This window comes from Bombina bombina, chromosome 5 (assembly GCF_027579735.1).
Source record: "Bombina bombina isolate aBomBom1 chromosome 5, aBomBom1.pri, whole genome shotgun sequence".
Classification (NCBI taxonomy): domain Eukaryota; kingdom Metazoa; phylum Chordata; class Amphibia; order Anura; family Bombinatoridae; genus Bombina; species Bombina bombina.
In genome coordinates this window covers 61,281,410-61,425,588 of record NC_069503.1, presented here as the reverse complement: position 1 = coordinate 61,425,588, position 144,179 = coordinate 61,281,410, and the positions used below count along the sequence as shown (strand labels likewise).

The 144,179-nt window shown below is 39.8% G+C and overlaps 1 pseudogene; it reads right to left on the bottom strand.

Annotated features, from left to right (window-relative positions):
- Positions 1-57,631: 57,631 nt before the first annotated feature.
- On the bottom strand, positions 57,632-143,919 carry LOC128659854 (oocyte zinc finger protein XlCOF6-like; annotated as a pseudogene).
- Positions 143,920-144,179: the final 260 nt, after the last annotated feature.

Here is a 144,179-nt window from a genome sequence, read left to right as displayed (position 1 = left end):
AATCCGCATGTCTTGTTGTTATATTTTGTCAGGGTAATCGGGCAGGCCATATAGAGCTCCCCCGATAGGGGGAGTAACACGTATTAAAGTGCTAAGAATAGTACTACTTAACATAATCTAGTTACCATGGGTCCCAGACAGCATGTCTTGTTGTTATATTTTGTCAGGGTAATCATGCAGGCCATATAGACCTCACCCGATAGGGGGAGTAAAAGGGATTAAAGTGCTACAAATAGTACTACTTAACACAACCTAAATACCATGGGTCCCAGACCCCATGTCTTATTGTTATATTTTGTCAGGGTAATCAGGCAGGCCATATAGATCTCCCCCGATAGGGGGAGTAAAATGGATTAAACTGCTAAGAATAGTACTACATAACACAACCTTACCATGGCTCCCATGCCGCATGTCTTATTGTTATATTTTGTCAGGGTAATCAGGCAGGCCGTATAGACCTCCCCGATAGGGGGAGTTACAGGGATTAAAGTGCTAAGAATAGTACTACTTAACACAACCTAGTTACCATGGCTCCCAGACCACATGTCTTATTGTTATATTTTGTCAGGGTAATCAGGCAGGCCATATAGACCTCCCCCGATAGGGGGAGTAAAAGGGAATAAAAAGCTACGAATAGTACTACTTAACAGTACACAACCTAGTTACCATGGGTCCCAGACCGCATGTCTTATTGTTATATTTTGTCAGGGTATTCAGGCAGGCCATATAGACCTCCCCCGATAGGGGGAGTAAAATGGATTTAACTGCTAAGAATAGTACTACTTAACACAACCTTACCATGGGTCTCAGACCGCATGTCTTATTGTTATATTTTGTCAGGGTAATCAGGCAGGCCATATAGACCTCCCCCGATAGGGGGAGTAAAATGGATTAAACTGCTAAGAATAGTACTAATTAACACAACCTTACAATGGCTCCCAGACCGCATGTCTTATTGTTATATTTTGTCAGGGTAATCAGGCAGGCCATATAGACCTCACCCGATAGGGGGAGTAAAAGGGATTAAAGTGCTAAGAATAGAACCACTTAACACAACCTAGTTACCATGGGTCCCAGACCGCATGTCTTATTGTTATATTTTGTCAGGGTAATCAGGCAGGCCATATAGACCTCCCCCGATAGGGGGAATAAATTGGATTAAACTGCTAAGAATAGTACTACTTAACACAACCTTACCATGGCTCCCAGGCGGCATGTCTTATTGTTATATTTTGTCAGGGTAATCAGGCAGGCCATATAGAGCTCCCCCGATAGGGGGAGTTACAGGGATTAAAGTGCTAAGAATAGTACTACTTAACACAACCTAGTTACCATGGCTCCCAGACCGCATGTCTTATTGTTATATTTTGTCAGGGTAATCAGGCAGGCCATATAGACCTCCCCCGATAGGGGGAGTAAAAGGGATTAAAGTGCTAAGAATAGTACTACTTAACACAACCTTACCATGGGTCCCAGACCGCATGTCTTATTGTTATATTTTGTCAGGGTAATCAGGCAGGCCATATAGACCTCCCCCGATAGGGGGAGTAAAAGGGATTAAACTGCTAAGAATAGTACTACTTAACACAACCTTACCATGGCTCCCAGGCGGCATGTCTTATTGTTATATTTTGTCAGGGTAATCAGGCAGGCCATATAGACCTCCCCCGATAGGGGGAGTTACAGGGATTAAAGTGCTAAGAATAGTACTACTTAACACAACCTAGTTACCATGGCTCCCAGACCGCATGTCTTATTGTTATATTTTGTCAGGGTAATCAGGCAGGCCATATAGACCTCCCCCGATAGGGGGAGTAAAAGGGATTAAAGTGCTAAGAATAGTACTACTTAACACAACCTTACCATGGGTCCCAGACCGCATGTCTTATTGTTATATTTTGTCAGGGTAATCAGGCAGGCCATATAGACCTCCCCCGATAGGGGGAGTAAAAGGGATTAAAGTGCTAAGAATAGTACTACTTAACACAACCTAGTTACCATGGGTCCCAGACCGTATGTCTTGTTGTTATATTTTGTCAGGGTAATCGGGCAGGCCATATAGACCTCTCCCGATAGGGGGAGTAAAAGGGATTAAAGTGCTAAGAATAGTACTACTTAACACAACCTAGTTACCATGGGTACCAGACCGCATGTCTTGTTGTTATATTTTGGCAGGGTAATCATGCAGGCCATATAGACCTCGATATGGGGAGTAACAGGGATTAAAGTGCTAAGAATAGTACTACTTAACACAACCTAGTTACCATGGGTCCCAGACCACATGTCTTGTTGTTATACTTTGTCAGGGTAATAATGCAGGCCATATAGACCTCCCCCGATATGGGGAGTAACAGGTATTAAACTGCTAAGAACAGTACTACTTAACACAACCTAGTTACCATGGGTCCCAGACCGCATGTCTTGTTGTTATACTTTGTCAGGGTAATCATGCAGGCCATATAGACTTCCCCCAATAGGGGGAGTTAAAGGGATTAAAGTGCTAAGAACAGTACTACTTAACACAACCTAGTTACCATGGGTCCCAGACCGCATGTTTTTTTGTTATACTTTGTCAGGGTAATCATGCAGGCCATATAGACCTCTCCCGATAGGGGGAGTAACAGGTATTAAAGTGCTAAGAATAGTACTACTTAACACAACCTAGTTACCATGGGTCCCAGACCACATGTTTTGTTGTTATACTTTGTCAGGGTAATCATGCAGGCCATATAGACCTCCCCCGATAGGGGTAGTAAAAGGGATTAAAGTGCTAAGAATAGTACTACTAAACACAACCTAATTACCATGGGTCCCAGACCGCATGTCTTGTTGCTATACTTTGTCAGGGTAATCATGCAGGCCATTTAGACCTCCCCCGATATGTGGAGTAACAGGTATTAAACTGCTAAGAACAGTACTACTTAACATAACCTAGTTACCATGGGTCCCAGATCACATGTTTTGTTGTTATACTTTGTCAGGGTAATCATGCAGGCCATATAGACCTCCCCGATAGGGGGAGTTACAGGGATTAAAGTGCTAAGAATAGTACTACTTAACACAACCTAGTTACCATGGGTCCCAGACCGCATGTTTTGTTGTTATACTTTGTCAGGGTAATCATGCAGGCCATATAGACCTCCCCCGATAGGTGGAGTAACAGGGATTAAAGTGCTAAGAATAGTACTACTTAACACAACCTAGTTACCATGGGTCCCAGATCGCATGTCTTGTTGTTATACTTTGTCAGGGTAATCATGCAGGCCATATAGACCTCCCCGATAGGGGGAGTTACAGTTATTAAAGTGCTAAGAACAGTACTACTTAACACAACCTAGTTACCATGGGTCCCAGACCGCATGTTTTGTTGTTATACTTTGTCAGGGTAATCATGCAGGCCATATAGACCTCCCCCGATAGGGGGAATTACAGGGATTAAAGTGCTAAGAATAGTATTACTTAACACAACCTAGTAACTATGGGTCCCAGACCGCATGTTTTATTATTATACTTTGTCAGGGTAATTATATATCTATCAAATCAATCTATTTATCTTCTATTGATTCTATCTAACTATCAATCTATATATATCTATTTATCAAATCTATCTATCTCGTGGCCGGACTGATTTGAGACAGCCACTTGTGTTTAGGCCAAATTTGAAGTAGGAGGACAGACCAATCATCTTCTTCCATCTCCCTGTTCCAAAAATGCAGGTAGTAAACTGCTAAGAATAGTACTACTTAACACACCACGGGTCCCAGACCACATGTCTTATTGTTATACTCTGTCAGGGAAATGATATATCTATCAAATCTATCTATTTATCTATCGAATCTAACTATCAATCGTATCTATCAAATATAAATTGCATCTATTGATCTATGTAATTCGTATCTATCAAATGTATATTGCATCTTTTGATCTATGCAATTCGTATCTATCAAATGTATATTGCATCGATTGATCTATGTAATTCGTATCTATCAAATGTATATTGCATCTATTGATCTATGTAATTTGGATCTATCATATGTATATTACATAGATTACATAGATCAATAGATGCATCTATCTATCAAATCTATCTCGTGGTTGTGCAAATGGACTGTTTACAGTTGTTTGCGGTGCATTACACGGGGAGTTTGGTCTGTCACTGTGAAGCGGGCGTAACCCTTACACTACCTGATCGATACAACATCATACCTGATGTTTTAAAGCACGTTATTCAAAAAAAAATTAGGAATGTTAGGTGATTAAGGCCCTTTATGGGTTAAAAACCAGACTCTGCATCAACTATGTAATTTTCCGTGGGAGTTTTGCCATGGATCCCCCTCCGGCATGCCACAGTCCAGGTGTTAGTCCCCTTGAAACAACTTTTCCATCACTATTGTGGCCAGAAAGAGTCCTTGTGGGTTTTAAAGTTCGCCTGCCTATTGAAGTCAATGGCGGTTCGGCGGTTCGCGAACAGTAGCGGAAGTTCGAGTCCGCCGTTCGCGAACCGAAATTTTAAGGTTCGCGACATCACTAATTACAGTATGTGATTATTTCTGTGCATATTACATTATACAATCATGTTTGTGACTATTACACTATGCGACTGGGTATACACATATTACAGTATGAGATTATTTTTGTGCATATTACATTATACAATCATGTGACTATTACACTATGTGATTGGGTATGTGCATATTACAGTATGTGATTATTTCTCCAACATTGGTGTGTCCGGTCCACGGCGTCATCCTTACTTGTGAGAATATCTCTTCCCCAACAGGAAATGGCAAAGAGTCCCAGCAAAAGCTGCCCATATAGTCCCTCCTAGGCTCCGCCCACCCCAGTCATTCTCTTTGCCGTTGTACAGGCAACATCTCCACGGAGATGGTTAAGAGTATGTGGTGTTTAGTTACAACTTTTTTACTTTTTTATTCTACTATCAAGAGTTTGTTATTTTAAAATAGTGCTGGTATGTACTATTTACTCTGAAACAGAAAAAGATGAAGAGTTCTGTTTGTGAGAGGAAGATGATTTTAGCAGCAGTAACTAAAATCGTTTGCTGTTTCCACATAGGACTGTTGAGATGAAGTAACTTCAGTTGGGGGAAACAGTTAGCAGACTTTTCTGCTTAAGGTATGACTAGCCATATTTCTAACAAGACTGTGTAATGCTGGAAGGCTGTCATTTCCCCTCATGGGGACCGGTAAGCCATTTTCTTAGTCTCAAACAGAATAAAGGGCTTAATATGGGCTATAAAACTGGTAGACACTTTTATGGGCAAAATCGATTGCTTTATTTGAGCATTTTATACATGTTTATGTTTGAAACTCACACTTATAAGCTTGGGGAACGTTTTTTAACGTCAGGCACTGAGTTAGACGCCTTTTCAGTCAGGAAGGGCCTTCCCAGTTGTAGGCTGAGCCTCATTTTCGCGCCATTACTGCGCAGTTACTTTTGAGAGCAAGACATGCAGATGCATGTGTGTGGATCTGAAAGTAGTTGGAAAGGTTCCTAGAAGGCTTCATTTGGTATCGTATTCCCCCCTGGGTTTGGTAAAGTCGCAGCAAAGGCTGTAGCTGGGACTGTAGAGGGGTTAAAACTGTAACCGGCTCCGGTTTCCTCATTTTAAGGGTTAAAGCTCTGAAAATTGGTGTGCAATACTTTTAATGCTTTAAGACACTGTGGTGAAAATTTGGTAAATTTTGAACAATTTCTTCATACTTTTTCACATATTCAGTAATAAAGTGTGCGCTGTTTAAAATTTAAAGAGACAGTAACGGTTTTGTTTAAAACGGTTTTTGTGCTTTATTGACAAGTTTAAGCCTGTTTAACATGTCTGTACCTTCAGATAAGCTATGTTCTATATGTATGAAAGTCAATGTGTCTCCCCCTTCAAAATTGTGTGATAATTGTGCCATAGCGTCCAAACAAAGTAAGGACAGTACTGCCACAGATAGTAAAATTGCCCAAAATGTTTCATCAGATGAAGGGAGTAGACATAGTTCTACATCATCTCCTTCTGTGTCTATGCCAGTTTTGCCCACGCAGGAGGCCCCTAGTACTTCTAGCGCGCCAATGCTTATTACTATGCAACAATTGACGGCAGTAATGGATAACTCCATAGCAAATATTTTATCCAAAATGCCTGCATATCAGAGAAAGCGCGATTGCTTTGTTTTAAACACTGAAGAGCAGGAGGGTGCTGATGATAATTGCTCTGTCATACCCTCACACCAATCTGAAGGGGCCATGAGGGAGGTTTTGTCAGATGGGGAAATTTCAGATTCAGGAAAAATTTCTCAACAGGCTGAACCTGATGTTGTGACATTTAAATTTAAATTAGAGCATCTCCGCGCATTACTTAAGGAGGTGCTATCTACTCTGGATGATTGTGACAACCTGGTCATTCCAGAAAAATTATGCAAGATGGACAAGTTCCTAGAGGTTCCGGTGCACCCCGACGCTTTTCCTATACCCAAGCGGGTGGCGGACATAGTGAATAAGGAGTGGGAGAAGCCCGGCATACCTTTTGTTCCCCCTCCTATATTTAAGAAATTATTTCCTATGGTCGACCCCAGAAAGGACTTATGGCAGACAGTCCCTAAGGTCGAGGGGGCAGTTTCTACTTTAAACAAGCGCACTACTATTCCTATCGAGGATAATTGTGCTTTCAAAGATCCTATGGATAAAAAATTGGAGGGTTTGCTTAAAAAGATTTTTGTACAGCAAGGTTACCTCCTGCAACCCATTTCGTGCATTGTTCCTGTCACTACAGCAGCGTGGTTCTGGTTCGAGGAACTAGAAAAGTCGCTCAGTAGAGAGACTCCGTATGAGGAGGTTATGGACAGAGTTCACGCACTCAAGTTGGCTAATTCTTTTATTTTAGATGCCGCTTTGCAATTAGCTAGATTAGCGGCGAAAAATTCAGGGTTTGCAATTGTGGTGCGCAGAACGCTTTGGCTAAAGTCTTGGTCAGCGGATGTATCTTCCAAGACAAAATTGCTTAATATCCCCTTCAAGGGTAAAACTCTCTTTCGGCCAGAATTGAAAGAGATTATCTCAGACATCACTGGGGGAAAGGGCCACGCCCTCCCACAAGATAGGCCTTTCAAAGCCAAGAATAAGTCTAATTTTTGTTCCTTTCGCAATTTCAGGAATGGACCGGCCTCTAATTCCGCATCCTCTAAACAAGAGGGTAATGCTTCACAAACCAAACCAGCCTGGAAACCGATGCAAGGCTGGAACAAGGGTAAGCAGGCCAAGAAGGAATAGCCCCCGATCCAGGACCGGATCTAGTAGGGGGCAGACTCTCTCTCTTTGCTCAGGCTTGGGCAAGAGATGTTCAGGATCCCTGGGCACTAGAAATAGTCTCTCAGGGTTATCTTCTGGAATTCAAGGAACTACCCCCAAGGGGAAGGTTCCACATGTCTCACTTATCCTCAAACCAAATAAAGAGACAGGCATTCTTACATTGTGTAGAAGACCTGTTAAAAATGGGAGTGATACACCCAGTTCCAACGGCGGAACAAGGAATGGGATTTTACTCAAATCTGTTTGTAGTTCCCAAAAAAGAGGGAACTTTCAGACCAATTCTGGATTTAAAGATCCTAAACAAATTTCTCAGGGTTCCATCGTTCAAAATGGAGACCATTCGAACGATTCTACCTACAATCCAGGAAGGTCAATTTATGACTACCGTGGACCTAAAGGATGCGTATCTACATATTCCTATCCACAAGGATCATCATCAGTTCCTAAGGTTCGCCTTTCTGGACAAACATTACCAGTTTGTGGCCCTTCCATTCGGGTTAGCCACTGCTCCAAGGATTTTCACAAAGGTACTCGGGTCCCTTCTAGCGGTTCTAAGGCCAAGGGGCATTGCAGTATTACCTTACTTGGACGACATTCTGATACAAGCGTCGTCTCTCTCAAAAGCAAAGGCTCACACAGACATCGTTCTGGCCTTTCTCAGATCTCACGGATGGAAGGTGAACATAGAAAAAAGTTCCCTGTCTCCGTCGACAAGAGTTCCTTTCTTGGGAACAATAATAGATTCTTTAGAAATGAGGATTTTCCTGACAGAAGTCGGAAAGTCAAAACTTCTAAACGCTTGTCAAGTTCTTCATTCTATTCCACGTCCTTCCGTAGCTCAGTGCATGGAAGTAGTAGGGTTGATGGTTACAGCAATGGACATAGTTCCTTTTGCGCGAATTCATCTAAGACCATTACAACTGTGCATGCTGAAACAGTGGAATAGGGACTATACAGACTTGTCTCCAGTGATTCAAGTAGATCAGAAGACCAGAGACTCACTCCGTTGGTGGCTAACCCTGGACCACCTGTCCCAGGGAATGAGCTTCCGCAGACCGGAGTGGGTCATCGTCACGACCGACGCCAGTCTAGCAGGCTGGGGCGCGGTCTGGGAATCCCTGAAAGCTCAGGGACTATGGTCTCGGGAAGAGTCTCTTCTCCCGATAAACATTCTGGAACTGAGAGCGATATTCAATGCTCTCAGGGCTTGGCCTCAACTAGCAAAGGCCAGATTTATAAGATTCCAATCAGACAACATGACGACTGTTGCTTATATCAATCATCAGGGGGGAACAAGGGGTTCCCTGGCGATGAGAGAAGTGACCAAAATAATAGAATGGGCGGAGGATCACTCCTGCCACCTATCTGCGATCCACATCCCAGGAGTGGAAAACTGGGAGGCGGATTATCTGAGTCTTCAGACATTCCATCCGGGGGAGTGAGAACTTCACCCGGAGATCTTTGCCCAATTAACTCAATTATGGGGCATTCCAGACATGGATCTGATGGCGTCTCGTCAGAACTTCAAGGTTCCTTGCTACGGGTCCAGATCCAGGGATCCCAAGGCAACTCTAGTGGATGCACTAGTAGCGCCTTGGACCTTCAACCTAGCTTATGTGTTTCCACCGTTTCCTCTCATTCCCAGGCTGGTAGCCAGGATCAAGCAGGAGAGGGCCTCGGTGATCTTGATAGCTCCTGCGTGGCCACGCAGGACTTGGTATGCAGACCTGGTGAATATGTCCTCGGTTCCACCATGGAAGCTACCTTTGAGACAGGACCTTCTTGTACAGGGTCCATTCGAACATCCAAATCTGGTCTCCCTCCAGCTGACGGCTTGGAAATTGAACGCTTGATTCTATCAAAGTGTGGGTTTTCAGATTCTGTGATAGATACTCTGGTTCAAGCCAGAAAACCGGTGACTAGAAAAATTTACCATAAAATATGGAAAAGATATATCTGCTGGTGTGAATCCAAGGGATTCCCATGGAATAAGATCAAAATTCTTAAGATCCTTTCCTTTCTACAAGAAGGTTTGGATAAAGGATTATCAGCGAGTTCTCTAAAGGGACAGATTTCTGCGTTATCTGTCTTATTACACAAACGACTGGCAGCTGTGCCAGATGTTCAAACATTTGTTCAGGCTCTGGTTAGGATCAAGCCTGTTTACAGACCTTTGACTCCTCCCTGGAGTTTAAATCTAGTTCTTTCAGTTCTACAAGGGGTTTCGTTTGAACCTTTACATTCCATAGATATTAAGTTGTTATCTTGGAAAGTTTTGTTTTTGGTTGCTATTTCTTCTGCTAGAAGAGTTTCTGAGTTATCTGCTTTGCAGTGTTCTCCGCCCTATCTGGTGTTCCATTCAGATAAAGTTGTTTTGCGTACTAAACCTGGTTTTCTTCCAAAGGTTGTTTCCAACAAAAATATTAACCAGGAGATAGTTGTACCTTCTTTGTGTCCGAATCCAGTTTCAAAGAAGGAACGTTTGTTACACAATTTAGACGTAGTCTGGGCTCTAAAATTCTATTTAGAGGCTACAAAAGAGTTCAGACAAACATATTCTCTGTTTGTCGTCTATTCTGGTAAACGGAGAGGTCAAAAAGCGACTTCTACCTCTCTTTCCTTTTGGCTTAAAAGCATCATCCGATTGGCTTACGAGACTGCCGGACGGCAGCCTCCTGAAAGAATCACAGCTCACTCTACTAGGGCTGTAGCTTCCACATGGGCCTTCAAGAACGAGGCTTCTGTTGATCAGATATGTAAGGCAGCGACTTGGTCTTCACTGCACACTTTTGCCAAATTTTACAAATTTGATACTTTTGCTTCTTCAGAGGCTATTTTTGGGAGAAAGGTTTTGCCGTGGTGCCTTCTGTTTAGGTAACCTGATTTGCTCCCTCCCTTCATCCGTGTCCTAAAGCTTTGGTATTGGTTCCCACAAGTAAGGATGACGCCATGGACCGGACACACCAATGTTGGAGAAAACAGAATTTATGCTTACCTGATAAATTACTTTCTCCAACGGTGTGTCCGGTCCACGGCCCGCCCTGGTTTTTTAATCAGGTTTGATGAATTATTTTCTCTAACTACAGTCACCACGGCACCCTATGGTTTCTCCAGTTCTTTTCCTCCTGTCCGTCGGTCGAATGACTGGGGTGGGCGGAGCCTAGGAGGGACTATATGGGCAGCTTTTGCTGGGACTCTTTGCCATTTCCTGTTGGGGAAGAGATATTCCCACAAGTAAGGATGACGCCGTGGACCGGACACACCGTTGGAGAAAGTAATTTATCAGGTAAGCATAAATTCTGTTTTCTGTGCATATTACATTATACAATCATGTTTGTGACTATTACACTATGTGACTGGGTATGCGCATATTACAGTAATGATTATTTCTGTGCATATTACATTATGCAATCATGTTTGTGACTATTACACTATGTGATTGGGTATGCGCATATTACAGTATGTGATTATTTATGTGCATATTACATTATACAATCATATTTGTGACTATTACACTATGTGACTGGGTATGTGCATATTACAGTAATGATTATTTCTCTGCATATTACATTATGCAATCATGTTTGTGACTATTACACTATGTGATTGGGTATGCGCATATTACAGTATGTGATTATTTATGTGCATATTACATTATACAATCATGTTTGTGACTATTACACTATGTGATTGGGTATGCGCATATTACAGTATGTGATTATTTATGTGCATATTACATTATGCAATCATGTTTGTGACTGTTATACTATGCAATTGGGTATGCACATATTACAGTATGTGATTATTTATGTGCATATTACATTATACAATCATGTTTGTGACTATTACACTATGTGACTGGGTATGCGCATATTACAGTATGTGATTATTTCTGTACATATTACATTATACAATCATGTTTGTGACTATTACACTATGTGATTGGGTATGCGCAAATTACAGTATGTGATTATTTTTGTGCATATTACATTATGCAATCATGTTTGTGACTATTATACTATGCTATTGGGTATGTGCATTTTACAGTATGTGATTATTTCTGTACATATTACATTATGCAATCATGTTTGTGACTATTACACTATGTGACTGGGTATGCGCATATTACAGTATGTGATTATTTCTGTGCATATTACATTATACAATCATGTTTGTGACTATTAAACTATGTGATTGGGTATGCGCATATTACAGTATGTGATAATTTCTGTGCATATTACATTATACAATCATGTTTGTGACTATTACACTGTGTGATTGGGTATGTGCATATTACAGTATGTGATTATTTCTGTGCATATTACATTATACAATCATGTTTGTGACTATTACACTATGTGATTGGGTATGTGCATATTACAATATGTGATTATTTATGTGCATATTACATTATACAATCATGTGTGTGACTATTACACTATGTGATTGGGTATGCGCATATTACAGTATGTGATTATTTCTGTGCATATTACATTATACAATCATGTTTGTGAATATTACACTATGCGATTGGGTATGTGCATATTACAGTATGTGATTATTTCTGTGCATATTACATTATACAATCATGTTTTGTGACTATTACACTATGCGATTGGGTATGTGCATATTACAGTATGTGATTATTTCTGTGCATATTACATTGTACAATCATGTTTGTGACTATTACACTATGCGATTGGGTATGCGCATATTACAGTATGTGATTATTTCTGTGCATATTACATTATACAATCATGTTTGTGACTATTACACTATGTGATTGGGTATGTGCATATTACAGTATGTGATTATTTCTGTGCAAATTACATTATACAATCATGTTTGTGACTATTACACTATGTGACTGGGTATGCGCATATCACAGTATGTGATTATTTCTGTGCATATTACATTATGCAATCATGTTTGTGACTGTTACACTATGTGATTGGGTATGCACATATTACAGTATGTGATTATTTCTGTGCATATTACATTATACAAGCATGTTTGTGACTATTACACTATAAGATTGGGTATGTGCATATTAGAGTATGTGATTATTTCTGTGCATATTACATTATACAATCATGTTTGTGACTATTACACTATGTGACTGGGTATGTGCATATTACAGTATGTGATTATTTCTGTGCATATTACATTATACAATCATGTTTGTGAATATTACACTATGTGAATGAGTATGTGCATATTACAGTATGTGATTATTTCTGTGCATATTACATTATACAATCATGTTTGTGAATATTACACTATGTGAATGGGTATGCACATATTACAGTATGTGATTATTTCTGTGCATATTACATTATACAATCATGTTTGTGAATATTACACTATGCGATTGGGTATGTGCATTTTACAGTATGTGATTATTTCTGTACATATTACATTATACAATCATGTTTGTGACTATTACACTATGCGATTGGGTATGCGCATATTACAGTATGTGATTATTTCTGTGCATATTACATTATACAATCATGTTTGTGAATATTACACTATGCGATTGGGTATGTGCATTTTACAGTATGTGATTATTTCTGTACATATTACATTATACAATCATGTTTGTGACTATTACACTATGCGATTGGGTATGTGCATATTATAGTATGTGATTATTTCTGTACATATTACATTATGCAATCATGTTTGTGACTATTACACTATGTGATTGGGTATGTGCATATTACAGTATGTGATTATTTCTGTGCATATTACATTATACAATCATGTTTGTGACTATTACACTATGTGACTGGGTATGCGCATATTACAGTATGTGATTATTTCTGTGCATATTACATTATACAATCATGTTTGTGACTATTACACTATGTGACTGGGTATGCGCATATTACAGTATGTGATTATTTCTGTGCATATTACATTATACAATCATGTTTGTGACTATTACACTATGTGACTGGGAATGCGCATATCACAGTATGTGATTATTTCTGTGCATATTACATAATGCAATCATGTTTGTGACTATTACACTATGTGATTGGGTATGCGCATATTACAGTACGTGATTATTTCTGTGCATATTACATTATGCAATCATGTTTGTGACTATTACACTATGTGATTGGGTATGCGCATTTTACAGTATGTGATTATTTCTGTACATATTACATTATACAATCATGTTTGTGACTATTACACTATGCGATTGGGTATGTGCATATTATAGTATGTGATTATTTCTGTACATATTACATTATGCAATCATGTTTGTGACTATTACACTATGTGATTGGGTATGTGCATATTACAGTATGTGATTATTTCTGTGCATATTACATTATACAATCATGTTTGTGACTATTACACTATGTGACTGGGTATGCGCATATTACAGTATGTGATTATTTCTGTGCATATTACATTATACAATCATGTTTGTGACTATTACACTATGTGACTGGGTATGCGCATATTACAGTATGTGATTATTTCTGTGCATATTACATTATACAATCATGTTTGTGACTATTACACTATGTGACTGGGAATGCGCATATCACAGTATGTGATTATTTATGTGCATATTACATTATGCAATCATGTTTGTGACTATTACACTATGTGATTGGGTATGCGCATATTACAGTATGTGATTATTTCTGTGCATATTACATTATGCAATCATGTTTGTGACTATTACACTATGTGATTGGGTATGCGCATTTTACAGTATGTGATTATTTCTGTACATATTACATTATACAATCATGTTTGTGACTATTACACTATAAGATTGGGTATGTGCATATTACAGTATGTGATTATTTCTGTGCATATTACATTATACAATCATGTTTGTGACTATTACACTATGTGACTGGGTATGTGCATATTACAGTATGTGATTATTTCTGTGCATATTACATTATACAATCATGTTTGTGAATATTACACTATGTGAATGGGTATGCGCATATTACAGTATGTGATTATTTCTGTGCATATTACATTATACAATCATGTTTGTGAATATTACATTATGTGAATGGGTATGCGCATATTACAGTATGTGATTATTTCTGTGCATATTACATTATACAATCATGTTTGTGAATATTACACTATGCGATTGGGTATGTGCATTTTACAGTATGTGATTATTTCTGTACATATTACATTATACAATCATGTTTGTGACTATTACACTATGCGATTGGGTATGCGCATATTACAGTATGTGATTATTTCTGTGCATATTACATTATACAATCATGTTTGTGAATATTACACTATGCGATTGGGTATGCGCATATTACAGTAAGCGATTATTTCTGTGCATATTACATTATACAATCATGTTTGTGACTATTACACTATGTGATTGGGTATGTGCATATTACAGTATGTGATTATTTCTGTACATATTACATTATACAATCATGTTTGTGACTATTACACTATGCGATTGGGTATGCGCATATTACAGTATGTGATTATTTCTGTACATATTACATTATACAATCATGTTTGTGACTATTACACTATGCGATTGGGTATGTGCATATTATAGTATGTGATTATTTCTGTACATATTACATTATACAATCATGTTTGTGACTATTACACTATGCGATTGGGTATGCGCATATTACAGTATGTGATTATTTCTGTGCATATTACATTATACAATCATGTTTGTGAATATTACACAATGCGATTGGGTATGTGTATTTTACAGTATGTGATTATTTCTGTACATATTACATTATACAATCATGTTTGTGACTATTACACTATGCGATTGGGTATGTGCATATTATAGTATGTGATTATTTCTGTACATATTACATTATGCAATCATGTTTTTTTTTTTTTGGTTCAATAATTTTTTTATTGGGTTTACATATATTCATACAATGACAGCAAAAAATAGGAGCACATGATGGACATTAACAAGAGTCAACATGCATAAAATTGCTACCACATGGGTGATAACAGTTTACCCCAAAGTTTAAACATTTTGAAAGTAATATCAGTTATGGAAATAAAAATGCTTCGTACGTTTTACAGCGATAGAAGAAAGAGAGGGTAAAGAAGAGAAGAGAGAAAAAAAAAAAAAAAAAAAAAGGGGAAAAAGGGGGGGGAGAGGGGAGGAAGAGAGGTAAGGGGGGTAGGTTCGAGAGTGTGAGTTCCCATGAATTTCTTAGCATTGTGTGACAGCTCATGCCCGGTAAACAAATATAATTCAAATAGTTGAGATCTTTGCTACTTTTAGGAGAAGGAGGTTTAGCAATGGAGCTAGTAAAGTGTGTCATGTGCAATTATATTACAGAGAGGACAGGGATATTTGTAGCAAGTGCGGAGATACCCTGTTCCCAAATAAAGAACATATCTGTGAAAAAGTCTTGTTTACCTAAATAGCAATAGTATTGTTTTTCCAAAGCTAGAACATGTTTGACCTCCATTAGCCAAGCAGAGTGTGTAGGAATTGTTTGAGATTTCCACAATCTAGGTATTAGTCTTTTAGCACTAGCTAACATTATCTGGAGTAATTTTGTGCGGTAGATACAGTGGAGTGGTGGGAGGAGATTAAGGAGGATGAGTTTAGGGCAAAAGGATATGCTCGAACCTAGTATCTTATTGATACTATTTTCTATGCCCCTCCAAAAATCGGACATAAGTGGGCATTCCCACCATATATGTATCATGTTGCCCGTTCCCCCACAGCGTCTCCAGCAAGCAGAAGAGGCTGTTGGGAAAATATATCGGAGTCTCTGTGGTGTCAGGTACCAGCGGGATATTATTTTGTAACTCGATTCTGCTATAAGTAATGAGGTGGATGCCGAATGAGTGGCCCTAAAGCAGGACCTCCACTCCTCGTCCACAATATCTCCTGGTATTTCTGTGTTCCATTTCTTGAGATAGGAAGGCCTTTGTATGGGAAAGGATCCTCTGAGCAGCTTGTAAATTATTGAGAGGAATGCTTTCTGGATGTCAGGATTTGTACATAATTTCTCAAATATTGTTAGTGGTCTAAGGATACTTAATTTATGTGTGCTATTATAAAGTGCGTGTCGAATCTGGAAATATGAGTACCAGTTATGGAAAGGTGGTCCTATCTCAGCAATTAGTTCTGCTCTGTCCTTGAGTGCTCCTGATTCTAATAGGGTGTAGATGGGTAGGTTCTGCAAATGTGTAGTAGTATTCGGCTGAGCAAAGGTCAGTGGCGGAAAAAATATTTGAGTACCTAATAATGGTGTAAGAGGAGAAATTGGAGTAGAGATCTCTTTATTGTATTTGAGTAATTGATCCCAGACATCTAGGGTGGTCTTAACGTAATAGTTCTTGAGTGCCTGTGGTGGTCTATGGGGCCTAGGGAGCCATGCAATATCTCTCATGGTGTTAATCTGCAATAGGGCGCACTCAGTCCGGACCCATAAAGACTGAGGATCAGAGCGAGTCCAGGAAAGCACTCTAGATAAATGGGCAGCTTTGTAGTAATTCAGGAGGTGTGGGGCATTAAGCCCGCCATCTTCTTTACTTAGATGTAACGTGTTCTGGGGAACCCTGGGTTTTTTATATGACCAAATGAAAGAGTTAAGCATTTTCTGCTGAGTTTTGAAATATGAGGTGGAAAGTGTCATTGGCAAAGTCTGGAAAAGGTAGAGGTACTTAGGGACGATCATCATCTTGATAGCATTAACCCTCCCCATCCAGGACAGATGGCCTTGTTTATGCCAGCTCTCGAGAAGAGCTTGTACTGATCGTTGAAGGCTGATGTAATTATATTGCAAAAGATCTTGGTGAGTACTAGGGAGCAAGAGGCCTAAGTATTTAAGCTTGTCAGACAGTCGAAATTTTGTGTGGGTTTTTATAAAGTCTATGTCCTGAACGGGTGTATTCAATGTCATGATTCCCGACTTCCCCATGTTGATGGAGAAGTCAGATACTCGACCATAAGTATCTAGAGTACGGATCAAGGCAGGAAGAGTCGTAGATGGGGATTGAAGCGTGAAAATCACGTCGTCTGCGAACAGCAGGCATTTTTGGTTAATATCTCTATATTGTATTCCAATTATCTCAGGGTTTTCCCTTATCTTTATAGCCAGAATCTCAATTGTAATAGCGAACAACAATGGAGACAGCGGACAACCCTGTCGGGTTCCGTTCGTTATGGAGAAGGATTGTGAGGCTGTGCCGTTGATCCGAACCCTTGCTTGAGGTTTCGAGTATAAGGCCTGAATCCGGGATGTAAAAGTCGGGGAGAAACCAAACTTCGACAGGGTTCGCCACATAAAGTGCCAATTGACCCTGTCGAAGGCCTTCTCAGCATCCGTTGATAAAAGGGTAAGGGGGGTCTTATCTTCATATGAGGATTGTAGTGCATGTAGTACTCTGATCGTATTATCTTTGGCTTCCCTCCCCCTGACAAATCCTACCTGGTCCGGATGAATTAATTTTGGTAGGATGGCATTCATGCGATTAGCTAGTATTTTTGCGTAAATCTTTATATCAGTATTTAAAAGAGAGATGGGACGATAATTACTTGCTTGATCGGGTGGTTTGTCAGCTTTCGGTATAACCGTTATAAGGGCCTCTAGTAGGGATTGAGAGAAGGTTTCTCCTTTATCTATTGAGGTAAACAATGTATGTAATGGTGGGCCTAGTTGGGTTTGAAGTAGCTGAAAGAATTTGGTTGTTAGACCGTCCGGACCAGGGGATCTGCCACTAGGGAGGGCCTTGATGGTGAGTGCAATTTCCTGGTGTGTGATGGGTGAATCAAGTAATTGTTTATCTTCTTCTGTAAGCTGTGGGGTTTTCAGTGTGTCTAGATAGTTGTCTATGTCAGCAAGTTTTTCTTGGGATATGTGGGGATCGAGATTGTAAAGTCTAGAGTAGTAAGAAACAAAAGTGTTGGCTATGTCTTCGTTTTTGCTCACTAAGTTCCCTGAGGGGTGTGTGATGGATCTTATAAAGGAGTTGAATCTTTGCTTTTTGAGCGATCTAGCTAGAAGTCGCCCTGCTTTGTTACTTTCCGAGAAAAATTTGGCTTTAGAAGTGAGCGCCCTCAAATGTGCATTTAAAGTCAGATATTTGTTGAGGTTATCTCTCGCTAGGGAAAGATCTAGGAGTTTTTGAGCAGAGGACGGGTCAGCTTTGTGGGCAGCATCAGTTTGGTATAGGGTACTTGTCAGGAGGGAAAATTGAGCAGAATTTAGTTTTCGTATTTTGGCAGCATGTTTGATTAAATACCCCCTAATGTAACATTTGTATGCCTCCCAATTATTCACAGTGGACGTGTCGTCTGGTTTATTTATTGAGAAATATTCGTCGGTCGCCTTAGTCAGGTCTTCTAGTGTTTCTGGGTACGTTAAAATAGCGTCGTTGAGTCTCCAACTAAAAGACTTCCTAGGCCTAGCAGACCAGTGGAAAGCGGACAGGACCATGCTATGATCCGACCAAGGTGTGTGCAGAATGTTAGATTGGGTCAGGTCAGTGAGAAGCGACTGGTCACACATTAGGTAATCTAAGCGTGAGTATGTATGTTTAGGGTGTGAGAAAAAAGTGAAGTCCTTCTGCGTAGGGTGAGCTATCCTCCAAGTGTCGAATAAGGAGATTGAGTGCAGTGTGGCGCAATTAGTTTTCCGCATCTTATTGCTAAGATATGATGTGCCCTGTGAGTTATCAAGAACAGGGGTCATCGTAAAGTTAAAGTCACCACCCAACACAATAGGGCCTTTGGCGATGTCGAGTATTCTATTAGTCACAGATTTAAAGAAGGAAGGTGTAGGTCTATTTGGTGCGTATATGTTAGCCACAGTGATCGGGCGACCATAACATAACCCAATCAGGATCAGAATCCTACCCTCTAAATCAGAGTATTTCTGCAAAAGTTCAAAAGGAACATTTCTCCTGATGGAGATGCAGACACCGTTTTTCCTGTCGGGACCAGAGCTAAAAAAGTGTTTGTCATAGTATCGTGTAGCTAATTTCGGTTCATTACGTTTTTTAAAATGGGTCTCTTGAATCATAATAAAATCTATGTTCCTTTTATGGAAGTCATGAAATGCTATGGAACGCTTTTCTGCAGAAAGGAACCCCTTCACATTTTGGGTAGCTATTGTTAACGCGCTCATCACTAAGTGTAGGGAGTTCAGAAAAAGTAAACGGCAAGGTATTGTTCTCTATGTAAGAGATGTGTGGGCAGGGATATTCAGTTCAGGTCCCAGAGGGGGACCAATTGATACTGGTGGAGGGAAAGGCTAGGGAGGGGTAGGGCAGAGGAAGAGGAAAAGAAAAAGAAAAGGTAGAAATGCACAGAGAATATATGTCAGTTCCTAATGAACTGTGACCGAAAAATATTAAGAGGGAAGTAGTATTAGGTTGAGAAAACGTACGAGAGAAAAAGGAATTCAACAAAAGATAACAACAAGTATAAGAGCAGTTGGGGCAAATTAACAAGCCGGGTGTTCACACAAGTTCAAGTTTTGTTATACAACCTTAAATTTTAGGAACTATGTAATAAGCATTGCAAGGGTCTCCAGATGATCTTCATTATAGTTTGCTGAAAACTTTCGGACATTCAACATATCAGAGGTAGTGACAAACAATACGTGGGGTTTAACAGACAATAGAGGCAAAGAAAAATAATAATAAATAAATACATTCTTAGGTTGATTCCTATGAGTCCGGTCCGCTCCGTCCAGAGCCCGGAGAAAAAGGACAGGGCCGATGTTAAAGAGAAAAAATCTCAAAACATCTTGATTGGACGGCTCGGATCAGAGATCCACTACTCTGCACCCAAGACATGTCTAAACAGTTTCAGAGTTCTACACATAGCGGGCTAGACTAATTATATAGAAAGAACAAGCAGTAGAGGTTAGTCCCATAATGGGAGCTATGGGTGCTGCGGTACATCTATATTATATCAAACTAGTTACAGCTATAGGTTATGTATGTGAACATATTACCTCAATATTTTGTGTTTGGTACAAACAAAGAAAACACAGTGACATCAACTTGATAACAAGAATATTCTCAATAAACAATAGTTATGAACACTGGACTGCAATCGTTTAGTAAGTGCTATAGGGAAACTAGCATCGCATTCTGGTAGTTAAACTGATCTCAACCTAAACTTGTATCAGGGAACGAGTCATCTCAAAGTCATTGGCTAACATAATTAGCGAGTATGTTCATAACATTTCTACAACAGTAACTATTATACTTGCCGCGTTCCTTTGCATCTTCGTAAGAACTTTGTAGTTCGGCAGAGAGTACACAGAGTGAGGCAAGTCAATGTATTCAGAATAAATTCGACAAACAATTGTCGCAGGTAAAGAGAGGGCTAAAAATAAAAGGGGAAAATTCACCAAATTCACCCAGGTTGTTGTAGATCTCCATCCGCTGAAGTTAGCTGTCTCCGCTTGGATTGGCTGGCTAAGTTGTCTGGCAGGGGTCTTCTCTGTGGTTTCGGGGATAGCTGGTCCGGGGGAGATTTGCGTGGTTGCTGTCTGGTTTCTATGGTAGGAGCTGGGATGCCTAAAGCTAAGCAGAACCCTTCTATGTCAGACAGTGATCTGCAATCAAATCGGCTTCCATTTTTAGTGGCGATGACTGAGGTGGGGAATCCCCATCTATATGGGATTTTCAGTTGTCTCAGGTGCAAGGTCAAGGACGAGAAATCTCTTCTTTTTTGCAAAGTCCTTGCAGACAAATCCTGAAATATCTGTATATGAACATTTTGAAAGACCACAGCCTGCTGGTTGCGAGCTAAGTTGTAGATCTCCTCACGTTGTTGATAGTTTTGGAAGCGGGCAATAATATCTCTTGGTGGTGCGTCAGTGGCTGGTTTTGGGCGAAGTGCCCTATGTGCCCTGTCTAAAATGATATTTGATTGATCACCATCAGCAGATCCAGTCATCTCAGCGAAAAGGCCCCGTAAGAAGTCTTGAATATCATTGCTTTGTATAGACTCTGGGATTCCCCTAAACCGTAAGTTGTTACGTCTGGTGCGGTTTTCCAGGTCATCTAACTTGTCTTCCAAGTCTATGGAATGCTGTTGTTGTTGTTTCACTTTAGATGACAGGTCCGCCAATTTTTGAGAAAGGACATACTCATGTTCTTCCAGGGAGTCCACTCTTCGGCCCAGATCACCAATCTCTTTTTTGAGATCTGCACATTCGGTTTTTATACACGATTTGACTTGGTCGATCAGATTCTCCATAGCTTTAAAGGTGATAGGAGGTTCATCTCTAACAGCAGGAATATTAGGAGATGGGCTTCTTGAGGCATCAGAATCACCCTCCGTTTCATCTGTGTTGTTGGGTGGTGTAAGGGAGGGCCCCAATTTTTGTTTAGTTTTGTCCGCTTGTCTGAAAAAGGCGCTCATCCCTTCTTGGGATTTCTGAGATGTCTTGTGTTGCTTGTCAGTCTTTGCTCCCTTCCTTTGTGACATTTTAGCAGGGCAACGGTAGGTTAAGCAGGGTGATGGGAATCAGTATCCTTAGGAGTTGTATATATATTATGGATGGGTTATGATGAGTTTTTGCCCCACTCTCCAGGGAAAGTACCCTCACAGGGCGATGCCGGAAAAGGGGAAGAGGATATGACCCGCTGTTACGTCAGACAGCGGGAAATGGGAGGAAGAGTGGGGTATTATGGATATGTCCCAGGGGCTAGTGAATGGTTCTCAGAGTCACCGAATAAAAACAGTAGGTGTTTTGCTACTCTATAAGGTGCTTCAAAAACGCTGTCCAGAGAGGGGTAGCAACATATAATGCTAGGCAGAGGGAGGAGAAAGTGCAAAAGAAAATCACCCCCAGAATGAGATCACTTAAGGCAGTGAGGAAACGTTACAGTACAGTGTCCCCAGTTACTGGTATAGAGTCTCTAGATCAATAGAGTGGGATGGTTGCCAATGCTGCAAATGTTAAATTTTAGTTTAGTAGTGGTCCGTACACCTATTCCAGATCTTGTGGCTGCAGGTAAAATCAATCAATACCCACTGGTTTTGTAGTTGCTAAGGTGCATAGTCACTTCACCTATCTGTTTACTAAAAGCTGTAAATAGTAATGGGCTTCATGCACAGATGACTCCAGGCAGCGTGGGTATTAATTTGTGAGCACCGGAGCGGAGCCCCGACCCTCCGGTGCTTGTGTTAACTGTCAGTTTGGTTTTAGCAGCTGTTTGTGCCTTAGAGAGGTGCTTGTCAGGAGCGCTTATGTGAGGTGTTATACACACCGGAGCGGGTCCCCGGCCCTCCGGTGTATGATAATGAAAGGGATCGGTTGCAGCAGAGTGGTAGTGTGTTATTTGCTTACCCGCTGTGGGAGTAAGTTGTTTATAGAGGCAGTCTTTTCCGATGTGAACAGGCTTTAGTTGATGGCACTGCAGGAGCCGTTCGGTTTGATGCTGCGTCACACCTCACAGTGCTCCAACCTCACACTGTTTACTACCTCGTCTCCCAGCTGGGCGAGTAACTGTCAGACTGGAGAAAGGGAGTTTTGTGTTCCTCATACATTTAAGTACATGGCTGTGTAGTCGACAGTAGTAGAAGGGTTGTATAGTGAGAGAAATTTGTTCTTAACACCCAGCTTGTGTCAAGAGCCTTAGTGGAATGCGGCCATCTTAGTCGGCCGTTCGCTCCGCCCCATATGAAATCATGTTTGTGACTATTACACTATGTGACTGGGTATGTGCATATTACAGTATGTGATTATTTCTGTGCATATTACATTATACAATCATGTTTGTGACTATTACACTATGTGACTGGGTATGTGCATATTATAGTATGTGATTATTTCTGTGCATATTACATTATACAATCATGTTTGTGACTATTACACTATGTGACTGGGTATGCGCATATTACAGTATGTGATTATTTCTGTGCATATTACATTATACAATCATGTTTGTGACTATTACACTATGTGATTGGGTATGCGCATATTACACTATGTGATTGGGTATGCGCATATTACAGTATGTGATTATTTCTGTGCATATTACATTATACAATCATGTTTGTGACTATTACACTATGTGATTGGGTATGCGCATATTACACTATGTGATTGGGTATGCGCATATTACAGTATGTGATTATTTCTGTGCATATTACATTATACAATCATGTTTGTGACTATTACACTATGTGATTGGGTATGCGCATATTACACTATGTGATTGGGTATGCGCATATTACAGTATGTGATTATTTCTGTGCATATTACATTATACAATCATGTTTGTGACTATTACACTATGTGATTGGGTATGCGCATATTACACTATGTGATTGGGTATGTGCATATTACATTATACAATCATGTTTGTGAATATTACACTATGCGATTGGGTATGTGCATATTACAAATTATGTTAAAGAACATTGGATTATGAAATATTCATATTTTCATGTTGGGTTTGCACTAATGAGAATATGTCATGGTGATTTCGCGACAGAGTGGGTGTTAGTTTTTTTCTCCATTGATTTCTATGGGGGAATACATGAACGTGCACCTGAAAACTTAAAGTTAGGTTTTCAACGCTATTCAGGTTACCGCTAGCGCAGAATACGTTAGTCATGTACCTGACTAGGAGCCTATTGCAGGCTTCAAACGTTGTCCTTGTGTCTTTTGGACTCAACCCATGAAAATAAAGGTCTTTTAACCCTTTGAGTGCTAAGCACTTTCCCACCCGGGTGCTAAGCTGAATTTATTTTTATTTTTCCTTTTTTATTTTTTTTTAGATCCCCAAGACTGGGCAGCCAATTCAAAGTGGCCAGAGACAATATTCATCTTAAAATAACTGTTTTACTGTTCCTGCTGCATGATATAGAAAATGTGCATGTTACATTATACAATCATGTTTGTGAATATTACACTATGTGACTGGGTATGCGCATATTACAGTATGTGATTATTTCTGTGCATATTACATTATACAATAATGTTTGTGACTATTACACTATGTGATTGGGTATGCACATATTACAGTATGTGATTATTTCTGTGCACATTACATTATACAATCATGTTTGTGACTATTACACTATGTGATTGGGTATGTGCATATTACAGTATGTGATTATTTCTGTGCATATTACATTATACAATCATGTTTGTGACTATTACACTTTGTGACTGGGTATGTGCATATTACAGTATGTGATTATTTCTGTGCAAATTACATTATACAATCATGTTTGTGACTATTACACTTTGTGACTGGGTATGCGCATATCACAGTATGTGATTATTTCTGTGCATATTACATTATGCAATCATGTTTGTGAATATTACACTATGTGAATGGGTATGTGCATATTACAGTATGTGATTATTTCTGTGCATATTACATTATGCAATCATGTTTGTGACTATTACACTATGTGATTGGGTATGTGCATATTACAGTATGTGATTATTTCTGTGCATATTACATTATGCAATCATGTTTGTGACTATTACACTATGTGATTGGGTATGCGCATTTTACAGTATGTGATTATTTCTGTACATATTACATTATACAATCATGTTTGTGACTATTACACTATAAGATTGGGTATGTGCATATTACAGTATGTGATTATTTCTGTGCATATTACATTATACAATCATGTTTGTGACTATTACACTATGTGACTGGGTATGTGCATATTACAGTATGTGATTATTTCTGTGCATATTACATTATACAATCATGTTTGTGAATATTACACTATGTGAATGGGTATGCGCATATTACAGTATGTGATTATTTCTGTGCATATTACATTATACAATCATGTTTGTGAATATTACATTATGTGAATGGGTATGCGCATATTACAGTATGTGATTATTTCTGTGCATATTACATTATACAATCATGTTTGTGAATATTACACTATGCGATTGGGTATGTGCATTTTACAGTATGTGATTATTTCTGTACATATTACATTATACAATCATCTTTGTGACTATTACACTATGCGATTGGGTATGTGCATATTACAGTATGTGATTATTTCTGTGCATATTACATTATACAATCATGTTTGTGACTATTACACTATGTGACTGGGTATGCGCATATTACAGTATGTGATTATTTCTGTGCATATTACATTATACAATCATGTTTGTGAATATTACACTATGTGACTGGGTATGTGCATATTACAGTATGTGATTATTTCTGTGCATATTACATTATACAATCATGTTTGTGAATATTACACTATGTGACTGGGTATGTGCATATTACAGTATGTGATTATTTCTGTGCATATTACATTATACAATCATGTTTGTGAATATTACACTATGTGACTGGGTATGCGCATATTACAGTATGTGATTATTTCTGTGCATATTACATTATACAATCATGTTTGTGAATATTACACTATGTGACTGTGTATGCGCATATTACAATATGTGATTATTTCTGTGCATATTACATTATACAATCATGTTTGTGACTATTACACTATGTGACTGTGTATGCACATATTACAGTATGTGATTATTTCTGTGCATATTACATTATGCAATCATGTTTGTGACTATTGCACTATGTGATTGGGTATGCGCATATTACATTATACAATCATGTTTGTGACTATTACACTATGTGACTGGGTATGCGCATATTACAGTATGTGATTATTTCTGTGCATATTACATTATACAATCATGTTTGTGAATATTACACTATGTGATTGGGTATGTGCATATTACAGTATGTGATTATTTCTGTGCATATTACATTATGCAATCATGTTTATGACTATTACACTATGTGACTGGGTATGTGCATATTACAGTATGTGATTATTTCTGTGCATATTACATTATACAATCATGTTTGTGAATATTACACTATGTGACTGTGTATGCGCATATTACAGTATGTGATTATGTCTGTGCATATTACATTATACAATCATGTTTGTGACTATTACACTATGCGATTGGGTATGCGCATATTACAGTATGTGATTATTTCTGTGCATATTACATTATACAATCATGTTTGTGAATATTACACTATGTGACTGGGTATGTGCATATTACAGTATGTGATTATTTCTGTGCATATTACATTATACAATCATGTTTGTGACTATTACACTATGTGACTGTGTATGCGCATATTACAGTATGTGATTATTTCTGTGCATATTACATTATACAATCATGTTTGTGACTATTACACTATGCGATTGGGTATGCGCATATTACAGTATGTGATTATTTCTGTGCATATTACATTATACAATCATGTTTGTGACTATTACACTATGTGACTGGGTATGCACATATTACAGTATGTGATTATGTCTGTGCATATTACATTATACAATCATGTTTGTGACTATTACACTATGTGATTGGGTATGCGCATTTTACAGTAATGATTATTTCTGTGCATATTACATTATACAATCATGTTTGTGACTATTACACTGTGTGATTGGGTATGTGCATATTACAGTATGTGATTGTTTCTGTGCATATTACATTATACAATCATGTTTGTGACTATTACACTGTGTGATTGGGTATGCACATATTACAGTATGTGATTATTTCTGTACATATTACATTATACAATCATGTTTGTGACTATTACACTATAAGATAGGGTATGTGCATATTACAGTATGTGATTATTTCTGTGCATATTACATTATACAATCATGTTTGTGACTATTACACTATGTGACTGGGTATGTGCATATTACAGTATGTGATTATTTCTGTGCATATTACATTATACAATCATGTTTGTGAATATTACACTATGTGAATGGGTATGCGCATATTACAGTATGTGATTATTTCTGTGCATATTACATTATACAATCATGTTTGTAAATATTACACTATGCGATTGGGTATGTGCATTTTACAGTATGTGATTATTTCTGTACATATTACATTATACAATCTTGTTTGTGACTATTACACTATGCGATTGGGTATGCGCATATTACAGTATGTGATTATTTCTGTGCATATTACATTATACAATCATGTTTGTGACTATTACACTATGTGATTGGGTATGCGCATATTACAGTATGTGATTATTTCTGTGCATATTACATTATGCAATCATGTTTGTGACTATTATACTATGTGACTGTGTATGCGCATATTACAGTATGTGATTATTTCTGTGCATATTACATTATACAATCATGTTTGTGAATATTACACTATGCGATTGGGTATGCGCATATTACAGTATGCGATTATTTCTGTGCATATTACATTATACAATCATGTTTGTGACTATTACACTATGTGATTGGGTATGTGCATTTTACAGTATGTGATTATTTCTGTACATATTACATTATACAATCATGTTTGTGACTATTACACTATGTGATTGGGTATGTGCATATTATAGTATGTGATTATTTCTGTACATATTACATTATGCAATCATGTTTGTGACTATTACACTATGTGACTGGGTATGCGCATATTACAGTATGTGATTATTTCTGTGCATATTACATTATACAATCATGTTTGTGACTATTACACTATGTGACTGGGTATGCGCATATTACAGTATGTGATTATTTCTGTGCATATTACATTATACAATCATGTTTGTGACTATTACACTTTGTGATTGGGTATGCGCATATTACAGTATGTGATTATTTCTGTGCATATTACATTATACAATCATGTTTGTGACTATTACACTATGTGACTGTGTATGCGCATATTACAGTACGTGATTATTTCTGTGCATATTACATTATACAATCATGTTTGTGAATATTACACTATGCGATTGGGTATGTGCATATTACATTATACAATCATGTTTGTGACTATTACACTATGTGACTGGGTATGCGCATATTACAGTATGTGATTATTTCTGTGCATATTACATTATACAATCATGTTTGTGACTATTACACTATGTGACTGGGTATGCGCATATTACAGTATGTGATTATTTCTGTGCATATTACATTATACAATCATGTTTGTGACTATTACACTATGTGATTGGGTATGCGCATATTACACTATGTGATTGGGTATGTGCATATTACATTATACAATCATGTTTGTGAATATTACACTATGCGATTGGGTATGCGCATATTACAGTATGTGATTATTTCTGTGCATATTACATTATACAATCATGTTTGTGAATATTACACTATGCGATTGGGTATGCGCATATTACAGTATGTGATTATTTCTGTGCATATTACATTATACAATCATGTTTGTGAATATTACACTATGTGACTGGGTATGTGCATATTACAGTATGTGATTATTTCTGTGCAAATTACATTATACAATCATGTTTGTGACTATTACACTATGTGACTGGGTATGCGCATATTACAGTATGTGATTATTTCTGTGCATATTACATTATACAATCATGTTTGTGACTTTTACACTATGTGACTGGGTATGCGCATATTACAGTATGTGATTATTTCTGTGCATATTACATTATACAATTATGTTTGTGACTATTACACTATGTGATTGGGTATGCGCATATTACACTATGTGATTGGGTATGTGCATATTACATTATAGAATCATGTTTGTGACTATTACACTATGTGATTGGGTATGCGCATATTACACTATGTGATTGGGTATGTGCATATTACATTATACAATTATGTTTGTGACTATTACACTATGTGATTGGGTATGCGCATATTACACTATGTGATTGGGTATGTGCATATTACATTATACAATCATGTTTGTGACTATTACACTATGTGATTGGGTATGCGCATATTACACTATGTGATTGGGTATGTGCATATTACATTATACAATCATGTTTGTGAATATTACACTATGCGATTGGGTATGTGCATATTACAAATTATGTTAAAGAACATTGGATTATGAAATATTCATATTTTCATGTTGGGTTTGCACTAATGAGAATATGTCATGGTGATTGCACAACAGAGTGGGTGTTAGTTTTTTTCTCCATTGATTTCTATGGGGGAATACATGAACGTGCTCCTGAAAACTTAAAGTTAGGTTTTCAACGCTATTCAGGTTACCGCTAGCGCAGAATACGTTAGTCATGTACCTGACTAGGAGCCTATTGCAGGCTTCAAACGTTGTCCTTGTGTCTTTTGGACTCAACCCATGAAAATAAAGGTCTTTTAACCCTTTGAGTGCTAAGCACTTTCCCACCCGGGTGCTAAGCTAAATTTATTTTTATTTTTCCTTTTTTATTTTTTTTTAGATCCCCAAGACTGGGCAGCCAATTCAAAGTGGCCAGAGACAATATTCATCTTAAAATAACTGTTTTACTGTTCCTGCTGCATGATATAGAAAATGTGCAGGGGGCTATTTGCAGTTTAATCTAAGGTAAGACTTTAAGATGACCAAGGTGTAGACTGTCCCTTTAACTCCTGCAAAATCAGCTATAGAGCAGCAATGTAATACTGGGAGCTAGCTGAGCATATCTGGTGAGCCAATGACAAGAGACACGTGTGTAGCCACCAGTCAGCTCTCAGTAGTATATCAGTTTGATAACAGAAGTGAAATTAAGTGTCATAAAATGACACATTCTATCTGAATCATGAAAGTGTAATTTCCTATACCTTTAAGTATGATTTAAGCTAAAGAGAATGTCTGTGTATAAAGTCTTGCTGGTGATTAATAATCTGGGTTGGTGTAGGTTGGGGTTCATTTGATATTGTTTTATGTACTCTTAAAGGGACAGTAAAGTCAAAATTAAACAAATGGATTGAATAGAACATGATGTTTCAAACAACTTTCCAATTTACGTATATTATAATTTGTGCTTAGTTCTCTTAGTATCCTTTGTTAAAGAGTAATCCTAGGTGAACTCAGACAGCAGAGTTTGCAAGAACATTTATAGCATTGTTTTACATAGTTACAAACACTGCTGCACAGAGTGCTAAATACGCGTGCACGCCCCTAAGCTCATATAATATCAGCCTCCTAGGTTTACTCTTTAACAAAGGATACCAAAAGAACAAAGCAAATCAGATAATAGAAGGGAATTAGAAAGTTATGTAAAATTGCTGCTCTATCTGAATTATCAGCGTTTAACTTTCACTGTCAGATTTGGCTTCTGTCTTTGATGTTGTTTTCCTAATTATTCTGTGATATTGGGTTTTTAATTATACAAAAAACACAAAATACTGGTCTGGATTACAATCACTTTTTATTTGCATGAAAAAACATTGTATATCATTATATAGTAAACAGCAGCATTACATGATATATGCACACAATGGTATAAATATACCTAACACTTGTACTCTTGATACAAAGGGATTTATCAGACATATAATGTCCCCTTTATATATACAGTATGTGCTATTATTAGTTCTTGTGGCTTCTAACATGAAAACATCTAACAGACATAATATCAAGTTACAGAACATGACACACATATTACATACCCAGTATACATGTAGGTTATAGTAGCCATTTAAATTAAACTGATTATGATCACATGACACACATATTACATACCCAGTATACATGTAGGTTATAGCAGCCATTTAAATTAAACTGATTATGATCACATGACACACATATTACATACCCAGTATACATGTAGGTTATAGTAACCATTTAAATTAAACTGATTATGATCACATGACACACATATTACATACCCAGTATACATGTAGGTTATAGTAGCCATTTAAATTAAACTGATTATGATCACATGACACACATATTACATACCCAGTATACATGTAGGTTATAGCAGCCATTTAAATTAAACTGATTATGATCACATGACACACATATTACATACCCAGTATACATGTAGGTTATAGTAGCCTTTTAAATTAAACTGATTATGATCACATGACACACATATTACATACCCAGTATACATGTAGGTTATAGCAGCCATTTAAATTAAACTGATTATGATCACATGACACACATATTACATACCCAGTATACATGTAGGTTATAGTAGCCATTTAAATTAAACTGATTATGATCATATGACACACATATTACATACCCAGTATACATGTAGGTTATATTAGCCATTTAAATTAAACTGATTATGATCACATGACACACATATTACATACCCAGTATACATGTAGGTTATAGTAGCCATTTAAATTAAACTGATTATGATCACGATGTACTGGTTACTGATATTGTGTCTCATGTAATAAAATCAGTTTCCCCTCAGTAATTCCTCTGGTATATAACATGTACAATGCTAAGCATCTATTGCTATAAGAAAAGGTTTATCCACATGATGTGCACAATAAATATATCTCCCAGATGTCAATCATATGAGACTGATGTTCTTGTTTAAATAATTCTCTAACACTCTTCATATAAAGACACCTTTATTCTGTAAATATAATTATTTCCTCCCCTATGTAAAACAAACGTACAACTCCTAACACTGGCATATTAATAAACAACACTGGGGGTGCTTTGGTGGTGAATGGTTGTGTAAACTGGTCAGTATGAGGACAGATCTGTATATTCCTGTGTGGTGTTTGTATTCTATCAGATTGATATGAGAGAAACTGAGGTGCACATATATAGAGGTACAAAGGACAGCAGGAGAGCACTTCCAATCTGGGGCTTTTATAACTGGGATTAGAAAGTGCTATTTACAATAGGATCCTTTATGATGCTTCTATTTAGAGAGTTTGTCCTATTTAAGATAATTGTAAAAAGGTTTGCACACTGTGTATATAAAGTTTATTTGTGTGTAAATATTTGGTGTTTTTTTGATACCTGATTTAAATAAAAACATAAATGATGCTTACCTGATAATTTTATTTCCATTGAGGGGAGGAGAGTCCACGGCTTCATTCATTACTAGTGGGAATTAAGAACCTGGCCACCAGGAGGAGGCAAAGACACCCCAGCCAAAGGTTTAAATACCTCCCCCACCCCCCTCATCCCCCAGTCATTCTGCCAAGGGAACAAGGGACAGTAGGAGAAGCATCAGGGTATAAATGGTGCCAGAAGAAGAAGATAAATGTAGGTCCGCCCATCAGAGATACGGACGGGAGCTGTGGAGTCTCCTCCCCTCAATGGCTAAAACTATCAGGTAAGCATAATTTATGTTATCCATTTAAAGGGGAGGAGAGTCCACAGCTTCATTCATTACTAGTGGGAACATATACCCAAGCTATAGAGGTCACTGAATGAAACCGGGAGGGTAAAAGGCGGACCCTTAGTCTGAGAGCACCACAGCCTATAGAACCATTCTCCCAAAAACAGCTTCCGCAGAAGCAAAAACTTCAAATTTGTAAAACTTTGTGAAAGTATGCAAAGAGGACCAGGTAGCCGCCTTGCAAATCTGCTCCATAGAAGCCTCATTTTTGAAAGCCCAAGATGAAGCTACCGCTCTAGTGGAATGAGCCATAATCCTCTGAGGCGGCTTATGTCCCGTTGTCTCATAGGCCAAGCCAGAGGCATAACTAGAAACCTCAGGGCCCCGGTGCAAGAATCCATGAAGGGCCCCCCCATATATTATGTATATGCACGAGCAGCAGTTCAATATTTTAGTTAAACATATTTTTGTATGGAAAATGTCTTAAGGGCCATCATAAGTGATAAAATTACATGCTCCAATTCCTTAAAAACATTTTATTTTATCACTAGTGACAATGTAAACCTATGTGTTTAACCCTGCAACGGTTGCTCTGCAGGTCCCAAATGGTACTTTAACTATGTGTTTAACCCCTTTGCGGAGGTTAAGCACATAGCTTTGCAGATTCCGTGGTGATAAAATAACAAATTAGAGCATGCAGTGGCGTCACTAGGGGGGGGCGGGCCGCACCCGGGTGACACCCTCCAGGGGGTGACACCAAAAAAAAAAAAAAAAAAAATTTTTTTTTTTTTTTTTTTTTACATTTTATTGAAATTCAAAAAAATACAATGTTGAGATGCATAGATTATTTTATTAGAGGCTGGCATTTGTGAACATTAGTGGGACTGGGGAAGTTGTAGACACACATTTTTTTTGCCCCTTGAGCCAGTGCTGCAATTTCAACAAATAGTTTTCCCGGCTGCTTTTGCTTGTTAGTACTTTGCTCCTCCCCTGCCCAATTTCACTATGAATGTTGTGGGTGTGCCGTGGGGCTTGCAAAGTTGCCCTGCTAGCCTAAACCTGCCTGCCTATCTGTGCTCACTGCTCAGTGACATGCGGCCCAGGGCTGTGCACTGACAGACTTGGAACAGAGTCAGAGAGCAGAATTTTCATAGTTTGCGTGCCTAAACCTTTTCTTCAGTGATTTATTTTAGAGTGCTCTGTTTATCTTTCATTTGATGTTCTGCTGAGCCAGGGAGCAGCTCTAGGCATGAGCTTCCTAATTAATGCAGTGCAGTTTACATATTTTGTATGTGTGTGTCTGAGTTTTTGTGTGTCTCAGTGTTTTTGTGTGTGTGTTTTTGTGTGTGTGTCTGAGTGTGTTTCCGAGTGTTTGTGTGTGCATCTGAGTATGTTTTTAAGTGTGTCTGAGTGTTTGTATGTGTGTTTGCCTGTGTTTTTGTGTGTGTCTGCTTTCTGGGGGGGGGGGTGACACCATGACTTACCGCACCGGGTGACACCAACCCTAGTGACGCCACTGAGAGCATGTCATTTTAGCACTATAAAAGCCCTTTAAATGGAAAGTCTACTTGATTTTTTAATTTTTTTTAAAGATAGAGAATCCCTTTATTACCCATTCCCCAGTTTTGCATAACCAAAACGGTTATATTAAAATACTTTTTACCTCTGTGATTTCATTGTATCTAAGCCTCTACAGACTGCCCCTTTATTTCAGCTATTTTGACAGGCTTGCATTTTAGCCAATTAGTGCTGACTAGTGATGTTGCGAATAGTTCGCCGGCGAATAGTTCCCGGCGAACATAGCATGTTCGCGTTCGCCGTGGACGGCGAACATATGCGATGTTTGGTCCGCTCCCTATTCCTCATCATTGAGTAAACTTTGACCCTGTACCTCACAGTCAGAAGACACATTACAGCCAATCAGTAGCAGACCCTCCCACCTCCTGGACAGTATCCATTTTAGATTCATTCGGAAGCTGCATTCTTAGTGAGAGGAGGGACAGTGTAGCTGCTGCTGATTTAATAGGGAAATCGATAGCTAGGCTAGTGTATTCAGTGTCCACTATAGTCCTGAAGGACTCATCTGATCTCTGCTGTAAGGACAGCACCCCAAAAAGCCCTTTTCAGGGCTAGAACATCAGTCTGCTTTTTTTTTTACTGTGTAATCTAATTGCAGTTGCCTGCCTGCCAGCGTGTGTGTCAGGCTCACAGCATATACTGTGCCCACTTGCCCAGTGCCACCACTCATATCTGGTGTAACAGTAGTGTACATTTAAAAAAAAACAACACTTTTTTGACTGTGAAATAATAGCAGACAGCTGCCAGTACCCAAGATGGCCACCAATAAGGCAGATGGGGAGGGTTAGAGAGCTGTTTTGGGGGGGATCAGGGAGGTTGGGGGCTAAGGGGGGATGCTACACCACAGCATATGTAAATATGCTAAAAAAATTAAAAACCTTTTATTTTAGTACTGGCAGACTTTCTGCCAGTACTTAAGATGGCGGGGACAATTGTGGGGTGGGGGAGGGAAGGGAGCTGTTTGGGAGGGATCAGGGGGTCTGATGTGTCAGGTGGGAGGCTGATCTCTACACTAAAGCTAAAATTAACCCTGCAAGCTCCCTACAAACTACCTAATTAACCCCTTCACTGCTAGCCATAATACACGTGTGATGCGCAGCAGCATTTAGTGGCCTTCTAATTACCAGAAAGCAACGCCAAAGTCATATATGTCTGCTATTTCTGAACAAAGGGGATCCCAGAGAACCATTTACAACCATTTGTGCCATAATTGCACAAGCTGTTTGTAAATAATTTCAGTGAGAAACCTAAAATTGCGAAAAAAAATTAAGTTTTTTTAAAATTTGATCGCATTTGGCGATGAAATGGTGGCATTAAATATACCAAAATGGGCCTAGATCAATACTTTGGGTTGTCTACTACACTACACTTAAGCTAAAATTAACTCTACAAACTGCCTACATGCTCCCTAATTAACCCCTTCACTGCTGGGCATAAAACACGTGTGGTGCGCAGTGGCATTTAGCAGCCTTCTAATTACCAAAAAGCAACGCCAAAGCCATATAAGTCTGCTATTTCTGAAGAAATGGGATCCCAGAGAAGCATTTACAACCATTTATGCCATAATTGCACAAGCTGTTTGTAAATAATTTCTGTGAGAAACCTAAAGTTTGTGAAAAAGTGAACATTTTTTTTTTATTTGATCGCATTTGGCGGTGAAATGGTGGCATGAAATATACCAAAATGGGCCTAGATCAATACTTTGGGTTGTCTACTACACTACACTTAAGCTAAAATTAACTCTACAAGCTGCCTACATGCTCCCTAATTAACCCCTTCACTGCTGGGCATAAAACACGTGTGGTGCGCAGTGGCATTTAGCAGCCTTCTAATTACTAAAAAGCAACGCCAAAGCCATATAACTCTGCTATTTCTTAACAAAGGGGATCCCAGAGAAGCATTTACAACCATTTATGCCATAATTGCATAATTTGTTTGTAAATAATTTCTGTGGGAAACCTAAAGTTTGCGAAAAAGTGAACAATTTTTTTTTCTTTGATCGCATTTGCCGGTGAAATGGTGGCATGAAATATACCAAAATGGGCCTAGATCAAAACTTTGGGTTGTCTACTACACTACACTTAAGCTAAAATTAACTCTACAAGCTGCCTACATTCTCCCTAATTAACCCCTTCACTGCTGGGCATAATACACGTGTTGTGCGCAGTGGCATTTAGCAGCCTTCTAATTACAAAAAAGCAACGCCAAAGCCAAATGTCTGCTATAATGGCATGTCTGGCACACAGTGTTGGGGCAAGGGTCCATCTGACCACTGATACCTGGTCTGCAAAGCATGGTCAGGGCAGGTATATCACCTACACTGCGCACTGTGAAGCGGGCGTAACCCTTACACCACCTGATCGATACAACATCATACCTGATGTTTTAAAGCACGTTATTCCAAACAATTTAGGAATGTTAGGTGATTTATGCCCTTTATGGATTAAAACCAGACTCTACATCAACTATGTAATTTTCCATGGAAGTTTTGCCATGGATCCCCCTCCGGCATGCCACAGTCCAGGTGTTAGTCCCCTTGAAACAACTTTTCCATCACTATTGTGGCCAGAAAGAGTCCCTGTGGGTTTTAAAATTCGCCTGCCTATTGAAGTCTATGGTGGTTCGCCTGTTCGCGAACTTTTGCGGAAGTTTGCGTTCGCCAACCCACATTTTTAGGTTTTCAACATCACTAGTGCTGACTTATAAATAACTCCACTGGAGTGAGCACAATGCTATGTATATGGCACACATGAACCAACGCGCTCTAGCTGTAAATACTTTCAAATACTTTAAGATAAGAGGTGGCCTTCAAGGGCTTAGACATTAGCATATGAGCCTATCTAGGTTTAGCTTTCAACAAAGAATATCAAAGGAAAAAAGTCACATTTGATTATGTCACACCAATGCTGGCCTTTATAGAACAGAATCAAAATCATTTAATAGAAGTAATTCAAGATAATAACATTCAAACTTTCTTCAATGAAAGTGATTCTCATTAAACCCTTTTCCAGTTAGAGACACAAACATGCCCTTCTTAAAGTCATTTCATGCAAAAATGGAATTGTGTACATCCCTATTGAGATATAAATCATAAGAGTATTCTCCAGCAGGCTCCTGCTTCTATAAACATGTGATAACAAGGCTAAGCTCAAAGGTTGTCTGCAGCAGAATAGCTTCTTTATACAACTCCTCTGATATCCTATCCACTGTAATATTACATTCAATAAACACAACATAATGTATTGCCACACACACATCAATGTATCTGGTGTCAACATGCATAGTCTAAATGTTAGGGAACTTATGGTTTAAGAGTTACAGCAATCACAAACACACAGATTTTATATGATATATAATATAACATCTTAAGTCTTAACTGCACTGTCAGTTAATAGTCAGCAGATCAGCACTTTTGTAATAAACAATAATGTTCTCAACCTACACCCAGGAGATGTGTGTGCTAGCTTGGTAGTATTAAGATGCAGGAAGCAGGGTTCTAAGGCCACATGACATGATGAGTCTCATGTATCTTAATACTACGATGAGTGTATTTAATATACCCCCCCGGTTTGCCAATGGCCCCTGAAGCTGTGCTGTGTGCCAGTGCCTGCCCTAATGAGGCAACTCTACTTCTTGAGTGATGATGAAACGAAACTAAAACTAACCGTACCTAACTGCTATAAAAATAAATATATTATCATTTATGATATCAATTGAATCAATCATATGCAGCCCCAGCCAACTTGCAGCAGCAGAACTAATGATTTAAAAACGATGCATGTGGTCAGAAAACATTGTGCTGCTCTCCTCTGAACAGCACAATGTTTTCTGATCACATTGTTTATTAAAACATTTGTGAGTGTGAAGTGATACTGATTTAAATAATCATTCATAATAACCCTTACCCTTTGTTTGCCCCACAATTTGCCCCTGAACTAAGCTGTGCTGTTTGCCAGACAGTGCCCCCTCACAAATTAGTGCCAATCCCTCACAGTCTCACTTACTAGTCTGAGTTGTCTAGCCTGACTCTTGTCGATCACCAACACCAGCCACTGCAGTCTGCAGCCAGGCCCTGGTCCAAGTCGAAGTCTGGACTCACTCACTCCTCTCCTCCTCAGGTTCCAACAGTCTGAGAGACAACACCGGCCGGACCACGAGCCAAGCGACCTCTGATTAACTCATGATGAGTCACGTGTCAGCAGCGCAATGCTACCGCGCTGACTCTGTTATGGACAAGTGACAGTCCTTCCTTCCCCTTCCCCCTCTGATGCTGTCGGCCTCCCCTGCCAGACCCCGCCTTCTTACCACTTCTCTCACTGTCTCAGACTGACTGACTGACAGCAGCAGCAGCTGAGTGACAACTTCTTGAGGAAATCAGGCAACAAGAAGGTCTACTCTTGCCAGGGCCCGGGGGTCGTGGGGGCGTGACAGGCCAGCATCACTCACTCACTTGCTTGAGTTGCTTGCTGCTTTGTTTTAATCTTCACTAACAGTTAGCAACTTAGCTGGCTCTCAACTATAAGATGATGAGACTCTCTCACAGTCATCATCACGTTCACGCGGCACCACTCACCACTGCGCCCTGGCCCGGCAATGCCGGCATAAAAAAAAATTCTCTCACACTGCGCAAATAAAATGACACTGTCACAAGCACCGGGAATGGGCCCCCACACAATGACTGGGCCCAGGGCAGCTGCCCCTTTTGCCCCGGGTTAGAGACGGCCCTGCGTGCAGCTAGAGGTGGCAGGAGGAGCAATACTCGCATTGTCGCACGGACAGCATCTTTGCTGTTAGAAGACATTTAGAAAGCACGTCCGACCCGCCCTGCAGGGCAACATACCCATATGATGCATATCAGCTGCACTGTATTGCGGGGATTAGCTTGGCCTCGGTTATTTAGGTGATTAGCTTTGTTTGCTATGGGTGGGCAGAGCAGAGTTATGGGGTCCCAATGATAGCTAAGCTAAGAGTAGGTAGGTTCAGCAATGCACTTATTACCTCCAATTCACAGTCTCACTAAGTTTTTAACTTCTGACTGCTGCGTTACTGGTTGCATTGATTCATGCAGACAGCTCCTGCCTCCTTCTTTCCCGCTCTGCACTAGCAAATGTTTCAGAGCGTTGCCGCGGGTTACCATGGCAACGCTCTGAAACATTTGCTAGTACTGATTTAAAACTGCTAGAGTGCTGAAAATTATGGAAAATACAAAGTTTGCTCAAAAAAAAAAAAGTGTTGAAAAAAAATGTTTGTGGAAAATAAAAAAGTTTGTTTTGCTGAAGCTGCCTGGGGCCCCCTTGAGGGTTGGACCTGCCGGGCCCGGTCGCATGTGCGCCTTCTGCACCACCGGTAGTTCCGCCCCTGGGCCAAGCTAATCAAGCTCCTCAGCCAAAAAGACAAAGAAGTAGCAGAAGCCCTCTGACCCCTGCGCTTCCCTGAATACACAACAAAAAGAGATTTAGTTTGTCTGAAATCCTTTGTAGTCTGAAGATAGAATTCCAGGGCCCGAACAACATCCAGATTATGAAGCAACCTCTCCTTAGGAGAAGAGGGGTTAGGACACAACAAAGGAACAACTATTTGCTGATTGATGTTACGGTTAGACACCACCTTGGGGAGAAACCCTAAGCCTGTACGAAGAACAGCCTTTTCCGAATGAAACACCAGATAAGGAGGCTCATGCTGCAAGGCCGCCAGCTCAGATACTCTGCGTGCCGATGCAATAGCCAACAGGAAAAGAACCTTCCAAGACAGAATCTTTATGTCAAGAGAATGCGTAGGCTCAAACGGAACCTTCTGCAGAACCTTAAGTACCAAGTTTAAGCTCCAAGGGGAAGCAGATTGCTTAAAGACAGGCCTGATTCGAGAAAGAGCCTGAACAAAAGATTGAATGTCAGGGAGCTCAGCGAGTCTCCTATGCAACAGAACTGATAAAACCAAAATCTGTCCCTTTAGGGAACTAGCGGCCAGACCTTTATCCAACCCATCTTAGAGGAAGGACAAAATCCTGGAAAACTTCACCTTGTGCCAAGGGTATCCATGTCTCTCACTCCAGGATAAGTAAGTCCTCCACTCCTTATGGTAGATGCGTCGAGTGACTGGCTTCCTTGCCTGAACTAAAGTGTCAATCACACTCTAAGAAAAACCTCATTTGGCCAAGACTAAGCATTCAATCTCCACGCAGTCAGCCTCAGAGAATCGAGATTTTGATGTTGAAAAGGACCCTGTTCCAGCAGATCCCTGCGACAGGATAACCTTCACGGCAGAGAAGATGACATCCCCACCAGATTCGCAAACCACGTCCTCCTCGGCCACTAAGGAGCAATCAGAATGGATGACGCTCTCTCCTGCTTTATACGAGCCACTACACAAGGAAGAAGCGGTAATAGAGGGATATGTACACTAGACCGAACCCCCAGTGCACCGCTAATGTGTTTATTAGCTCCGTCTGGGGGTCCCTCAAACTCAATCCGTATCGGGGAAGCTTGCCTTGACACCATGAGATCGATCTCCGGCGTCCCCCATCTGAGACAGATCTCTGCAAACACTTTGGGGTGAAGAGACCATTCCCCCAGATTAAAGGTTTGCCTGCTGAGAAAATCCGCTTCCCAACTGTCCACACCCGGGATGTGGATTGCTGAGAGCGAACAGCTGTGGGACTCCGCCCACTCCAGTATCCAAAACACCTCCCTCATTGCCAGGGAGCTCCTCGTACCCCCCTAGTGGTTGATGTAAGCCACCAAGGTAATGTTGTCCATCTGGAACCTGATGAAGTTGAAATCTCCCAGATGGGGCCATGCCTTTAGAGCATTGTTGATCACTCAAAGCACCAAGATATTTATTGGAAGAAGAGACTCCAGCTGAGACCACTTCCCCTGTGCCATCCTGACACCACAAACAGCTCCCCATCCCACCAGACTCACGTCCGTGGTCAGAAACTCACAGGACGGTCTCAGGATGGATGTCCCCATGGACAGGTGATCCGGGCAGATCCACCAAGAGAGGGAAATCTGAGTCCGCCGCCATTCCACTGCCTCAACATGCACAATTGAAGAGGTCTGGGATGAAACCTGGCGAACATAATGATGTCCATGTTGGAAACCATGAGCCCAATCACTTCCATGCACTGAGTAACAGATGGTCTCACTGTAGACTGTGAAGGGCAGGACAGGTAGATGCCATCTTTGTGTGTTGCTTGTCCGTGAGAAAGATCTTCATGGACACAGAATCTATGATCGTACCCAAAAACTCAACCCTGGTACTGGGAACCAGGGAACTCTTCTCAACATTGATCTTACAACTGTGAGATTGAAGTAACTGCAGCAGGATCCTGGTATGAATCTCTGTCAGATGGGATGACAGCGCTTGGACCAGGATATCATCCAGGTAGGGTGTCACCGTGATTCCCCCGAGATCTGGCAACAGCTAGGAGGGCCCCCAAGTCCTTTGTGAAAACTCTCCGGGCAGTCGCCAGACTGAAGGGAAGAGCCACAAACTGGAAATGCTGATCCAGAAAGGCAAATCTGAGAAACCTGAAATGGTCCCTGTGAATCGGAACATGAAGAGTAGGCATCCTTCAAGTTTATAGTGGTCATTAGCTGCCTCTCTTGAACTAGGGGCAGAATGGATCTGATTGTTTCCATTTTGAATGATGGAATGGACAGGAACTTGTTTAAACATTTGAGGTCCAGAATCGGGTAGAACGTGCCCTCCTTTGGAACCACAAACAAATTTAAGTAGTACCCGAGACCCCTTTCTGCATGGGGTACTGTTACGATAACACCTAGAGTGGAGAGATCCTGCACACAATCCAGAAAGGCCTCTCTTTTCTCCGGCCTTGAGGATAGATTTGACAGAAGGAATCTGCCCCTGGGTGGAGAGGACTTGAACCCTATCCTGTAACCCTGGGTGACTACCTCCAGAACCCAGGGGTCCTGAACATCCTGCAACCAGGCGTCTAAGAATAGAGACAATCTGCCCCCCACTCTGTCCGTAGAGCGGTTGGGGCCGCCCCTTAATGCGGACTTAGTCTCGGCAGGCTTCTTGTTCTGCTTAGACTTGCTCCAAGCTTGAGCAGGCTTCCAGGCGCCCTAGGGTGGGCTGGTCCGCTTTTGGGGCTGGTTGTTGGTGCTGCTCCTTATCCCCACGAAAGGGACGAAAAGTAGAACCCTTAGGTTTGGCTTTCTTATCCTGAGGAAGGAAGGCACCCTTGCCTCCTGTAAACGTGGATATTATTGAGTCCAGACCTGGACCTAACAGAATCTTGCCCTTAAAAGGTTAATACAGGAGCCTCGTTTTAGAGGTCATGTCCGCTGACTAGGATTTTAGCTACAGAGCCCTGCGTACTAGAACTGAGAAACCAGATACTTTAGCATTCAGGCGGATAATCTGCATATTAGCATCACAAATTGTCATATTCTGTCAGTAGCATGTCCCTTTAATTCAGAAACTCCACCCTGTTAGCTCTCTATAAAGGAACTCCCTTTCACAAGCTTCAGTGCTTGATTATTTCAGAAGTGTTAGGGAATCCCTTGATCGTTTGTTCCTAAAACTTTATATTAAGCCTTTGTAGAAATTCTAAAGCTCAAAACCTATGAAATGTCTCTGATTACAAAAGTCATAGCATCAAACCTTTGATATTTTGTCGCAAACCTAACAGCACTTTACTTTGAGAAAATCTAAGTCTGGATTGCCTGTTTGATTCTCAGAGCCACAACACTGCAAGTAAAGCTGCTGGGTGTAGTCATTTCACGCTGACAGGCTCTGCAGATTCAGTCCGTCTAAGAGCTGCAGCTGTAACAAACTCTGACTGAGGAACTAATCATACTAAAGACAATTGCAAGTATTTCTATAACAGTATTTGACCGCATCAATTGTATCTACAGCTAAAGATGAACTTTATTGATGTATCTAACACTGCTAACTTTCCGGTCTGTTTCTAAGCTGTGTATTCAGTTAAGTTAATGCTCAATTTAACTACTCGTTAATATTGTGCAGATATCTGGTTAAAGCACCTAACACCTTGCTAGCAACAGAGGTACCTATCATTTATTCATATTTGTTAGGTAATGTTGCCACGCATACAAATCCATTCTATATAAGGGGACTTTCCTTAAACATAAGGATTGGTGTGTTAGTACACTTATCACAGAATAATCAAGCCTGTAAAATAACACCTCTGGTATAATGGACCCACTGGAAATGTCCAATCAAATAACATCTTTAAATCAGAAGGTGGAGATTCTTGCACAAGGATTAAGAGATCTCACTAATGAGAATAATACATTAAAAAAACTGCTTAATGATTTTGTTGCACAAAAGACAAGTGAGTTCCCAGAACCACAATCCAAGCTGATATACTAAGAGCTCAACAGTCAGACACTGAAATTCCTTCAGTCTGTTATCATGATTCAGTTACTGGATTATATCATTATAAAAACCTCATATATATACCTCAGTCACTCAGAGACACCATCCTACAACAAAACCATGACTTACCTCTAGCAGGACATTTCGGAATACAAAAGACAAATGAACTTATCAGTAGGAATTACTGGTGGCCAAATATGACTAAAACCATACAAGAATACATTAACAAATGTCATATTTGTGTCACAAAGAAAAAGGGACATAATAAACCATTCGGACTATTACAACCTCTACCCATTCCAGAGAGACCCTGGGATATGTTATCAATGGATTTTATCGTTGACCTACCCATCTCTAACAATTATACTACAATCTTGGTAGTTGTTGACCACCTCTCTAAATTGGCTCATTTTATCCCATTACGACGGATACCCACTGCTTCCACCACAGCTAAGGTTTTTTTGACACATATTGTCAAGTTACACGGATTGCCTCTATCTATAGTTACGGATCGTGGATCCCAATTCACGTCAAAATTCTGGAGATATTTATGCAATAAATTGAACATTTCTCTCAGATTCTCAACAGCCTTTCATCCACAATCTAATGGGTTAACAGAAAGACTCAATCAGACCTTGGAACAGTATCTCCGCTGTTATATTTCAACTTTGCAGGAGGATTGGAGCGAATGGTTACCTTTGGCGGAATTTTCATACAACAATTCCATCAGTTCTTCCACGGAAGTGTCACCATTCTATGCCACATACGGTTACCATCCAAGATCATTTCCAAACACAACTTCCTCATCAAATTCCCCCGCTGTCTCGGATTATTTCACTCAAATCAAGGAAACCTCGGAAACCCTACAAACTCATCTCAAAAATGCTAAAGCAACCCAAAAGTTGTATTTTGATAGAAAACGTTCACCTCCTCCGAATTATAAAGTCAAGGACTTGGTCTGGTTGTCTACCAAGAATATCAACCTCAAAGTACCCTGTAAAAAGCTAGCTGACCAGTATATCGGTCCGTACCCAATACTAAAGATTATCAATGAAAACGCAGTGAAGTTGCAATTGCCCAGTAATTTTCACGTTCATCCGACCTTCCATGTCTCTCTATTAAAGCCGTACTTGGGTCATCATGAGCACACCGATACTCGTTCTCATCATTCCACAGTTCCTTTTGATGACAAAATGGATTATGAGGTGGAACGCATTTTGGATTCCAGAAAGCGCCGGAATACTATTGAGTATTTGGTACATTGGAGGGGGTACTCTCCTGAGGAGGATTCTTGGGTACCTATTCGGGACTTGAACGCCCCTCTATTGTTGCAGTCTTTTCATTCCGCTTTCCCCTCGAAGCCGGGACCTTTGCTTTCGGGGAGACGCTCCTGAAGGGGGGATCTGTCATATTCTGTCAGTAGCATGTCCCTTTAATTCAGAAACTCCACCCTGTTAGCTCTCTATAAAGGAACCCCCTTTCACAAGCTTCAGTGCTTGATTATTTCAGAAGTGTTAGGGAATCCCTTGATCGTTTGTTCCTAAAACTTTATATTAAGCCTTTGTAGAAATTCTAAAGCTCAAAACCTATGAAATGTCTCTGATTACAAAAGTCATAGCATCAAACCTTTGATATTTTGCTGCAAACCTAACAGCACTTTACTTTGAGAAAATCTAAGTCTGGATTGCCTGTTTGATTCTCAGAGCCACAACACTGCAAGTAAAGCTGCTGGGTGTAGTCATTTCACACTGACAGGCTCTGCAGATTCAGTCCGTCTAAGAGCTGCAGCTGTAACAAACTCTGACTGAGGAACTAATCATACTAAAGACAATCGCAAGTATTTCTATAACAGTATTTGACCGCATCAATTGTATCTACAGCTAAAGATGAACTTTATTGATGTATCTAACACTGCTAACTTTCCGGTCTGTTTCTAAGCTGTGTATTCAGTTAAGTTAATGCTCAATTTAACTACTCGTTAATATTGTGCAGATATCTGGTTAAAGCACCTAACACCTTGCTAGCAACAGAGGTACCTATCATTTATTCATATTTGTTAGGTAATGTTGCCACGCATACAAATCCATTCTATATAAGGGGACTTTCCTTAAACATAAGGATTGGTGTGTTAGTACACTTATCACACAAATGAAAGAACTGGCCACCTTCAGGGCCTTAATCTTTTCCTGCACTTCCACGAAAGAGGGTTTACCCTCAATCATATCAAATAAGGCATCGCACCAATATGACGCAGCTCCAGCGCCTGCTGCTGCCAGTTGAAAAACAAACCCCGTGTGTTGAAACATCTTTTGTAACGTACTACTACAAAAAAAACAGTTGATAATTGGAAAGTGTGTAACTGAAAAACACTCAACATTAATGGGTAATCTAAACCAAATAAATTATCTTATCCTTGCTTCCAGAAAAGGAGTAATAACTAGACGGAATTAAAACTTAACTTTTATTGGTGCCAAAAGTAAAATAAAAGATCGAATAATAAAAACACAGTATCGTGTCACTCTTGGTATCTGGAATATATGCTAAAAAAAAGGTGTGTCAATATTGGCTGTAGTCTGCATAGTGTGTGCTGTATCACTGGGATTATATAGATCATACACTAGGTAGGACCCTACCTCACTAGGTTTCACCTGGTAAATGGTACAAATGTACACTAGTAATCTAGAGGGGTTAGAGGGATAGGCAAATGTGGAAAGCAAGTTCAGTGGCCCCTAATAATCAGCCAGGACACTGCTATATTTGATAAGGTACGTGTGTAAATTTATCATTAATTAACAGATATCAGAATTCGGACACTGCAAGTTAAAAATTAAACTAATGGGAGAGAGACGGTTAAGTCTCAACTTACCCCTAACATGTTTTGCAAAAAACTGCTTTTTCAAAGGTGGAGCGCGCCCGCCTTGTTTCTGAGATTATATAGGCTAAGCTGAACCAATGTGTCACAGGAAAGGACAAGTAGGTCTTAGGTGGATGATAGAGTGGCGCACAAGGCTAAGTTCATAAAACAAGTATATAAAAGAGATAAATACCAATACCCTTATCAAAAAGTAAAAATATATATATAAAAGCTGTTAATTAAGCACTAGATGGACGTTAGATAAGTAAGATTATTTAATAATCAATTCACAAACTCACTGTCACAGGAAAGGAGCTCCTCCATTGGTTGAGGAGGGTCCTGATAGTTAATAGGCTGGCCGAGGGGTGTTACACTCGGAGGGTAATGTATACAATGGGAATAGCAACAGTTGCTAAGTTACAAACAAAATATCAGTTTGTTGTGCACACAAGATACTCCCCCCAACCATGCAATATCTGCACTATACCAGTTACTTATCACACCTATAAAAATCACCCAAACCTCAACGGTGGCATCCTGGCATAGGGAACTCCCATACACCCTTACGGAACAAGAATGATATACTATTTTTCAAAATATCTCCAGCTCTGCACACTCAGCAACGGTCTTGGAGACTAACTACAAATTTCTTCTCAGATGGTACCTTACCCCTCAAAGATTAAAATATATCTTCCCTGAGGCATCTGATAGATGCTGGAGGAAATGCTTAGGGGAAGGCACACCATTTCATATATGGTGGACATGCCCTCGAATAGGTCAATTTTGGCGGGATATTAATGAAACTATGTGCAATCTCTTAAATAGTGAAATCCCCTTAGACCCTATCATTTATTTATTCCATGTCACTCCCAAGCTTCCTTTCAAACACTATACTGCAATCCTCCGTCTAGCCATCAGCAGTGCGAAACAGATAATACCCAGGTTGTGGAAAACTGATAAAACCCCCACTTTACAACTGTGGATAGAACAAATGAACCGTAACCAAGCTTTGGAGAGATACTTTTACTATGTTAACGGGAGGTTAGATTTTTATGCTGAACTGCTATTTCTATGGGAGTCACATTTTTTAGTAGGACAGAACTGAAGGTGTATGTATCGACATACTATATCATATATTTCCTCCCTTGCACAGAACTTGACATCTACTCTCCTTGTAAACACTCTGGAACACCCCGCAGTAATAGTAGCTAAGATCTTATGTTAATGCGGGAAACAGATATTAAAGGTCAATTATAGAAACCCTATTTGTTATGAGAATATAAACCCTGTCTTGTTATGTATCTTGTAAATGTTATAAAATGTTGGATAACATGTTGTATTAATTTTGAAATACCACAAATAAAAGATTGAACAAAAAAAAAAAAATATCAGTTTGTTTATATGCGTGTTCCCGGATAGTGATACATAAAGTAATTCCCAGACTGGGATCATAATGTCAAATGCTAGGCAGGTATTGATGACTAAGTGTCCAATTTGGCAAGGTTGACTGGAAGACCATATGGGTGACTGTGTATATTTCGGTACCAACAATCTAATTTATGGTACTCTATTGATACACTGGCCGTATAGAAACATATTAGAGTTATCTGAACCATATAATAAAAATACATGATAGAGCTGCATTCTAAGGGCTGCTAGACATGCTCTTTAATTAGGAAGATACTACCAATCACTGTCATAACGTATAACAAAGTGTAAGGTGGTTAAAAATAGTGTTATCACAAATTAACATGATTGTGCCAAACTAGTGATCCTGCATTATACGTGATCGTGTGGGTAATGTGAAGAGAAAATCTGTGATGGCAGTATGACAGGAAACACAGAGAGTGACAGATTGACATACAATAATAGGATGAATACCTAAATATAGCTCTGTATGATGGAAATGGTGATTAAAGAGAGACACTGATATCTATAGTGAAATGTGCATCTGTGTGCAAGCGGTATAAATTGGCCGGCTGGGTAAATACATGAAAATACGGGGGACTAAGTGATCGTCAATAGGGGCAAAAATTAATAAATAGCCTTGTCTCAAAAAAAGGGGAGAGAGAGGCTACTGGGGAAAGGAACACATAAGGGTAAGGGAAGTGAAAAGAGTGGGAGACTTGAGATAGTGGCATCTCCAAAGGAAATATTAATAACCTGGGTTCAGACTGTTCTAATTATTCCAAGGTGAGTCCAGCCCAAGGGACTCAATGAGCAGAATAATTTCTACTCCTTTTTATAACCTTGGTTCCCATCAAGCGCTTAGGCCAACTTACAGATCTCAATAATTAGAACAGTCTGAACCCAGGTTATTAATATTTCCTTTGGAGATGCCACTATCTCCTTCACGTATTTACCCAGCCGGCCAATTTATACCGCTTGCACACAGATGCACATTTCACTGTAGATATCAGTGTCTCTCTTTAATCACCATTTCCATCATACAGAGCTATATTTAGGTATTCATCCTATTATTGTATATCAACCTGTCACTCTCTGTTTCCTGGCATACTGCCATCACAGATTTTTTCTATTCACATTACCCACACGATCACGTATAATGCAGGATCACTAGTTTGGCACAATCATGTTAATTTGTGATAACACTATTTTTAACCACCTTACACTTTGTTATACGTTATGACAGTGATTGGTAGAATCTTCCTAATTAAAGAGCGTATCTAGCAGCCCTTAGAATGCAGCTTGTTAGGTGTTTCCCCAGGGGGGTAAGTGTCAAGTCAGGCCGAAGCCACGGGCCCAGTCTACCACATGAGGCAGATGTAGATTATCTGATAAGGATCCCTTAGAATGACTCAGACCACGCAGCAATATGATCTAAAGCCAATCATGTTTATTGAACAGTGTAAGCATTTTTTATAGTGTACAGTAACAGCATATAGGGTTAAGGGGATGACACGTTAGGACCGCGTCATCTTACACAGTTTTACACAGTAGAGCACAGTGTGATTCTGGGAATTCACCAGCTCATAACAATAATCTCATAGTCATAATAAGCTAACATCTGCGGAGACAACAAGGTTTCTGAACCATTTTATTGACATTAGATTCTTCTGGGCGTATAGCCAAAGAACATCGACAAGGCCGAACAGCTAAGGAAACTATCATAACAAGCACATAGTTCGCCCTACATAATAACCCAGTATAATAAAGTGTAATCATTACAAAATGGATGCTAATCATCACAAGATGGCTGCGAGGAACAAGATGGCTGCAGTCAGGTTCATATTACCCCTAACATACCATCCTTTTATTCTAACAGAATAACATAAAAAATAGACAGGCATAGAAAATTAGTAAAGCCTTATGTTATGGTAACAGAACTCTATGTGAGAATACTAAAGAGAAAAATATTCCTATGTCGTGATATACTTTTATAGGCTAATTGTCACTGCATATAGGTACAGCCCCTCCAATACCTTCATCTATCTTCCAGCCCTCCCAAAACTACCGGTCTACCGGCACAGAGACCCAAAAAGCCCCCCATCTACCCCCAAACAATGCTGCATCGTTTATTTCTCCACCTGCATTGCTAGCACCCCCCAATATGTCCAACAGTTCCTTCTCCACAGTAAAGCATGACATAGCAACAGCACAACTGTCTCTAGGTGGCCTCTGATCACCAAACAGTCTTTGTCCATTGAGAGCGCTTCACCTTGGCACTTTGCTATAATACAGTTCTCCAACAGTTAATTTGCAGTAGGGGTGCTTATCCAATGTTCTTCCGCAGGGAGATGCTGGAAATCTGATGGTTTGTTCATGGGGTAGACAAGGCAACCAGTGGATACCCATGGCAAGCAAACACTCGAGTCACAGGGAGTCTAGGAAGCAAACAGAAACAGTACAGGATGAGAACACACTGCAATACAATCACAATTATGTCCAAATAAAACGTCACTTTCATCCTATGTCATTTAAAATCAAACAAAACATTGTTGATATATAATACAAACTAAATACATTGATATTTCTCAGAGAATAATTTACAACTTCTCTATATACTTTTAAATGATACTTAATGAATACTAAGCAAGTGAAAACCTGCCAAACTTCATCAAGGGCCTGAATGGTTATGCTAAAATTTATTATAAGGCCTGCCTTGTAGCAAAAATGGAAAAAAAGAAAACAGTCAATAAAAATAAATGAATTTCTTTACACTGTCACTTTGAACTTCTAAAAAAAAATAAAAGAACCTCGTGTTGCTTTATTCTGCATGGCTGCTATCTATAATGTTTATAATTCTCCAACCATGATCCTAATATTCAACAATCTCATCTGATATAAACACTACTAGTTTACTAATTATTTTATGCAACCTAAATTCTCTCACACTCCTGTATGAGGAAAGCATATAAACAGAACATCCTTTAAAACTACAAACTCTTTTAAAGGTAAACACATCTTTATGGTAAGAATTACTCTCTTTGACAAACATCAGGAATGACCAAATTCACTTTGCAGATACCATACCAATTAATAAAAGGGAAAAATACATTTGCTTTCATAAACTATAATTATGCTATTCCCCAAACAAACATTTCTCTGTATATTTAATATAAACTTCTAGCTGAGACGTGTCCTCCTTATGTTCTAGAGGGTGAAGGGTCTAAAATATTATGATATATTGCAGCATTTTCCTTAAACATATTTTTATACTCAGTGGGTCATTCAATAGGGTACAATACTGCGAAGTTCACAGTTACCTTTATCTAAAGGGTTGCTATGTTAAGCACATAAACTACAATGTGCACAAATACCAGTAAAGCATATGATGTCTTATACCAAGTATGATCAATAAAAATAATACAAATACAAGAGAATACAAAACAAGCAATATAAGGAATCGAGTTAAAACAATACTCCCCTAATTTAAATGGTTGACCCTGTAACAGCATAACAGGTCCTCCATATCGAGCGGCAAGGCACAGTTCAGAGAAGGATAGTCTTTATGTCCTGAAGACACACATCAGAGGAAACAGTCATGGATTACCCAGAGTCCAGTTCTGGGGCTGGTACCAGCATGCAAAGCAAAGAATGGATCCAAAGATAGTTCAGCAACTTTTACTGCAGTATGGTGGTTAAAACAAGCTTGACAAAAGGTCTTTCAAATTCCTCTTTTCTTTCTTTAAAGGTTTACTTGCTTTCAATCTTTAATCTTTTGAAGAGTGCACTTATGGAATTTTGCCTGTACAGATTTTACCTAAATATGGAAACTCAAAAATAATTCAGTTAGTGTCTTTTAATCTCTGAATACAGCTGCATACTCTCATCCTGCAAATACAAATATAGTGTTAAGAACCAAATAGAAAAATAAAACATTTTAGGCATCTGAAATATGAGAGCAAAATACAACACAGAGAGACAATGAAGAGATCTACTCCACCAGGGAGGGAAAAAAAGGAGTGGGGTTTGGGTATACAGGCTATGACCGGGGTGGCCATCAAGGTAGATGATGTCCGTGGCCAGATTCCCAATGAAGGAAAGTTCTAGACAATCCTAGTGACGTAGTGTATCCTGCATAAGGATAAGACAAGGAAATTTAGGGCACAGCTGGTGGTTAGGCAATAACATTGTAAGAGGAGATTCAAAACGTTTTAGGTTCACCTCCTAAAAACAATCACCCCCATTACATAAAGATATTCATCAATACTCATCAATACTTCCTCCTTGTTTGCGTGAAACATCTCAGGTGACACGCAAACACAAGATAACAAGAAACTAAACGACAAATCATGCACTCCACTCATGCAGAGACAATTCTCAATAGCAAGCAAAATCAAATACACTTCACTATTCAATATGCTGTCCATACAGCACGCTTCCACACGTAGTCACAAAAGAGAAAAACATAACAAACATTGAAAACCAATTGTTCTTGTCTTTCACAAAACAAAACATTAGCTGCCGACACAAATTTCAAACAACCACAATTAACCTAAAATTCAACACATATTCTGACATTCACTGAAGTGCAACACTCGCAAAACGCTACAAACAATTAAAAACATCCACTATGTACAAAACTTTCACACAAAGAAAGCAATCACAGCAGATGCCCAAGAAACCTCAGTTGCAGATTGTACAAATAAAATTGCGCTTATTTGGGAATGATCAGATAACCATGGTACAGCCACAGTTCTCCTGCTGCATGCACCATGCAAATCCACTGTTAAAGGGACATACTAGTAGAAATGAAAATTTCATTATGCAGATAGGACTTTTAATTTTAACCAACTTTCCAATGTACTTTGATCATCAAAATCACTTTTTCCTCCTGGTATTTTTAGTGTAAAGTGTAAAATAAACATAGATAGGCTCATATACTAATTTTTAAGTCTTTGAGGGCTGCCTCTTATCACAGGCTGTTTAAATCTCTTTGCAACACCAAGAGACAAAATAGCCATATAAATAAAACTAAAACTATAATCAGATAAAGTTATGTAAATGCATTAGAATCAGATAAATTGTGCATCATTTGTTTGCCGTCCCCTATCGCCTTAAGATAGGGGTGTTTATAGTAGACACATTATAGACCACGGCTTAGCTGATAAGCAGCAATCAAACTCATGGCAATTATAGTTGTAGACTGGGTCATAACCATATAGCTACATATTTGTAAAAGTGTCACTTAAATCACTTCATTAAATAATATGTCATTTATTTATTGAACGCAGTGGGGGTTATTTTAATAACAAAGAGTTTTGTAATATCTGTGAGATACAGTTTGTGACAGCAGACGGCCACAGAAACATCAGAGTTAAGCTAGATTCTGTGACAGAATATAATATAAATACTGGTTTCTTTGTAGTGAGCAATTTATATTTATCATTTTTTTTATAACAAAGAACACCAGTACTGCCGCTTTAAATGTAAAGTACAAATCTTTCTCTCTGCGACAAAGCAAAACACAAGAGAGAACTTTTTTTTTTTTTTTAAAGAAAAGCAAAACATGCACAGTGTTATCATTCTTCTCAAGGATAGTAAGGCAAGCTCAAAGTTTCATTTTTACTTAAAGGAGAAACACTGTTTACTGCTTAAAAATATAAAATTCACACTAAAACTTGATAAATGCTAATTAGTTTAACAACGACAAAATTATTGGATTTAACGTTGTGTATAATTTGATATTCACCATTCTGCAGCTCTCTAGCCAAACATAATCAATTGTATATAACACAAAAAGAAGCTTGCTACAAAAGAATAATAATACAATTTCCCCTTTAAATTATTCCCAATGATCCTTATAATAAAAAATGTATACTGACGTTCATTAAATAGCCTAAGCAAGCATAAGCAGCATAAGAACGCACTCACAGCGGGATGCAGGCTATTTAAAGGGACATTTTACCCAAACTAAAAAAATAATCTTTAATTGAAACTGCTAACACAGTGAAATATACTAGTGTTAGGCTTACAGTAAACCTCATTGTCTTTTCTGTAAATATTCCCCCTAAATTTTCAGATGTTATATCAGTTTGCCTGTATCCCTTTAAATATTTTCACTCCTCTGCTTTTCTCATTTTTTTTTCGCTAGTCTCACAGATCGCTACACTAAAATTGTAGACAACTTATCACTTCAGTTTGCATTACAGAGAGAATTAAGTTATACTGCAAAAAGAAATATCTGCTATCTAAACAGCAGATTTAAAATAAATATATACAAAGAAAGGTCTCTTAAAATATATTCTGCAAACTACTAATACAGTGTAACTGATGCTTTAAATAATAAAATGACAATTTTCTATTGCTCCGTCTATGCACTGAGCTCTGATTTTACAGACAAATATAAGATAAGGATTATCCAAAATTCAACCCATTACAATTTACATCAGCTATACACAAACTTACAAATGCAACTTCTACTACATTTTATACTATGCAGCTTGTATAACAAGTCATTGAAAATACACAAATATAAAAACAATTGTACAGTGGACTGTCCCTTTAAGGACTAACCATTCATCACGTAAATCTCATATATATATATCCCAACCATAATTTAGGCTGCTTGTATGATTTACCACACAAATTTCACCTCTGTACTGTAGCATGACCTGCAGATTAATTTACTTGCAACAAAAACAGACGCACTTTTAGATAAACTTTCAATTACAGCTTATAACAATATCTCATTGTGTGCACCACCACAAATACAACATACATTAACCCATTAATCATACCAGAAACAGTTTCGTATTTACCAGAGCGTGACAAAAAAATCACACACACCATTGCACTTTCAAAGCCACTTTCAAAGCCGTTACTTCACTTGCAAAAACAATATCATATATTTACATGCCGAAAAACAATTATCACTTAAAACTAAAACTGCTTATTAATACCACATAATTAAAACATGCTGGTGACTTTAAAATACAGGTTTATAAAAATAACACTACAAGATATCTTCTTACAACGTCTGATTTCCCAGCAGAGAAACAGAAAGAAACATTTTTACAGCGATACAGACACACAAGCTCATTCCATCTCGCATACCAGAGATTCACTCCCTTTTTTCCTTTCTCAGAAAAACATCTATTTCATAGCGTACCACATAAATATAAAAGAACCACAAGATTAACTTGTCACCAAGTTCAAAATGTATTTTATTCCGATTCCACGCAAAATGGCCATTTTTTGCCTGGATTGGGACAATCATTTTCAAATAATACATTCTGTTTTTGGTTTAAAGTAAATCTGTTACACGCATACCACAGTGAGAACCTACAGACCATCACACATTATGCATCTCAATATACAAAATTTCCTTTTCATTACTGCAAGCAAACAAAAAGTCTTACAAACGGAGCTGCTGTAACAGGTTTCTTTCGTTTTTTTTTTTTTCTCTTCTGAACTATGTGCGCGCTCAGTGGTGGCCCCCCTTCTTTGCCTGCTACATTTTTTAACATAGAGATTTCTCTATTTACCACACAGCAGTACTCACTGACAGTGTTTTAAAAATATTTCTGTCTTTTGCAGAAACTATTAACTCTTTTTTTTTTTTCCGACCTTATACATGTAATTTTCTCTGTGCATTCTTATCTATAAGCAGATCCCATTTCTCAACACAATAATAACATGCATAGCCACTTAATATTTTCTATGCACAGCATCATTTTATATAGCAGCAAAACACAAATAACCAAAGCAAAGCAAGCATCAGATATCAACTTGAGCTTCAGGTGGGTAACAAAACTCTAATATGGGAATGAATATGGGAAACTTTAACACACGTGAGACTCACTCACTGCCAACTTACCCAGGGGAGCTTAGCTTAAAAGCCACCGTCAAATGGCATTCATTTATTTCTTGCACGCTTATCACAGACAGGACTCACAATACCTGTTGTATCCCAGCACAGGACTCTACACCTGTCTGGAGGGGTATCACAACTGCCGGCAGGACTATAACCTCCTCAAACCTGTGCTTCAACCACAGGAACCCCTTTAACCCTTTATCATATATTATCAACACCTATTACCAGACTAAATTTAGGTTCAGATTCATAGAAGGAAAGCATGGTAAAAGCACTCATACTCACCCACAGCGAATCCCACATAACAGACACCAAAATTGTTAGGTGTTTCCCCAGGGGGGTAAGGGTCAAGTCAGGCCGAAGCCACGGGCCCAGTTTACCACATGAGGCAGATGTAGATTATCTGATAAGGATCCCTTAGAATGACTCAGACCACGCAGCAATATGATCTAAAGCCAATCATGTTTATTGAACAGTGTAAGCATTTTTTATAGTGTACAGTAACAGCATATAGGGTTAAGGGGATGACACGTTAGGACCGCATCATCTTACACAGTTTTACACAGTAGAGCACAGTGTGATTCTGGGAATTCACCAGCTCATAACAATAATCTCATAGTCATAATAAGCTAACATCTGCGGAGACAACAAGGTTTCTGAACCATTTTATTGACATTAGATTCTTCTGGGCGTATAGCCAAAGAACATCGACAAGGCCGAACAGCTAAGGAAACTATCATAACAAGCACATAGTTCGCCCTACATAATAACCCAGTATAATAAAGTGTAATCATTACAAAATGGATGCTAATCATCACAAGATGGCTGCGAGGAACAAGATGGCTGCAGTCAGGTTCATATTACCCCTAACATACCATCCTTTTATTCTAACAGAATAACATAAAAAATAGACAGGCATATGGGTGACTGTGTATATTTCGGTACCAACAATCTAATTTATGGTACTCTATTGATACACTGGCCGTATAGAAACATATTAGAGTTATCTGAACCATATAATAAAAATACATGATAGAGCTGCATTCTAAGGGCTGCTAGATACGCTCTTTAATTAGGAAGATGCTACCAATCACTGTCATAACGTATAACAAAGTGTAAGGTGGTTAAAAATAGTGTTATCACAAATTAACATGATTGTGCCAAACTAGTGATCCTGCATTATACGTGATCGTGTGGGTAATGTGAAGAGAAAATCTGTGATGGCAGTATGACAGGAAACACAGAGAGTGACAGATTGACATACAATAATAGGATGAATACCTAAATAAAGCTCTGTATGATGGAAATGGTGATTAAAGAGAGACACTGATATCTATAGTGAAATGTGCATCTGTGTGCAAGCGGTATAAATTGGCCGGCTGGGTAAATACATGAAAATACGGGGGACTAAGTGATCGTCAATAGGGGCAAAAATTAATAAATAGCCTTGTCTCAAAAAAAGGGGAGAGAGAGGCTACTGGGGAAAGGAACACATAAGGGTAAGGGAAGTGAAAAGAGTGGGAGACAGGAGATAGTGGCATCTCCAAAGGAAATATTAATAACCTGGGTTCAGACTGTTCTAATTATTACAAGGTGAGTCCAGCCCAAGGGACTCAATGAGCAGAATAATTTCTACTGCTTTTTATAACCTTGGTTCCCATCAAGCGCTTAGGCCAACTTACAGATCTCAATAATTAGAACAGTCTGAACCCAGGTTATTAATATTTCCTTTGGAGATGCCACTATCTCCTTCACGTATTTACCCAGCCGGCCAATTTATACCGCTTGCACGCAGATGCACATTTCATTGTAGATATCAGTGTCTCTCTTTAATCACCATTTCCATCATACAAAGCTATATTTAGGTATTCATCCTATTATTGTATATCAACCAGTCACTCTCTGTTTCCTGGCATACTGCCATCACAGATTTTTTCTATTCACATTACCCACACGATCACGTATAATGCAGGATCACTAGTTTGGCACAATCATGTTAATTTGTGATAACACTATTTTTAACCACCTTACACTTTGTTATACGTTATGACAGTGATTGGTAGAATCTTCCTAATTAAAGAGCGTATCTAGCAGCCCTTAGAATGCAGCTTGTTAGGTGTTTCCCAGGGGGGTAAGTGTCAAGTCAGGCCGAAGCCACGGGCCCAGTCTATCACATGAGGCAGATGTAGATTATCTGATAAGGATCCCTTAGAATGACTCAGACCACGCAGCAATATGATCTAAAGCCAATCATGTTTATTGAACAGTGTAAGCATTTTTTATAGTGTACAGTAACAGCATATAGGGTTAAGGGGATGACACGTTAGGACCGCGTCATCTTACACAGTTTTACACAGTACCATAAATTAGATTGTTGGTACCGAAATATACACAGTCACCCATATGGTCTTCCAGTCAACCTTGCCAAATTGGACACTTAGTCATCAATACCTGCCTAGCATTTGACATTATGATCCCAGTCTGGGAATTACTTTATGTATCACTATCCAGGAACACGCATATAAACAAACTGATATTTTGTTTGTAACTTAGCAACTGTTGCTATTCCCGTTGTATACATTACCCTCCGAGTGTAACACACCCCTCGGCCAGCCTATTAACTATCAGGACCCTCCTCAACCAATGGAGGAGCTCCTTTCCTGTGACACATTGGTTCAGCTTAGCCTATATAATCTCAGAAACAAGGCTGGCGCCCCACTTTTGAAAAAGCAGTTTTTTGCGAAACATGTTAGGTGGGGAGTTGAGACTTAACGGTCTCTCTCCCATTAGTTTAATTTTTAACTTGCAGTGTCCGAATTATGATATCTGTTAATTAATGATAATTTTACGCTCATACCTTATCAAATATAAAGGCTGATTATTAGTGGCAATGTAGCGCTCAATCCTGAGACAGAGGCACTGTGCATACAGTTTACCAAAATTCAGTACTAGCGAAACTCACTCCTAAATAATGTATGTAGTGCCGTGTACTATGATACCAGGCATTTAGCAATTAATTAAAGGGACAGTCAAGTCCAAAAAAAACCTCATGTTTTAAATAGGGCATGCCATTTTAAACAACTTCCCAATTTACTTTTATCACCAATTTTGCTTTGTTCTCTTGGTATTCTTAGTTGAAAGCTAAAACTAGGAGGTTCATATGCTAATTTCTTAGACCTTGAAGACTGCTTCTAATCTGAATACATTTTGACCACTAGAGGGCATTAGTTCACATGTTTCATATAGATAACATTGAGCTCATGTACGTAAAGTGACCTAGGACTGAGCACTAATTGGCTAAACTGCATGTCTGTCAAAAGAACTGAAATAAGGGGGCAGTCAGCAGAAGCTTAGATACAAGATAATCACAGAGGTAAAACGTGTATTATTATAACTGTGTTGGTTATGCAAAACTGGGGAATGGGTAATAAAGGGATTATCTTTCTTTTTAAACAACAAAAATTCTGGTGTTGACTGTCCCTTTAATGCCTATACCATATGCAATATAATGTTGATAAGGCTAATTATTAGTGGCAATGTAGCGCTTTATTTTTAGACAATGGCATTGTTTATAGTGTTTGTTAAAAGTCATTATTAATTAGACGGATTCTCACACAGCAGACGTAGTGCCTCACATTCCAATACCAGCTAGCGCATTACAATTTAATGCTCCTACCTTATGCAATAAAGTATTAATATGCCTGACTACTAGCGACAATACAGCACGTAGTCTATAGATAGTGGCATTGGTCACAGTGGTTGGTAAAATTAATTAATAATGGCACATAATTCCCACTAGTAATGAATAAAGCCATGGACTTGCCTCCCCTTTAAATTGTAAACCTTTTTTCCACTTTATAAACATGTGAAAAGTTTCTTCCCTTGTGAATCATTTCATGAGTTTTCAGACTATACATTTGTGTAAAACTGTTTCCACACACTGTACATGTGAAAGGCTTTTCTCCTGTGTGAATCCTTTCATGAGTTTTCAGTTCATTTATTTGTGTGAAACTTTTTCCACACACTGTACATGTGGAAGGCTTTTCTCCTGTGTGACTCCTTTCATGAGTTTTCAGATTAGCCTTTTCTATAAAACATTTTCCACACTCTGTACATGTGAAAGGCTTTTCTCCTGTGTGAATCCTTTCATGAGTTTTCAGATTAGAATTTCTGTAAAACATTTTCCACACTCTGTACATGTGAAAGGCTTTTCTCCTGTGTGAATCCTTTCATGAGTTTTCAGATTGCTTTTTTTGTGTAAAACTTTTTCCACACTCTGTACATGTGAAAGGCTTTTCTCCTGTGTGAATCCTTTCATGAATTTTCAGATAACCCTTTTCTGTAAAACATTTTCCACACTCTGTACATGTGAAAGGCTTTTCTCCTGTGTGAATCTTTTTATGAGTTTTCAGACCATTTATATGTGTAAAACTTTTTCCACACTCTATACATGTGAAAGGCTTTTCTCCTGTGTGAATCCTTTCATGAGTTTTCAGATTTCTCTTTTCTGTAAAACTTTTTCCACACTCTGTACATGTGAAAGGCTTTTCTCCTGTGTGAATCCTTTCATGAGTTTTCAGATCACTCTTTTGTGTAAAACTTTTTCCACACTCTATACATGTGAAAGGCTTTTCTCCTGTGTGAATCCTTTCATGAGTTTTCAGATTTCTCTTTTCTGTAAAACTTTTTCCACACTCTGTACATGTAAAAGGCTTTTCTCCTGTGTGAATCCATTCATGAGTTTTCAGTTCATTTATTTGTGTGAAACTTTTTCCACACACTGTACATGTGAAAGGCTTTTCTCCTGTGTGAATCCTTTCATGAGTTTTCAGATTAGCCTTTTCTGTAAAACATTTTCCACACTCTGTACATGTGAAAGGCTTTTCTCCTGTGTGAATCCTTTCATGAGTTTTCAGATTAGCCTTTTCTATAAAACATTTTCCACACTCTATACATGTGAAAGGCTTTTCTCCTGTGTGAATCCTTTCATGAATTTTCAGATAACCCTTTTCTGTAAAACATTTTCCACACTCTGTACATGTGAAAGGCTTTTCTCCTGTGTGAATCCTTTCATGAGTTTTCAGATTAGCCTTTTCTGTAAAACATTTTCCACACTCTGTACATGTGAAAGGCTTTTCTCCTGTGTGAATCTTTTTATGAGTTTTCAGACCATTTATATGTGTAAAACTTTTTCCACACTCTGTACATGTGAAAGGCTTTTCTCCTGTGTGAATCTTTTTATGAGTTTTCAGACCATTTATATGTGTAAAACTTTTTCCACACTCTGTACATGTGAAAGGCTTTTCTCCTGTGTGAATCCTTTCATGAGTTTTCAGATTAGCCTTTTCTGTAAAACATTTTCCACACTCTGTACATGTGAAAGGCTTTTCTCCTGTGTGAATCCTTTCATGAATTTTCAGATAACCCTTTTCTGTAAAACATTTTCCACACTCTGTACATGTGAAAGGCTTTTCTCTTGTGTGAATCTTTTTATGAGTTTTCAGACGACTTATATGTGTAAAACATTTTCCACACTCTGTACATGTGAAAGGCTTTTTCCCTGTGTGAATCTTTTTATGAGTTTTCAGATGATCCATTTGTGTAAAACATTTGTCGGACTCAGTACATGTGTGTGGTTTCTCACCTGTGTGAATTTTGTAGTGTTCTAGTAGAGGAGACTTTGTAGATTTGAAAGGTTTCTCCTTTGTAGGAATCATTTGGCTAGACTGTAGACTTTTCCCTTCTTTAATATGTTTTGAAAACTCAGTAAATGTGTGTGGTTTAGTCTCGGGGATATTAATTTCACTAGATAACTCATAAATGTTGTCCTCTTGTTTGATGACTAAATTACTCTCTGTACATAATGATTGCTTCACAGTTCCTGCCAATTCGCCATCTTCTTTAAATATCTGCTGTGATATCCCCAATGTTTGTGAATAGTCAGTGTCTAAGACTTTTGGAGTTTGCGGTATCATTCTGATGCTTCCTATAGTGAAGGATGGATATGAACTATTCATGTGTTTGTCTACATAAAAAGAAATGGAATTAAGAAAAATAAGAATGTTTATTCTTTATAATATAATTCATCTCAATTAAAAAACATTTTTTTTATACTCAAAAAATGTCTTCCGTATTGTATTTTTAAATTTATTTACCTGTAAATCCCAAATTAAAAAAGGATGACTAGAATGTAAACATTACTACATCATAGTAAATTAAATGACTGATTTAAAGAAGTTATAGGGCCGCATTAAACAAGGTGCGTGTGGATAATGTTCTCAGCCAGGGAAAAAGTAGATCTGTATTCTGGGCAAGAGAGATGGCATCCACCATCCTCATTTAACATTGCACAAGCAACTGCAAATACAATACTGCCCATGTCTTAATCATCACAGACTAATCATCAGCGTGAGATGTTTTGAGAGGGTAAGAAGCAGTGACCTTATGATAATCTTTAGCTTTCGGCTGTGGTTCTATTTATATAAACAGCCAAAAACTTTATTAGTTTAATAATACTCAAAGTTAAGCACACAAATCAGTGGTGGTTCTGGGATGGGGAACAGTGGGGGAGTTGTGGGTGTTCCACAAATGAGAAAAAGGTAGGCATAAGTGTAGTTATGGGTGTTCCATGAGCGAGGTCAGGGCAGGGGAAGAAGGAGTTGCCTGTGTTCTAAGTAATGAACCAGGTCAGGGGGTGAGGATAGGCAGTTGTTGGACATGATCTGTCTAAAAGGACAGAGGGGGGAATAGTATTTTTTAGCCTCCTCCTCAGCCCAATGGAGTTTGCTCCTTCTTTATAACGTCACTGACACAAATGTTCTTAAAGATGCAGATATAAATATAATAGTTTATATTTGTTTAATGAGTGATCTATTCTATTTTCCCAGTAATTAAAGTCAGCATAATATCTATTTTACTCTCCTAACACATATGAGTTCATGCTGATAACAGGCTCCAATGTCTGTGCTCAGTAAGAAGGTTCCCTTATTCACTCCAGTTACATCAAAACCTGATATCTCTCAGTGCTCTGGCTGTGCCTATAAAAAGTATATTAAATGGTTTAGACAGATAATAATAACTAATGGTTCTGATTAACTGTACGTATGGTATAATTAAAGGCACACACAACAATTCATGTAATACAGATTAGCTGTTTAGGTTATTACATTTGTGCTATTGATTGAGAACAAGCATTTAGTACAGTTAGCTCTGTGAGTGTTATAATTGCCCCTTAAATATGAATCTTCCCAGATCTATACAACAAGTGGGGCCATATCACAACTTTACAAATATATTATAATAATATTTGTTTTTATAATTTATATGAAACAATATTTTCTCCTGAAAGAAATGTTAAATATAATTTGTTTAAATATAAGTTAAATTGGATACTGCAGTATTGGTATTGTACTTCCTACTAATTCTCACTGTCAGACATTTTGTCATGTGCTCCACCCAGTCCTTTAACTTCTCTTGGTTAATACTGAGTTGTTTTAAATCAAACTGCAAAGAGGTGTGGGAGAGATAGGCACGAAAATGTTCATTTCAATTGTTATCTTGGATAGAGTTAAGAAAATAAAGATTTTTTTTGTTTACATAGAGTGATAGTATAATGAGATGTTCTTTTGGCAAATTCAGTCCATTTAAAAGGACCATAAAATATAGAATTACAAAACCACAGATGCATAATAAAAATACAATGCAATAAACCTTACTATGAAATATAAAAGAGCAATAGGTTGTTTTCTGATAAATGTAGTTCTGCACCTGTACCATGTGACAGCTATCAGCCAATAACAGACTCCTGTACCATGTGACAGCTATCAGCCAATAACAGACTCATATGTTTATATAATGTGATCTCCTGCATATGCTAAGTAGGAGCCGGTGCCTCAGGTCATTTAAAAGGCTGTGTACAATTTAATAATGAAAATAAATTACAAACAGCAAACAGTTATTTTACATAAAAATAAAGCTAAAGGAGAAATTTCCCATACACTTTATACTATTTTATACACCGGTAAAACAAGTCATTAGAAACACATTAAAGGGACAGCGAAGTCACAATTACACTTTTATTATTCAAATTTAAACAACTTTCCAATTTCCTTCTATTATCAAATCTGCTTTATTCCCTTGGGGACCTTTATGACAAAGATTATAATGCACTATGGTGCGCTAGCTGCTGATTAGTGGAACATACAAGCCTCTTGTCATTGGCTCACCTTATGTGCTCAGCTAGCTCCCAGTAGTGCATTGCTGCTGCTTCCATAAAGGATATCTAGAGAATGAAGAAAATATAATAATAGAAGTCAGTTGGAAAGTTGTTGAAAATTATATGTTCTATTTAAATAATGAGAAACAACAGAATTTATGCTTACCTGATAAATTACTTTCTCTTACGGTGTATCCAGTCCACGGATTCATCCTTACTTGTGGGATATTCTCAATCCCTACAGGAAGTGGCAAAGAGAGCACACAGCAGAGCTGTCCATATAGCTCCCCTCAGACGCGGCCCCCCCAGTCATTCGACCGACGGTTAGGAGAAAAAGGAGAAACTATAGGGTGCAGTGGTGACTGTAGTTTTACAAAAATAAATTTGAACCTGACTTAATTGCCAGGGCGGGCCGTAAGAGAATGTAATTTATCAGGTAAGCATAAATTCTGTTTTCTCTTACATGGTGTATCCAGTCCACGGATTCATCCTTACTTGTGGGATACCAATACCAAAGCTTTAGGACACGGATGAAGGGAGGGAACAAGTCAGGTAACCTAAATGGAAGGCACCACTGCTTGCAAAACCTTTCTCCCAAAAATAGCCTCCGAAGAAGCAAAAGTATCGAATTTGTAAAATTTGGCAAATGTATGCAGTGAAGACCAAGTCGCTGCCTTACAAATCTGTTCAACAGAAGCCTCATTCTTGAAAGCCCATGTGGAAGCCACAGCTCTAGTGGAATGAGCTGTAATTAGTTCAGGAGGCTGCTGTCCAGCAGTCTCATAAGCCAACCGGATGATGCTTTTCAGCCAGAAGGAAAGAGAGGTAGCAGTCGCTTTCTGACCTCTCCTCTTACCAGAATAGACAACAAACAAGGACGATGTTTGTCTGAAATCTTTAGTTGCTTTTAAATAGAATTTTAAAGCACGAACCACATCAAGATTGTGTAACAGACGTTCCTTCTTAGAAACTGGATTAGGGCACAGAGAAGGAACAACTATTTCCTGGTTAATATTCTTATTAGAAACCACTTTTGGAAGGAAACCAGGTTTGGTACGCAAAACAACCTTATCTGTATGGAACACCAGATAGGGTGAATTACACTGCAAAGTAGACAATTCAGAAACTCTTCGAGCAGAAGAAATAGCTACCAAAAACAAAACTTTCCAAGATAATAACTTAATATCTATGGAATGCAAAGGTTCAAACGGAACCCCTTGAAGAACTGAAAGAACTAAATTTAGACTCCATGGAGGAGCGACAGGTCTGTAGACAGGCTTGATTCTAACTAGGGCCTGTACAAACGCCTGAACGTCTGGCACAGCTGCCAGACGCTTGTGTAACATGATAGACAGAGCAGATATCTGTCCCTTTAAGGAACTAGCTGACAAACCTTTCTCCAATCCTTCTTGGAGAAAAGACAATATCCTTGGAATCTTAACCTTACTCCACGAGTAACCTTTGGATTCGCACCAACAAAGATATTTCCGCCATATCTTATGGTAAATTTTCCTGGTGACAGGCTTTCTGGCCTGGATCAGAGTATTTATAACTGATTCAGAGAACCCACGCTTAGCTATTTTGAATTAAGTGTTCAATCTCCAAGCAGTCAGTTGCAGAGAAACTAGATTTGGATGCTTGAATGGACCTTGAATTAGAAGATCCTGCCTCGAAGGCAGTTTCCATGGTGGAGCCGATGACATGTCCACTAGGTCTGCATACCAAGTCCTGCGTGGCCACGCAGGTGCTATCAGAATTACCGAAGCCTTCTCCTGTTTGATTCTGGCTACTAGCCGAGGGAGAAGAGGAAACAGTGGAAAGACACAAGCTAGATTGAATGACCAAGGCGCTACTAAGGCATCTATCAATGTCGCCTTGGGATCCCTGGACCTGGATCCATAAAGGGGAAGTTTGGAGTTCTGACGGGACGCCATCAGATCCAATTCTGGAATGCCCCATAGCTGGGTTAGCTGAGCAAAGACCTCTGGGTGGAGTTCCCACTTCCCCGGATGGAAAGTCTGACGACTCAGATAATCCGCCTCCCAGTTGTCTACTCCTGGGATGTGAATTGCAGATAGATGGCAGGAGTGATCCTCCGCCCATTTGATGATCTTGGTTACTTCCTTCATCGCCAGGGAACTCTTTGTTCCTCCCTGATGATTGATGTACGCTACAGTCGTGATGTTGTCCGACTGAAATCTGATGAATTTGGCCTCCGCTAGTTGAGGCCAGGCCTGGAGCGTATTGAATATCGCTCTCAATTCCAAAATGTTTATCGGGAGAAGAGATTCTTCCCGAGACCATAGACCCTGAGCTTTCAGGGAGTCCCAGACCGCACCCCAGCCTAACAGACTGGCATCGGTCGTGACAATGATCCACTCCGGTCTGCAGAAACTCATTCCCTGAGACAGGTGATCCTGAGACAACCACCAGGGAAGAGAGTCTCTGGTTTTCTGGTCCATTTGTATTTGAGGAGACAAATCTGCATAATCCCCATTCCACTGTTTGAGCATGCACAGTTGCAGTGGTCTTAGATGAATCCGGGCAAAAGGGACTACGTCCATTGCCGCAACCATTAGACCGATTACCTCCATGCACTGAGCCACAGAAGGCCAAGGAATGGAATGAAGAACTCGGCAAGTATTCAAAAGTTTTGACTTCCTGACCTCTGTCAGAAAGATTTTAATTTCTACCGAGTCTATTAGTGTTCCCAGGAAGGGAACCCTTGTGAGCGGGGACAGAGAACTTTTTTCTACGTTCACCTTCCAACCATGAGACCTTAGAAAGGCCAGAACAATGTCCATATGAGCCTTTGCTCTGTGAAAGGACGACGCCTGTATTAAGATGTCGTCCAGGTAAGGTGCTACTGCAATGCCCCGCGGTCTTAGTACCACTAGAAGGGACCCTAGCACCTTTGTGAAAATTCTTGGAGCAGTGGCCAACCCGAAAGGAAGAGCCATGAACTGGTAATGCTTGTCCAGAAAGGCGAACCTTAGGAACTGATGGTGATCTTTGTGGATAGGAATATGAAGGTACGCATCCTTTAAATCCACGGTAGTCATATATTGACCTTCCTGGATCATCGGTAAGATTGTCCGAATGGTTTCCATCTTGAATGATGGAACTCTGAGGAATTTGTTTAGGATTTTTAAATCCAGGATTGGCCTGAAAGTTCCTTCCTTTTTGGGAACTACAAACAGGTTTGAGTAAAAACCCAGTCCTTGATCTGCAATTAGAACTGGGTGTATCACTCCTATCTTCAGAAGATCTTCTACACAGCGTAAGAACGCCTGTTTCTTTGTCTGGTCTGAAGACAAGCGAGAAATGTGGAACCTTCCCCTTAGAGGAGAGTCCTTGAATTCTAGAAGATACCCCTGAGCAACGATTTCTAATGCCCAGGGATCTGGAACATCTCTTGCCCAAGCCTGAGCAAAGAGAGAAAGTCTGCCCCCTACTAGATCCGGTCCCGGATCGGGGGCTACCCTTTCATGCTGTCTTGGTAGCAGCAGTAGGTTTCTTGGCCTGTTTACCCTTGTTCCAGCCCTGCAAAGGCTTCCATGTTGCTTTGGGCTGGGAAGCGTTACCCTCTTGCTTTGTGGCTGCAGAGGTTGAAACAGGTCCGCTCCTGAAGTTGCGAAAGGAGCGAAAATTAGCCTTGTTTTTAAGCCTTAAAAGGTCTATCTTGTGGGAGGGCATGGCCCTTTCCCCCAGTGATATCTGAAATAATTTCTTTCAACTCTGGCCCGAATAGGGTCTTACCCTTGAAAGGAATATTAAGTAATTTTGTTTTGGATGACACGTCAGCCGACCATGATTTTAGCAAAAACGCTCTTCGCACCACAATGGCAAAACCAGAATTTTTCGCCGCTAATTTAGCTAATTGTAAAGCGGCATCTGTGATGAAAGAATTAACCAGCTTTAGAGCATGAATTCTATCCATGACTTCGTCATATGAAGTCTCCTTCTGGAGCGAGTTTTCCAGTGCCTCAAACCAAAAAGCCGCTGCAGTAGTTACAGGAATAATGCAGGCAATTGGTTGAAGAAGGAAACCTTGTTGAACAAATATTTTCTTTAGTAAACCTTCTAATTTTTTATCCATAGGATCTTTGAAAGCACAACTGTCTTCTATTGGTATAGTCGTGCGCTTAGCTAGTGTTGAAACTGCCCCTTCTACCTTAGGGACCGACTGCCACGCGTCCCGCCTAGGGTCGTTTATGGGGAACGTTTTCTTAAAGATAGAAGGGGGAACAAAGGGTACACCTGGTCTCTCCCACTCCCTAGTCTCTGGACTCTACACGTGAAGCTGCATGAAGCTGCCTTGTAAAAACAACTGCGCAACTGAGGCGTGAAAATGAGGCCCCTCCCTCTTCATTCCGGAGTTATGGGGCTTTCTGAGACAGATTAGGTGTCTTACAATATGCCAGGCGTATTAAAAACCCCAGAAAGTGGGGACTTCCGGTGGGCGGGCTTGGAGATAGCAGCTCTAGTACAGAGCTCCGTGCAACCTTGCTATTAAGGGTGGATTTTTTGCCCCAATTTCACTGCCCGAGCCTATTTGCCCTTGACAGGGACCGTGTCTGGGCTACAGAGAGGCTGGCTGTAACAACTGCCCCCACCGAAGTGCAACATTTAACTATCTAAGGGACCCGGTGGTTGAAAGGTCCGTGCACGCGGCGGCCATATTGGCGCGCTACAAAGAAGGAGACGGTGTGAAGAGACCCTGCTTGGTGAGGTGCATCCCTGAACTGACCCGCCAAACTACAGTGAAGCTGACAGCTAGTCGCTACGAGTGATCGAATTATCAGACCCCCGCCAAGCCACCCTGAGACCAGTGGGATCTTACCGGGCGACCACGTGGCCCGAAAACTGTGCAACTGTCCAGGGCCCGCAAACACGAACTGGCTGACCGGGTGAGTGAAGACACAGCAGATTAGGCTGCCAGATATTTTATTGCACCGGAGCAGGATACAGAGTAGAAGCCCACCTACCGACTTGTACAGCCGCTATCTTTCCAAGGCTGTGCTGGGAAAGCAAAAACATTCAGGGCCTGATTGCAACTGAGAGCTGAGGAACACTGACCGGAGACAGATGTCGGTAAGCCGGTGAGTTAATGCTCTCCCTGGGTAGCGTCAACCTTAACTTTTAACTTTTACCCTTGCTTGAGGCCAATCTGGGAGGAAGTAGGTGGCAGAAAAAAAGAAAAAAAAGAGAACACTCAGTGTTAACGGAGGCTGAATAGTGACTTTGGGAACTCGTTGGGGGAATACACAAGATCCTATAACGACCCCCTGTAAAAGAACTGATAGGTCCATTATCCAGGGGTGACTGAGCATATGATTCCTGATATATTTGAGGATCTCCATCTTGCATAACAGGGGCAGACTACCTGGCTCTATTTGGGACAGTTCCATGCAGTAGGCCTGTTTGAACAGGGGCTCCTGTTATATATTTGACTCTCATGTGCATGCAAAGGGAAGATACCCTCTGATCTTTTGGAAAAGAACTGTGCTAACATTACAGGGGTCTTCTCACAACGCAGCACAACCTGAAAGGCGACCATTACATATAGAAGGGACTTTTCATTATAGACTCTCTAATTTCTTCCACATGGTGCAATGAGTTGGAGTATTAGAGGGGAAAGGCTCTCTAACTAATCTTCTCTTTTCTCCTCCTGCAGGCTCAGAAATAGTAATTTGCAAACAACTGATAGATGTATAGATTTCAATTGTACTATAAATGTGCCATGGTTTATTGTCCTATTAACTGATAACTTTATATATCAATGCTGAGATTCGCCAGAATTGTTATAGAACTGTGTGTTATAAGTCAGAGCACTGGTTGGGAAGTGCTCACTAATTAACCTATTCTTACATTGCAGGTTCACTACTAGACACTTGTAAGCAACTGACAGATGTATATGTCTCATTTGAGCCGCAATTGTGCTTTGTGATATTACCATGCTAACTGATAACTTTCTATATATATGCTGAATTCTGTCTGACTTGCCATAGAGAGAGAGAGCAATATCTTTGTTTTGTTTTTTTTTGTTTTTTGTTTTTTTTTGTGTCAACTTTTCAGCACTGAGAAATAATAGTGACAGGTTGCAAACTATTGTCGCACATAGATGAGATTTGTTGAGTCACTGACTGGGAAATAGGTGGCTAGAAATTGTATGGAGAAATTCCTAATACCAAATAGCATGGCGCATAGGAATAAGAATACAGATCGCAGAAATAAAGTGGGATCTGATATGGGTACCCAGCCCTCAACCAGTGATGTTTTTCAGGAAAATTATACCCTTGACCCCCACCCAATAGTCAAGCAAATATCTACCCTATTTTTACCAAAAATAGAGAACCTCCAGAAGGGGGTTGATACTCTTGCAGAAGAGGTTAAACAATTCTCGACTAGGGTATCAGAGGTTGAGAATAGGGTCTCTGATGTGGAAGACACACAGAATGTCCACTCCAGTAAAATAGTGGCGTTAGAGAAACATACCACAGTCCTTCAACAAAGGATAGATGATCTAGAAAACAGATCTCGGCGGAATAATGTTCGCCTGATAGGGTTGCCTGAATGTGTAAAAGCGAATGACATTTTGAAATTTGTTGAAACTACCCTCCCCCCCCTGTTAGGGATTCCCGCAACTGCTTTAGTGCATAGCGTAGAGAGAGCGCACAGAGTGGGCCCTGAGAGACCGGCCATGGATCGTAATGCGCAGGCGAGGCCTGTAATGATAAAATTTTTACACTTTCAAACTAAAATGGCTGTTCTCAGGGCGTATAGGAAAATGGATGAAGTGCTGTATGAAAATTCTAGGATCCTGTTGTTTCAGGATTATTCGGCAGATCTGGTAAAGAAGCGCAGAGAGTTCTCAGCATTATGCTCTAGATTACACAGAGAGGGTAGGCAGGCATTCTTGCTCTTCCCCGCCAAACTAAAGATAGTAACCCACAGAGGGCCTAAATTTTTTGAATCACCACAAGCTGCACAAGAGTACTTGGATGCTGAAGATGGCTCTAGGAGCCATGTCCCTGCTAGGGGGGGGGGGGAGGGTTAAAGGAATGATCTGTGAGGGGAACATATCTCTTAAGGTTTAGAAATGTTAATGGAGTGTGCTAATAGGCAAAAAAGCTTACTCCAGTTGGGGAGTACAGATAGCAGCGCCTCTATTTACGACATGGATCTTATAGGGTTGCTTTGGTTAGTAGTTATGGTTCAGATAGGACGAGTTATGTTCAAAAGTTGTGTCCTGTTCAAATGCATTACTCACCTGCTAACCTATATTACAGACGGGGTGAAACAACAGAGGGGAAAAGTTACATACAATATGATGACAGGAAAATGTATTAACAGCTTCTTTGCATTCTCCCCCCTCCTGGTGTTAATGTTTATTATCTGTAACGTATGGAAAGGTGATGTTCATAAAGGAGGAAACGTACTCCTTAAATATAAGGGTTTTATATATAGCAAAATTTGGTTTATAATATGTTATTTTTTGATACTGCTCGTTGCAGGTTGCGCCTCGGCAGTAAGGATACATGTGTTCCTTGGACATGATGGGCCGGTGCGGAGGCTGGTAGGAAATAATTTTTTTTTTTTTTTCTCCTTCCCCCTTTTTTTCCCCCTCCCTCTCTTCCTTTATCTGTCATACCCCTGAGCACACAGAGGTTCCTGAAAACCATTGACATTTAGTATTTACTCTTGGAATGTGGGGGGTATACACTCCCCGATAAAAAGAAAAACTATATTAACTCAACTTAGGAAGAAGGGGGCAGATATTGCGTTTCTGCAGGAGACGCACCTTACTGACTCAGAACACTTGAAATTAAAAACGGATTGGGTTGGGAGGGTCGAATTTGCTTCCTATAAATCTTCAAGTAGAGGGGTGGCTATTTTATTCGGGAAGAAACTAGAGGTTGGGGACGTGACAGTACTGACAGACACTGAAGGGCGATATGTTATAGCCCGGGTTACCATTGCCGGTAAAAAGTACACATTGTGTAATATATATGCTCCCAATACTAAGGACAAGACATTCTGGAACAATTTGATTGACTTACTAACCCCCTTTTTAGACACCCCTCTTATAATAGGAGGAGACTTCAACCTGGCCCCTAATCCCCATTGTGACAGGCTTAGGGATCCCACAAGACACTTGGTCGGGGCACAACCTAGGATCAACACCAAATTTGAACTAAAAACATTCCAAACATTGATGTCCTCGCTGGATATTGTTGATATCTGGCGAAAGCTGAATCCAGATGGTAGAGATTTCACGTGTCTCTCCCGGGCCTCTCCTACCATGTCTCGCATAGATCTATTCCTGATTTCGAACTCCCTAATCCCCCAAACAGTAGATGTTAAAATCGGAGAAATTGTGGTCTCTGACCATGCCCCTGTAGGTCTTTTCTTGGACACCTTGCCTAGATCCAGCAATCGCAGGGCTCTCAGGTTTCCCCAGTACTTGCTGACCTCTCAAGAGTTCCAACAATACATGGAAAGTGCTTGGGATGACTACCAAGCCAACAACGCACAGCATGCGTCGACCCCGGAGCTCTTTTGGCAAACAGCAAAGGTAGTTCTTACGGGAGATATTTTGGCCTTCTTATCTCGCAGGAAGAAACTGCAAACAGAGAGGCTGGAGAAATTGAGAGAGAAGTTGACAACCCACTATGGCCTGTATAGATCTGACATGACACTGATACACCACAGACAATACTTAGCCACTAAAAAAGAGTATGATGCGATGCTGGCATATCAGGCCTCACAAACTCTCCTGCGAACTAGGGGCAAATATTACCGATACGGAGATAAATCGGGCAGGCTTTTAGCCTCCCTGGTTAATCTAAAATCCTCCACCTGTTTTATTGCAGCCATTAAACATAAGGGCACTGTAGTGAAAGATCCTGAAAGGATTGTGGAAGCCTTCGCTGCCTATTACTCTGAGCTCTACACTAGCAAACAGTGTGATTCAGAAGAAAAGAGGCGGGCATTTTGGAGCTCTATTGAACTCCCACAGATAACGGAGGCGCAATTGACTCAGTTAAATGCACCAATTACGAGGGAAGAAGTGGACAGGACGATTATGACCTTAAATTTGGGTAAAGCGGCAGGCCCGGATGGGTTGCCCATTGAGTTCTATAGGATACTGAAAACAAGAGTAACACCAGTGCTCACTGACCTGTTTACCAATTATTTCACAGAGGAAAGCAGGCCGGCTGCGACTTTCACGGCCGCCCATATTACTCTTATCCCCAAAGCGGGCAAGGATGCCCTGCTTACTGAATCTTATAGACCAATCTCACTACTGAACTCCGACTATAAGATCTTAACAAAACTACTAGCGGAGCGTCTTAAATTTGTGTTACCAGACTTGATTCATGAAGACCAGACTGGTTTCATGATGGCAAGATCATCGGTAGTGAATGTACGCAGAATCCTGCAAGTTTTACATCATTTCTGGAATAGGAAACATTCTAGAGAGGGGGATCAAATCCCAGAGGCCTTCCTGCTGTCATTAGACGCAGAGAAGGCCTTTGACAGGGTAGAATGGGGCCATTTATTCCACACATTGGCTAGATTTAACTTTTCTGGGCCCTTTACGGCATTTGTAAAAAATCTGTATTCCTCCCCCATAGCCAATATATGTTCTAATCATCTTTACTCATCAGATATTGCTTTGCACAGGGGCACGAGACAGGGATGCCCCCTGTCTCCCTTGCTGTTCAACCTGGCACTGGAGCCGTTGGCAGTTAAACTGCGTCAAATATTCCCGGGGATTGACATAGCTGGGCACCCTCAACATCTCGCATTGTATGCGGATGATATGCTGCTATTTGTTCAAGAACCAAAAACCCATATACCATCAATTGTGCAAACATTGTCAGACTTTGGGGCGTTTGCGGGATACAAAGCCAACATGCAAAAGTCAGAAATTCTCTGGTTGCATAAGGGGGAGAACCAAGGCCATGACTACCCATTTGCGGTAGCAAACCAAATGATCACTTATTTAGGAATACAGATCCATGTGAACCCCAATAAACTGTATGCAATTAATTTGACTCCTTTATGTGCAAAACTGTGTGGGCAGATGAGAAGTTGGAAATCCCTTCCGATATCTTTGATGGGAAGGATTAGCCTTTTGAAAATGGTTATTCTCCCACGGCTTTTATACCCTATGCTCATGCTACCGTTACTACTCTCTAAGGCGAATGTGAAAGAGTTGAACTCTGCAATGCGTTTCTTCTTGTGGCGGGGTGGTAGACCGCGTATTGCAGCAGATAAATTAACTCTGAACTACCTACATGGGGGTCTGTCGCTGCCAGATTTCAAACTCTACAATTGGGCGGCCCTGATCCGCTTAGTTGTAGACTGGCAGGTGAGCTCGGCTCACTTTTATAGAGATAACCTGGAACGGGCGGCTTTGGGAGGTATAGCCTTGGCATACTTGCCACACATGCCAAAACCAAATATGGTTGGGACATTGGAGGGGAATTTTATATATCAGGACCCGCTAAGGGCCTGGCACCTAGCTCACAAATTCCTAGGCAAAATGAGTCTAGGCTCTGCCTTTTTACCACTAAGTGGTAACCCAGATTTTCCTGCAGGTATGGATACGAAACCGTTTCGCGCTTGGGAGGCGCTTGGGCTGAAAAATGTGGGATCACTGGTGGACCCACTACTGAAAACCATAAAATCCTTCGCGACACTATAGAGAGAATACAATTTGCCAAACACCCACTTTTATGCATACCTGCAGGCACGTCATTATGTGGACACTCTAACCAGAGATAGACCGGATTTCTGAGAAGGCTCACCATTCCGAGTATCACAAACTTTATTTAAGATGGGATGCTTCTCTTTATCAGGGATCTATCAAACTTTGATACAAAAAAGACTACAACTGCTGCAACCAGAACTTTTAAAGGGCTGGCAGAGGGAGGGATTTCAAGAGATCACGTGGGAAGAGGCCCGGAGAGGACTGGAGAAAACTAGAAAAGCCACTCTATCGGCAAACCTACGGGAGACACAAATTAGATTTCTGCATAGGGCATATATGACCCCTAAGTGTCTTGCCAAGTGGATACCTGATTGGCCGAACAGATGTACCAAGTGTTCAATGGAGTCGCCAGACCTATTGCACTGCATCTGGGGTTGCCCCAAGATTAGACAGTTTTGGGAAAAACTACAATATTGGGTTAGGAAAAAGCTGGGCATAAATATTGACTTTACACCTCAGATGATATTGTTTTTGGACTGGGAGCAACACCATAGGCAACTTGATTCTGAATTGACGCTACTGATATTACTAGCTAGAAAATGCATACTCAAACATTGGACAGTTGCCCAGACCCCCTCAATAGCTTACTTTCGAAATATGCTGAGAACCCAACTATTTACCGAACAAGTAGATGTTAGAATAGACGTGGGAAGTAGGCTAAATCCATTTCTTCGAAAATGGCGTAGATTGATATTAACGTTCGAATTAGAAGTACAAAGACAAGTTCTAATCCCTTTCCGTAATACTGTAACATTTCTGGAAGACTCTCTGAGAGGGGAATGGAATCACTTAGATGCCTAAAGCTTAGACATTGAAGGTTGTCCCATCTGCTTGTCCCTTCCCTTGCTCTCTGTTTTCACACCCTGCTCACCCCTTTTTTTTTTTTTTTTTTCCCCGCACCGGACCATCGAGTGAGATACCAGGAATAGAACACCCTAGGCACTGTATACTTGTTGAATATAAAGGGGGGGAGTAGTTTTTTCATGGGTGGGGCACCTACGAAGCTCTTGCCTTGTAGGTCAGTTGGGTTCAAGATAATGGGGAGAGAAGTTTTACTCTCCACATGGGCGGGGGGGTATGGGAGGGAGGTGGGGTAGGTGGGGGGGAACGGGAAGAAAAGAGAAAAGTTTGAGAGCAGTATCCATGTGAACCTTTTATCATGTTGACAGTTTGTTTGGACTATAACATGGAATTATTGTTTATAATCAAGATATGTTGAGTAAAAAGGGCCGGGAAGGTCCCACACTGTAAACATACTATTGCACTGTCTTATACTGTATAGAACACTCAATTGACTTTTATACTGTACCATGGAGATGTTTGTTTGTATTTGCATGTTTACCGCTCTCTCAATAAAAAGATTTAAAAAAAAAAAAAAACCCAGAAAGTGTTCCAAACATCTAAAACACTTGATCAAATATGATATTATGCTAATAAAGCAAACGATTTAGCCAATAACAGTGTCCACCAGTATTTAAGCCCTTAACCTAAGCCATCCTTCTATACCGAGTCTCAGAAAATGGCTTACCTTCCCCCATGGGGATTTCTGTCAGTCTTCTAGCATTACCAGGTCTTGTTAGAAAAAAATGACTGAGCATAACTGAAGCAGTTAAGCCTGCAAACTGTTCCCCCCAACTGAAGTTCTCCGGCAATCAACAGTCCTGTGTAGGAACAGCAATGGATTTTAGTTACAAGGTGCTAAAATCATTTTCCTCTCAGCAGAAATCTTCATCACTTTCTGCCTCAGAGTAAATAGTACAAACCGGCACTATTTTAAAATAACAAACTCTTGATTGAAGAAATAAAAACTACAAATCTAACACCACAAACTCTTTACCCTCCCGTGGAGATGCTACTTGTTAGAGCGGCAAAGAGAATGACTGGGGGGGGCGGAGCCTGAGGGGAGCTATATGGACAGCTCTGCTGTGTGCTCTCTTTGCCACTTCCTTTAGGGATTGAGAATATCCCACAAGTAAGGATGAATCCATGGACTGGATACACCATGTAAGAGAAATTTGGGTTTCTTGTTATTTCATTGCTGAAATTGCTTTTATTGTCATATGGTATAACATACATTTTACAGTTTACATGTTTCTCTCAGTACAATAATATTTCACATAGTAAATCAAACTGTTTCCAACAGACTGCAGTTTAAAACTTGTCACAGCATTTAAGACCGGCAACAAGTAAAAATTAGCAAATGTAAAAGACATTTCTCTGGATATTTGTTCATAACCAGCTAAAGTGTAGTCGTACATTGCTAAGTACATTACCCGTTAGTGTGTGATATTCCTTTTAGGATTATCCCCTCCCACCTAATTAACTTTCCTTTATAGGGCAGTAACTTCCAACACTCATTGCCTGAATATTGAAGCTTACTGCTACGTTTTCTCTCTTGTGCCTATCCTCCTTGCTATTCGTATCTACAGCTGATTTCCTTGAGGACTTTCTTCCTGACTTCGACTTCAGATCCATACGCATCCGGATCTTCATCCTCAGCGTTCCGGAAACCAAGCCGCGCACACACAGCTTCTCACCGCCGTCGGCGGTCACTGCTCAGCTCTGCTCATACCGGATCCTTGTGGGGTATCGTATGTAGTCTATCCGGATAATACTTACCTTGCTTTGTATCCTCATATTGCCTCACAACTTGAACTGATTTACTCTGACACTTTAAGCTGCATTGTTATACTTACCACTTTTATTCAGTATAAATTGTGCTATAAAAATCTGCATCAGCCTCTGCTTACTAACAGCAAATATAGGAATATCCATATAACCTATATTGTTTGCGTGTTTTGGACTGCTTGGAACTGTAAATATTTTAGAATGACTGTGTGTGTGCGTGAAGACAGGTTTTGACTTCAATACCTCTGATTTGTCATCTCTATGGAATAAACTAATTCTACCTGACTAAAGTTATACCAACTCAAATATCTCAAACTTATTACTTATATTTTACAAAAGATTTCAAAAGTAACAAACTCACAGTATCTATTCAGGTAATTCGAACTACCATTACCTGCTTAGTTTACAAAAGAGAAACATCCCTTATTTTACTGAGGGATTTTTGTTATATTTTCAAACCCTTGATACAAAAGTGTACCAGTTACTACATAATATTCAGGCCTAAAAAATAAGGGTTTATATATAACAACCTAACATGAATCCTCAGGAAGTAAAGAATGAGTTAACCAATATATATAAAAAATTAGATTACTTAAATAAAGGGTTAACTGATGTACAAGCAGAAACTGCTGCATTAAGAGCTTTGCTAAAAGACTGTTTGCCTAGTAAAAGTGCTTAAAAAGTGCTTAAATCCCAGAAAAAAAGAAAAGGAATGAGTTTAGGGATTTTAAAAATGCCTGCCATCTACTTTTTTCTCTAAGACCACGTACATATCATACAGAGAGAATCAAAGTATGCACAACCATTTCCTTTTTACAAGGGGAACCAAGAACATGGGCTAATAGGTTCTTTGAAAGTAATAATCCTATCTTAGACTCACTACAAGATTTTTTTCGAGCACTCACAAACCTATATGAGGATTCCAACAGTCAAATTACTGCAGATACAAAATTACGTTCCTTAAATCAAGGAAAAAGAACCATTGAGGAGTACACAACTGAATTCCAAATGTGGGCAGAAGACTCTCAATGGAATGAGATTAGTTTACGTACTCAATTTCGTTTAGGACTATCAGAAAATTTAAAAGACGAACTCTCCCGCCTGGATGCCCCTGATAGTCTCCTCTCTTTGATAAAACTCAGTACAACTTTAGATAGAAGACTCCATGAAAGAAAGGCTGAAAAAGCAGGTTATGATGTCATACCAAAACGTCTCTTCAACTATACCTCTACTCAGGAAAGATCTAGTACCAGTACGCCTATGGAAATCGGAGTCATCAAAGGCCCCCTCACACCAGAGGAAAAAGCCAGGAGAAGGATGGAAAATTTGTGTCTCTACTGTGCTCATAAAGAGCATACTGTTTCTTCATGTCCTCAACTTCTGAAGCAAAAGAAGGGTAAGCTAACCCACAGTACTCATTTGTATAATATAACATTGGATACACAAATGACTTTATTTTTTTCATTACAGTGGGACCAGAGAAACATCCAATCTAAAGCTTTGGTTGATTCAGGGGCTTCACGGAGTTATATAGATACTACCTTTGTTAAGAATAATAAAATACCTATTGTGTGTAAAGCAAAACCTCTCTTTGTCAAATTAATAGATGGTTCACTGATACAACAAGGTCCAATAACTCATCACACCATACCTCTACTTTTAACCACTAAGGAAGGTCATACTGAATATATCTCCTTTGATTTAATTCCTATATCATTACACACAATAATTCTGGGTTTTTCCTGGTTGCAGAAACACAACCCAAATATAGACTGGTCTCAAAATAAAATAACACTACAGGGAGTGCAGAATTATTAGGCAAATGAGTATTTTGATCACATCATCCTCTTTATGCATGTTGTCTTACTCCAAGCTGTATAGGCTCGAAAGCCTACTACCAATTAAGCATATTAGGTGATGTGCATCTCTGTAATGAGAAGGGGTGTGGTTTAATGACATCAACACCCTATATCAGGTGTGCATAATTATTAGGCAACTTCCTTTCCTTTGGCAAAATGGGTCAAAAGAAGGACTTGACAGGCTCAGAAAAGTCAAAAATAGTGAGATATCTTGCAGAGGGATGCAGCACTCTTAAAATTGCAAAGCTTCTGAAGTGTGATCATCGAACAATCAAGCGTTTCATTCAAAATAGTCAACAGGGTCGCAAGAAGCGTGTGGAAAAACCAAGGCGCAAAATAACTGCCCATGAACTGTGAAAAGTCAAGCGTGCAGCTGCCAAGATGCCACTTGCCACCAGTTTGGCCATATTTCAGAGCTGCAACATCACTGGAGTGCCCAAAAGCACAAGGTGTGCAATACTCAGAGACATGGCTAAGGTAAGAAAGGCTGAAAGACGACCACCACTGAACAAGACACACAAGCTGAAACGTCAGGTTTTATTGACTGATGAAATGAGAGTGAGTCTTGATGGGCCAGATGGATATGCCCGTGGCTGGATTGGTAAAGGGCAGAGAGCTCCAGTCCGACTCAGATGCCAGCAAGGCGGAGGTGGAGTACTGGTTTGGGCTGGTATCATCAAAGATGAGCTTGTGGGGTCTTTTCAGGTTGAGGATGGAGTCAAGCTCAACTCCCAATCCTACTGCCAGTTTCTGGAAGACACCTTCTTCAAGCAGTGGTACAGGAAGAAGTCTGCATCCTTCAAGAAAAACATGATTTTCATGCAGGACAATGCTCCATCACACGCGTCCAAGTACTCCACAGCGTGGCTGGCAAGAAAGGGTATAAAAGAAGAAAATCTAATGACATGGCCTCCTTGTTCACCTGATCTGAACCCCATTGAGAACCTGTGGTCCATCATCAAATGTGAGATTTACAAGGAGGGAAAACAGTACACCTCTCTGAACAGTGTCTGGGAGGCTGTGGTTGCTGCTGCACGCAATGTTGATGGTAAACAGATCAAAACACTGACAGAATCCATGGATGGCAGGCTTTTGAGTGTCCTTGCAAAGAAAGGTGGCTATATTGGTCACTGATTTGTTTTTGTTTTGTTTTTGAATGTCAGAAATGTATATTTGTGAATGTTGAGATGTTATATTGGTTTCACTGGTAAAAATAAATAATTGAAATGGGTATATATTTGTTTTTTGTTAAGTTGCCTAATAATTATGCACAGTAATAGTCACCTGCACACACAGATATCCCCCTAAAATAGCTAAAACTAAAAACAAACTAAAAACTACTTCCAAAAATATTCAGCTTTGATATTAATGAGTTTTTTGGGTTCATTGAGAACATGGTTGTTGTTCAATAATAAAATTAATCCTCAAAAATACAACTTGCCTAATAATTCTGCACTCCCTGTAAGTTCTCCTTATTGTTTGAAGACCTGTTATCCACACTGTACCATAGCTACTCTAGAGAACGGGATACCCAGACCTTATCAGGATCTGGCAGAGGTTTTTGACCTTAAAGAGACAGAAAGTCTTCCCCCACACAGGGAATTCGATTGTCCGATAGATCTAATACCTGGGTCACAAGTTCCACATGGGAAAATATATCCCCTCTCTCAAACCGAACTAGCTTTTGTAAGAGCTTACTTAGACGATAATCTGCGTAAAGGTATGCAGGTATGTTTTTAGTTAAAAACAAGGATGGGACTATACGTCCTATTATTGACTACAGAGCACTAAATTATATTACTTTAATGAACAGATATCCACTACCGTTAATTCCTGAGCTTCTTGAACGCTTACATGGCGCCACCATCTATTCTAAACTTGATTTGAAGGGTGCTTATAACTTAATAAGAATCAAACAAGGTGACGAATGGAAAACAGCGTTTAGAACACGTTATGGGCTTTATCAATACAACGTGATGCCTTTCGGCTTAAGTAATGCGCCCGCTACATTCCAACATTTTATTAATGAAATCTTCCAAGATTTATTGGATGTATGTGTTATAATTTATTTGGATGACATCCTTATTTATTCTAAAACATTGCAAGATCATGAAAAACATGTACGATGGGTGCTTACTAGGATAAAAGAACACAACCTATACGCTAAGCTTGAGAAATGTTCTTTTCACGGTCAAGAAATTAAGTTCTTGGGTTATATTATAACACCAGATAAAATCATGATGGATCCAGAAAAGGTTTCTGCAATTGTAAATTGGCCAGTCCCCACAACTGTTAAAGCTCTACAAAGATTCATTGGGTTCTCAAATTTTTATCGTCGCTTTATAAAAGATTTTTCACTAATTGTGAAACCGTTAACACAACTAACAAGTAAGAAACAAAGATTTATTTGGACCAAAGAAGCTCAATTATCTTTTGAGACTCTAAAGAATCAATTCATTAATGCACCAGTTTTAACATTACTCAATTTTGATTCTCAATTTATTCTTGAAGTAGACGCCTCAAATACCGGTATTGGGGCAATTCTTTCACAAAAGAATAAAGAAAAGACAGAAACCCATCCTATAGCCTTTTATTCAAGAATGCTCACTACTGCTGAAAAGAACTATAGTATAGGGGATAAAGAGTTACTGGCAATAAAATGTTCATTAGAACATTGGAGACACCTCCTTGAAGGTTCAAATCTCCCTTTTATAATTTTCAGTGACCACAAGAACTTAGAATACTTAAAGAAAAGTAAAACACTTAATTCACGACAGGTCCGTTGGTCCATCTTTCTAGACCGGTTTAATTTTTTAATTACATATAAACCAGGGAAACTCAATACTAAGGCAGACGCCTTATCTAGAATGTACGAAAAATGTCTGTCTGATGATCCTGAGTTTGTAATCCGTGAAGAAAGGTTCATAGGAGTTATATCTTCTCTAGAACAGGAAATACTTGATGTTCTAAAGAAAGACTCTAACATACCTGGATCTTGTGATAAAGATCCACAGACGGGACTATATTATTACAACAGGAAGTTATTCATTCCTGAATCCTTAAGGGAAACTATCCTTAAACAAACCCATGATGGAACTTTAGCTGGTCACCTGGGAATCCAAAAAACCATAGAATTAACTAGAAGAAATTTCTGGTGGCCTGGGATGAACCACACCATTTACCTATACATAACAAGCTGTGATGTATGTGCTGGAAACAAAATCTCTCATAAAAAAACAATAGGCCTCTTAACACCTCTGCCTATCCCAGATAAACCATGGGAGACCATTTCTATGGATTTTATTGTTGATCTTCCTAACTCTCAACGTTACACTTCCATACTAGTTGTAATAGATCATCTAACACGTCTGGCTCATTTCATACCTATGAAAGGTTTGCCTTCTGCTCTAGCAACAGCTTACAGCCTTTTTGAATCAGATTGTAAGATTACATGGATTACCCACCGTAATAATTACTGACAGGGGTACACAATTCACCTCTTCTTTCTGGAAATCCTTATGTACATTACTAAAAGTAGATAGTAGATACTCTACCGCATTCCATCCCCAAACAAATGGACTCACAGAAAGAACGAATCAAACCCTTGAACAATATTTAAGGTGTTTCATTACCTACTTACAAGATGATTGGATTGATTATATCCCTATGGCAGAATTTTCTTACAATAACTCTGTTTCCACTTCTCTTAAAATGTCACCTTTCTTTGCTACTTATGGATTCAATCCCACTACCGTATCTCTTTCTAGAAAAGAAGTAAACTCACCTAGTGCCACAGAATTCACTAATTCTTTACAAGAAAGGTTAGATCATTTGAAGGATTCCCTCTCAAAGGTAAAAGACTATCAAAAACGTAACTATGATCATCATCATAATCCAAGTCCCACTTACCAAATTGGTGATCAAGTTCTACTGTCCATCAGGAACCTCAGGTTGCAGATACCATGCAAAAAACTTGCCAATCAATTTCTAGGACCTTTTACTATTGATAAGATTGTTAACCAGAATGCAGTTAGACTCATTTTGCCTGATTCTTATAAAATACATTCCACGTTTCATGTGTCTCTCATTAAACCTTATTCTGCTATAGACCATCACGGTATCAATCTAAGACCTCCGCCTATCTTGGTGGAGAATCAAGAAGAATTTGAAGTTGAGTCTATTCTTGATTCTAGAATAAGACGACATAAGCTGGAATATTTAATAAAGTGGAAAGGTTATGGTCCGGAGGAAAATTCCTGGCAAAGGCTTACTGAAATACATGCACCTAGTTTGGTTGCTGCTTTTCATCGTCGTTACCCAGAGAAACCTCGGATGGAATCCCCTGGGGTGATTCCTTGACTGGGGGGGGGGGGATCTGTGATATTCCTTTTAGGTTTATCCTCTCCCACCTAATTAACTTTCCTTTATAGGGCAGTAACTTCCAACACTCATTGCCTGAATATTGAAGCTTACTGCTACATTTGCTCTCTTGTGCCTATCCTCCTTGCTATTCGTATCTACAGCTGATTCCCTTGAGGACTTTCTTCCTGACTTCGACTTCAGATCCATACGCATCCGGATCTTCATCCTCAGCGTTCCTCCGTCGGCGGTCACTGCTCAGCTCTGCTCATACCGGATCCTTGTGGGGTATCGTATGTAGTCTATCCGGATAATACTTACCTTGCTTTGTATCCTCATATTGCCTCACAACTTGAACTGATTTACTCTGACACTTTAAGCTGCATTGTTATACTTACCTCTTTAATTCAGTATAAGTTGTGCTATAAAAATCTGCATCAACCTCTGCTTACTACTAACAGCAAATATAGGAATATCCATATAACCTATATTGTTTCCGTGTTTTGGACTGCTTGGAACTGTAAATATTTTAGAATGACTGTGTGTGTGCGTGAAGACAGGTTTTGACTTCAATACCTCTGATTTGTCATCTCTATGGAATATACTAATTCTACCTGACTAAAGTTATACCAACTCAAATATCTCAAACTTATTACTTATATTTTACAAAAGATTTCAAAAGTAACAATCTCACAGTATCTATTCAGGTAATTCGAACTACCATTACCTGCTTAGTTTACAAAAGAGAAACATCCCTTATTTTACTGAGGGATTTTTGTTATATTTTCAAACCCTTGATACAAAAGTGTACCAGTTACTACATAGTGTGAGTTCTCTCTCTCTTTCACCTAAGTGCGTCTACCTCTAGCTTCTGTGTGCATAATCCATGGCTCCCATATGGTGAGGAATTGGTCCTTAGTCGCTAGTAGGTCAGCTGCTAGACTAGACATCTTATAGAAGTGCTCTATTTTCCGCTCTATGAGGAAGAATCCTGGGGGTTCTGTATTCCGGTATTTGGAGAGGCACATTCTGGTAGATGTGCAAAGTATAGCTATCAACTTATTTTAGTTAGAGGTAAGTCCTGTAACTGGAAAGTGCAGTAGTGCGTGCTCAGGGAGTAATTCTATCTCTTTGTCAAAAATGTTGCCTAATAAATTAGATGTTTATTTCCAGAAGGGTTGTATTTTACTACAGTGCCGCCATGTATGTAAATATGTCCCCTCCTCCCCGCAAAGTCTAAAGCAAAGATTATCCTCCTTTCCTACCGTCTTGATTAATCTGGTGGGGTATAGATACCCTCTAAACGCAGACTTTATGTAATTTTCCTGTAGTGGGGAACTAATAGTGAATGAGGTCCCTCTTCGTAATGTTTCAACCCATACCTGGGCTGGCCATTCTTTACCTAGTTCTGTTTACTATTTGTGCATAAATGCTGTTTTAGTGATGGAGTCTGACTTATTAAATATGGGATACAAATTTCAAACGTTGTAGAGCTATGTGTGAGAGCTTTTCCAAGCATCTCTGCTACTCTAGATCTCAATTGGAAATAATGAAACCAGGTGTTGCTATCGGTTGGGTCTAATTCATTATAATGTTGTATCATGAAGAACTTACCATTAACAAGGAGTATCAGCTATCCTGTACAAGCTTCTGTTTATCCATTTACCTTGTAATAATTTATCTAAGGAGGAGTTTAGATCTATCTGTGGGGTGACTGACGAGTTAGTATTTAGTAACGGAAAAAGTTTGGTGGTTCTATCAACAAGGTGTGTGCAATAGCTATGTAACTTCTCCCTTTCTGAGGTCTATTTATCTTCGCCATCCACAGTAGTTTGGCTATATCATCTATTCCCATTATGTCAGCTTCTTATTGTATCCATTGGATGTCCCCCGATCTATTATGCCACAGGGCAGTTTGGGCCTTTCTGGCAGCATTATAATATGAGACAAGGTGTGGTAGGCCCAACCCGCCCCCTGATCTATGTCTAGTTAATAATCGTTTGTTAATCCTTGCTCTTTTATTATTTCAAGTGAAGGCCTGGATGTCCCTTTGTAGGATATTAAGGTCTGTGAGTGGAACTGAGATGGGCAGCGATCTCAAAAGATAGAGCAATCTAGGCAGGGTCATAATTTTAGTCTCCACAATTCGTCCCAGAAGTGAGATTTTGTATTTGGACCATTTAGTCATAAGTTATCTTGTCTGGTATCAAAGTAGGCCCCAAAGAACTTAAAATATCTCTCTATGTGGATGACCTCTTGGTGTTTATTAGTAATGCAAGCGAAAACATTCCAAAACTTATGATGATTCTTCATAGCTTCAGTACTTTTTCAGGGTACAAGGTGAACTCACAAAAATCTGAAACATTATGGATTCAAAAGAGTGAAAATTATAGAGGAGAAAGTCCATTTAAGGAAGTTAAGAGCCTAAGGTATTTGGGTATTAATGTTAACATAACTCCAAAAAAGTGGTACAATGAAAACTGGGCAGGACTAATAGATAAAGTACAAAATGACCTCCAGAGATGGATACATTTCCCCCTTACCTTAGCAGGTAAAATTAATCTGGTTAAAATGATAATTCTTCCTAAACTTTTATATATTATGCAGAATATGCCTTTGTTTCTAAAACCCACCGATATAAGAAGGCTAAATAAAGCCTTCAAATCTTTCCTATGGGGGAAAGAGAAAGTTAAATTGTCCCTACATAGACTCTCCCAAGAGAGAGAATCAGCAGGTTTTACCTTCCCTTGTCTTCAAAAGTATAATTGGTCGTACTTAATGAAAATCATTCCAGACTGGCTGATAGATGTGGGTTCCTTTCAATTAAAGGACCTGGAACAGGTGTAAGGGATACTGTCTCTTTAAGGCTTGGCAGCAGTTCTATTGGTCAATTCAGCTATAAATCTCATCATTTCCGGCTGCTCCCTGCTTAGTAATTTAGTAGTATTCCTACAGATACCTGAGCTCTACCTGACGGTTTTCTACAGTTTCTAAAAACCTATCTGAAGATCTTACTCCATTTACAGCTAACTTTTTGTGACAACTCTCAGCTGAATATCAAATGGTTTGCAAGCGCTACTGAAGTAACAAATGTTGCAATCTGCTGCCTGCAGTACTTGATTTGGATACATTAATTGCCTAACCGCTAGCTTCTGAATTACCAGCAACATATTTCCTATCATTGAGGCAAAGGTCTGTAATAATAGTGACTTTCATACTTACAATCTACAGATACTTTTGTACTTACAAACAATTTTACAAGTGTTCCGCAGACTCCACCCCTCAAGACGCACATCAGCGTTCATTCGCTTCAACCTGTTACCACACTCAGCCTGTCAGCTCTCGCAAGCACACGGAGGATTTCAGCGTTCATACACGCTGCAACAACCAAGGACAATTCAGAACTTTCTGCCAACTGTGAGTAAAAGGAGATACCTCCAGTCTTCCTTACCGCTCTATCAGCACAGCATTACTCAGCCTGACAGCTCCAGTACAGCTCACAGAGGATTCAGCTTCCCACACGCTGATCTGTTAATCAGTCTCAACCTCCCACACGCTGTTCTGTAAGGCAGTCTAAGCAACCTGTCTTCAACTGCATAGCGCTCACAGCATTTCTCCAGTTAAGCAACTGAACTCATTTAATTCATAATTCTGGAGGTTGTATTTTCCTAACATCTAATATTCAAAATAAGAATATTAAGATTTTCACCCAAACATCTTGGGTTATCATTCACATAATAATCAAACACCGCTGTGTAAGAGTTCCACTCCTCTATAGTGTTACTCCATACTCTACAGTGAAACAAAAACCATATTTACAATTCTGCCATTGAGTTCCAATTTTCTATAGTGTTCCTGAGCACCTTATATATTACTAAGCCCAAACCGTATGACATGGAACCAGCAGAATTACCGCAGATAGTATACAATCTATCTCAAAAGGTAGATCAAATAGCCCAAGCTGTACATGATTTACAAGTGGAGAATCAATCTCTAAGGGGTATAATCAGAGAATCGATTACTCCCCAGACTTCACAGGTTTCTCAACCACCTGAACCCTCAGTATCTCTACCAGAACTTTTTAACGGCAATAGAAAGAATTATAGGCAGTTCAAAAACTCCTGCCACTTACTATATAACTTAAGACCACAAAGTTATCCAACTGAAAGGATCAAAGTACTCAGTACCATTTCTTTCCTAAGGGGTGAGCCCCGTATTTTGGCTGACAACTTATGTGAAAACAACGACCCAGTACTGGCATCTCTAGGAGATTTTTTCACAGCCATGGATGATCTTTTTCATGATACAGATGTACAGATGTCTGCAGAAGCTTCCATGAGAGGGTTAAAACAGGGAAAGCGCCCTGTAGAAGAGTACATCACAGAGTTCAAAATGTATGCTGTAGACTCCCAATGGAGCCAAATTGCCTTGCAGAACCAATTCCGCCTTGGTCTTTCAGAAGGACTGAAAGATGAAATTGCCAGAATTGAATTACCTAAAACCCTAGAAGGCCTAATGAGATCTGCACAACAATTAGACAGAAGATTTTGTGAAAGAAAAGCAGAGAAGTATACTTTCGAGACACGGCCTAAAGTGTCTGTAGTACCAACTTACAAGACAGTCTCGGACCTTCCTACCACCTCTTCCTCCAAGTTTGGATCAGGATGTATACGAGGTAGAATCAATGCTTGACTCCCGGTTATATAAGGGGACACTCCAGTATTTGATCCACTGGAAGAACTATTCACAGGATGAAGATTCCTGGGAACCTGCTTCCAACATCAACGCACGGAGACTTGTAACTCAAATTCACAGAAGGAATCCTGATCGTCCAAGACCTGCAACTGTGGTACCGTTGCCTTGAGGGGGGGGGGGGTCATGTAAGGGATACTGTCTCTTTAAGGCTTGGCAGCAGTTCTATTGGTCAATTCAGCTATAAATCTCACCATTTCCGGCTGCTCCCTGCTTAGTAATTTAATAGTATTCCTACAGATACCTGAGCTCTACCTGACGGTTTTCTACAGTTTCTAAAAACCTATCTGAAGATCTTACTCCATTTACAGCTAACTTTTTGTGACAACTCTCAGCTGAATATCAAATTGTTTGCAAGCGCTGCTGAAGTAACAAATGTTGCAATCTGCTGCAGTACTTGATTTGGATACATTAATTGCCTAACCGCTCGCTTCTGAATTACCAGCAACATATTTCCTATCATTGAGGCAAAGGTCTGTAATAATAGTGACTTTCATACTTACAATCTACAGATACTTTTGTACTTACAAACAATATTACAAGTGTTCCGCAGACTCCACCCCTCAAGACGCACATCAGCGTTCATTTGCTTCAACCTGTTACCACACTCAGCCTGTCAGCTCTCGCAAGCACACAGAGGATTTCAGCGTTCATACACGCTGCAACAACCAAGGACAATTCAGAACTTTCTGCCAACTGTGAGTAAAAGGAGATACCTCCAGTCTTCTTTACCGCTCTATCAGCGCAGCATTACTCAGCCTGTCAGCTCCAGTACAGCTCACAGAGGATTCAACTTCCCACACGCTGATCTGTTAATCAGTCTCAACCTCCCACACGCTGTTCTGTAAGGCAGTCTAAGCAACCTGTCTTCAACTGCATAGCGCTCACAGCATTTCTCCAGTTAAGCAACTGAACTAATTTAATTCTTAATTCTGGAGGTTGTATTTTCCTAACATCTAATATTCAAAATAAGAATATTAAGATTTTCACCCAAACATCTTGAATTATCATTCACATAATAATCAAACACCGCTGTGTTAGAGTTCCACTCCTCTATAGTGTTACTCCATACTCTGTAGTGAAACAAAAACCATATTTACAATTCTGCCATTGAGTTCCAATTTTCTATAGTGTTCCTGAGCACCTTATAACAGGATCTCTTCTCTCCTTTTTCTCTTAAAGCTGCAATTCACTTAGAGACGCCTAAGTTACCGGTATTATTGAAGAAGATAGTCACGTTTAAAAACCCTATTCTCGTGTGGCAAAAAGTCTGTAAAACCCTAAAAGCTGACTTTCGATATTCCAAATTTTTACCCATCATAGGCAATCCTGAGTTTTCAGAAGGAATAAGCAGCAAGGTCTTCAAAAACTGGAAATCAAGAGGTCTAGAATATTTATATCAGTGTATAGACTCAGATAGTGGTAGCATTTATTCATTTGAAGATATCAAAACTCAATTTGGGATAGTCAAAGATTTTTTCGGCTATTTACAGATCAGGCACTTCTTGAATACAAGGAAAAATGTCCTTTTCGTTGCAAATTGGGAGGGCCTTTCCACAGGGATTGCCCTTTTTCGAGCTGGTATGCACTCCATCTCTTATTGGTACAAGTTATTATTGCAAAGAGAGGGGGAGGATAATCTTGCATTATTGACTCAAAGGTGGGCAGCTGAAATCCCTGGGATTAATAACAAGGCGTAAAAGTATTACGAGAGCGTGGTGTGCTACACCTTTACTTGCCTGGAGAGAGTCGCAATTAAAACTGATTAATCGCACATATGTAACGCCCTACATGCTAAGTTTATGGAACAAAAATCAAAGTTTTGCTTGTCTGAGATGTAACATCCCAAGTGCAAACTTAATTCATTGTATCTGGAGCTGCCCAAAGGTGTCTGGCTTTTGGGCCAAAATATCCTTATGCCTCTCAAAAAAATTTAAACAACAGTTGTATCTAAAGAAAGAAGATATAATTTTGTTACAGGAAAATGTACCTTTGATGCCTAATCTGAATCCTACCTTCATAAACTTTACAATATTATGCGCTAGGAACACTATCTTCTCTTCCTGGAAATCTAAAAAAACTCCAAACGTTTCACAATTTATTAATAACATACATACGAAATTAGTTATTGAACAATACAACACTATTGATTCTGAACAAGAGATTAAGAGATTCTTTAATAAATGGGGCAATTTTATCCAAAGTCTGCCAGTCTGTATCCAGAAACAATATATTTTCCCGTTCCGTAATTCAAATTATGTACAAGAAGCATGTCTTAGAGGAGAGTTGCCAAACTAGAAGAGGTCGATTCCACTGGCAGGGATGAGTCGGGGGGAGTTCTGTGGGGCTCTTCCCCCCCTTTTTTTTTTGGTTTGTTGTTTTTGCTTTGTTTTGTTTAGTTTGGTTCTGTTTGCTAATTATGTTTAGTTTAATGGTGTTAGGTTATAAAACTATAAAATCCCCCGTACCGAGGTACATAGGCATTTAGACTAGATGGTATCTCAATGCACTGATGATTTCTGTAGTGTATATTTTGATTATGGCTTGTACTTTTCAAATGACATTGTATACTGTCCCTTCTTTTATACCATCAGTTAGGTAATCCTTTGTTTTTTGTTTTTTTCACCCTGCGTGGTGTGCAAGGTATACCAGTCTTATTTCTTAATGTTTGTACCTGGTACCGGTTGTAAATAAAGAATATATATATAAAAAAAAGTTATCTTATATGAGTCATTAGGGGTTTGCAATTATATCAATATAGATTATGGACGTCTGCTGTAATGTTTATTTCAAGATACTTAATGTGCTTGTTTGCCCATTTAAAAGAGAAGTTGATCTCAAGTATTTTTTTGGTGGTGTTTAGTATGTGAATGCCTATTGCCTTGCACTTATCGTCATTAATTTTATAGCCTAAGGCACTAAATAGCTGTAACGTGGAGTATAAGGGGGGCAGTGACAGTAAGGGCTTCGTCAAAGTCAGTATCACGTCGTCCACGAGTATGGCCATCTTGTATTGATTGGACTATCGATACCCCTGTTATATCTATACAGTCTCTTATTTTGATCGCAAGGGGTTCAATACAAAGGACAAAAAGCAATGGTGACAGTGGGCACCCCTGTCTGGTTCCATTGCGGATTGCAATAGTCCTAGACTGTTATCCCGCCAGTTTTATGTATGCCGCAGGGGTGGAGTATAAAGACAAAATCGCTGTATTGTATAGACCTCCCCTCTAATTTCAGCCTTTTCCAATAGAGCATGCATATAGTTCCAGTTTACTCTATCAAATGCATAAGAACATTAGGCTCTGTTTTTAAGATTTGTTTATTTTTATTTAACCTTTTCATAGAAAATCTAAAGGATATGCCATTACAATTAGTCTTGCAACTCAGAACAAATACATACCTAGATTTTGTAAAAAATCTCTCTCTTTTCACATACAATATGTGTATGTATAAAATATAACGTGTGCTTGCATGGATAAATGACTGTGAGCATGTATGGCTAAATGTGCGCTTGCATATATTAATGACTGTGAGCATGTATGGCTAAATGTGCGCTTGCATATATTAATGACTGTGAGCATGTATGGCTAAATGTGCGCTTGCATATATTAATGACTGTGAGCACGTATGGCTAAATGTGCGCTTGTATATATTAATGACTGTGAGCATGTATGGCTAAATGTGCGCTTCTATATATTAATGACTGTGAGCATGTATGGCTAAATGTGCGCTTGTATATATTAAATGACTGTGAGCACGTATGGCTAAATGTGCGCTTGCATATATTAATGACTGTGAGCATGTATGGCTAAATGTGCGCTTGCATATATTAATGACTGTGAGCATGTATAGGTAAATGTGCGCTTGCATATATTAATGACTGTGAGCATGTATGGCTAAATGTGCGCTTGTATATATTAATGACTGTGAGCATGTATAGGTAAATGTGCGCTTGCATATATTAATGACTGTGAGCATGTATGGCTAAATGTGCGCTTGCATATATTAATGACTGTAAGCATGTATGACTAAATGTGCACTTGCATATATTAATGACTGTGAGCATGTATGGCTAAATGTGCGCTTGCATATATTAATGACTGTGAGCATGTATGGCTAAATGTGCGTTTGCATATATTAATGACTGTGAGCATGTATAGGTAAATGTGCGCTTGCATATATTAATGACTGAGCATGTATAGGTAAATGTGCGCTTGTATATATTAATGACTGTGAGCATATATGGCTAAATGTGCGCTTGTATATATTAATGACTGTGAGCATGTATGGCTAAATGTGTGCTTGCATGGATAAATGACTGTGAGCATGTATGGCTAAACGTGCACTTGCATATATTAATGACTGTGAGCATGTATGGCTAAATGTGCGCTTACATATATTAATGACTGTGCGCATGTATAGGTAAATGTGCGCTTGCATATATTAATGACTGTGAGCATGTATAGGTAAATGTGCGCTTGCATGGGTAAATGACTGTGAGCATGTATAGGTAAATGTACACTTGTATATATTAATGACTGTGAGCATGTATAGGTAAATGTGCGCTTACATATATTAATGACTGTGAGCATGTATGGCTAAATGTGCGCTTGTATATATTAATGACTGTGAGCATGTATAGGAAATGTGCGCTTGCATATATTAATGACTGTGAGCATGTATAGGTAAATGTGCGCTTGCATGGGTAAATGACTGTGAGCATGTATAGGTAAATGTACACTTGTATATATTAATGACTGTGAGCATGTATAGGTAAATGTGCGCTTACATATATTAATGACTGTGAGCATGTATGGCTAAATGTGCGCTTGTATATATTAATGACTGTGAGCATGTATAGGAAATGTGCGCTTGCATATATTAATGACTGTGAGCATGTATAGGTAAATGTGCGCTTGCATGGGTAAATGACTGTGAGCATGTATAGGTAAATGTACGCTTGTATATATTAATGACTGTGAGCATGTATGGCTAAATGTGCGCTTGTATATATTAATGACTGTGAGCATGTATAGGTAAATGTGCGCTTGCATATATTAATGACTGTGAGCATGTATGGCTAAATGTGCGCTTGTATATATTATTGACTGTGAGCATGTATAGGTAAATGTGCGCTTGCATATATTAATGACTGTGAGCATGTATGACTAAATGTGCGCTTGTATATATTAATGACTGTGAGCATGCATGGCTAAATGTGCGCTTGTATATATTAATGACTGTGAGCATGTATAGGTAAATGTGCGCTTGTATATATTAATGACTGTGAGCATGTATAGGTAAATGTGTGCTTGTATATATTAATGACTGTGAGCATGTATAGGTAAATGTGCGCTTGCATATATTAATGACTGTGAGCATGTATGGCTAAATGTGCGCTTGCATAGATTAATGACTGTGAGCATGTATGGCTAAATGTGCGCATGTATAGGTAAATGTGCGCTTGTATATATTAATGACTGTGAGCATCAGTGATGTGCAGTCACTAGAGGCAGGTGAGGCAGTGCTTTACCTCTCATATGGGCAAAAATATATTTTTTTTTATTGGCTTTAAAAAAAAAATTTAATTTTTTTTCCCCCCAGCATTTTTTTTTTCCTCACAGCTATATGTTGTGCAATGAAGAGGCACAAGCAGAACTGCCCACCATTACACAACATGCTGCGCCACCTACTGGATGCAAGTGGTTAAGATCATTGCATGGCCCATTAACTGCTTATTTGAGGCAGTCCTATTTGGGCTGAACCGATCCAGCGAGAGGCATTAGTAAGTGGAACATAGGGTTGGGGCTGGATGTTAAATCACATAAAACAAAACAAAAACGGAAAAAAACAACTTCCATTTATTTTGTTGCTGTCCTGTGAACCTGCTAGCTTTGCTAAAGTGAAAGAGAGAGTTCTGTTCTTCCCCTCTAAGTGCAGTGGAATGTGCCACTGTCACTTCCTGAATCCCTATACAGAGCAGGAAGAGAGGCAGAGAGAGCAGTGTTTCAGCCACATCTTATTAAAAGTAAGACTTTACTGAAAGGGATTCTGTTAGTGAAAATGATAATTTAATGAATGTGGTTTAGAGGTTTTTTACTCTTTTATAGCAGGGTCGTTTTTGTATTTTGTTCACTCAAACTTTACACCCACTAACTTAGCAGCTTGCCTCTGTACTTCACACTAAATTATAGACTCATTTTCTGAACTCTCTGTAGCTCTGCTGTTTTATTACTTTAAAATGCAGTGGTCCCTCTTCCCCCCCCCCCCTTGTGTGTGTGTGTCTCTCTCTCTCTATCTATCCATCTCTCTCCTTATGTGTTGTTCTCCCCCATGGTCTCTTCCTCTCTCGGTCTCTCTTCCTCCCCCTCTGACTCTCATCCCTTATGTGTCTCTCTAACCCTCTGTGTGTGATTGTGTCTCTCTCCCTCTCTCTCTCTAACCCTCTGTGTGTGATTGTGTCTCTCTCTCTAACCCTGTGTGTGTGATTGTGTCTCTCTCTCTCTCTCTCTAACCTTCTGTGTATGATTGTGTCTCTCTTTCTCTCTCTCTAACCCTCTGTGTGTGATTGTGTCTCTCTCTCTCTCACCCTCTGTGTGTGATTGTGTCTCTCTCTCTCTTTCTCTCTCTAACCCTCTGTGTGTGATTGTGTCTCTCTCTTTCTCTCTCACCCTCTGTGTGTGATTGTGTGTCTCTCTCTCTCTCTAACCGTCTGTGTATGATTGTGTCTCTCTTTCTCTCTCTCTAACCCTCTGTGTGTGATTGCGTCTCTCTCTCTAACCCTCTGTGTGTGATTGTGTCTCTCTCTCTCTTTCTCTCTCTCTCTAACCCTCTGTGTGCGATTGTGTCTCTCTCTTTCTCTCTCTAACCCTCTGTGTGTGATTGTGTCTCTCTCTTTCTCTCTCACCCTCTGTGTGTGATTGTGTCTCTCTCTCTCTCTCTAACCCTCTGTGTGTGATTGTGTCTCTCTCTCTAACCCTCTGTGTGTGATTGTGTGTCTCTCTCTCTTTCTCTCTAACCCTCTGTGTGTGATTGTGTGTCTCTCTCTCTCTCTAACCCTCTGTGTGTGATTGTGCGTCTCTCTCTCTCTATCTAAACCTCTGTGTGTGATTGTGTCTCTCTCTCTTTCTCTCTCTCTCTCTAACCCTCTGTGTGTGATTGTGTCTCTCTTTCTCTCTAACCCTCTGTGTGTGATTGTGTCTCTCTCTTTCTCTCTCTCTAACCCTCTGTGTGTGATTCTCTCTCTCTCTCTCAACCTCTGTGTGTGATTGTGTCTCTCTCTCTTTCTCTCTCTCTAACCCTCTGTGTGTGATTGTGTCTCTCTCTCTCTAACCCTCTGTGTATGATTGTCTCGCTCTCTCTTTCTCTCTAACCCTCTGTGTGAGATTGTGTCTCTCTCTCTTTCTCTCTCTCTCTAACCCTCTGTGTATGATTGTGTCTCTCTCTCTTTCTCTCTCTCTCTAACCCTCTGTGTATGATTGTGTCTCTCTCTCTCTTTCTCTCTCTCTCTCTAACCCTCTGTGTATGATTGTGTCTCTCTCTATTTCTCTCTCTCTCTAACCCTCTGTGTGTGATTGTGTCTCTCTTTCTCTCTCTCTAACCCTCTGTGTGTGATTGTGTCTCTCTTTCTCTAACCCTCTGTATGTGATTGTGTCTCTCTTTCTCTCTAACCCTCTGTGTGTGATTGTGTCTCTCACTCTCTCTTTATTTCTCTCTCTCTAACCCTCTGTGTGTGATTGTCTCGCTCTCTCTTTCTCTCTAACCCTCTGTGTGAGATTGTGTCTCTCTCTTTCTCTCTCTCTCTAACCCTCTGTGTATGATTGTGTCTCTCTCTATTTCTCTCTCTCTCTCTAACCCTCTGTGTGTGATTGTGTCTCTCTTTCTCTAACCCTCTGTATGTGATTGTGTCTCTCACTCTCTCTTTATTTCTCTCTCTCTAACCCTCTGTGTGAAATTGTGTCTCTTTCTCTCTCTCTAACCCTCTGTGTGTGATTGTGTCTCTCTCTCTCTCACCCTCTGGGTGTGATTGTGTCTCTCTCTCTCTTTCTCTCTCTAACCCTCTGTGTGTGATTGTGTCTCTCTCTTTCTCTCTCACCCTCTGTGTGTGATTGTGTGTCTCTCTCTCTCTCTAACCGTCTGTGTATGATTGTGTCTCTCTTTCTCTCTCTCTAACCCTCTGTGTGTGATTGCGTCTCTCTCTCTAACCCTCTGTGTGTGATTGTGTCTCTCTCTCTCTTTCTCTCTCTCTCTAACCCTCTGTGTGCGATTGTGTCTCTCTCTCTCTTTCTCTCTCTAACCCTCTGTGTGTGATTGTGTCTCTCTCTTTCTCTCTCACCCTCTGTGTGTGATTGTGTCTCTCTCTCTCTCTCTAACCCTCTGTGTGTGATTGTGTCTCTCTCTCTAACCCTCTGTGTGTGATTGTGTGTCTCTCTCTCTTTCTCTCTAACCCTCTGTGTGTGATTGTGTGTCTCTCTCTCTCTAACCCTCTGTGTGTGATTGTGTGTCTCTCTCTCTCTCTCTCTCTCTCTATCTAAACCTCTGTGTGTGATTGTGTCTCTCTCTCTTTCTCTCTCTCTCTCTAACCCTCTGTGTGTGATTGTGTCTCTCTTTCTCTCTAACCCTCTGTGTGTGATTGTGTCTCTCTCTTTCTCTCTCTCTAACCCTCTGTGTGTGATTCTCTCTCTCTCAACCTCTGTGTGTGATTGTGTCTCTCTCTCTTTCTCTCTCTCTAACCCTCTGTGTGTGATTGTGTCTCTCTCTCTCTAACCCTCTGTGTATGATTGTCTCGCTCTCTCTTTCTCTCTAACCCTCTGTGTGAGATTGTGTCTCTCTCTCTTTCTCTCTCTCTCTAACCCTCTGTGTATGATTGTGTCTCTCTCTCTTTCTCTCTCTCTCTAACCCTCTGTGTATGATTGTGTCTCTCTCTCTCTTTCTCTCTCTCTCTCTAACCCTCTGTGTATGATTGTGTCTCTCTCTATTTCTCTCTCTCTCTAACCCTCTGTGTGTGATTGTGTCTCTCTTTCTCTCTCTCTAACCCTCTGTGTGTGATTGTGTCTCTCTTTCTCTAACCCTCTGTATGTGATTGTGTCTCTCTTTCTCTCTAACCCTCTGTGTGTGATTGTGTCTCTCACTCTCTCTTTATTTCTCTCTCTCTAACCCTCTGTGTGTGATTGTCTCGCTCTCTCTTTCTCTCTAACCCTCTGTGTGAGATTGTGTCTCTCTCTTTCTCTCTCTCTCTAACCCTCTGTGTATGATTGTGTCTCTCTCTATTTCTCTCTCTCTCTCTAACCCTCTGTGTGTGATTGTGTCTCTCTTTCTCTAACCCTCTGTATGTGATTGTGTCTCTCACTCTCTCTTTATTTCTCTCTCTCTAACCCTCTGTGTGAAATTGTGTCTCTTTCTCTCTCTCTAACCCTCTGTGTGTGATTGTGTCTCTCTCTCTCTAACCCTCTGTGTATGATTGTCTCACTCTCTCTTTCTCTCTAACCCTCTGTGTGTGATTGTGTCTCTCTCTCTCTCTAACCCTCTGTGTATGATTGTCTCACTCTCTCTTTCTCTCTAACCCTCTGTGTGAGATTGTGTTTCTCTCTCTTTCTCTCTCTCTCTAACCCTCTGTGTATGATTGTGTCTCTCTCTATCTCTCTTTCTAACCCTCTGTGTGTGATTGTGTCTCTCTTTCTCTCTCTCTAACCCTCTGTGTGTGATTGTGTCTCTCTTTCTCTAACCCTCTGTATGTGATTGTGTCTCTCTTTCTCTCTAACCCTCTGTGTGTGATTGTGTCTCTCACTCTCTCTTTATTTCTCTCTCTCTAACCCTCTGTGTGGGATTGTCTCGCTCTCTCTTTCTCTCTAACCCTCTGTGTGAGATTGTGTCTCTCTTTCTCTCTATCTCTAACCCTCTGTGTATGATTGTGTCTCTTTCTCTCTCTCTAACCCTCTGTGTGTGATTGTGTCTCTCTTTCTCTAGCAATCTGTATGTGATTGTGTCTCTCTTTCTCTCTAACCCTCTGTGTGTGATTGTGTCTCTCACTCTCTCTTTATTTCTCTCTCTCTAACCCTCTGTGTGTGATTGTGTCTCTCTTTCTCTCTCTCTAACCCTCTGTGTGTGATTGTGTCTCTCTCTCTCTTTCTCTCTAACCCTCTGTGTCTCTCTCCCCCGTCTCTCTCTCCCTTTCCCCCCAAGTGCTTTTCTGTGTTTCTGTCTACCTTTTATTTATTTAATTAATTAATTGGTAGTGCCATCTGATGGTGTGGCTTTATTTAAAGGGGTGGGGTCAAGCGCCCCACCATCTTTTAATTTCACCAGCCGCCACTGGATCAATTCATTTTTATATTTACTGAATAATGAAAGAATCTATAAGCATAATTTGCAGCATTAAAGTAAAAACTATGTTTTAAACATATTTTTATGGGCATGGATTTCTAGATCTCATAATCAGAGCAAGCATTGTGTTATCTGGCAAGAGTTTCTGTTACAATCCTTTTAGACTAAAATCAGATGTCTACTAAGTTGACCAGTTTTCCAAGACACCATTTAAAGGGATATGAAACCCATATGCAAATTTAAATAACTTTCCAATTTACATCTAATATCTAATTTTCTTCATTCTTTTGATATCCTTTGTTGAAAATCATGTCTAGATATGCTCAGTAGCTGCCGATTGGTGGCTGCACATAGATACCTCATGTGATTGGCTCACCCATGTGCACTGCTATTTCTTCAACAAAGGATATCTAAAGAATGAAGGCGTATCCTAGCCACTGCCTCACCAGCCTCTGACGTCACTGCACATCACTATATTAATGACTGTGAGCATGTATGGCTAAATGTGCGCTTGTATATATTAATGACTGTGAGCATGTATGGCTAAATGTGCACTTGTATATATTAATGACTGTGAGCATGTATAGGTAAATGTGCGCTTGTATATATTAATGACTGTGAGCATGTATAGGTAAATGTGCGCTTGTATATATTAATGACTGTGAACATGTATAGGTAAATGTACGCTTGCATAGATTAATGACTGTGAGCATGTATGGCTATATGTGTGCTTGCATAGATTAATGACTGTGAGCATGTATGGCTAAAGGTGCGCTTGCATGGGTAAATGACTGTGAGCATGTATGGGTAAAAACCTTATTTAAATAGTTTTGGTTAAAATTATTTTGTGAATATATATATGTGTGTGTGTGTGTGTGTGAGTGAATATATGTGTGTGTATATATATATGTATATATATATATATATATATATATATATATATATATATATATATATATATATATATATATATATATATGGGATATGTGCGTATTTTTTTAACAAGAGATAAATGTGTCCAGGCACCAATCAGCTGCTAGCTCTCACTAGTGTAGGATATGTGTGTATTCATTTTAACAAGAGATAAATGTGCGCAGGCACCAATCAGCAGCTAGCTCTCACTAGTGTAGGATATGTGCGTATTCATTTTAACAAGAGATAAATGTGCGCATGCACCAATCAGCAGCTAGCTCTCACTAGTGTAGGATATGTGCGTATTGTTTTTAACAAGAGATAAATGTGTGCAGGCACCTATCAGCAGCTAGCTCTCACTAGTGTAGGATATGTGCGTATTCATTTTAACAAGAGATAAATGTGCGCATGCACCAATCAGCAGCTAGCACTCACTAGTGTAGGATATGTGTGTATTCTTTTTAACAAGAGATAAATGTGTGCAGGCACCAATAGGCAGGTAGCTCTCACTAGTGTAGGATATGTGCGTATTCTTTTTAACAAGAGATAAATGTGTGCAGGCACCAATCAGCAGCAGCTCTCACTAGTGTAGGATATGTGCGTATTCTTTTTAACAAGACCAAGGACCCAGAGTATGGAGGAAGAATGGAGAGGCACACACTGCAAGATGCTTGAAGTCCAGTGTGAAGTTTCCACAGTCTGTGTTGATTTGGGGAGCCATGTCATCTGCTGGTGTTGGTCCACTGTGCTTCATTAAGTCCAGGGTCAACACAGCCATCTACCAGGAGATTTTGGAGCACTTCATGCCTCCTTCCGCAGACGAGCTCTATGGGGATGCCGACTTCATTTTCCAGCAGGACTTGGCACCTGCCCACACTGCCAAAAGCACCAAAACCTGGTCCAATGACCGTGGGATTACTGTGCTTGATTGGTCAGCAAACTTGCCTGACCTGAACCCCATAGAGAATCTATGGGGCATTGCCAAGAGAAAGATGAGAGACATGAGACCGAACAATGCAGAAGAGCTAAAGGCCGCTATTGAAGCATCCTGGTCTTCCATAACACCTCAGCAGTGCCACAAGCTGATAGCCTCCATGCCACACCGCATTGAGGCAGTAATTGCTGCAAAAGGGGCCCTAACCAAGTACTGAGTACATACAGTATGCATGCTTATACTTTTCAGAGGTCCGATGTTGTTCTACAGGTATGTACAATCCTTGTTTTATTGATTGCATGTAATATTCTAATTTTCTGAGATTGTGGATTTGGGGTTTTCATGAGCTGTAAGCCGTAATCATCACAATTATGACAAATCACGGCCTGAACTATCTTGCATTGCATGTAATAAGAGTCTCTCATATATTAGTTTCACCTTTTAAGTTGCATTAATGAAATAAATGAACTTTTGCAAGATATTCTAATTTTTCAAGTTTCACATACATATCCTATATTATAAAAGGCCAAGTGTTTGCCTGAAGCCGTCATGCGCAGTAGAGACAAACACTTGGCCTTGAGATAGGGAGCGCGAGGTACACAGCATACAAGCAGCTGTGAGATAGGGAGCGCGAGGTACACAAACAGCTGTGAGGTCTGCTGCGTGAGAAGCGGCCACGCGCTCCCCAGACCTCACAGCTGTTTGTGGACGACGGGAGCGTTGCGATGGGGGCATGGCCGGGCGTGGCCGGACGGGTGTCGCCGCGATGGGGCGTGGCCGGGCGGGGTCCCGCGATGTGAACATAGAGCCAGAGAGGGAGCAGGAGAGGGGGCGAGAGAGACAAAGGGGGGGGGGGAAGAGAGAGAAAGGGGGGGGGAAGAGAGACAAAGGGGGGGGAAGAGAGACAAAGGGGGGGGAAGAGAGACAAAGGGGGGGGAGAGAGACAAAGGGGGGGGAGAGAGACAAAGGGGGGGGGGAGAGAGACAAAGGGGGGGGGAGAGAGACAAAGGGGGGGGGGGGGAAGAGAGACAAAGGGGGGGGAAGAGAGACAAAGGGGGGGGGAAGAGAGACAAAGGGGGGGGGGGAAGAGAGACAAAGGGGGGGGGGGAAGAGAGACAAAGGGGGGGGGGAAGAGAGACAAAAGGGGGGGGGGAAGAGAGACAAAGGGGGGGGGAAGAGAGACAAAGGGGGGGGAAGAGAGGCAAAGGGGGGGGGAGAGAGACAAAGGGGGGGGGGGAGAGAGACAAAGGGGGGGGGGGGGAGAGAGACAAAGGGGGGGAGAGAGACAAAGGGGGGGGGAAGAGAGACAAAGGGGGGGAAGAGAGACAAAGAGGGGGAAGAGAGACAAAGAGGGGGGAAGAGAGACAAAGAGGGGGGAAGAGAGACAAGGGGGGGGGAAGAGAGACAAAGGGGGGGGGGGAGAGACAAAGGGGGGGGGGGGAGAGACAAAGGGGGGGGAAGAGAGACAAAGGGGGGGGGAAGAGAGACAAAGGGGGGGAAGAGAGACAAAGGGGGGGAAGAGAGACAAAGGGGGGGGGAAGAGAGACAAAGGGGGGGAAGAGAGACAAAGGGGGGGAAGAGAGACAAAGGGGGGGGAAGAGAGACAAAGGGGGGGCAGAGAGAGACAAAGGGGGGGAAGAGAGACAAAGGGGGGTAAGAGAGACAAAGGGGGGGGAAGAGAGACAAAGGGGGGGGAAGAGAGACAAAGGGGGGGGGAAGAGAGACAAAGGGGGGGGGAAGAGAGACAAAGGGGGGGGAAGAGAGACAAAGGGGGGGGAAGAGAGACAAAGGGGGGGGGGAAGAGAGACAAAGGGGGGGGAAGAGAGACAAGGGGGGGGGGAGAGAGACAAAGGGGGGGGGAAGAGAGACAAAGGGGGGGAAGAGAGACAAAGGGGGGGGAAGAGAGACAAAGGGGGGGGGAAGAGAGACAAAGGGGGGGGGGGAAGAGAGACAAAGGGGGGGGGAAGAGAGACAAAGGGGGGGGAAGAGAGACAAAGGGGGGGGAAGAGAGACAAAGGGGGGGAAGAGAGACAAGGGGGGGGAAAGAGAGACAAAGGGGGGGGAGAGAGAGACAAAGGGGGGGGGGAGACAAAGGGAGGGGGAGCCAAAGAGGGGGGTAAGAGAGAGCAAAAGAGGGGAGAGAGCCAAAGAGGGTGGGGGGAGAGCAAAAGAGGGGAGAGAGAGAGCAAAAGAGGGGAGAGAGAGAGCAAAGGAGAGGGGGGAGAGAAAGCAAAAGAGGGGAGAGAGAGAGCAAAGGAGAGGGGGGAGAGAAAGCAAAAGAGAGGGGGGAGAGAAAGCAAAAAAGAGGGGGGAAGAGAGAGCAAAAGAGAGGGGGGAGAGAGCAAGGGGTGGGACCGCTGTACTGCAAAAAATGGCCAGTGTACACGGGCTTTAGTACTAGTATATATATAATTCATTAAAATTATGGGGAGAGACAAAAAACTGAAATTAAAATCCTCCAGGTCTCAAAATTAAATCAATGTAAATATTTGCATAGGAAATTAGTACATCTAGGCAAGTATCCCCGCTTGCTTTTCCCCAGAAATTCTTAATATGCAATGTTTCCAATGCACAAGAGAATTGTGGGAAAAATATGCAAATTAGATATGCAAATTCTCCGTTTTTTTGCTTCAAAAATACTGTTTTGACACAGTGATCCTTTTAACAGGATTATGACAGCAAACCAAAGTGATTTCTGGTTTGCTGTCATAATCCTGTTAAAAGGATCACTGTGTCAAAACAGTATTTTTGAAGCAAAAAACTGAGAATTTGCATATCTAATTTGCTTATTTACTCTTCTATTTATATTATCAACAACAGTACCCTGGCAGTTGCTACCGATGGTGAGAGTGCATACACCTTTTTTGATTATATATATATATATATATATATATATATATATATATATATATATATATATATATATATATATATATATATATATATATATATATATATACACATACATACATACATACACACACACATACACACACACACACACACACACACACTAGTTAAATGCAAAAAACAACAAGGTATGAGATCGGTCACTCCAAGGAGGTCTCTGTCTATGTTGAACCCAAAAAGAGGTTACAATCCTCAGAAACGTTAGTAACCACAGGAGAAACAAAAGAACAAAAACGTCAGCGCTAAAAAAGCAGATAGAGATCTCCTCCAAATAAACTTAAGTTTGTACTTTATAGTGTAAATAAAATGTATGTACAGCTAAGAATGATCTAAGTAATTTATTAAAAATCAATGTAAAACAACAATAAAAAGAGGATGCCGGCATCAATTGCTACCAAATAGCAAACACATTTTAAACATTAGTAAAAATACATATAAAAACAACAATGTATCTGTATACACAAGTGTGGCTAAATGTATCGGTTAACTATGAATGCACAAATCAGTTTAAGGGTAAAACACGGCAAATAACCGTTATTGAGAGAAAACAGGCTTGGTCTGTACTTCCACTTCAAAGATAGTTAATATGGTGTGAAATCTGGTGGTCTCTGTAAAGGTTAAGTTCCTCTGTTATACAGAGATAATGTATGTGTACCTTATCCGCTCGGCTTAGCTGGCCAGTAGCGTGAGCGGATGGTATTCCGGTCACGTGACCTGTGTTGAGCCAATCTGGAGGGAGGGAACTCCGGCTTGATAAAAAGAAAGTTTGTGGAATGCCTAATACTAGGCTAAGTAGATGTGTCGTAAAAATTCACTGTAGGTAGGTCAGTGACCTTTAAGTCCAGGCGCTGAATACTGTACAGGGTAACAGAGCGCCACAACAGGAATTACGCATAAGAAGTACACTTGTTAAAAACAAAGCGACTCATGCAACTGTCCTGCTCTTAATTCCCTCTATTCTTGTACCAAAGAGATATAGATAAAGGTCGTATAGGCTGAAACGCGTAGATCTGCTCACTTTATCTCCTTGATACAAGAATAGAGGGAATTAAGTTCTTTACTTTGGTGCTTTTAATAAGATTGGAGTCCTCAGCACAGAGATTTTAGTACAAACAAATGTGAATCTTTTTATGAAATGACTAAGTAGTTTGTGTAAATGAGATCAATCATTCAGTAATTTTTGTTTAAGGTGTAATATTATATTTATAAAGCCATGTGTAGTGTTATAAGTGTATAGAGCCAGCTTATTCACAGGGTAAAGTGAGCATTGCTTTCTAGTCAAGTGATGCAACTTCATAATGCACTAGACAGACAGTGTAAAATTGTCTCCCTGCTAATGTATCCCCAATAATCCCTTTTACATGTTGCAGTGTATTAAAATGTTTACAAACCTATTTTGTTACTTCAAATAGTTGTTTTTACCTGTTGAAACCACCACCCATACTGAAAATATATATAGGAAAGCTATGTAAACCAGAAGCAGTAGTTGTTACATTTTTAATTGCCTTTGTGTATAATGAGAGAAATATGAGGTAAAATGTATCCTCGATTACCGCAGATAGATAAAAATATTTGATACTGATGCATCCTTTGCTTTGTGTGTATGTATTTGTTTATGGTTGTCTGTGTATGTGAGTGTGTGGATGTATGTTTTATGGGTGTGTAAGAATGAATGTGTGTGTGTGTATGTATGAGCATGTGTGTTTGTATGTGTATGTATGAATGAATAAATGTGTGTGTGTGTATATATGTATGAGTATGTGTGTTTGTATGTATGTGTGTGTATGTATGTGAGAGTGTGTGTGTGTGTGTGTGTGAATGAATAAATAAATGTGTGTGTGTACGATAGTGTGAGTGTGCGCGTGCGTATATTTGAATGAATGGATGAGTGTGTGTGTGTGTGTGTGTATGAATAAATGTGTGTATGAATGAATGAGTGTGTGTATGTATCAGTATGTGTGTGCCCGTATGAATGAGTGTGTGTGTGTGTATGTATGTATGTATGAGTGTGTGTGTATGTATGAGTGTGTGTTTGCATGTATGTACAGTATGTGTGTATGTATGATTGTAACTATGTATGCAACAATTGAACCTCTATTGGGTTCATGTGTGTGTTTATCTGGCTCTGTTACTAGCCAATGCCTCACCAGCCACTAACCTCACCGCATGTCACTGGAGTTGAGGCAGGGAAGAGAGCTGTTTGGGAGGGATCAAGGGGTGAAAAGTGTCAGGTGGGAGGGTAATCTCTAAACTAAAGCTAAAATTAACCTTACATGCTACATAATTAACCCCTTCACTGCTGGGAATAATAAAAATGTGGTTTGCAGCTGCAATTAGTGGATTTCCAATTATGAAAAAGCAATGGAAAAGACATGTATGTCTGCTATTTTTGAACAAAGGTGACCCCAGAGAATCTTGTATAACCATGTATGCCATGATTGCACAAGTAATATGTAAATAATTTCAGTGAGAAACCCAAAGTTTGTGAAAAAGCTCATGATTTTTTATTTTTTATTTGATCGCATTTGACAGTGATATGGTAGCATGAAAAATACCAAAATGGGCCTAGATCAATACTTTGGGTTGTCTATTAAAAATAAAATATATAGTTTTGATAGCTAAATTAAAAAAAAACAACAGAATTTATGTTTACCTGATAAATTACTTTCTCCAACAGTGTGTCCGGTCCACGGCGTCATCCTTACTTGTGGGATATTCTCTTCCCCAACAGGAAATGGCAAAGAGCCCAGCAAAGCTGGTCACATGATCCCTCCTAGGCTCCGCCTTCCCCAGTCATTCGACCGACGTAAAGGAGGAATATTTGCATAGGAGAAATCATATGATACCGTGGTGACTGTAGTTAAAGAAAATAAATCATCAGACCTGATTAAAAAACCAGGGCGGGCCGTGGACCGGACACACCGTTGGAGAAAGTAATTTATCAGGTAAACATAAATTCTGTTTTCTCCAACATAGGTGTGTCCGGTCCACGGCGTCATCCTTACTTGTGGGAACCAATACCAAAGCTTTAGGACACGGATGATGGGAGGGAGCAAATCAGGTCACCTAGATGGAAGGCACCACGGTTTGCAAAACCTTTCTCCCAAAAATAGCCTCAGAAGAAGCAAAAGTATCAAATTTGTAAAAGTTGGAAAAAGTGTGCAGGGAAGACCAAGTCGCTGCCTTACATATCTGATCAACAGAAGCCTCGTTCTTAAAGGCCCATGTGGAAGCCACGGCCCTAGTGGAATGAGCTGTGATTCTGTCAGGAGGCTGCAGTCTCATAAGCCAATCTGATGATGCTTTTAAGCCAAAAAGATAGAGAGGTAGAAGTTGCTTTTTGACCTCTCCTTTTACCAGAATAAACAACAAACAAGGAAGATGTTTGTCTGAAATCCTTTGTAGCATCTAAATAGAATTTTAGAGCACGGACAACGTCCAAATTGTGTAACAAACGTTCCTTCTATGAAACTGGATTCGGACACAAAGAAGGTACAACTATCTCCTGGTTAATATTTTGGTTGGAAACAACCTTCGGAAGAAAACCAGGCTCAGTACGTAAAACCACCTTATCTGCATGGACCAGATAGGGCGGAGAACACTGCAGAGCAGATAACTCAGAAACTCTTCTAGCGGAAGAAATTGCAACCTAAAACAAAACTTTCCAAGATAATAACAATATCTACGGAATGTAAGGGTTCAAACGGAACCCCTTGAAGAACTGAAAGAACTAGATTAAGACTCCAGGGAAGAGTCAAAGGTCTGTAAACAGGCTTGATTCTAACCAGAGCCTGAACAAACGCTTAAACGTCTGGCACAGCTGCCAGCCTTTTGTGAAGTAAAACAGATAAAGCAGAGATCTGTCCCTTCAGAGAACTCGCAGAAAATCCTTTCTCCAAACCTTCTTGTAGAAAGGAAGAATCTTAGGAATTTTTATCTTGTTCCATGGGAATCCTTTAGATTCACACCAACAGATATATTTTTTCCATATATTATGGTAAATTTTTCTAGTTACAGGCTTTCTAGCCTGAATAAGAGTATCTATTACAGAATCTGAAAACCCACGCTTTGATAAAATCAAGCGTTCAAACTCCAAGCAGTCAGTTGGAGGAAAACCAGATTCGGATGTTCGAATGGACCCTGAATAAGAAGATCCTGTCTCAAAGGTAGTTTCCATGGTGGAGCCGATGACACATTCACCAGGTCTGCATACCAAGTCCTGCGTGGCCACACAGGAACTATCAAGGTCACCGAAGCCCTCTCCAGATTGATCCTGGCTACCAGCCTGGGAATGAGAGGAAACGGTGGGAATACGTAAGCTAGGTTGAAGATCCAAGGTGCTACTATTGTATCCAATAGAGTCACCTTGGGATCCATGGATTTGGACCCGTAACAAGGGACCATGAAGTTCTGACGAGAGGCCATCAGAACCATGTCTGGAATGCCCCATAATTGAGTTATTTGGGCAAAGATTTCCAGATGGAGTTCCCACTCCCCCGGATGCTCCTCCATCGCCAGGGAACTCCTTGTTACCCCCTGATGGTTGATATATGTAACAGTCGTCATGATGTCTGATTGAAACCTTATGAATTTGGCCTTTGCTAGTCGAGGCCAAGTCTTGAGAGCATTGAATATCGCTCTCAGTTCCATTATGCTTATCGGGAGAAGAGAGTCTTCCCGAAACCATAGACCCTGAGTTTTCAGGGGTTCCCAGACCGCGCCCCAGCCCACCAGACTGGCGTCGGTCGTGACAATGACCTACTCTGGTCTGCGGAAGCTCATTCCCTGTGACAGGTTGTCCAGGGTCAGCCACCAACGGAGTGAATCTCTGGTTATTTGATCTACTTGTATCGTCGGAGACAAGTCTGTATAATCCCCATTCCACTGTCTGAGCATGCACAGGTGCAATGGTCTTAGATGAATTCGTGCAAAAGGAACTATGTCCATTGCCGCAACCATCAAACCTATTACTTCCATGGACTGCACTATGGAAGGAAGAAGAACAGAATGAAGTACCTGACAAGAGCTTAGAAGTTTTGATTTTCTGGCCTCTGTCAGAAAAACCTTCATTTCTAAGGAAACTATTATTGTTCCCAAGAAGGGAACTCTTGTTGACGGGGACAGAGAACTTTTTTCTATGTTCACTTTCCACCTGTGAGATCTGAGAAAGGCTAGGACAATGTCCGTATGAGCCCTTGCTTTTGACAGAGACGACACTTGAATCAGGATGTCGTCCAAGTAAGGTACTACTGCAATGCCCCTTGGTCTTAGCACCGCTAGAAGGGACCCTAGTACCCTTGTGAAAATCCTTGGAGCAGTGGCTAATCCGAACGGAAGTGCCACAGGTAATGCTTGTCCAGAAAGGCGAACCTTAGGAACCGAAAATGTACCTTGTGGATAGGAATACGTAGGTACGCATCCTTTAAGTCCACCGTGGTCATGAATTGACCTTCCTGGATGGTAGGAAGGATCGTTCGAATGGTTTCCATTTTGAATGATGAAACCCTTAGAAACTTGTTTAGAATCTTGAGATCTAAAATAGGTCTGAATGTTCCCTCTTTTTTGGGAATTATGAACAGGTTGGAGTAAAAACCCATCCCTTGTTCTCCTAATGGAACAGGATGAATCACTCCCATGCTTAACAGGTCTTCTACACGGTGTAAGAATGCCTGTTCGAAGATAATTGAGACCCGTGGAACCTTCCCCTTGGGGGTAGTTCCCTGAATTCCAGGAGATAACCTTGAGAAACTATTTCTAGCGCCCAAGGATCCTGAACATCTCTTGCCCCAGCCTGAGCAAAGAGAGAAAGTCTGCCCCCCACCAGATCCTTCCCAGATCGGGGGCCAACACTTCATGCTGTTTTGGTAGCAGTGGCAGGTGACTTGGCCCGCTTACCCTTGTTCCAGCCTTGCATCGGCCTCCAGGCTGGCTTGGTTTGAGAAGTATTACCCTCTTGCTTAGAGGGTGTAGAATTTGAGGCTGGTCCGTTTCTGCGAAAGGGACGAAATTTGGCTTCTTTTTAGCCTTAAAAGACCTATCCAGAGGAAGGGCGTGGCCCTTTCCCCCAGTGATGTCTGAAATAATCTCTTTCAAGTCAGGGCCAAACAGTGTTTTACCCTTGAAAGGGATGTTAAGCAAAAGCGCTCTGCGCGCCATGATAGCAAACCCTGAATTATTTGCCGCTAATCTAGCTAATTGCAAAGCGGCATCTAAAATAAAAAAGAGTTAGCCAATTTAAGAGCTTGAACTCTGTCCAAAACCTCCTCGTACGAAGATTCTTTATTGAGCGACTTTTCTAGTTCTTCGAACCAGAAACACGCAGCTGTAGTGACAGGAACAATGCATGAAATTGGTTGTAGAAGGTAACCTTGCTGAACAAACATCTTTTTAAGCAAACCCTCTAACCTTTAATCCATAGGATCTTGAAAGCACAACTATCTTCTATAGGAATAGAAGTGCGTTTGTTTAGAGTAGAAACCGCCCCCTCGACCTTGGGGACTGTATGCTATAAGTCCTTTCTGGGGTCGACTATAGGAACTAATTTCTTAAATATAGGGGGAGGACAAAAGGTATGCCGGGCCTTTCCCACTCCTTATTTACTATGTCCGCCACCCGCTTGGGTATAGGAAAAAAATCGGGGGGCACCGGAACCTCTAGGAACTTGTCCATCTTACCTAATTTCTCTGGAATGACCAAATTGTCACAATCATCCAGAGTAGATAATACCTCCTTAAGTAGTGCGTGGAGATGTTGAAATTTAGATTTAAAAGTTACAATATCAGGTTCTGCTTGTTGAGAAATTTTCCCTGAATCTGAAATTTCTCCCTCAGACAAAACCTCGCTCCTGGCCCCTTCAGATAGGTGTGAGGGTATGTCAGAACAGATATCATCAGCGTCCTCTTGCTCTTCAGTGTTTAAAACAGAGCAATCACGCTTTCTCTGATAAGTAGGCATTTTGGAAAAAATGCATGCAATAGAATTATCCATTACAGCCATTAATTGTTGTATGATAATAAGTATTGGCGCACTAGATGTACTAGGAGCCTCTTGTGTGGGCAAAACTGGTGTAGACACAGAAGGGGATGATGCAGTACCATGCTTACTCCCCTCATTAGAGGAATCATCTTGGGCAATGTCATATCTATGGCATTATTATCCCTACTTTGTTTGGACATTATGACACAAATATATCACATATATTTAAATGGGGAGACACATTGGCTTTCATACATATAGAACATCGTTATCTGATGGTTCAGACATGTTAAACAGGCTTAAACTTGTCAACAAAGCACAAAAAACGTTTTACAATAAAACCGTTACTGTCCCTTTAAATTTCAAACTGAACACACTTTATTACTGAATATGTGAAAAAGTATGAAGGAATTGTTCAAATTTCACCAAAATTTCACCACAGTAACTTAACTAAATCCTTAAAAGTATTGCACACCAAATTTGAAAGCTTTAACCCTTAAAATAACGGAACCGGAGCCGTTTTTACATTTAACCCCTATACAGTCCCAGGTATCTGCTTTGCTGAGACCCAACCAAGCCCAGAGGGGAATACGATACCAAATGATGCCTTCTATAAGCTTTTTCAGTGGTTCTTAGCTCCTCACACATGCATCTGCATGCCATGCTTTCCAAAAACAACTGCGCATTAGAGGCGTGAAAATGAGGCTCTGTCTATGACTAGAAAAGGCCCCCAGTGAAAAAGGTGTCCAATACAGTGCCTGCCGTTTTTATTAAAACAATCCCCAAGATTTAACAACTATTAAAAGTAATAATCTGCCAAATATACTTAGTAAAGTAATCGTTTTAGCCCAGAAAAATGTCTACCAGTTTTTTAAGCCCTAATGAAGCCCTTTATTCTTTTACTTAAACTAAGAAAATGGCTTACCGGTTCCCATAGGGAAAATGACAGCTTCCAGCATTACCGAGTCTTGTTAGAAATGTGTCATACCTCAAGCAGCAAAAGTCTGCTCACTGTTTCCCCCAACTGAAGTTAATTCCTCTCAACAGTCCTGTGTGGAAACAGCCATCGATTTTAGTAACGGTTGCTAAAATCATTTTCCTCTTACAAACAGAAATCTTCATCTCTTTTCTGTTTCAGAGTAAATAGTACATACCAGCACTATTTTAAAATAACAAACTCTTGATTGAAGAATAAAAACTACATTTAAACACCAAAAAACTCTAAGCCATCTCCGTGGAGATGTTGCCTGTACAACGGCAAAGAGAATGACTGGGGAAGGCGGAGCCTAGGAGGGATCATGTGACCAGCTTTGCTGGGCTCTTTGCCATTTCCTGTTGGGGAAGAGAATATCCCACAAGTAAGGATGACGCCGTGGACCGGACACACCTATGTTGGAGAAACAAAGCTTTATTTCTGTTTAAATGTAGTGATGACAAAAATGGTAAAAAATGCTCTGGTCTGGTTGGGGGTGTTTTAGTCTGAAATGCCTGGTCCTTAAGGGGTTAAAGTAAGTTTTTTTTCTAATGGATTATATATATTCACATGTACATACACATGACAAGAGCAAACAGAGAGATATTAATAAAACACAGACCAGTAAAGTAACAAGAGATATAAAACAAACAGTTAATAACAGACAGAATATAAAACAAAACACAATATTATCTAAGAATACACAAATAGATAAGGGAGAATGTGACAATCAGCGCAATTACATATACGGCGCAGGCTTCAGCACAAGCGCTGCAACCCGTTCCACCCGTAACTTTACCTCGCAGATCGGGGTATTCAATAAACCCCGCCGGCAGTTCACAAAGTGCCGTAAGTCGGATAAACTAGCGGTGTCCAGAAATGTGCGTAAATACAAATTTATGGAGTCAAGTGACTTACAGCAATTTATTAAATGCCCGAGCCTTAAAAAAAAAAAAAAAAATCTAAAATTTCCTCCGTAAAGTCTAACACGCCTCCCAAAAATAAACCGAAACGTAAAACTCCTATCCTCCACTAAACCCAACTAAATAATTAAATTATTAACCCCTAAACCACCAACCCCCACATCACAACTACCTAATAAAATGTTTAACCCCTATATCACCATCAAACCCACACCGCAAGTAATAACTAAAGTATTAACCTTTAAACCGCCATTAACCCACAACGCAATGCTAATCTATTAACCCCTAAACCGCCATAGCCCACAACGCAAATAGTGAAACACTAAGCCAGGCCTCTACAAACGAAGGAGCCTGGGAGCCACTGGCTACTAGAATTTTACCCCTGGCTCCTAACTTTTTGGGTTATTCTCTATATATCTATATACAAATCCAACTGTCTGGCTACTAAAAATATGCCTGGCTCCTAAATATTCTTACTGGCTCCCAATTTTTGAACATATTTGTCAAGCACTGCACTAAGCCCCCTAACCTAACACCCCCTAAATGAACCCAAATTACAAAATACTAAACTTACAAACTATTAAAATAAAAAACCTAGCATTACTTGAATAAAATAAAAATACTAAGTATAAATTAAAGGGACAGTCTAGTCAAAAATAAAATTCTGGTGTAGACTGTCCCTTTAAGCTACAATTACAGAAAATAATAAAATCTAAGATTACAGAAAATAAAAAAGAGAATTATCAAATTTTAAAAAAATATACCTAATCCCTATGAAAATAAAAAGCCCCCCCCAAATAAAAACACCCCCTAATCTAATGCTAACCTACCAATAGCCATTAAAAGGGCTTTTTGCAGGGCAATGTCCCAAGTATAATAGCTCTTTTACACAAAAAAAGTCTAAGTCCCCCCTAACAGTCAAACCCCCCCACCCACCAAATCCCCCAAAATTAAAGCACCTAACACTAAAAAACCTCAACTACCCATTGCCCTGAAAATGGCATTTGTATGAGCGTTGCCCTTAAAAAGGCATTTAGCTCTTTTACTGCCCTTAAAAGGGCATATAGTTTACCAGCTCTTTAAGAATAGCCTATCCCTAATCTAAATATAAGTACTCCCCCCCAATAAAAATCCCTTAAAAAACCCTAAGTCTAAACCCCAGGTGGTACTCACCTGTCCTGAAGTCTGGCGGAGAAGGTCCTGTTCCAGGCGATGAAGTCTTCTTCCAAGCAGCAACCTCCTCTTTCCTCTTTCAGGAACCAGATGGCGTGGAAGCGGAGGGCGGAGCTGAAGACCGATGACCGCAGAGATGAAGACCGGCGACCCTGGAACTGAAGACCGGTGACCACGGAGCCATGGAGCGTGGAGGATCCTCTTTATATGATCTCTGCCGTACACTGAATAGGAATTCAAGGTACGCAATTAAAAATGGCGTCCCTTGAATTCCTATTGGCTGATTTGCGTCTTCAAATTAAAATCAGCCAATAGGATGAGAGCTACTGAAATAGAATTACAGTAGCTCTCACCCTATTGGCTGATTTGAACATAATAAATTATTAGCAAGAGATCTGCTAAACTAGATTATTCCATTAGTTCAGTAGCCCAGAGAGCTGAGTGTGCCAGGGTGTATATATCTATAGTTACACTCTTATATCAGGGCATTATAGAGAAAAACTGACATGATCATGTAGCATTATCACTATACACCCTGCAAATCTATGTGTTAAACCTTGCAAAAGGATTAAACCCACAGGTAAAGTATGACTTGGGAGCCACAGAGAACTGCTGGTCCAAATCAGAAACTGCCGGTGACCCAATCAGCAGCGTTAGTCACACAGCTGGGTGAGTGTAAAATAGATTGTATTATGTATATTCTATATAAGGTGATTTTTGGTAAAGGTATTTTATTATTGTTTGTTTTTTTCTTCTCATTAAAGGGACAGTCTACTGTTAAATTGGTTTCCCCTCAATCTGATTCCAGTAACTTGTTATAGAAGCTGCAGAGTATTAAATGTATGTGAAACTGTTCATTTAGGTTGTATCTCTTTGAAACCACAACTAATTAAAATGGGCTAAACTTTAGAGAGATCATACCTATTTATTGTATCACATTCTACACACAGAGATAATTCCTTATCTTATCTCTGATGTAAACCAAAGCCCAATATTTAGAGAGAATTCATAATCAACATTTAGTACAGATTAGTTCTACTAACCTCTAGGGGCGCGATTACATATATGGCGCAGGTTTCGGCGCAAGCGTGGGAACCTGCGCCGCCTGTAATTTCACCTTGCACATCGGGGTATTACATATACTGTGCCGTTAGATGCTAAACTGGCGTAAGTAGGACAAACTGGCGATCTTCTGAAATGTGCGCAAATACACATTTTAGTCATCGCAAGTAACTTACGCCAGTATTTTGTCCACAGAAAGTGTAAATAAAGAGTAGTTTTATGCAAATTATGCTAACACTCGTAAAAATTGACATATTTCAAAATAAAAATGCGACACCTAATTACGCTACTAAAAATTCATATATAAACCCATGCGCAGCCGCCATTTTCTTCAGTGTGTTTGGATTGTTCGTTGAGCTACAACACACTACACTGGAGTGGAGGATTAGTCAGAGTAGAGAGAGAGAGGTGCAAAGGAGTTAGTTAGGTCGAATTGTTGTTTGATTAAGTTTGTACACTTGCACATATTTTTACATATTACACACATATTTTGCATACATACATATACAAAATACACCACACTTTTTTTTCTAACACCTCACACATTTTATTTGATTTTTACAGTGTGATAGGCTGAGTGTTTGGTTGTGATTGTGTGTGATTGAACTGGGAGTGAGTGTAGTGTGATTTAGTGTGAGGATGGCAGGGAGAGGTAGGGAGGAGGGGAGAGGAGTATTGGAGAGGACAGGAGGAGGCAGTGAGGTCCCGTCAGGGAGTAAGTGGAGTGGGTGAGCTAGAAGGGATAATGGGAGGGGAGATGCCCGAGATCCCCAGAGAGCAGGCACATCTACGAGAGGGACAGAGGGTGCACATGTGGACAGAAGGGGGAGGAGGGAGAGGATAGGGAGGAACCCACACCAGGGACATCACAAGGATGAAGCCAAGTGTCCATGGAGGATGAGAGGCTGAGATATCCCAACTTCTCATTTGATGAAAATGTTGCCCTTGTCCAAGCCATCATGGACAATTACATTGACCTCTTCGGGCAGGAGAAGGGCCAAGGCATTGCAAAAAGGAGAAAAATGGCATGGTTGGCGGTGGAGAATACAGAGGATACAAACATCCATGGCACTACCACCAGTCTTCAGGCAACCGCACGAACAGTTCCCAGGCATGAGCATGGTTGGATTGCTTCAGTCGAGGACCCAAGAGTGATGCCATCACCATTGCCATATGACCCCTGGCAAGATTCCTGGCCAGAGGAATATCCTACCTTTGGCTTTAAGGGGGGAGCCAAGACAGCCACAAAGGGTCCATGTATTTAGCCCCCCCCACAACACAATCTCATGGCAGTCAGGGATTTTACCCACAGACAATGTCAAAGGAAGTTCCAATTGGACAGGCTGAGTGGTTACACACTCATCATCAGTGGGTCTATCAACCAACCATGAGAGCTCCACCATCCTCAGCAATTGGACGAGCTCCAGCATCGGCAGATGGAAATATAGCAGATTCTACAGCTGCACCTCAAGCACCATCAGATGCAGGTGACCCTGCCCCACATGAACCAGCAGTTGAAGCTGGCCCTGCCCCACATGAACCAGCAGTTGAAGCTTGTCCTGCCCCACATGAACCAGCAGTTGAAGCTTGCCCTGCCCCACATGAACCAGCAGTTGAAGCTGGCCCTGCACCTCAAGCAACAGCAGATGCAGGTGACCCTGCCCCACAAGCACCTAGAAGCCCTGCTGCTCAAGAGCCTGTGGATGCATTGTATTCTCCCCTGGGTGAGGAATACATTGCACTCCAGAGGAAGCTCATAACAAGCACTGAGAGCATACAAAGAGGCCAAGAGAGGTTCATCAGGAGCCAAGAGAGGAGACAACAATGTAGCATAGAGCTACAGAGGGACATGGCAGCATCGTTAAGTGCAAGTGTTCATAACCAGTCAAAGATGATGCGAATTCTGTCTGATATGCAGATACAAATGGACAATAGATGGAGAGAACAAAATCAACTCTTGGGTGTGTTGGTTGAGCACTTTACACACCAGCAGGACACTGCCTCCAGCCTATCATCTGTTGCCAGCACACCAGCAGAATCTTGTCAAACCAGGAGAACAAGGAAATCCACTACAGTCACCTCAGCTCCCTCATCCAAGAAGCCAAAAAAGAAATAAATATTCTTATAGTTCACCATAAATCTTGTCCTCTGTTATTTACCATATAATTGTCCTCCACATCCATGTGAGGTGTGTTTTATTACACTAATATTGTTAAAACATATAATAAGGCCTGTGTGGAAATGGCAATAAAAAAGGTAATATCATGTTTATGACATATTCTTGTACTATAACTCACATCCACAATAGTTGTTTATGAAGGGTACATATAGTAATATTCACTTCTAAGATGTAAATCAATGTATCTCACATCCAATCAAAATTGACACATGGGTATATATAGTAGTGATGTTACTGATAGGGTGGGCATTATCAGGTGTTTTAAGGCTGCAGGTGAGAGGTTGTGTTGTCTGTGATTGGTTTGACACAATTGCAAAGAGGCAGCCTTCAAGAAGGTCTTAGAAATGATCATATGAGCCATCCTAGGTTTAGCTTTCAACTAAGAATACCAAAATAACAAAGCAAGTGTTAGAATTAAATCTGAAAATAGTTTGAAATAACATGCCCTCTTTGAAACAAGAAGGTTTTCTTTGGACTTTATTGTCCCTTTATATATTTTGGCATCAATGCCAAGCTGTGTTAACATTAGAATAAATTACACTCCAGTGGGTTCTAAAGAGATGAAGGTAATACAATTATGATTTCCCATTGTTCTCTCCTCCAAGTATTGTTGATTGTTTTGAGAACAAATTTAAAGTAAATAAGCAAGTATGTGTCCACAATGTGCTAAAGTGATGAGATCTGATTATACCTACAGATATAAGATAAAGAAGCAGGTATATGTACACAATGTGATACAGTAATGAGATCTGATTATACCTACATATATAAGATAAAGACACATGTATATGTACACAATGTGATAAAGTAATGAGATCTGATTATACCTACATATATAAGATAAAGAAGCATGTATATGTACACAATGTGATAAAGTAATGAGATCTGATTATACCTACATATATAAGATAAAGAAGCATGTATATGTACACAATGTGATAAAGTAATGAGATCTGATTATACCTACATATATAAGATAAAGATGCAGATATATGTACACAATGTGATAAAGTAATGAGGTCTGATTATACCTATAGATTTAAGATAAATACATGTATATGTACACAATGTGATAAAGTAATGAGATCTGATTCTACCTACATATCTAAGATAAAGAGGCAGATATATGTACACAATGTGATAAAGTAATGAGATCTGATTCTACCTACAAGCTCAATCCATTTGATTATGTTGTGGCTTCAAACAACAAAATCAGCTATTTCAAATACACAAACCTTAAAAAACCAATATCATAGTATACTGTCCCTTTAACCTTGAGATGCTGCTTAAATGTATGTGTTTGTTAAAGGGACGGTATACACTCATTTTCATATAACTGCATGTAATAGACACTACTATAAAGAATAAGATGCACAGATACGGATATAAAAATCCAGTATAAACCTGTTTTAAAACTTACTTAGAAGCTCTCAGTTTAGCTCTGTTGAAAAGGTAACTGGAAAGCCCACTGCAGAGACCGGCAAAAGTAGAATTTTGTGACGTAAACTTCGATCCTCCGGACTCAGTCCGACACAGATCGATTCTTACGTCACTCCAGATGTTCCGCACACAAGTACGGCACAATCTGACTACTTTTGCTAGTTATCAAAAAACTAGCAGGTACGCTCTGCACTTTTACGGCCCAGCGTAACTGGTTTTCAAACCGCCACCCTGGAGGCGGCGGATCCCATAGGAATCAATGGGAGTCTGACCATAGCGAAAGTACAAGTTCGCTGCTGCCAGACATCCCATTGATTCCTACAGGAGCTGTCTACACCTAACACCCTAACATGTACCCCGAGTCTAAACACCACTAATCTGCCCCCCCTACACCGCCGCAACTAAATAAAGTTATTACCCCCTAAACCGCCGCTCACGGAGCCCACCGCAAGCTACTCTATACATATTAACCCCTAAACCACCACTCCCGGAGCCCACCGCAACTATAATATATGTATTAACCCCTAAACCGCCGCTCCCGGAGCCCACCGCCACCTACATTATACCTAGTAACCCCTATCCTGCCCCCCTATACCGCCGCCCTCTATAATAAAGTTATTAACCCCTATCCTGCCGATCGCGCAGCTAGCCGCAACTAAATAGTTTAACCCCTAAACCACCGCTCCCGGACCCTGCCGCAACCTATATTAATTTTATTAACCCCTAATCTGCCCCCCTACACCGTCGCCACCTATAATACATTTATTAACCCCTATCCTGCCCCCCACTACACCGCCGCCACTGTAATAAATTTATTAACCCCTAAACCTAAGTCTAACACTAACCCTAACAACCCCCTAACTTAAATATTAATTAAATAAATCTAAATAATATTTCTATTATGAACTAAATTAATCCTATTTAAAACTAAATACCTTTAAAATAAACCCTAATATAGCTACAATATAAATAATAATTATATTGTAGCTATCTTAGGATTTATTTTTATTTTACAGGCATCTTTCAATTTATTTTAACTAGGTACAATAGCTATTAAATAGTTATTAACTATTTAATAGCTACCTAGCTAAAATAAAGAGAAATTAACCTGTAAAATAAAAACTAACCTAAGTTACAATTACACCTAACACTACACTATACTTTAATAAATTATTCCTATTTAAAACTAAATACTTACCTGTAAAATAAACCCTAAGATAGCTACAATATAAATAATAATTATATTGTAGCTATCTTAGGATTTATATTTATTTTACAGGTAACTTTGTATTTCTTTTAGCTAGTTAGAATAGTTATTAAATAGTTATTAACTATTTAATAACTACCTAGCTAAAGGAAATACAAAATTACCTGTAAAATAAATCCTAACCTAAGTTACAATTAAACCTAACACTACACTATCATTAAATGAATTAAATAAATTAACTACAAATAACTACAATTAAATACAATTACATAAACTAACTAAAGTACAAAAAAAAAAAAAAGCTAAGTTACAAAAAATAAAAAAAACATAATTTATGAAAGAACTTACCTGATAAATTCATTTCTTTCATATTAGCAAGAGTCCATGAGCTAGTGACGTATGGGATATACATTCCTACCAGGAGGGGCAAAGTTTCCCAAACCTCAAAATGCCTATAAATACACCCCTCACCACACCCACAAATCAGTTTAACGAATAGCCAAGAAGTGGGGTGATAAGAAAAAAAGTGCGAAAGCATAAAAAATAAGGAATTGGAATAATTGTGCTTTATACAAAAAAATCATAACCACCACAAAAAAGGGTGGGCCTCATGGACTCTTGCTAATATGAAAGAAATGAATTTATCAGGTAAGTTCTTACATAAATTATGTTTTCTTTCATGTAATTAGCAAGAGTCCGTGAGCTAGTGACGTATGGGATAATGACTACCCAAGATGTGGATCTTCCACGCAAGAGTCACTAGAGAGGGAGGGATAAAATAAAGACAGCCAATTCCGCTGAAAATAATCCACACCCAAAATAAAGTTTAAATCTTATAATGAAAAAAACTGAAATTATAAGCAGAAGAATCAAACTGAAACAGCTGCCTGAAGTACTTTTCTACCAAAAACTGCTTCAGAAGAAGAAAACACATCAAAATGGTAGAATTTAGTAAAAGTATGCAAAGAAGACCAAGTTGCTGCTTTGCAAATCTGATCAACAGAAGCTTCATTCCTAAAAGCCCAGGAAGTAGAAACTGACCTAGTAGAATGAGCTGTAATCCTTTGAGGCGGAGTTTTACCCGACTCGACATAAGCATGATGAATTAAAGATTTCAACCAAGATGCCAAAGAAATGGCAGAGGCCTTCTGACCTTTCCTAGAACCGGAAAAGATAACAAAAAGACTAGAAGTCTTTCGAAAATTCTTAGTAGCTTCAACATAATATTTCAAAGCTCTAACTACATCCAAAGAATGCAATGATTTCTCCTTAGAATTCTTAGGATTAGGACATAATGAAGGAACCACAATTTCTCTACTAATGTTGTTAGAATTCACAACCTTAGGTAAGAATTGAAAAGAAGTTCGCAATACCGCCTTATCCTGATGAAAAATCAGAAAAGGAGACTCACAAGAAAGAGCAGATAATTCAGAAACTCTTCTAGCAGAAGAGATGGCCAAAAGAAACAAAACTTTCCAAGAAAGTAATTTAATGTCCAATGAATGCATAGGTTCAAACGGAGGAGCTTGAAGAGCCCCCAGAACCAAATTCAAACTCCAAGGAGGAGAAATTGACTTAATGACAGGTTTTATACGAACCAAAGCTTGCACAAAACAATGAATATCAGGAAGATTAGCAATCTTTCTGTGAAAAAGAACAGAAAGAGCAGAGATTTGTCCTTTCAAGGAACTTGCAGACAAACCTTTATCCAAACCATTCTGAAGAAACTGTAAAATTCTTGGAATTCTAAAAGAATGCCAGGAAAAATGATGAGAAAGACACCAAGAAATGTAAGTCTTCCAGACTCTATAATATATCTTCCTAGATACAGATTTACGAGCCTGTAACATAGTATTAATCACAGAGTCAGAGAAACCTCTTTGACTAAGAATCAAGCGTTCAATCTCCATACCTTTAAATTTAAGGATTTGAGATCCTGATGGAAAAAAGGACCTTGCGACAGAAGGTCTGGTCTTAACGGAAGAGTCCACGGTTGGCAAGAGGCCATCCGGACAAGATCCGCATACCAAAACCTGTGAGGCCATGCTGGAGCCACCAGCAGAACAAACGAGCATTCCTTCAGAATCTTGGAGATTACTCTTGGAAGAAGAACTAGAGGCGGAAAGATATAGGCAGGATGATACTTCCAAGGAAGTGACAATACATCCACTGCTTCCGCTTGAGGATCCCTGGATCTGGACAGATACCTGGGAAGTTTCTTGTTTAGATGAGAAGCCATCAGATCTATTTCTGGAAGTCCCCATATTTGAACAATCTGAAGAAATACCTCTGGGTGAAGAGACCATTCGCCCGGATGTAACGTTTGGCGGCTGAGATAATCCGCTTCCCAATTGTCTATACCTGGGATATGAACCGCAGAAATTAGACAGGAGCTGGATTCCGCCCAAACCAGAATTCGAGATACTTCTTTCATAGCCAGAGGACTGTGAGTCCCTCCTTGATGATTGATATATGCCACAGTTGTGACATTGTCTGTCTGAAAACAAATGAACGATTCTCTCTTTAGAAGAGGCCATGACTGAAGAGCTCTGAAAATTGCACGGAGTTCCAAAATATTGATTGGTAATCTCACCTCCTGAGATTCCCAAACTCCTTGTGCTGTCAGAGACCCCCAAACTGCTCCCCAACCTGTCAGACTTGCATCTGTTGAAATCACAGTCCAGGTTGGAAGAACAAAAGAAGCCCCCTGAACTAAACGTTGGTGATCCGTCCACCACGTCAGAGAGTGTCGTACAAATGGTTTTAAAGATATCAATTGATGTATCTTTGTGAAATCCCTGCACCACTGGTTCAGCATACAGAGCTGAAGAGGTCGCATGTGAAAACGAGCAAAGGGGATCGCGTCCGATGCAGCAGTCATAAGACCTAGAATTTCCATGCATAAGGCTACCGAAGGGAATGATTGAGACTGAAGGTTTCGACAGGCTGAAACCAATTTTAGACGTCTCTTGTCTGTCAGAAACAGAGTCATGGACACTGAATCTATCTGGAAACCTAAAAAGGTTACCCTTGTCTGAGGAATCAATGAACTTTTCGGCAAATTGATCCTCCAACCATGATCTCGAAGAAACAATACGAGTCGATTCGTATGAGATTCTGCTAAATGTGAAGACTGAGCAAGTACCAAGATATCGTCCAAATAAGGAAATACCACAATACCCTGTTCTCTGATTACAGACAGAAGGGCACCGAGAACTTTTGTAAAAATCCTTGGAGCTGTTGCTAGGCCAAACGGCAGAGCCACAAATTGGTAATGCTTGTCTATGAAAGAGAATCTCAGAAACTGATAGTGATCTGGATGAATCGGAATATGCAGATATGCATCCTGTAAATCTATTGTGGACATATAATGCCCTTGCTGAACAAAAGGCAGGATAGTCCTTATAGTTACCATTTTGAATGTTGGTATCCTTACATAACGATTCAATATTTTTAGATCCAGAACTGGTCTGAAGGAATTCTCCTTCTTTGGTACAATGAAGAGATTTGAATAAAACCCCAGTCCCTGTTCCAGGACTGGAACTGGCATAATTACTCCAGCCAACTCTAGATCTGAAACACATTTCAGAAATGCTTGAGCCTTCGCTGGATTTACTGGGACACGGGAAAGAAAAAATCTCTTTGCAGGAGGCCTTATTTTGAAGCCAATTCTGTACCCTTCTGAAACAATGTTCTGAATCCAAAGATTGTGAATTGAATTGATCCAAATTTCTTTGAAAAATCGTAATCTGCCCCCTACCAGCTGAGCTGGAATGAGGGCCGCACCTTCATGTGGACTTGGGAGCTGGCTTTAGTTTTCTAAAGGGCTTGGATTTATTCCAGACTGGAGATGGTTTCCAAACTGATACCGCTCCTGAGGATGAAGGATCAGGCTTTTGTTCTTTATTGTGACGAAAGGAACGAAAACAATTATTAGACCTAAATTTACCCTTAGATTTTTTATCCTGTGGTAAAAAAGTTCCTTTCCCTCCAGTAACAGTTGAGATAATAGAATCCAACTGAGAACCAAATAATTTATTACCCTGGAAAGAAAGGGAAAGCAAAGTTGACTTAGAAGACATATCAGCATTCCAAGTTTTAAGCCATAAAGCTCTTCTAGCTAAAATAGCTAGAGACATATACCTGACATCAACTCTAATGATAACAAAGATGGCATCACAAATAAAGTTATTAGCATGTTGAAGAAGATTAACAATGCTATGAGAATTATGATCTGTTACTTGTTGCGCTAAAGCTTCTAACCAAAAAGTTGAAGCTGCAGCAACATCCGCTAAAGATATAGCAGGTCTAAGAAGATTACCCGAACATAAGTAAGCTTTTCTTAGAAAGGATTCAATCTTCCTATCTAAAGGATCCTTAAAGGAAGTACTATCTGCCGTAGGAATAGTAGTACGTTTAGCAAGAGTAGAGATAGCCCCATCAACTTTAGGGATTTTGTCCCAAAACTCTAATCTGTCAGATGGCACAGGATATAATTGCTTAAAACGTTTAGAAGGAGTAAATGAATTACCCAAATTATTCCATTCCCTGGAGATTACTTCAGAAATAGCATCAGGGACAGGAAAAACTTCTGGAATAACTACAGGAGATTTAAAAACCTTATTTAAACGTTTAGATTTAGTATCAAGAGGACCAGAATCCTCTATTTCTAATGCAATTAAAACCTCTTTAAGTAAAGAACGAATAAATTCCATTTGAATAAATATGAAGATTTATCAGCATCAACCTCTGAGACAGAATCCTCTGAACCAGAGGAACCACTATCAGAATCAGAATGATGATGTTCATTTAAAAATTCATCTGAAAAATGAGAAGTTTTAAAAGACCTTTTACGTTTACTAGAAGGAGGAATAACAGACATAGCCTTCTTAATGGATTTAGACACAAAATCTCTTATGTTAACAGGAACACTAGTATTAGATGTTGATGGAACAGCAACAGGTAATGTAGTATTACTAAAGGAAATATTATCTGCATTAACAAGTTTGTCATGACATTCATTACAAACAACAGCTGGAGGAACAGATACCACAAGTTTACAGCAGATACACTTAACTTTGGTAGATCCAGCACCAGGCAGTGATTTTCCAGTAGTATCTTCTGACTCAGGGTCAATCTGGGACATCTTGCAATATGTAATAGAAAAAACAACATATAAAGCAAAATTGATCAAATTCCTTAAATGACAGTTTCAGGAATGGGAAAAAAATGCCAGTGAACAAGCTTCTAGCAACCAGAAGCAATAAATAATGAGACTTAAATAATGTGGAGACAATAATGACGCCCATATTTTTTAGCGCCAAAAAAGACGCCCACATTATTTGGCGCCTAAATGCTTTTGGCGCCAAAAATGACGCCACATCCGGAACGCCGACACTTTTGGTGCAAAAAACGTAAAAAAAATGACGCAACTTCCGGCGACACATATGACGCCGGAAATAGAAAAATATTTTTGCGCCAAAAAAGTCCGCGCCAAGAATGACGCAATAAAATGAAGCATTTTCAGTCCCCGCGAGCCTAACAGCCCACAGGAAAAAAAGTCAAATTTTTAAGGTAAGAAAAAAAATGAAAAATTCAGCATTATCCCAAATATGAAACTGACTGTCTGAAATAAGGAACGTTGAACATCCTGAATCAAGGCAAATAAATGTTTGAATACATATATTTAGAACGTTATATAAAAGTGCCCAACCATAGCTTAGAGTGTCACAGAAAATAAGACTTACTTACCCCAGGACACTCATCTACACGTAGTAGAAAGCCAAACCAGTACTGAAACGAGAATCAGCAGAGGTAATGGTATATATAAGAGTATATCGTCGATCTGAAAAGGGAGGTAAGAGATGAATCTCTACGACCGATAACAGAGAACCTATGAAATAGACCCCGTAGAAGGAGATCATTGAATTCAAATAGGCAATACTCTCCTCACATCCCTCTGACATTCACTGCACGCTGAGAGGAAAACCGGGCCCCAACCTGCTGCGGAGCGCATATCAACGTAGAATCTAGCACAAACTTACTTCACCACCTCCATAGGAGGCAAAGTTTGTAAAACTGATTTGTGGGTGTGGTGAGGGGTGTATTTATAGGCATTTTGAGGTTTGGGAAACTTTGCCCCTCCTGGTAGGAAAGTATATCCCATACGTCACTAGCTCATGGACTCTTGCTAATTACATGAAAGAAAATAGGTTTCAAACATTTTAAAAATATTACAACAATTTTAAGCTAATTACACCTAATCTAAGCCCCCTAATAAAATAACAAAGTCCCCCAAAATAAAAAAATGCCCTACCCTATTCTAAATTAAAAAAGTTCAAAGCTCTTTTACCTTACCAGCCCTTAAAAGGGCCTTTTGTGGGGGCATGCCCCAAAGAATTCAGCTCTTTTGCCTGTAAAAGAAGAATACAACCCCCCCCCAACATTACAACCCACCACCCACATACCCCTAATCTAACCCAAAGCCCCCTTAAAATAACCTAACACTAATCCCCTGAAGATCATCCTACCTTTAGTCGTCTTCACTCAGCCGAGCAGCGATGGAACCGAAGAGGAGATCTGGAGCGACAGAAGTCATCATCCAAGGGGCGCTGAAGAAATCTTCCATTCGATGAAGTGATCCTCCAGTCGGCGCTGAAGAAGTCTTCCATCCGGGCGATGTCATCTTCCAAGAGGCGCCAATAGAATGCGAGCTCAATCTGATTGGCTGATTGGATCAGCCAATCGGATTGAACTTGAATCTGATTGGCTGATTCAATCAGCCAATCAGATTTTTCCTACCTTAATTCCGATTGGCTGATAGAATCCTATCAGCCAATCGGAATTGAAGGGACGCCATCTTGGATGACATCCCTTAAATGACCCTTCATTCATCGGTAGTCCGTCGGTAAAGAAGGATGTTCCGCGTCGGCGGGATGAAGATTGAAGACCCCGCTTGGAAGATGACATCGCCCGGATAGAAGACTTCTTCAGCGCCTCTTGGAAGATGACATCGGCCGGATGGAAGACTTTTTCAGCGCCGACTGGAGGATCACTTCATCGGATGGAAGATTTCTTCAGCGCCCCTTGGATGATGACTTCTGTCGCTCCGGATCTCCTCTTCGGTTCCATCGCTGCTCGGCTGAGTGAAGACGACTAAAGGTAGGATGATCTTCAGGGGATTAGTGTTAGGTTATTTTAAGGGGGGTTTGGGTTAGATTAGGGGTATGTGGGTGGTGGGTTGTAATGTTGGGGGGGGTTGTATTCTTCTTTTACAGGCAAAAGAGCTGAATTCTTTGGGGCATGCCCCCACAAAAGGCCCTTTTAAGGACTGGTAAGGTAAAAGAGCTTTGAACTTTTTAAATTTAGAATAGGGTAGGGCATTTTTTTATTTTGGGGGGCTTTGTTATTTTATTAGGGGGCTTAGATTAGGTGTAATTAGCTTAAAATTATTGTAATATTTTTAAAATGTTTGTAACCTATTTTTTTTATTTTTTGTAACTTAGCTTTTTTTTTGTACTTTAGTTAGTTTATGTAATTGTAATTAATTGTAGTTATTTGTATTGTATTATTTAATTCATTTAATGATAGTGTAGTGTTAGGTTTAATTGTAACTTAGGTTAGGATTTATTTTACAGGTAATTTTGTATTTCTTTTAGCTAGGTAGTTATTAAATAGTTATTAACTATTTAATAACTATTCTAACTAGCTAAAATAAATACAAAGTTACCTGTAAAATAAATATAAATCCTAAGATAGCTACAATATAATTATTATTTATATTGTAGCTATCTTAGGGTTTATTTTACAGGTAAGTATTTAGTTTTAAATAGGAATAATTTATTAAAGTATAGTGTAGTGTTAGGTGTAATTGTAACTTAGGTTAGTTTTTATTTTACAGGTTAATTTCTCTTTATTTTAGCTAGGTAGCTATTAAATTGTTAATAACTATTTAATAGCTATTGTACCTAGTATAAATTGAAAGTTACCTGTAAAATAAAAATAAATCCTAAGATAGCTACAATATAATTATTATTTATATTGTAGCTATATTAGGGTTTATTTTAAAGGTAAGTATTTAGTTTTAAATAGGATTAATTTAGTTAATAATAGAAATATTATTTAGATTTATTTAATTAATATTTAAGTTAGGGGGGTGTTAGGGTTAGTGTTAGACGGTGTAGTTAGTGGCGGCGGTTTAGTGGGGGGCAGGATAGGGGTTAATAAATTTATTATAGGTGGCGACGGTGTAGGGGGGGCAGGATAGGGGTTAATAAATTTAATATAGGTTGCGGCAGGGTCAGGGAGCGGCGGTTTAGGGGTTAAACTATTTAGTTGCGGTGACTTGCGGGATCAGCAGGATAGGGGTTAATAACTTTATTATAGAGGGCGACGGTATAGGGGGGGCAGGATAGGGGTTACTAGGTATAATGTAGGTAGCAGCGGTGTCCGGGAGCGGCGGTTTAGGGGTTAATACATTTATTATAGTTGCAGCGGGGTCTAGGAGTGGCGGTTTAGGGGTTAGTAACTTTATTTAGTTGCGGGAGGCTCCGGGGGCGCCGGTATAGGGGGTAGAACAGTGTAGTTAGTGTGGGTGCTTAGTGACAGGCTAGCAAGAAAGCTGTAAAAAAGCCGAAGAGCAGCGAGATCGGATGAGTGATAACTCTCACAGTCCGCTGCTCATCGCCCCGTACTTGGTGCGCGGCTTTTTGACAGCTTTTTTGATAACTTAGGCAAATTTTTGCAGGTCCGCGGCGGCGATGTGAGGCGAGCTTAGGCGGGCATATTGGGCCGGCGAAGGCAGGAAAAGTAGACACGTTGATAACTACCCCCCTATAAGTAATACCAAATTTGCGTAAAATCCGGCAGCGGAGAATTTTGCAGGCGACGCTATATATGTAATGGAGCCCTAGGAGTGTAATGTCTTCTGTTGGCCCTTGTTTACATAGCTTTTCAATATCCAATACTTAAGTATTCAATTTTGAGTACAGGTAGTGGATTCAATAGGCCAAATCAGCAAGTTTTATTTTTTTATAGTTTTAAAATGTGTGTGTGGATATTTTATTCCTCTATATCTCCCTGATATAAATGATGGTGCATTATATACATTTATACAACTAATGTTATTGCCATAAAGGGCTTTGTCAGCTGTAAAACACAAAGACCTAAATCCCATTGAGGTGGTAAATTGTGAAAACTAAGTAATAAAAACATTTATCGCCATTAAAGTCTATGGAGAATTTTTATGACACCAGCAGTTTCCAAACTTTACCACCGCAATGAAAACACGGCCAAAGTATGATCTGTTGTAACCAATAGAAACAGCACTTAAATCTGTGCTTAAAGGGACAGTCTACTGCAGAATTGTTATATTTTAAAAAGAAAGATAATCCCTTTATTACCCATTCACCAGTTTTGCATAACCAACATGATTATAAGAATATACTTTTTACCTCTGTGATTACCTTGTATCTAAGCCTCTGCAGACTGCCCCCTTATCTCAGTGCTCGACACTTGTAATTTAGCCAATCAGTGCTAACTCATAAATAACTCCATGTGAGTGAGTACAAAGTTATCTATATGACACACATGAACTAGCACTGTCTAGCTGTGTAAAACTCTCAAATCCTTCAAGGGCTGAGATAAGAAGCTGACAACCTAGGTTTAGCTTTCAATAAAGAATACCAAGAGAACAAAGCAAGTTTGATGATAAAACCAAATAGGAAAGTTGTTTAAAATGACACACCCTATCTGAATCATTAAAGAGACAGTCAACACAACATTTATAATGACTTATTCCTATGTAGTAGTTCATTTTAATGAAACCCCCCTGTAGCCCATGCTTAATGCATATACTGTATGTTTTTTTGTTCAAAATCACTTTTCAGCCTCCGGCCGATCTGAAATGGCCGCCAGATCCCTCCTTTCCCTGACGTCATCCTAAATGAACGCTCTGTTGAAAGTAACTGCTCCGTGTTTAGCAAGCTCGTGTACGTCTTTTGCGCATGTGCATTGTATTTAAGAGTTTAGACTCACAGCGCCAAGTGCAAGCTCCGCTGAATTCTCCCTTGACTTCTAACTTGACTTTCACTGCATAATCCCCCCTCACAATTACTCTACCATACGGTTCCTCCCTATAAAGCAGCCGTGTCACGTAACACACAATACTTGCAGCTATACAAATGGCATGAGCCAGACACCATGGGGGGAGCTTTAGAATATTGCCAGTAATTAATGCAAACGTCAGAATTCACACACTGGTAGCGCCAAGTGCAAACACCTTGCACATCAATAGAAAATAAAATGCAATGCATGTACTGGTGTCTTTAGTACTAGATACAGAACTGCACAATGTCAGACCACACACAGCCCAACCACTATAGTGTAATGTTACACCGAGATATTTCTGTCACAGCCTCAGTCCCCATACATAATACTATAAGTGACATTGTGCAGTTCTGTATCTAGTGTAACACTGAATAATGAAAGACATATATTAGGTTTAATGTCCCTTTAAAACTGACCCTGCTACACATCTGCCCCTAGTTAGTCTGAGCAGGGGTGATAAGATCATGTAAAACTATACAAGTGTTGCTAACAAACTAACATAACCCTTTGTCTACTCGGTAACAAGGCTCCTATAAATAAGGCAAACTATGTGGTGATATTAGTTACTGTGCGCCCCTAGATAAAGCAGTGCTGATAATGTGCGCTTTGGGGATACAGTGTGTATTAACCCTTCACTGGAATAGAGCCACACTGTGTGTATTAACCCTTCACTAGCACAGAGAGCAGCACAGTGTGTATTAACCCTTCACTAGCACAGAGAGCTGCACAGTGTGTATTAAAGGGACAGTCTACCATAGAATTGTTATTGTTTTAAAAGATAGATAATCCCTTTAGTACCCATTCCCCAGTTTTGCATAACCAACACAGTTATATTAATGTACGTTTTACCTCTGTGATTACCCTGTATCTAGGAACCTTCTGCCAGCCCCCTGATCACATGACTGTGACTGTTTATTATCTATTGTCTTGCATTTAGCTTTGTTTTGTGCTAAATCTTAAATAACCCCTGTGCCTGAACACAGTGTTATCTATATGGCCAACGTGTACTTTTTAGTCTCTTTGTGTTGAAAATAAATTTAAAAAGCCTGTGATAAGAGGCAGCCCTCAAAGGCTTAGCAATTAGTGTGAGTCTGCCTAGGTTTAGTTTAAACTAAGAATACCAAGAGAAAAAAGCAAATTTGATGATTAAAGTAAATTGGAAGTTGATTAAAATTATAAGTCCTATCTGAATAATGACAGTTTAATTTATACTAGACTGCATTAACCCTTCACTGGCACAGAGGGCAGCACAGTGTGTATTAACCCTTCACTGGCACAGAGAGCAGCACAGTGTGTATTAACCCTTCACTGGCACAGAGCAGCAGTGTGTATTAACCCTTCACTAGCACAGAGAGCAGCACAGTGTGCATTAACCATTCACTAGCACAGAGAGCTGCACAGTGTGTATTAACCCCTTCACTAGCACAGAGAGCAGCACAGTGTGTATTAACCCCTTCACTAGCACAGAGAGCAGCACAGTGTGTATTAACCCTTCACTAGCACAGAGAGCAGCACAGTGTGTATTAACCCTTCACTAGCACAGAGAGCAGCACAGTGTGTATTAACCCTTTACTGGCACAGAGAGCAGCACAGTGTGTATTAACACTTTACTGGCACAGAGAGCAGCACAGTGTGTATTAACCCTTCACTGGCACAGAGAGCAGCACAGTGTGTATTAACCCTTCACTAGCACAGTGGGTATTAACCCTTCACTAGCACAGAGAGCAGCACATTGTGTATTAACCCTTCACTAGCACAGAGCAGCACAGTGGGTATTAACCCTTCACTAGCACAGAGAGCAGCACAATGTGTATTAACCCTTCACTAGCACAGAGGGCAGCACATTGTGTATTAACCCTTCACTAGCACAGAGCAGCACAGTGTGTATTAACCCTTCACTAGCACAGAGAGCAGCACAGTGTGTATTAACCCTTCACTGGCACAGAGAGCAGCACAGTGTGTATTAACCCTTCACTAGCACAGAGCAGCACAGTGGGTATTAACCCTTCACTAGCACAGAGAGCAGCACAATGTGTATTAACCCTTCACTGGCACAGAGAGCAGCACAGTGTGTATTAACCCTTCACTAGCACAGTGTGTATTAACCTCTTCACTAGCAGAGAGCAGCACAGTGTGTATTAACCCTTCACTAACACAGAGAGCAGCACAGTGTGTATTAACCTCTTCACTAGCACAGAGCAGCACAGTGTGTATTAAAATTGTTAAAGTGAAATTAGAGGCGCCCTCATATACTGGCAATAATATGCCAGTATTTATGTGCAATGTGCTACAATAATGTCATATAAAAGTTAAACACGTCACTACTGGTGTTAATCTTAACAATAAAAAGTATGATGTAACAAGCAAAATAACAACCTACAAATATAAATATAACTTGTTGGATTAAAAGTATCTTATTGTAATAAAGTATACTACAATGGATTAACTATCTCTCTATCAGTATAAAGTAAGATAGTCCACACTCTCAGAGGTGTTTATAATCTCCAGGCAGCAGACTCATTCCAGAAAGGTGTTGGCAATCACAGGTTCTGTTCAAAAAGAGAAAAGAGAAGAGGCGCCAAATGGTGTGTATCGTTTTGAATTCAGTAGGCCGTGCCCCCAAATAAAAACTACTTACAAAATTTCCAGCACTTGAGAAGTGCCACAAATGCCTTCTGAACTGTTAGCAGCCGTCCAGCTAGCTGAATTGTACCAGTACTGCTTCAATATTGTGCTGTGTGAGACAAAAAACACAAAAGTGCCACAATAGTGTGTATCAGTGTGATCACTTGCAAAAGCGCAACAATTGAAATGTACTCACAGGATATAGGGCACTTGAGAAGTGCCACAAAAGCCTCCTGGACACTTGTCAGCTGTCCAGCTCACTGCTTTCACCGATGTCCTCTGGGTTCACTCGTTCAGGTCACAAAAGGGCTCCAATACAGCACCCTTGGATATACCTGCAACTCAGTGTCCTAATAAGTGCAAGTATGGCTACCAATGTAAATGCCAAAAATTGCCGTGCTACTTGTACTTGTCAAATAAAAAGATATTTATTAAAAACAATGTTACACTACGCGTTTCCCGGTTACTCAGACCGCTTCCTCAGGTGTAAATACAAATACAAAGTAGCAAAGTTTTATAGCCCAATGTCGGCGTCTATCCCGACCTAGGGAGCATGCGTGAGCAACTAAAAAATCATTAGTGATTAGGGATCCGATGTCAATCACTACGCATATTTGAAAGTGGGTAACGTCACTGGCCAATCCCCTAAGTGGGAACCTATTACATCAGAGAGAAATTTAACTAAGGCACGGATTGGCTAATGAACTTTAAGTTGCTCACGCATGCTCCCTAGGTCGGGATAGACGCCGACATTGGGCTATAAAACTTTGCTACTTTGTATTTGTATTTACACCTGAGGAAGCGGTCTGAGTAACCGGGAAACGCGTAGTGTAACATTGTTTTTAATAAATATCTTTTTATTTGACAAGTACAAGTAGCACGGCAATTTTTGGCATTTACATTGGTAGCCATACTTGCACTTATTAGGACACTGAGTTGCAGGTATATCCAAGGGTGCTGTATTGGAGCCCTTTTGTGACCTGAACGAGTGAACCCAGAGGACATCGGTGATATCAGTGAGCTGGACAGCTGATAAGTGTCCAGGAGGTCTTTGTGGCACTTCTCAAGTGCCCTATATCCTGTGAGTACATTTCAATTGTTGCGCTTTTGACAGTGATCACACTGATACACACTATTGTGGCACTTTTGTGTTTTTTGTCTCACACAGCACATTATTGAAGCAGTACTGGTACAATTCAGCTAGCTGGACGGCTGCTAACAGTTCAGAAGGCATTTGTGGCACTTCTCAAGTGCTGGAAATTTTGTAAGTAGTTTTTATTTGGGGGCACGGCCTACTGAATTCAAAACGATACAGTGTGTATTAACCCTTCACTGGCACAGAGCAGCACAGTGTGTATTAACCCTTCACTAGCACAGAGAGCAGCACACTGTATTAACCCTTCACTAGCACAGAGAGCTGCACAGTGTATTAACCCTTCACTGGCACAGAGAGCAGCACAGTGTGTATTAACCCTTCACTAGCACAGAGAGCGGCACAGTGTGTATTAACCCTTCACTAGCACAGAGAGCAGCACAGTGTGCATTAACCCTTCACTAGCACAGAGAGCTGCACAGTGTGTATTAACCCTTCACTAGCACAGAGAGCTGCACAGTGTGTATTAACCCTTCACTGGCACAGAGAGCAGCACAGTGTGTATTAACCCTTCACTAGCACAGAGAGCAGCACAGTGTGCATTAACCCTTCACTAGCACAGAGAGCTGCACAGTGTGTATTAACCCTTCACTGGCACAGAGAGCAGCTCAGTGTGTATTAACCCTTCACTAGCACACAGAGCAGCACAGTGTGTATTAACCCTTCACTAGCACAGAGAGCAGCACAGTGTGTATTAACCCTTCACTAGCACAGAGAGCAGTACAGTGTGTATTAACCCTTCACTAGCACAGAGAGCAGCACAGTGTGTATTAACCCTTCACTAGCACAGAGAGCTGCACAGTGTGTATTAACCCTTCACTAGCACAGAGAGCAGCACAGTGTGTATTAACCCTTCACTAGCACAGAGAGCAGCACAGTGTGCATTAACCATTCACTAGCACAGAGAGCAGCACAGTGTGTATTAACCCTTCACTAGCACACAGAGCAGCACAGTGTGAATTAACCCTTCACTAGCACAGAGAGCAGCACAGTGTGTATTAACCCTTCACTAGCACAGAGAGCAGCACAGTGTGTATTAACCCTTCACTAGCACAAAGAGAAACAACACTTACTATCCCATTGCCTGGCACAAGCAGGTAAATAACATACAATAGATTATAATAATTGTAAACTTTTTAAGAAGACTATAAAGTGACTAAAACGTTTTATCACACAATACACACAGGGCAAGATTTATCAAAGTGAGAATAAGAATATTCTCACATTTGTCGTCAAAAAAAACCTCACAAATGATATCACCATATTTATGAAAGGTTATGCGCCAATAAAGTCGCAACTTTTCATATGTGCGAACAAATTGACTCATAACATTCGCAAGTCTTAAGTATATGCGAATAAGTTGTCTGGAAATGCCTAATTCTTGTATTAATCTCTATTGGCATTTTAAAATGCCCGTATATATTCGCAGTTCTCATATATTTATGAAAAGTGGTGCATGTAATATTCACTGCTTTTAATCTCGCCAATTTGTAGGTTGCGAGGAGTGAAAAATAAAGAGCAATATTGTTGTTTGTCTGGAGGGAAAATGGAAATATGTCTTTTACTTGCTTTATCTAGGGTTAGAAATTGCCCACAACAAGGCGCAGATCCTGAATAATAATAAATATATTATAAAAAAGTAAAATAATTTAAGTGCAATTGAAATGAGTGTATTAAAAAGAACGAAGATGAGCTCCAAAAAACGGGCAACCTTCCTTAATGAAAGAGAGCCAAAGAAGGGGCAAAATAAAACTAACTTTAATATATAAGAAATAGCATTCTTTTAAACAATCACTTGATTAAAACAATAAACCATTTATTGGTGTCTAAAATTAAGATTGATAAATAAAGTGAAAATTACATTTTCGCAAGAAAACTAGGATCAGCCATTCGCTTGACATCGCAAAAAAGTTTTGCCCCAAAAATGTCTCTAGAATTTTGATAAATACTGGCGACATTTTTGAATTCACACATTGCGAACTATTGCGAAAATAATCGCGACTTTTTAGGCGCATTTTTTCGGGGCTTGATAAATTTTGCCCACAGCCTCACTCACTCACCCAGCTACGGCTGCACAGGAAGTAAATGGGAGGGGAACAAAGAGCAGTTCAATACTGAACTACATCTCCCAGAATACATGCAGAGAAGTCACATGTTAAGCAGCAGCCAATCAGACAAAATAAATATGCAACCATTTCAAAGACAATTGGATGCTTTTTAACATTGTTTAAATGCTGCAAATTAATAAAATTAGTAACTGAGCACATTGTCACTGTCATATCCTCTACTAGTGCATTACAGCTACACTATATACATAAAGCTACACAATATATATTAGCACTTTCACTAGCACTGAGCACATTGTCACTGTCATATCCTCTACTAGTGCATTACAGCTACACTATATACATAAAGCTACACTATATACATAAAGCTACACTATATACATTACAGCTACACTATATACATAAAGCTACACTATATACATTACAGCTACACTATATACATAAAGCTACACAATATACATAAAGCTACACTATATACATTACAGCTACACTATATACATAAAGCTACACTATATACATTACAGCTACACTATATGCATTACAGCTACACTATATACATTACAGCTACACTATATACATAAAACTACACTATATACATTACAGCTACACGATATACATAAAGTTACACTATATACATTACAGCTACACTATATACATTACAGCTACACTATATACATAAAGCTACATTATATACATAAAGCTACACAATATACATAAAGCTACACTATATACATTACAGCTACACTATATACATAAAGCTACACTATATACATTACAGCTACACTATATGCATTACAGCTACACTATATACATTACAGCTACACTATATACATAAAACTACACTATATACATTACAGCTACACGATATACATAAAGTTACACTATATACATTACAGCTACACTATATACATTACAGCTACACAATATACATAAAGCTACACTATATACATAAATCTACACTATATACATAAAACTACACTATATACATAAAGCTACACTATATACATAAAGCTACACTATATACATTACAGCTACACTATATGCATAAAGCTACACTATATACATTACAGCTACACAATATACATAAAGCTACACCAGTGCTTTCCAAACTGTGTGTCGGGACACAGTAGTGTGTCGGCAGCAGTGTGTATGTGTGTCCCTGCTTCAGCACAATTTTTTTTAAATTTAATTTTTTAAAAATTTTTTTTTTGGTTTCTTACTTTCCGCCTGCCTGCTATGCATATCACATGGTTGACACATTATTGATACCTAGTGGGTCACAGATCATCTTAACCAATTGGCGCAGCTCAGTGGGAACTGAAACTATTCCCATTGGCGGCTTTGACGGCACATTGGCTCCTGACTGCACGTGTAGTCTCCTTAATTGGCTTGTGACTGCATGTGTAGTCAGTGAGTGGGACAGCAGTGTGTTTGCAGTGCGGGCAGTAGTCAGTAGGGCTCGCGGAGCTCTAAAGGGCGGCAGCTTAAACGCTGAGCTGAAGTCAGAAGTTTTTTTTGCAGCTAGCTCCCAGTAGTGCATTGCTGCTCCTGCTCTTGATATATGGATAGGAAGTGGAAGCTTAAAAATGCTTGATGATGAAATGCGAATTGTGTTCATCCCATCAACCTCATAAATCCCATTAAAATAGTAAGTATCTATTGGTGTTAAACTTTTTTTTAATTCTTGCACATACATACTGTTACTAGTAAATACATATTATATAATTTATGTATGTGTCCGTATATTTTAAAACAAGTTAGTTTAACCTCCTTTTTGCTAGTACAACTGAATTAATTACCGTGTCGCAAAATGATGTAGGTCTAAAAAGTGTGTCACCAACATGAAAAGTTTGGAAAGCTCTGAGCTACACTATATACATAAAACTACACTATATACATTAAAGCTACACAATATACATAAAGCTACACTATATACATTACAGCTACACTATATATATTACAGCTACACAATATATATTAGCACTTTCACTAGCCCTCTTTAACCTTGCTACATAAGTATTAATTTCCGCTTTCATATAAACTTTAGCAGTCTCCCAAAATAATTGGATATTTTCTCTACAATGACTATTAAATGTCCCAAATTCTTCCCATGTATTCAAGAGAAAGTTTTTGAATCTCACCGAATCTCTAAGGTACGTAGGGAAAAAGAAGCAATTATAAGTGAAGTTTAACTTTGTTTTATAAGATAGAGTTACTGGGGCATGGTCTGATAACACAAAATCATGTATATTGCACTTCTCAATTCTAGTTACCAAAGATTCAGAGATGAGGAACATATCCAATCTTGAGAGAGTATTATGTGATTTTGAACAGCGGGTATATTCCAAATTACTAGGATTCAAAAGTCTCCATATATCCACTACGTTTAAAGCCTCAGACAATAAACCAAAAATCTTTTTCTCACATTTAATCTGTGAAGATTTATATTTGCCCTTATTTCTGTCCGGACCCATTTTCCTCCTATCCAAATAAGAGTTAGGAGTCAGATTAAAGTCACCTGTTAATAACAATTTAGCTTTAGAGAATTTGCATACAATTTTAGTTAATGACCTCCAAAACCTTTCATCTGAGTTATTTGGACCATAAATATTAACCAGTAAATATTCCTGGTTCTGTATAATAAGCCTGATAATTAAATACCTCCCAGAGGGACAGGGTAGGGAAAGAGAAGGATCTATCTGGAAAGGTTAGGGAGGCATATGCTTTGTATTTAAAAAATCCTAATAAAGTTAACACAGAAAGTTATTTTTCTATAAGGAAAGATAGAGAGACTTTTCTACTGGGGGAGGCACAGGAACTTCTTTACAGGAATGCTGCTAGATTTTCAAAGTTTGGCAATAAAGCCGGTAAATTGATGGCTGCAACTTTTAAGAGACAAACTAGGAGGAAACCAGTTGCAGCCTTGAAAATAGAGGGTACATCTTATACTGGGCAGGAGAAAATTACACAACTGTTTCAGAACTTTTATAAAGAACTCTATTCAACTCAGAGCCCTGAAATGGGAAAAATTACGGAATTTCTGGATAGAACTGACATTCCTCAAATGTCAGAAGTAGATCGCGAGTGTCTGAACCAACTGATATCTGAAAATGAGATTCAGAAAACAATCAGTTCAATGGCTAGGGGGAAAACGCCAGGGCCAGATAATTTACCTCTGGAGTTCTATCAGATGTTACGGACTGAGATTGGCCCGGTTCTGGTAGATCTTTACAATGCGTATTTTGGATCAAATCTTAAAACATCAGACAATTTTAAAAGAGCGAATATTATTGTAATCCCTAAAAGTAACAAAGACCCTTCGGATATTGCTTCGTATAGACCAATCTCCTTCCTTGCTTGGTCTGGATTATAAAATCTTAATGAAAATTCTGGCCGACAGGTTGAAGTTAATTCTCCCTAGGATAATTCACCAGGATCAGGCGGGTTTTATTATGGGCAGGGCCTCGGAATTCAATATAAGGAAAATTCTACATGTAATTTGTCATTATGTGGGGGGCGGCTCGGCTCTGCCGGAGGCCTTCCTGCTATCTTTGGATGCAGAGAAGGCCTTCGACAGAGTGGAGTGGCCCTTCCTTTTACAGGTATTGGAGATGTTTGGGATCATGGGGCAGTTTGGGGATTTTGTGACTAATATTTACTCAGACATTAAAGCTTCTATCTTGATAAATTATGGGATCTCGGATGTTTTTTCTTTGACAAGAGGCACTAGACAGGGGTGTCCTATGTCGCCTTAGTTGTTTGATCTTATAATTGAGCCCTTAGCTATTAGATTAAGGAATCTGCTCACCAGAATTAACATAGGAAAGGAGACATTTAAAACTGCATTATTTGCGGATGACCTCTTATTATATGTATCCAACCCAAAAAAGCAGGTTGAAGAAATCGTGAATTTATTTGATCAATACAGTATAGTGTCAGGTTATAAGATTAACCTTGCAAAATCTAAGATCCTTTGGTTAAAACAAGATGTAGAGGACCTCCAAACCTATTAATTTATGGAAACTAAGACTCTGAGCTATTTAGGGCTGAAGATCTCTGCCAATTCGGCTAATTGGTATAGGGACAATATTGGCATGGTTTTAAGAGACACTGAAGAGAAGATGAAATCTTGGGCGACACTCCCAGTCTCTTTGACTGGTAAAGTGGCCCTGTTTAAAATGTTTATTGTTCCTAAAATTTTGTATACATTAAGGATGCTCCCCTTCTTGATTAAGAAGACTGATCTTTTGTGCTTTAATCAAGCATTAAGGTACTATCTTTGGAGTGGAAGGAAACCAAGACTTAAACTAGCCAGGTTATATCAACCGTATTGTAAAGGAGGTTTAGGGCTATCCAATTTAGAATGGTATAATCAGGCTGCCATCTTGCGATTTCCAGTAGACTGGTTAAAATGGCCCTTTATATATTCAGAAGAGTCTCTAGAAAGACAGGTTTGTTCCTCTCTCTCCCTGAACTTTGTTATTTTTGCTACCAACAAGGAGCTCAGTAGGGTTATTTTTGACCATCCATTATTTAAGGATATATTGCTGTGTTGGAGAAAGCTATCTAAACATTTGGGTTTAGCACCGAATGTTTCTAAATGGTTACCGATAAAAGGTAATACCCGATTTCCGCTGGGTAACATGACGGCTATTTATGAAAGATGGTCACCCGCTAATCCTTTGATTGTTAGTGATTTTTATGACTATAAACAGCATAAAGTATATGCATTTGATAATTTTCAAAAAAAGTTTCCAGTAATTCAGAGAAACCATATTTTTTATTTCTTACAAATTAAGAGTTATATTCTTGGTCTTGTTAGAATTTCTCCCCATATATGGGAGGATCATCCTCTTATTAATGCTAAATTATCAGAGAAAAGGCTATTGTCAAATATCTACAGATTTCTTCTATCTTTAGAAGAAAAGGATGTGTCACAGGAGTTAGCTAAACGGTGGGATAGAATAACTGACTCAACGGACTTAGAAAAATCACTTATGAACAGTAAACTTATTCAAAGACTTTTTTCGGCTTCTTATTATAGAGAATCACAATTTAGATTAATTCAGGGGGACTATTTAACCCCTCGTAGGGTGACTAAATGGAATAAAGAAGTGACTAATGTTTGTCCTAAATGTTCTTTCCAAGATCCTAATTTGGGTCATTTGTTATGGGATTGTCCTAAGCTTAAACAATTTTGGGCAAAGTTAGAGTATTATCTTTCTTTAATAGGGAAATCGAGGATTTACATAGAAATGGACTCTATCCTCTTTTTGGTCGGCCATAACTCTTGGGGAAATTTAGCAAACTTTATACGTATGGTAATAATAATAGTGAGGACACTTATTTTTAAATATTGGATAACTTCTAAAACCCCCTCTATGAGGGAAGTGAAAAATCTTCTGCTTGACTCAATGATAAAGGCAGCCTTTGAGTCTAAACTGAGTGGGGGAAGAGGAAATTCCTTTCTCAAGAATTGGAGAGAGTTCGCTTGCTGTCAAAGCGAGGGTACAGTACTCTATATAGAGCAAATGATTAATCTAAAGATAACTTGAGGAAGTACAGGAGATGGTAGAGGAGGGGGGAGCGGAGTGCGTGAGAGTTGAGGGAGGGGCCCCCCTTTTTTTTTTTTTTTAAACCATATGGATAGTTAGTATTTGTGAAATAGACGGGGGAGGATAGGGGGACAGGGACAAGGAAAATGAATAATTTGGGAACTGGTAACTGGTTTGATTTAAATTTGTTGCTATTTTGGGGAAATTTGCTCTATGTAATTTGTTTTATGTGTTGAGTATTGTTTGTCTTCTTCCTTTTTCTTTTTTGATGTATTTGTTTCTTTTTTGTTTTTTGGATATAAATAAAAAAAAAAAAAAAAAGCACTTTCACTAGCACTGAGAAGAGCTGCACTTTGTATTAACCCCTTCACCAGCACAGAAATCTGCACAGTGTATAACCCCTTCATTAAGAAAGAGCTGCACAGTGTGCATAAACCCCAACAGTTCAAAATTTAAAAGAGGGACACCCCTCCCCCCCGCGGCAAAAAAATAAAATGTGGTGGGGAGGGGCTTAAAAAAAAATCATAAGACCGAAGTAATATAAAAAAAAAATCTAAATAAAGTTATATCTTTTAATACTCTTAGGCAGCAAATCAAACACAAGCTCAAACCACTGGTGTAGCTATGTGAGCTCTGTATTTAATTAGCCCTTGCAGAGACATTCCTAAATATTTTTTATCTTAATTGGACATTTAATAATAGATTCTTTAAAACTGATCTCTGCATTCCTCCTTAATATTCTTGATTCTGGCCTTTAAATTCAGCAAAAATGCACAGTTAGTTAGGTTTTAAAGCAAAACAATTCACTATTAAAACGGTATACAGGAAAGGCTGTGGCTTAGCCCATCAACAGCTGATCATTATGTCTGAAAGCACACTCGAACTTCCACGTTACCTTTTCATCCAGGAAATGATCCCTATTGCTTAGTTTACCTTTGACGATAGCGGTCCGCAAGTCACACATATCTTCACTGCCATATAAATAGCGGTCCGCAAGTCACACGGATCTTCAATGCTTACAAATAGGTCACTGTGGCTGCACTACACTCCATTTATTCTTGCAATCCATCAGAGGCTTAATGTAGTGAATTGTTTTGCTTTAAAACCTAACTCTTGCTGCTTTGCACTGCTGAAAAATGGCGATGTTTTGCGATTGTAAAGGGGAACTCGCAATTGCTTAGGGCACAGCCACTGAGTTTCCTCCTCACCGCGCTTCTCGTTGCCACCGAACGCTGTGTGGAGCGCACAGGAGCTTTTTTGCCTATGTGGACATTGCACACTGCTTTAATGTGCACTGCTCCACCAAAGAAGCGCAATCCCGTTTGCCGGTGATGACATATGTAGGGTTGCCAGCTGTCCTTCAAGAAAATACTGGACAGTAAGCAGTGTGTATTAACCCCTTCACTAGCTAAGAGAGTTACACAGTTTTTATTAACCCTTCACTAGCACAGAGAGCAGCACAGTGTGTATTAACCCTTCACTGGCACAGAGAGCAGCACAGTGTGTATTAACCCTTCACTAGCACAGAGAGCAGCACAGTGTGTATTAACCCTTCACTGGCACAGAGAGCAGCACAGTGTGTATTAACCCTTCACTGGCACAGAGAGCAGCACAGTGTGTATTAACCCTTCACTAGCACAGAGAGTAGCACAGTGTGTATTAACCCTTCACTGGCACAGAGAGCAACACAGTGTGTATTAACCCTTCACTGACACAGAGAGCAGCACAGTGTGTACTAACCCTTCACTGGCACAGAGAGAGCAGCACAGTGTGTATTAACCCTTCACTAGCTAAGAGAGTTGCACAGTTTTTATTAACCCTTCACTGGCACAGAGAGCAGCACAGTGTGTATTAACCCTTCACTAGCACAGAGAGCAGCACAGTGTGTATTAACCCTTCACTAGCACAGAGAGCAGCACAGTGTGTATTAACCCTTCACTAGCACAGAGAGCAGCACAATGTGTATTAACCCTTCACTAGCACAGAGAGCTGCACAGTGTGTATTAACCCTTCACTAGCACAGAGAGCAGCACAGTGTGTATTAACCCTTCACTGACACAGAGAGCAGCACAGTGTGTATTAACCCTTCACTAGCACAGAGAGCAGCACAGTGTGTATTAACCCTTCACTAGCACAGAGAGCAGCACAGAATGTATTAACCATTCACTAGCACAGAGAGTTGCAGTGTGTATTAACCCTTCACTAGCACAGAGAGCTGCACAGTGTTATTAACCCTTCACTGGCACAGAAAGCAGCACAGTGTGTATTAACCCTTCACTGGCACAGAGAGCAGCACAGTGTGTATTAACCCTTCACTAGCACAGAGAGCAGCACAGTGTGTATTAACCCTTCACTGGCACAGAGAGCAGCACAGTGTGTATTAACCCTTCACTGGCACAGAGAGCAGCACAGTGTGTATTAACCCTTCACTGGCACAGAGAGCAGCACAGTGTGTATTAACCCTTCACTGGCACAGAGAGCAGCAGTGTGTATTAACCCTTCACTGGCACAGAGAGCAGCAGTGTGTATTAACCCTTCACTGGCACAGAGAGCAGCACAGTGTGTATTAACCCTTCACTGGCACAGAGAGCAGCACAGTGTGTATAAACCCTTCACTGGCACAGAGAGCAGCACAGTGTGTATTAACCCTTCACTAGCACAGAGAGCTGCACAGTGTCTATTAACCCCTTCACTAGCAAAGAGAGCTGCACAGTGTTTATTAACCCCTTCACTATCACAGAGAGCTGCACAGTGTTTATTAACCCCTTCACTAGCACAGAGAGCAGCACAGTGTGTATTAACCCTTCACTAGCACAAAGAGCAGCACAGTGTGTATTAACCCTTCACTAGCAGAGAGCTGCACAGTGAGTATTAACTCTTTACTAGCACAGAGAGCTGCACAGTGTGTATTAACCCTTCACTGGCACAGAGAGCGGCACAGTGTGTATTAACCCTTCACTAGCACAGAGAGCAGCACAGTGTGTATCAACCCTTCACTAGCACAGAGAGCAGCACAGTGTGTATTAACCCCTTCACTAGCACAGAGAGCTGTGCAGCTTGTATTAACCCATTCACTAGCACAGAAATATGCACAGTGTATAACCCCTTCACTAAGAAAGAGCAACAGTGTGTATTAAAGGGACAGTCAACACAAAAATTACTATTACTTATTTAGATTAGTTAATTAATGATCTTTACATCAAACTCTAGCCCAATTTTCACCTAAAAAAAACTTTGGCAGAAAATACACTTACTAGATCTCATGTAGCTGTTTTGAAATGGCCGTCTGACCCCTCCTCCTCTGACGTCTCCCAAAAGCTTGAACTTCAGCACTAGTGTTCAGGATTCTCTGGAGTCTCGTCCCTGCGTGCTCCTTTCAATCAGTTCAGTGAGACACCCCCCTCACACACTATCTCCTCTCACTTCCTTTCAGTTCTGTCTGCACAAACACACCCACACGCTTACGAGCAGCAGAAGTATGATGGAGAGGCAGGCAATGGTTGTCTTTATATAATTTTTACTCAAATATACGCTCAAACCAAA